Source organism: Mus caroli, unplaced genomic scaffold (genome assembly GCF_978045245.1).
Source record: "Mus caroli unplaced genomic scaffold, Mus_caroli_1 scaffold_10, whole genome shotgun sequence".
Classification (NCBI taxonomy): domain Eukaryota; kingdom Metazoa; phylum Chordata; class Mammalia; order Rodentia; family Muridae; genus Mus; species Mus caroli.
Window position 1 is genome coordinate 43,004,735 of NW_028227265.1, and position 144,179 is coordinate 43,148,913.

Genomic DNA, 144,179 nt, shown 5'->3' on the forward strand with positions numbered 1-144,179 from the left:
CTTCCATGTCACTCACACACACATGCCAGCATTAACTTACATCAACACTAGGGAAGCATAGTCAGAATCCAGGCTTAGGTTGGAAAGTGAAGTTTTAGCTATGGTTGTTTACGAGATGAGTTAGTGAGCTCTGTGCCTTGGATCCTGAATTTCTCCATGTCCTCAAGCTAGGTAGGAGAGAGGTGGCATAGATTAGAGTGGCCAGTCAAGGGTCAGTGTCCACTGAGTCCCACGGGAGGGCTGTCAGCAGAGCACTGTGGGGCACTCAGGGTAGCCTCCCCTTAGGCTTACTCATTAACCTCTAGTTTGTGGCCTTTCCTCTATTTGGCTTCTGCTTGGCATGGAGAAATTATTGGGGTGTGCCAAAGCAGTGTCCTTGTTCCCCAGGAGCCCCCTGCAGTAAACTATGTCTGCACAGGTTACACCTTGGAACACATGCCTCCTGCACATGCAGAATTCAGCTACACAGATACCCATTCTGTGCTAACACTCAGATCCAACTGTGGCAACACCTCGGTTTACCAGAAGCACTTAACTCAGTGTCTGCTTAGCCTGGGACGTGGTGAGACACTGCTCAGGGGGGCAAAGCTCAGGGGCTGGACAAGTGAGGTGGAGTCCTTTGTATACTTGAAATCACTCCTCCACTGTGGGGACAGATAAAGCTTATGGAGGCACGTGATCTCAAGCTAGCTAGATCAAAGGCCACAGATCCACAGAAGGACGGTTTATAAGTCCCCCTGAAGGTTCCCAGGAACTGCCCAGCCAGGGTTTAGCTTGGCACAGTTCATGTTTACCATTCTGCACGAGATTCAGTAATTCTGTGAGGAATGTATTGTCTGTAATGTACATTGTTGGCAGGTGTGTGACTTGGAACCATTCTGTGGTGGGGATCTCTGCTGAACAAGGATGGTAATTCAAGTTCTGAAATCCAAGACGTGTGAGGGATTCACACAGAAATCAGGGTTAGGACATATAGAACATCCAGAATAGAGGTTCACTGAGACCAAGTGTTCTGTGGATAGCAGCCTGTATCATGCTCTTGTTGTAGGCTGAGAAAGCTTAAGCATCTTGCCCATGTTTTCACTGCTAGGAAGTCAGGTCAGTCCCTGGCCATTTATATTCATCATCTCTATATCTTCCACATATACTGATTCTCACACATTTGTATGCATGAACACACTCATAAACACCACCAGGGTGAAGCTGCCCTGAAGTCTTTTAGGACTCTGTAGAGATGTGTTAGGGTCTGGAAATCTTCTGGGGCTGTGTGAGACATGGGCCCAGAGGGCAGAGATCACAGACAGCTGTACACCATGGGGTGGAGACACAACCCTGTAGAGAGGGACAGAGGTCCAGTTCTCACATTTGTTCAGACTCTTGCTCAGAGATGTTTCTTCCCTGTAGGATGCCTGAGATGGCTTCTATTATGACATGGCATAAACCAAGCTATGCTCTCCCTACTCTCCAGCACTCAGTGGAACATGGAAGTTGCCATTTTGTATCCTGAAGGTGTATGAGGTCTCTCATGTGTTGGTTAGTTTTATATCAACTTGGCACAAGTGAGAGTCATTTGGGAAGAAGGGACTTTAGTTGAGAAAATGCTCCCTCCAGACTGACATGTGAACAAGCCTGTGATGATTGATGTGGGCGGGCCCAGCTCATTGTGGGCGGTGCCATGTAGAGAGCCAAAAGTTCTTGTGCACATAGATAAGCACTGGAGCTATCAGGAAAAGATAAACATGCATCTCTAAAGAAGGAAGATGTTACCTGTTCTTCCAGAATGCTGGGAAAGCATGTGGTTTACAGCCTTTGCTATCTGTAGAGCCAGACTTCATGTATATCTCCCAGAATTTATGTTTTACTTATCTTAGAACCTTTCCGCCTAAATCCCGAGTGTTGCTTCTAGGCCATAAAACCCATTCTTATGAGCGATGTCACTTGTGCTTCACAGCAGTCCAGGTGACTTCCTGACAGCCACAGGCATTATGTTTACCTCACTCTTTCTCCCTAGACCCTAAATCTTGGGCACTATCTCTGAGACGACAGTACCCATCTTTGTGAAAGAAGCCAGACTTACTTTTTGTAAAGAATCACAGTGTATGGGTGGTTTTTTTTTGTTTGTTTTTTTGGTTTTTTTTTTTTGGTGGCTAGCTTCTTGAACTCTTTATTTATTTTCGATATTGGCCCTCTATTAGATGTGGGGTTACTGAAGATTTTTTCCCAAAATTGTAGGTTGCTGATTTGTCTTATCGACTATGTCCTTTGCCTTACAGAAGTTTTCCAGTTACACGAGGTCCCATTTGTCAATTCTTGCTCTTAGAGCATGAGCCATTGGAGTTCTGTTTAGGAAATTTCCCCCTGTGCCAATGAGTTCAAGGCTCTTTTCTACTCTCTCTTCTGTTAGATTCAGTGTATCTGGTTTTATGTTGAGGTCTTTGATCCACTTGGATTTGAGCTTTGTGCAAGGTGACAAATATGGGTCTATTTTCATTTTTCTACATACGGACAGTCAGTTAGACCAGCACCATTTATTGAAGATGCTTTCTTTTTTCCATTGTATATTTTTTGGCATCTTTGTCAAAGATCAAGTGTTGGTAAGACTGTGGTTTTATTTCTGGGTCTTCAATTCTATTCCATTGATCAACATGTCTGTCTCTGTACCAATACCATGCAGTTTTTATTACTATTGCTTTCTAGTGAAGCTTGAGGTCAGGGATGGTGGGGTATAGAACTAAACCAAGAATTCACAACAGAGGAATCTTGCATGGCTGAGAAGCACCTAAAGAAATGTTCAAAGTCCTTAGTGATCAGAGAAATGCAAATCAAAACAACCCTGAGATTCCACTTTATACCAGTCAGAACACCTAAGATCAAATCCTCAAGTGACAACACATGTTGGAGAGGATGTGGAGAAAGAGTAATACTCTTCCATTGCTGGTGGGATTGCAAACTGGTACAACTACTCTGGAAATCAATCAGAAAATTGGAGCTAGATCTACCTGAAGATCTTACTTATCAGCAATACCACTCTTGGGAATATACCCAAAAGATACCCCACCATGCCACAGGAGCACATGTTCCACTATGTTCATAGCAGCCTTATTGTGATAGCCAGAAGCTGGAAACAATCTGGATGTCCCATGACAGAAAAATGGATACAGAAAACGTGGTTCATTTACACAATGGAATACTACTCAGCTATTAAGAATGAGGACATCCTGACTTTTACAGGCAAATGGATGGAACTAGAAAATATCATCCTGAGTGAGGTAACTCAAATCCAAAAGGACATGCATGGTATGTACTCACTGATAAGTGGATATTAGCAAAAAAGAAAAAGAAAAAACCCATACAGAATACATAAGATACAGTCCACAGGACTCAAAAAACTCAACAAGCTGAAGTGCTCAAGTGAGGATGCCTCAGTCCCACTTGGGAAAGAGAAGAAAGAAATCACAGGTGGGGAGGGAGGGAGGGACTTGGGAGGGAAAGTGGACCAGGTGGGGGGAGCAGGGGGGGGCGGGAGAGGAACCTGATCTGATATTGGGTGAGGGAAAAGTACTGAAGCCCTGAGGGCCAGCAGAAATAATGGAAACAGGCAACCTCAGGAAATTGGAGGTTGGGGGGGGACCCCAGAATGCACCAGAGACCTGGGAGGTGAGAGACTCCCAGGACTCATAGGGAGGGACCTTTGATGAAATGCCAGACAGTGGGGAGAGTGAATTTATAGATCCCACCCCCAGCAGGAAGACAGGACATCAAGTAAGGCTGCCATCCCACAGTCACACCTCTGATCCATAAGTGTTTCTGTCTGAAAGAATTTTAGGGACCCAACAAGCAGCTGAAAGATTCAGATGCAGAAATTTGCACCCAACCAATGGACAGAAACTGCTGACCCCTGTGGTTGAATTAGGGAAAGGAAGAAAGAAGCTGAGGAGGAGGGTGAACCTGTAGGAGGACCAGCAGTCTCAATTAACCTGGATCCCTGAGATCTATCAAATACTGGGCCACCAAACAGGTAGCATACACCAGTTGCTATGAGGCCCCCAACACATGTATAGCAGAGGATTGCCGGGTCTGTGTTCAATCAGATCTGATTCACCTGACCCTTATGAGACTGGAGGCCCCAGGGAGTTTAGAGGTCAGGTAGGGTAGGGAATGGGGGATGGGGACATCTTTGTGGAGACAGGGTATGGGGAAGAGGTATGGGATGTGGAACAGTCAGAGGGTGGACTAAAATCTGGAGTGTAAAAAAAAATCACAGTGTAAACATGTCTTGCTCTATGTTATATTAACAGGACTGAGTTAATTGTTATCAGAAAACTTTCTCACCCCCAAATCATGCTGTGCTTAAATATGACAAAAATTATTTATCTTGTGTTAGACTCATTAAGTTTGAACCAGTGACAGCTAACTAAGTCAAGTCAAGCCGAACCAAGTTGTATTCTGACCTATTCGGGACTGTTTTCCTGCCAGCCATAAACCCCACAGGAACCCATATCACTCCTGGGCTGGTGGTCCTGGGTGCTGTAAGAAAAGAGGCTGAGTAAGCCATGGGCAGCAAGCCAGTAGGCAAGTCCCCCATGGCCTGTGCATCAGCTCCTGTCTGTAGCTTCCTGCCCCGAGTTCTTGTCTTGATTTCCTTTGACAATGGACTGTGATGTAGAAGTATAAAGTATAAGCTTTAAGAGTATAAACTCTTTCCTCCCCAAGCTGCCTTTCGTCATGGTATTTTGTCACAGCAATAGAGGCCTAACTAAGATACCTCATCAGGGGCCAGCTGAGCTGCAGACACTCCTGAAGATGTCAGATGGGCCTTCCCTTTCCCAGTTCAGTTCTGAGGTCATCTGCCTGGAGATAGTGGCAGGCCAAACAGGGACCTCAGCCCAGATGCCAATCACACGCATCACCTGTTGCCTGTATTCTGACCAACCTGTTGTAAACCCAGGTTACTTTAAAATTCTCTTTGGGTTTCCCCGATCTTCCCAGGAAACTCAGGGAAATACCTGTATTCCTAATACTTCCTAATGAGCATGCCCAGGCCAAGAGAGTGGGATGCAATGCAGGCTTCCCACATCCTCTCTGAGATGTACCAGTCTCTAAAAGTTGTTCCAGATCTATCTTTCCCTGAGAGCACCAGCCTTTTGGGTTTCTGTAGAAGCTTTATTGTGTAGCATAGTTGATTCTGTTCTTAGCTACTGATGATCAGCTCAGACTCAAGTTCGTCTCCCCTCCCAGGAGGCTGCATGGTGCAGCTGGAAGCCCCAACCCTTGGTTTTTCGGTGAGCGCTCCCATCTCGAAGCCATCATAGACCCTGGCCATGTAAGGGCATTCTTAGCATGCTGAACATTATAAAGGGCTTAGGTTATTTTTTTGTTTTTTGTTTTCTAGAAATGGGTTATAATATATATTTTCATATTTTACAACTTTGATGTAGTTTTAGATTATTCTATTTTTAAAAAATGTTCATTGCCTGTTTATCTCATTTTCCTGTGACACCCTCCAGGCCTTCTCATCCCATAAGTGAGCATCCAGACAACTCTCAGATTGTTGTACAGAGACAAATTAAGGGAGGAAGGATTTGTTTTAGATTGTAGCCTCAGAGGTGTCAGCCCACCACGATGGAGCAGAACATCTCACACAGTAAACACAAAAGGAGAAGGCCAGCACTGTGCTGGCTTCCTCATCGCCCCTTTTATTTTGTCTGGGTGCCCATCTATGGGATGGTGTTACCCACATTTACGTGGGTTCAGTTAACTCCCTCTGAAGAAGAACCCCTCTATTGCACAGCTGTGTTTTGATGTTCTCCTCAATAAATTTAAATCCAGGCAAGTTGACACTGGAGAATAATCATTACACCTGTGAAATGCAGCTAAGAAGGCCTCATGAGGAGAAGGATGAGATAGATAGATAGATAGATAGATAGATAGATAGATAGATAGATAGATAAGAGAGTGAGCGAGCGAGAGAGACAAAGAGACAGAGACAGAGAAAGGGTGCCCTAAGGCTCCACTCTATAAACATGAGGCTCCACTTTTTTTTTTTTTTTTTTGCTATCTACATTATCAGTGTTCTGGATTCTATGTTTATTTTTTTAAAATATTGTTTATATTTATTTAGCTTTATTTTCTGTATGTGAGTGTTTAGCTTGCCAGTATGTCTATGAAGCATGTGTGTGGCTGATGTTCACTAAGTCCAGTTGAATCCCCTGGTACTGGAGTTACAGAGGGTTGTGAGCCACCACGTGGATACTGTGAATTGAACTAAGGTCCTCATTGTGAGCAGCCACTGTACTTAATTGCTAAGTGATCTCTCCAGCCCCAAGCATTCTGGGTCTTTGGAGATCCATAATAGGTTAACAAAGTGTTCTGGTGTCACAGGTTCCCGCAATGTGTATTTTAAGTGAGTATGGGGTAAAAGTATACTCACTGTTCAATGTCCCTCTGACCATACAGTCAGCAGCATGGCCATGTGTCAGTTTGGCTGTGGTTGGTTAAATATCCAGTGGCTGAGAGCCAGCAGGTCCACAGGGCCTGGGAAGAAGTTGATTTTTTTTTTTTTTTTTTAAGAACAAGATGTATCTCTTTGTGGCTCTTTTACACATGGAAGATACAAGCTGTTCATTCAGGTGGTCCCAGCAGGAGGTTGCTGCATTCCAGGAATATCAGCTGACACCCAGAGGTGACACACTTCATCCTCAGTGGCACCATTGATGGTCTACATGTGATTTATTCATCCACTGTTAAGAATGGTGGTGGGCCTTGGTGACTGCTGACCTAGGTTGTAAGAAGGCTGCTTATAGGGCTGGAGCGATGGTTCAGGAGGTTAAGAGCACTGACTGCTCTTCCAGAGGTCCTGAGTTCAATCCCCAGCAGCCACATGGTGGCTCACAACCACCTGTAATGGGATCTGATGCTCTCTTCTGGTGTGTCTGAAGAGAGCAATAGTGTACTCATATAAAATAAACAAACAAACAAACAAACAAACAAACAAATAAAAATAAATAAATGGCTGCTTATAGCGTTGGATACTTCTGGAAGCAGAGACCCAACCCTCTTCTACTCTCTGGATTCAGTGTGATTGACGATGGCCATTGTGTGTGAAAGGTAGGCGGATACGGACTTTCCTGGTGAGGACTCAGAACATGGAGAATCACTGGTTTCTTGCCCAACTTGGGGGTATTAATTGGGACCCCTCTGGCAGTTGGATCCCAGTTAATAAGTGCATGGGATCTGCAGCACAGGCCTGGAGTACCTGCAGGTCACACAGGTTATTCCTTACCACCCAGTCAAGCAAAGTTAGAAAAGAGCCAGATGTGGAGGACGGTAGGCAGTTCTCTTGGATGCTGGGCTACCCAGGCTGATCTGTCCCACCTCACTGAGGTACCCTTGAAGACTGGGCAAGGCCATGTTATACAAGAACACTCTGCAAGCTACAATGTGCCCCCCAACAAAAAAAACAAGGCATAGTTTGGTTAAAACAATGACAACAACAACAGCAGCAACAACAACAACAACAACAAACCCAGTCCATTAAAGTGGTCAGTACTCCAGCAAGCAATGCACTGGGCCGCATATTCTTTTTTTTTTAATTTTTAATATTTTTATTACATATTTTCCTCAATTACATTTCCAATGCTATCCCAAAAGTCCCCCATAGCGCCCCCCACTTCCCTATCCACCCATTCCCATTCTTTTGGCCCTGGCATTCCCCTATATTGGGGCATATAAAGTTTGCAAGTCCAATGGGCCTCTCTTTCCAGTGATGGCCGACTAGGCCATCTTTCGATACATATGCAGCTAGAGACAAGAGCTCCGGGGTACTGGTTAGTACATCATGTTGTTCCAACAATAGGGTTGCAGATCCCTTTAGCTCCTTGGGTACTTTCTCTAGCTTCTCCATTGGGAGCCCTGTGATCCATCCAATAGCTGACTGTGAACATCCACTCCTGTGTTTGCTAGGCCCCGGCATCGTCTCACAAGAGACAGCTATATTTGGGTCCTTTCAGCAAAATCTTGCTAGTGTATGCAATGGTGTCAGCGTTTAGAAGCTGATTATGGGATGGATCCCTGGATACGGCAGTCGCTAAATGGTCCATCCTTTCATCACAGCTCCGAACTTTGTTTCTGTAACTCCTTCCCTGGGTGTTTTGTTCCCAATTCTAAGAAGGGGCACAGTGTCCACACTTTGGTCTTCATTCTTCTTGAGTTTCATGCGTTTAGCAAATTGTATCTTATATCTTGGGTATCCTAAGTTTTGGGCTAATATCCACTTATCAGTGAATACATATTGTGTGAGTTCTTTTGTGATTGTGTTACCTCACTCAAGATGATGCCCTCCAGGTCCATCCATTTGGCTAGGAATTTCATAAATTCATTCTTTTTAATAGCTGAGTAGTACTCCATTGTGTAAATGTACCATAATTTCTGCATCCATTCCTCTGTTGAGGGACATCTGGGTTCTTTCCAGCTTCTGGCTATTATAAATAGGGCTGCTATGAACATAGTGGAGCATGTGTCCTTTTTACCGGTTGGGACATCTTCTGGATATATGCCCAGGAGAGGTATTGCTGGATCCTCCGGTAGTACTATGTCCAATTTTCTGAGGAACCGCCAGACTGATTTCCAGAGTGTTTGTACAAGCTTGCAATCCCACCAACAATGGAGGAGTGTTCCTCTTTCTCCACATCCTCGCCAGCATCTGCTGTCACCTGAATTTTTGATCTTAGCCATTCTGACTGGTGTGAGGTGGAATCTCAGGGTTGTTTTGATTTGCATTTCCCTGATGATTAAGGATGTTGAACATTTTTTCAGGTGCTTCTCTGCCATTCGGTATTCCTCAGGTGAGAATTCTTTGTTCAGTTCTGAGCCCCATTTTTTAATGGGGTTATTTGACTTTCTGGAGTCCACCTTCTTGAGTTCTTTATATATATTGGATATTAGTCCCTTATCTGATTTAGGATAGGTGAAGATCCTTTCCCAATCTGTTGGTGGTTTTTTTGTCTTATTGATGGTGTCTTTTGCCTTGCAGAAGCTTTGCAGTTTCATGAGGTCCGCATATTCTTTAGTGTCTCCATGAGACTCATTCTCTTCTCACTAGTCAGGCACTGGGACATAATTAGGAAGTTCTGCACAGGGATGTGTTTAGAGTAGGAGCAAGCAGGAGGAGTCTAGGCAGGCCAACCAGTGAAGCAGCTGAAGTCCAGCATCTTCACCATAGCATCTGCTTCCTTGGAACTCAATGCAGAGACTGCATTTTTTTCCAGATGGCAGTGGCTGCTGATGCTGCTGCCCTGCTGTTGCTGTTGTTGTTGCTGTTGCTGTTGCTGCTGCTTCTGCTGCTGCTCTTGCTGTAATTGCTGCTGCTGCCCTGCTGTTGTTGTTGTTGTTGCTGTTGCTGCTGCTGCTGCTAGTGCAGTTCACTGTAAAGGAAGCAAAGGTGTGGATATGAGAAGACTGGAACATTAAAACTGGTCTGATTTTGAGTGGTGGCCCAGTTGTTAACAGCACTGGCTGCTTTTTCAGAGAACCCAGGTTTAATTTCCAGCATTCACATGGTGGCTCATGTTACTCCAGTTTTAAGTGATATGATGCCCTCTTCTGGCCTCTGCAGGCACCAGGTATGTATGTGATAAACAGATATACATGCAGGTGAAACATTCATACACCTAAAATAAAAACAAATACATCTGAGAGAGAGAAAGAGAAAGGGAGGGGTGACGTTCTACTCCCCACAGTACAGTGAGAGTAAGGGACATTCCTAGAGACAAAATGTTAATTGACCCCCAACCTTCATCTTTCCTTATTCTTCCTATTTAACTGGACACTGTGATAGCTACTGTCTAAAAAAATGTTCTTTATAAAAGTCTTCCCAGTAGCTATGGCTCATGGAATGTGGGAAGTCCAGGAAAAGTTCTGGGTTGGAGCCAGTACAGAAAGAACATTGATCTTGTAGACACCGTCTTACCTCTGTAGACACCGTCTTACCTCTGGCTTTACTTCTGGCCACCTTCCACTTTCTGGCTGCACCAAATGACCACAAGCTCCAGGATCATGGCCTACCAAGTTCAGAAATTCCCAGTCAAGGTTTTAAGGTAGGGTATTTTCTCATTGGGTTAGCTCAGTCATATGCTCATCTCTGAACCAAGCATGTTAAGCTATTTGAAGTTGGATTTGCCAGGCCCAGTCATTTCTTAACTCCTGTGTGGGAGGACAGGATCAGCTCCAAGTCACATGGACTGAATGGAGGGGTTCCCTTTCTAGAATCCCGAGGCTTTTGCTATGAGCAGGCTATGGATGCCGGCAGGCCCCTCAAGGGTGTTGGCAGATATTGAAATAGAAAAAGAAATGATTTTCAACTTCTAGGCAGAAGATCTCTAGGGGAAAAAATGTGTCAACGCATTTTTATTTGTTTTCAAATTGTGATCACCAAGTTCCTCAAAATTCCACAAGAAAAACTAATCCAGTAAGCTAATAGTCTCGCATAGTTTTTCACAGTAGGATAGAGCTGCTGTTAAATGATACCCTGCCTGGGGGTTTTGATCTCTGGAGACAGGACGTAAGCAGTAAGCAAGTCAGCAGGCAGTTCCAGAGCAGTGCCAGGAGGTGTCGACAAAGAGCTGAGCTGAGCTTCCATAGAGCTCGCTTGCCCAGCGAACTTGCTGCAGAGATTCCCTAGAGCGGCAGCAAACAAACATTTATTTAGATAAGAAGGTTGGGATCGGAAGAACGTTCAGTGCAGAAGGAACAGTTTTGCCCGAGGGCGATGCGATCTCAGAACCGAAGAACACGGTCTACACTGAAGGCGGGGAAATGTTCTCATCTTCTTCCGCCTGGAGGCGTCTCCAGTGACACCTGTTTCTTTTTGTGGGGTATTTTCTGGCTGTGAATCCTCATTCTCTCTCAATAGCTATTTTCCCTGTTACTTTTTTTTTTCCTTCAACCTTTTATCCCCTTTCGTTACTTTCGGAGTCCCAAAGAGCAATCGAAGGGCCCTTCTAGTGCCATCCTATCCGGCTTCTTCCAAGTCCAGAGTTGTTAATAGAAAATATCTGTCCCTCCCAGACCTATTTTGTGGCAATGGCCTTTGTACCAGAACGCCCTCCCCAAACAGCCATCATCCTTCAGGAGGGCCCTCATGTTTTACTCAAGCTGGCCAGCAGATGGCAGGTTCTTCCTAGTAATGCAGGAAGGCTCCGTAGAGACTCAAAATTGCAGTGATCTAAACGGAATCCGCACAGAAAATGCAGATCCCTGAGTCAGAGGATAGGAAAGAGGCTATTGCCACCGATCCACAGGACTCCACCTACCTCCCCAGCCCCGACCTCTTCCAGCAATCTCTATTTCTGGGCTTATTCTCAAAGTCAGCAGCAGCTAAATCACTCAGAGCAAATTTATTGAAGCCACTCTGCAGTGGCTGGTTTCAAACTCACTTTGTGGTCCAAGCTGGCCTTGAACTTGTAGCTCCAGTTCTAACCTTTCATGTGGCTGGGTATAGGTATGGGCCACTATGTCTAACAGATAGTTCTCAGAACAAAAGCAGTTTCCATTTATGTGATTCTCTGGTGCCAACTCTTCAGACTGTCAAATTCTTACATAGGGCTGGTGGCAAGAGCCTTTACTCACAGACAGCACTTGGGAGGCAAAGGCAGGCAGATCTCTTTGAGTTTGAGGCTAGCCTGGTTTACGGAGTGAGTTCTAGGTCAGCGGGGGGCTTGTCAGAAACAAAACAAAACAAAACTGACATCCTAACACATTTTATACACATCCCCTTGTCTCATCTACATAATTTGTGTTAGAAGCAACCTTACAGATTACCAGTCTGAGAGCTGACCTGTTGTCCATGTGCCTGTGGGCTAGAAGAGAAAAAAAATGTCGTTATTTTTACTAATGGAAATTTAGCATTTTCCCTTTATCATAATGGAGGTGATCAAATACACCATATTCACGACCCTCACGAGGATGGCGACATCAATGGGCGTTCTCAAACCTCATTTGGTTGTCCCAGTTTTCACAAACCTCACGTGTATTGATGCTTTGGACTCTTGGTGGTCATTAGATCTCCTTCTAGGTTATGTTACTTAGAGCGTCAACACAGTAGATTATGTTTCATAATATCTAGCCTTGATTTTAACATAGCACTCTTTTAGTTTAATTGGTTATCTGTAATTCTACGTATCGTGTCTTGGACATTAAAAAAACGATTTGAAAATACACTGGAGAATCAAAGAAGCTCACGGCATGGGAACAGATTAATAATAACATTTATCTAATTCTGATAGAGGGATCCTCACTCTGGCAGAAGGGGTGTCTGGCTCAGAACCCCGTCACTGGCTTTGAACAGACTTGTCTGCACTTTGATCTAAGACAGAAGAAGAAAGGACCAGAGGGACAGGCAAACATCCAATATGGTGGATGTAACTCTAAGGACCCATGTCCTGCTCCAAGCTTCTCATTCTGTGTCAGCCACCCCTTCTGTCTGTAGCTGGGGGTTGGGCTGGGTGAGGTGAGGTGAGTGTCAGTCAGGGTTCCCTTCTCTAAGGCAAAATAAATAAATAAAGCCAGCCCCCAACTCTGCTCTATGGAGTACATTTTCCAGAGGGCTGCTTAACTCGCTTCTGGGAATTTGCAGATGCTGGTCCAGGACCTGGTCCTTTTATGGATATTGTATCTAGCAGTTGACAAATCTTTTATTTCAGTCATCTTTGGGTTTAGTATCTTTAGATTAGCAGTATACAGTTAGATTTTTAAAAAAAAAATGCTGTGTGTTTTGCACATGGTTCCTTATTTATTTATTTATTTATTAGATTTATTTATTACTATACATAAGTACACTGTAGCTGTCTTCAGACACACCAGAAGAGGGCATCAGATCTCATTACAGGTGGTTGTGAGCCACCATGTGGTTGCTGGGATTTGAACTCAGGACCTCTGGAAGAGCAGTCAGTGCTCTTACCCGCTGAGCCATCTCACCAGCCCCTACATTTAGAATTTTTAAAAGAATGAGAAAATATAGCAAAGTTTCTTTTTCTTTCTTTCTTTCTTTCTTTCTTTCTTTCTTTCTTTCTTTCTTTCTTTCTTTCTTTCTTTCTTTCTTTCTTTCCTTCCTTCCTTCCTTCCTTCCTTCCTTCCTCCCTCCCTCCCTCCCTCCCTCCCTCCCTCCCTCCCTCCCTCCCTTCCTTCCTTCCTTCCTTCCTTCCTTCCTTCCTTCCTTCCTTCCTTCCTTCCTTCCTTCCTTCCTTCTACTCTTGCTTTCTTCTTTTTTCCCTGCCTCCCTGCCTCCCTTTCTCCCTCCTTCCCTCCTTCCCTCCCTCCCTTCCTCCCTCCCTGCTTTCCTCCCTCCCTGTCTCCATGTCTTCCTGCCTCTCTGCCTCCCTCCCTCCCTCCCTCCCTCCCTCCCTCCCTCCCTCCCTCCCTCCCTCCCTCTCCCTCCCTCCCTCCCTTCCTCCCTGCCTCCCTCCCTCCCTGCCTCCCTCCCTCCCTCTCCTTCTTTCTACTTTCATCTTGCTTTGTATCCCAGGTTGGCCTCAAACTAATAATCTTCCTGCCTGGTTCAGTCCTTCTTGCTGATATAGGAGTGCACCACTATGCCAGGCTATAGCAAGGATGCCTGACAGTTCTTCTCATTCTGCAGTGCATTCTCATCTCTCTCACTCTCCCAGGCATGCTCATTTATCTGAGCCTCTGCTCCCTGATCTTGGATGCGCTCAGATACTGAGTGAGGTGGGAGCTCATCTCTTCTGCTCCTTTATTCAGAGATTCACGCCCCCTCTGTACCATTCTGCTCCAGAATCTGACCTCAAGATGCAATTGATGTAGCACCAAAATACCGTCTTAGTAGAAATCCATCTGTGCTTGGCCTCGAATGAAGATGGAGGCAAATTGGGCATCCTCCTTTGGTAAGCTTGCCATATCTGGGTCTGTTTGGAAGACTTTGAAAAGGAGTCTGGCTGGGCTTAGGAGGCATCCTGAGGCTGTTGTGAAGATCAAGCAAAGGGTTTTATAAATGTCAAGCGATATTATTAGCAGCGATTTGCATTCATAGAGAAGGGAGGGAGGCACAAGAAGTGAGGTACTCCCAGCACCTGTAAAGAGAACCCGCCCACATCCAGCATGATCCTCTTGAACTATCCATTTTACTGCCCAGTTGTCCAGTGGCGACATTTCTGGGTCCCTTCAGGGCATGGAGGGAAACATCAGGTTTACTGCTGGCAGAGAGATGCAACCAAATTTCTGCAGGAAATGTAGAAGCTGGAAACAGCCAGCAGAGGGAGGAATTGTCAGGGATAAGCAAAGCAGAGACCTGACAGGTCTTAAGTAGAGTGGGCCTCTGTGGTCTCTGGGAAATATGTTCCAAGATGCCCCAGTGGAAGCCCAAGGCAGCACCGGACGCAGAGCCCTCTATTATTTGATGCTTCTACCTTCACATGAAAAAAAATTAGATGCAGGAGTTAGGAACAGTAAATAATAATAAGATGGAACAATTCATACATCGTAATAAAATTGCCAGCATCACAGCTCTTGCACTTTGGGTCATGATTAAGCAAAATAAGGATCCCTTGAGCATAAGCACAGTGACTGTTGACAATTGATCTGACGACTGAACCAGTTACTAAGTGGCTGACAGCAGTGATGTCTACAGTCAGGGGGGTCCGAGCTTTCTCACACTCTTCAGAATGGGCACCAATAAAACACAATGTGAAACATTTGCTTCTAGAGTCTTCCACCTAATATTTTCTGTTGACTGCAGGTAACTGAAATGCCGGAAAGCTAATCCACAGCAGGGCCACAGCAAGAGGTATCCCTACAGGCCACGGGTGCTTGGCAGAGGTCTTATGAGATGTCCAACAGTGCTTGAAGGTAGCTAAGGTAGCTAAGGGGAGCTGTTTCTAGGATGGTGGCTCTGGTCATTCTGAACCCATTTAAGACCACACTGCATCCATCCACAACGTTGTGGTTGGTTGCCTGCTCTGAACAAAGATACAAAAGCCATCAAAGGATCAGCCACACTCTTTGCCTCTAGGTATGTAGTGCTCGCTGTAGAGTCCTATGAACAAGAGTGAGCTGCTGATTATAGTCTCTGGCTGAGCATTTGCTTAGTGTGGGGGTGGGGGTGGGGGTGGGGTGCAGCTAACTCAATCTGTCCTTGATTTCTGTTAATGAATGAACAAGTGAACAAATGAGATTTTCTGCTTTGTAGGTTAGTTTCTTACTTCCTCTCAGCCTCTACAGTTGTCTTTTTATCAGGAACATGGGGCCAGAAATGTACAGGGCCTAGAGTGACAGTCAGGAGATGTAAACATTGACCTCAGATGGGCTGACCTTGTACTAGAGCCACTGTGGGAGACCTCTGCCCTGTGGTTTCACTACACAACATGATCAGGGTTGGAGGAAGACCCATGGCCTCCTGGGCAGCGGTATGCTGTGACAGGCTGTAGGCAAGGCTAGGCCAGTATACCTTGTGAGCTCTAATGCTCACTGCAGGAGCCTGGTGTCCTACAGATCAGTCCTGGGATGGGGCAGTGCCCTTTAATGTGGGCCTGAGGGAATGTTGGCTCCCTCAAAGTTCCCTCCTTAGGTGTGGTGGGAGTGGCAGTTGAATGGGGCAGTTGGAGAGGAGGGCTCCCAGCAGGTGGGACAAGGGAAAAGAAACCTGAGGTCCCTAGAGGAGGAAGCTAGGTAAGAAGGGCCAAGGGCCAAGGCTTCTGGTCACTCTTCCTCTCTATTTCATCCTAGGAACTTGTTCTTTCCCTGCACCGGTAAAGCTCATCTCTGTTGCAATTAGTGGCCCCTGTTTAGTCATGAGGGGCCTTTGTCACCCATCAGGCTGTGCTGCACGTGTGTTACCTTGTCTGCCCCTTGTAAGAAGAAGCCCTGGCTTGGGGTTTCCAGAGATAAAAGAGGCCTGGGACAATTCTAGTTTTGGAGCCTTGTGAAATGTAAAAGAAAAAAATAGAAACAAGACAGGATTTGAACATCTGTGATGTACAGAAGCCTACACTGAATAAGTTAGATCTTTCTGTCGTGCATGCACAGTATCTTAGTTGGGGTTTCATTGCTGTGAAGAGACACCATGTCCACAGCAACTTTTCTAAAGGGAAACACTTAATTGGGGGCTGGCTTACTGTTTCAGAGGTTCAGTTCATTATTGTTATGGCAGGGAGCATGGCAGCTTGCAGGCAGACGTGGTGCTGGAGAAGGAGTTCAGAGTTCTACATCTTGATCTGTAGGCAGCAGAAGGAGACTGTGTGCCAACTGGGCATAGCCTGAGCATAGGAGACCTCAAAGCCCGCCTCCACATTGACATTTCCTCCAACAAGGTCACACCCACTCCTTATGGGTCAAGCATTCAAACACATGAGTCTATGGGAGCCAAACCTATTCATACCACAACACACAGGCACACATGCATGCTCACAGAGCACTGTTCACAATTTAACCAAAAGATTAATTTTTTTGAAGGAAGATCTTGAATTCACATGGCATTACTATGTGGTTCTCATAGGCATAAAATGGGAGCTCTTTTCTTTGTTCAGTCATGATAGACCATCTCTATGTTAGTGGGGACCTTCTTTGGAGATTCCACCATGAGCTACCATTTTTGGCCCTTTAGAGATAAGAAGACTGGAACAGACCCCCTTCGGTCTCTGTGCTGCTTATCTGTGGCCCTGCCTTTTCTTGGTTCTCCTCCCATCAGCCCCCAACTCTCATGCCAGTTTTTTGTCACTCAAGATTAACGGTGTGGGCTAGCTAACCATAGGGTGCTTGAGACAGCCAATATGGCTGAGCAGTAGAAGTGAGGGGCCAGACCTGAGGAAAGCCACCTAAAGGGTCTCCTCTGAACTATATGTAGTTAGCGCAGGTCTTTAAGGAAGTTGGGAAGGGGTATATGAGGCATCAGATACTTTACATTAATAATGGATTTATTGGTCTGGGGTGTAGTTCAGTAGCATGCACAAAACCTTGGATTCAATACCTAGCACCAGAAAATGAGATGGGAGAGAGAGACATGGAGGAAGAGAGGGAGAAAGAGAGGGGGAGGGAGAGGAAGAGGGAAGGAAGGGAGGGAGGACAAGGGGTGATGAGAGAATTTATGGGGAGAGATGAGGGCTGTAGCCTTTTATCTGGGAGGGTTTTCAGGTGAAATCTGCCCCTGCAAAGGATTGAGGTAGTACGGAGGAAGGGTGGCCATTGCAGACAGTAAGCCACACCAGAATTCTAATCTGAAATGTGCCCTTGTAAAAGGCCTGAGTTAGAGAGGCAGGGTGGCGTGTGAGAGAGCACAGGAGTAGGCGGAGATGCTATTTCCCATAAAGCTGCCCTCTAGACACCTTCTCTCCTCCCACTTTGAACAGAGTCAAGGACAGAGACAAACAAATCCAGTATGAGGAAAGCAACAGTGCTCATGTGACGATAAAGGTTAAGCAACCCAGAGCCTGGGGCCGGCAGCGGAGCTGCAAGCTATGGCTCAGCAGAGCATGGGTGCCTGCCTGCTTCTTGCAGTGTCTGATTATACCCATGAAAGCTGTTGAGATTTTTGGCGAAGCAAAAAGTCTTTTTTTTTTTTTTTAAAGTGCTACTCTTAATACATGTTTTTTACAAACTGAAAAAAAATTCACAATGCAGACCACATAAAATGGACTGCTAAAATGTATATGCTGTGTTCCTCACTCTAAGTAAGCACTCTCTGCTTCTGCCTGCCCGGCATATTGAAGTTAGGTTAGGAACCCCCACCTGAATGCAGCAAGGCCCCCCCCCCCCGGAGATTGTTTCATAATCTCTTGCCAATCAGGTATTCCATCACTGAATGACAGCTACAGGGTCCCTGACCTAGCGAGCTGCCTATCCTCCAGTTCTATCAGCTGCCCCTGCTTCTCTGTGACTGCTGGCAAGCAGATTCCTCACTCCAGGCAGCTCCTTGCTCCTGGCAAAGGATGACACGGCAGACGGGAGAGAGACGTTAGCCAAACCACACTTCCTGATCTGAAGACTCTCACTCCCCCCACCCTGGGCTGCCAATTTTAGTAAAATACCATTCCAGCTGCAGAGCTTCCAGGCTGTCTCAGGAAATCGTAACTTGGCAGTCCCTGTGGGGTGTTCAAGGAAACAACCTCACAGCACCAATTTCCTATGCGTGGCCTTCTGTGTCGGACATCAGGGAGGCTGGCCTTCTGTGCTGGGTCTCGTGGGATGTTTGACCTCTTAGACTAGCTGTTGACAGGAGCCTTCCCTAGTATAAAGGTGAACAAGAAGCCAGAAGTCCTATGTAAGGCAGGATGGCTCTGGTCAAAATGGAAGAGGTAGAAGAGCCTGGACAAGAGAGGAATAGAGGTTGGGAGTAAGCCCCAAACTAAGGAAAACAAAACAAAACACAACACAATGTTTGCCTTCAAACAGCAGAGACATGCACGGGGTCTGCCTGATCCCTACCTAAGACCCAGCTGGGGTTCACAGGGAAATGGCAATTGGTTTCACAGAAGGAAAACAACACGTTCCCTCTAGGATAACTTCTTAAAGTGTTTAACTCCTCATTTTAAAATGGTTTCAAATTCACAGAAAGATGACAAGAATAATGATAAGAAATTTCAGCTGTACTCAGACAAAACAACAAGCCGCCAGAATGACTTTAATATTCTCCGCATGCATTATTTATTAGCGCTGTCTGTGACCTCTGGACCCCGGGCCTGTGCTCGGTACCAAAACTGCAGGTGTGTGTCCCCATGCTTGGCTTTTGCTATCCTTATTGACACGTTTGAAAGTCTCACATCATTTGCTGCATTCCCTCTGAATGCTAATTTTTCGAGAGGATGGATTCTTATGTAACCAGAATCATCAACACAATAAGCAGCTCCAATCATTCGGCAATCAAAATGGAGGCATCTGACTTTAACCTCATGTTGCCACACCGTCTACAGCCCAGTCTTCTGCTGGCCCACTCACCTTCTTTAATCTTTTCCTCTTTGTCCTGCATGCCACACAGGACGGTGCTGTTTCCAGGGCCCTGTCTTTGCTTTCCTCTAAGCAGGAGCATTTCCTTACTTCCTTTGTCTTCCATGATGTCGAGGTTCTCAAGAGCTCTGGCTAATTCTGCAGAGAGCTCCTGTGGGTGTGCCTGGGCTTCCTTCCATCAGGTTATGCATTTCCTACATAAACACAATGTGAGAGCTGTCTTGAGTGGAGGCTGAAGCCTGTCTCCTAGGCCAGGAGGGCATTCTCGTGTAATTGGCTCTTAGCTGTGTGCCTGTCTCTTCTGGGTTCTCTCAGTTCCTACATTCTGTAGTTCTCTAACTTGAAATGACTGGTGATTGCTTTTGGAACTCTTGAAGTTTTTTTTTTTTTTTCATCTTATTTACCTGATAAGCTCTCCTCCCTCTAACCAGGAAATCTCGAGCAGGGAGAGGACTAGGGAAAGGCCCAGAAGCCAGAGAAAGGATGTGGGGGTGACTGGTCGGGGAACCCGATACCACTATCCCTCTTGCTGTGGCAGTAACAAGGGCATGCTGGAGAAGCAAGATGGAGAACAGGGAATGCCAGGCCCTGGGCTCTTCTTCACTCTGTGGACTGCATTTGGTTGAGGAGACCAGAGTTTGAGGGTGGATTGAACGCAGATAATTTAGAAGAGGGCTACAGAGATGGAGCGGGCTTCAGGTAGAGAAGGCTGTGAGGGATTTTTGATAAGCACAAGGGAAACCTGGTGAGAAATTTCCTGTGGCCCTTTGCTCAAGGGCCCTTGAGACTTTCAGCTGTCTCTCTACATATTCAGAAGGAAGCCTGAAGCCTTTAGCATTGGTCAGCTTGCTAACTTGTTTGCTCAGATTGCCTCATATTCTCTCTCTCTCTCTCTCTCACCTCTCATTTTTATCATGTATGCTAGTCTACTTCATTTGTCTTTAGTTTTAAGAGTTAATACAGTGTGTTCACTGTATACAATTTGTCAAGCTATTTTCTTATCTTCGCATGTTCAAAATGGCAAGCAGCTGCTACAAACATTCTTGGAGAGGCCATCCAAATTGTTGTTGTTTTTCCATGAGATTTCGCCTCTGCGGGTTGTTTGCTTGTGCGTGTTTTGCATTGCATTTTCAGGACTGACACCAAGAAGCATGAGAGAAGAAAGGCTAACAGAGTCCAGAGAGAGTTAGAGGCGATGGTGAAGCAGACTGTAAAACTTAGGCTACTCTGGGTACAACTGCATAAGCAGGGAGATGACGTCATCGGCCATATGGATGCCCGGTTACTGGCTATGTTGACAAAATAATGTTGAACTTGACCAGATAATGCCAAATTGATTTATAAACTATTGGCACAATTTACATTCTAACCAGCAGGGCTTAGGAGTGGCTGTGTGCCTTACCTATGCCGAGACCCACATAGGCATTATGATAAGGTACTCGGAAAAACCACAAATAGCTATTATTATAGTTTTAAACCTTTCTGCAACTTAGGGGCCAGGCATGTTTTCCTGTGTGTCTTAGAAAGAATTTGTTGTTGTTGCTTTGAGACAGGCTCTTACTATGTAGCACAGACTGACCTCCAACTCAATCCTGACTTGCCCTGTCAGCGTGGGGAATGTGACACCCGGCTCCTGTGGTCATTGAACCCCTCTGTCAATTGCCTGGCTACATCCTCTGTTTACCTCCCTAAGCCAGTACTGATCCATCATTGTCCTTTGGGATCTTTGATTAAACGGCACATACTAATGCTTTATAGTTAAAGGGTTGCATTTACATCGCTTCTCTTTTTCAAACTTTTAACAAATGATGCCTCGTGACCGTCAAGTTTGTGATTTCAGTGCAGTGGCCGCAGGCAAGGCTTTGCTGTCTTACATTTGCTTTAAGAAACACTTGCCTTTCTGAAAGTCACTTCGGTATATTTATATCTTATTGGGGTTTTTCTTTTCCGGCTGCCTTGCTTAGGTGTTTATTTATTCAGAGGCACTTTGGGTTGACTCTAGGGCATGCTAGGCAGGGGCTCCAACACTGAGCTGTGTCTCCTAGGCTGCTGGTGGTGTTATTTTTACTTTGAGACAGGGCTGTGCTAAGTTAGGGAGGACTTGAGTCTATGCTCCTTCTACCCCAGCCTTGTAAATAGCCTCGATTATCAGCACTCACCACCAGGACCGGCTATCCCTTCACATTTAAAGCACATCTCTTGTTTCCTGTCTGACAATCTCTATTTTTTAAAATTGAAATGCTTAGTTCATATAATTTGTGATATGTTTGATTAAAATCTAGTGCCTTGCTTTTTATCTTCTATTTTTCTCTTACATTTTGTTTGTTTGTTTTGTTTTTGATTTCTCCATTCCTCATTGTCTGCTTTTTAGGTATTTGTGTGATAGTCTATTTATTTAATGTTTAGTGTCTCCTTCCCTCCCTCCATTTCCCCTCCCTCCATTTTAAATTTCTCAGATACTTGTCACTATCAGTCCCAACCAACACACATGTACCAAATAGGTAATACGTATAGGGAGGGGCTGGGTGTTAAAGCATGGCAGCATTCATGCTGGAGACAGACATGAAGCCCACACAGTCTGTTTAGCTAAAAAAGGAGAAGTCCTCAGCAAAGGAGAGTTATGATTTGAACCTGAGTCTGAGCAGGAATTGGTCAAGGGAAGGAGGCATCAGCTTGCTTCAGGTGTGTGTACAAAGGCCCGGCAGCTGTAAGGAGGGGTTGACACCTTGCTCAGGACGTTAAATACATTTAGCCTGGTTGGAGTGTGAGACTGTGCATGTAGAGTGGGTAGGGCCCACATTAGCAAAAGGTTTAGCAATTCTGGAAATTTCTGTCTCCTGATTGAATTAGGATTCCGGAGCTGTGTCTGTGGTATTCCGGTCATTAATATTCATTAACTGAGTGAAGAGATTTTGAGCAGATCTACTGCACACAAAGCACCGGCCTCTCCCATCTGACTCCATAAACTCCATGTTTCAGTTTCTACTTGCAAAGACTTCTCCTGCTTCAATAGAGGAGGACTTTTTGTTTTCAGAATTTTTTCTTTTTTTTTTTTTTTTTGAGAGAGAGAGAGAGAGAGAGAGAGAGAGAGAGAACGCATATTGTTCCTGTTCCAGAGGCATGCCTTTTGTAATATAGGACAAATAAGAAATTTTTCCAAGGTTACTGAAGGCTTGGAAAAGCCAGCTTCACTTGCTCCAAGTCTGGCTGGCCACAGATGGGACTGCACAGCCCACTCAGAGGAAGGAGGTTGTTTGATCGTTTCCTGGGCTTAGCTTTCTCTTCATGACAATGTGAAGGATTTGTGAAAGAGCTCATCAGAGGGACATTTCCTGCTTGGGAGATTGGGCTATCCTATGGTTTATCAGTCACTAACACCTTTGATGAGAATTGCTTTTTAACTATGAGAACTTCCAGAGAGAAATCACAGAAATTTGAGCCCCGTGTTTAAGAAACAATACGGGTACAGCCTTTGTTTAAGATGGACAGAAGCCAGTTCAACATAGCTTAGCAGTAAAGGGGCGTGTATTTCTTGTATCTGGGGAGAGGAATGTTGTGGGAACTCAGAGTTAGTACAGAGTTAGGTCTCAGAAAAGGACTGGCCTGCTGCAGGAGTCTCCACAAATGGGGCAGCTGATCTGCAGGCCAGGCAGGCACAGACTATGTTCTCTCCATCTGAGTTATGGGTTTTTACCAGGGCACTGGCCACGGAATCAATGGGGACATGAACGTGTCCCCCAATGTGGCTGGTCCTGTGGGGTGTCCTTGTGGAAGTTCTTTGTGCACCCCTGGTTATCCAGGTAGAAGGGACATGGATGCATAAGCTCTTGGAAGGAGCTAGACAAATAAAGGTATCTGTATAACAGAATTCATCCACACGCAGAAAGTGAACCCATTTTTCTGGAGGCTGTCTTGCTGGGCTAAGAACCAGCCTCTCGAAGAAGTCTCCCAGGAGGATTTATGGCTCCCAGACAACTCTAGATCCGAACAGGAGAGGAATGAGATGTGGTTACTCAACTGGGGTGGGGGTGCCTCAAAATACAGGTTAAGGGGTTTTGGTGGTGTCTGGCCACCGTCCAAGGGCTCAAAGCAAGCAAAGAGGCCCGGTCGAAATAATGGCTTTCGGCTCTACCCACAGTGTCCTCATCACTCAGGGGGCCATCCTTACCTTTTGATTGCAGAGTACAAGTGTCCCGAAGCCAAGAGTCTAGGGCTCCAGAACACCATCAAGATGGTGGGTGAAGGCCCGTACCTTATCTCAGACCTGGATCGCAGAGGCCATCGGAGATCCTTTGCCGAGAGATATGATCCTAGTCTGAAAACCATGATCCCAGTGCGACCCCGTGCAAGGTAAGCCAGGAGGAGAACTGAGGTGTGTGGGGCAGGGCCCTGTGGATGGTCCCCAGCCTCTGATCGCAAGGTACTGCTCTGTATGTCTGTCCTCTTATCCATCTGTCTACTCATTTATGGCTCAGTAACTTCTCACTGCTTCCTGCGGTTGGTGAGATACCAGCTCATGTTATGGGAGCCTTTCTTGTGCTTGGACTGTTCACAGCATTTATAAACTATCTATCTATCTATCTATCTATCTATCTATCTATCTATCTATCTATCTATCTATCTATGAGATGGAAGAGTCTTGCTTTGTAGGCCAGAGTGGCCTGGAATGAAAGATCTTGCTGCCTCAGCCACCCAACTGGTAGGATTACAGGTCTGTGTTATCATGTCCAGCTTCTTTATTCTTCACAACTGCTCTGAAAGTTCTGGTCCCATCTTTAGCTGATAGGGAAGCAACTGGAGAGAGGTTAAGACACTTGCCTGCAGTTCAGCAGCCAGCCTTTATTTTTTTTTAACAAACTACCTCACCATTTATCAGCTAAAAGAAAACAATGACCTTTGTCCCCACCCCCAGCTTACAGTTTCATGGGTAACCAGTAAAATAAAGCAACCCTGGACCAAGATGGTTTGGGTAGCTCATACGGTCTTGACCAGTTTGCTCGGGCATCTGCTGTGCAAGCTGCATGTACTTCTGAGGGTTGGCCAGGACAAGGACAACAACCAGGCCATGTGTTCACTCAGCCCCCACAAGGCTTCCCAGAGAATGGGTGGAGGCCAGCAGGCCACCTTGAGACTCACACTCATGTCAGAACACATTCACTGTATTCTGTTCACCAGAGTGAGCTCCAGGGTGAGGGACACCCTCCTATGGTCTTGACCAGTTTGCTTTGGCATCTGCTATGTAAGACGTATGTGTTTCTGAGGGCTCTGTTACTTCCAAGCACATATGTTAAACAGTTTGGCATATGTATTATTTTATATATCATTAGCCACAACACCAGAACATAGTGCTTTGCTGTGTAAGGGAAAGCCAAGTGGCATCTCTTGGACTTACAGTATGCCTCAAATCTTATTTATTTTCAACAGTTTCTAATACAGTTTCTCAGTCCCTGTTTGTCTGTCCCTGTCTCTTTCTGCCTGGCTCTCTCTCTCTCTCTGTCTCTCTCTTTTTCATGCACATACACTCACACATACACATACTCACACTCTCACAACACATTCACACACACACACGCTCAGACATATACACATGCACACATACACATACTCTTACAACACGCATACACATACTCACACACATTCAAACTCACATACACTCACACACATTCAAACTCACATACACTCAAACACACATATACATCCACACACACAGACTCTCTCTCTCACACACACATACACACACACACACACTCATACATATACACATTGACACATATACATACTCTCACAACACACTCACACACTCACACACAAACACACACACTCAAACTCACACACACACACACACACACACACACTCACACGCTCCAGTCTGACCATATTCACTCCATATATTGTTCAATTTTTATGGTGTAAGTACCATACCCTTCCTATGAACGTGACCACTAAATGTAAAGAAGGGGAGAAGCACAGTAGCTCCCTGCTCCTGAGTATTTCCACCGCAAAGATGGTAAATGAATGTGAGGAACTCTCGAGAAGCCGGGGACAGTAATGTAAGTGCTTATGTCAACAGTGGGTTTGTTAAAAATCGGGGCAGTCAGTGTGGAACCCACATAGGATGACATGCAAATCCATGCAACATTTTGTGGTTTTTGAAATATAGACCAATAAAAATATATTACCAAAAATGGTAAAATAATTAGGAAGTGCTAAGTTTTGGGCATGATTATCTTTGATTTAGGATAATATAGTTAAATGTGTGTGACTCAATTTTGAATATTGGCTGTGTTTAACAGCTGGAGTGCGTATTTCCTGAGCATTCACTGTCTGCTTTCCTGACCTGGGGTAAGCCAGACTAAGAACTACCCAAAGGGTTAATGAATGCAAGCCCCAGGCTCCATGTGTAGCTGTGATTACAAATTAGAGCCAGGGTATGAGGGCCGGGAGCCTGGCTTCCTCCAGGACCCTGAGAGTATAGTTTGCTCTAGGTTGGCACCCAATCCTGTGGATGATGCTGGGCTGCTGTCCTTCGCCACGTTTTCCTGGCTCACACCGGTGATGATTCGAAGTTACAAGCACACGCTGACTGTGGACACCCTGCCCCCACTATCTCCTTATGACTCATCGGACATCAACGCCAAGAGGTACCAGGATCACCAAGGGAGTGGCACTGTGAGCAAGGGGTCCCTTGGGTCCCTTAACCTGCTTCTGCTCCCCCTGTGGAACCCGACACCTACAGGAGCTGCTGACCCTTCTTTCTCAGTGGCTGTTCATTGAGATGTGACTTGGACGGAGGGCATTTCTTGGCCCTGTCCCTGGGGAATGTGCTGACATAGAGGACTATAATGCGAGGCTGGGGTGGGGGTGGGGCTGTAGGAATACCACTGTCTGTATATAGGTAGTGGGGGCTTGCTTTACCCTGTGCTGTTTGGGCCCCACTTGAATCCTGTGTGAAACTTTAGCAATCATTTCTGGTTTTTTTTTTTTTTAAGTATTACCATTGTATGTCCATATTGCAAACTGCCCATATTTACCAATTTTAACTTGTAAAAGTGTTCCATTGCTCCCAACTAATTAATGTAGTTTAGTAATGTTTAAGCAGTAGAACTATGTTTCTGTTCCTCTACCAGAGGCCAACACCATTAACATGTTGGTTACCCTGCCTGATCTTTCCTAATCCCTGCAACCATTGTGTCATTGTGTGCAGAAAGATGCCTCCTTTTCTTTTCTTTCTTCTTTTTTTTCCTTTTTTTTTTTTTTTTTTTCTGTGAGACAGGCTCTTGTTGTGTAGTTCTGGCTGGCCTAGGACTCACTATGTAGACCAGGCTGGTCTAGGAACTCAGAGAGATTAACCTGCCTCTGCCTCCTCAAATTCAGGCTATGCTTTTTTATACTGAAGTTAAAACATAGAACATGGGACTGGAGAGATGGCTCAGTGGTTAAAAGCACTGGCTGTTCTTCCAGAGGTCCAGGGTTCAATTCCCAACACCCATGTGGCAGCTGACAGCTGTCTAGGGCTGTATGAGATCTGAGTCCCTCTTCTGGTGTGTAGCTATACATGCAAACAGAACACCCATATACATCAAACAAACAAACAGATAGAGAAATATCTTTAAAAAATTGAACACACTGTGGGGCTGACACCTTGATCTTTCCAGCTGAAAATATATAGACTTTCTCACATCTGCACAAAGACATCTGTCTCATTCATTCATTGCTTTTAATGTGCATGAGTGATTTGCCTGCATACCTATGAACATCATGCATATGCTTGCCGCTGGAGGAGGTCAGAAGAAGCTGTCAGGTCCCCTGGCAGTGGAGTGAGCTGCCGCATGGTTGCTGAGAACTGCACCCGAGTCCTCTGCCAGAGCAACCCGTGCTTGTACCTGCAAGCATCTCAACAGTCCCAAGCTTGGCTCTTTCTGATAGCTGTGCTGAAATGGCTTCTGAGGACCTCTGATATCTTGACCAAGGGAAGGTCCTCAAAGCTGCCACCTTTCTCTTCCCTGGAGGTTGCCCTAACTTTGAGCACATGGTTCAAAGCATGACACATGTTGGAATATATACTCAAGAGGTTGAGTGCAAGTTGTGGTCTTGCAGTTAACTCTGGGGGGGCAAAATTGACCTACCCCTTATCCCTGCTTGGAAGAAGTCCCAGCTATTTCAAATTGACCTACAGTCTTGAGAGGTTTCCAGGGAGCTTTGCGGGGCAAGATCAGGGTCTGAGGGGTGCTAGATTTTTCTTGTAGCCTTCTGGCTAGAGCTTTTCATTAGGATTTTTAAAAATTTGTCTCCTTCCCACCATCAGTTTGGATTATCTTCTCTCTCATGCTGCCCTTTGTTCCCATCTGATTTCATTCAGGCCAGGAAATTAAGTACCAAATAAATTCTGGCTGTTCAATGGCACACCCAACTCAGCCCCAGGCCTCTTTTCTGGGATTTGAATTCCAAAGGCCCAGCAGCAGCAGCAGCAGCACTTGCATGCCTCACAAGTTTCAATAGCTAGAGTGCAGGGTGTCTCATCTGGGTTTAAATAAATGAAGGATTTTGTTTTTCTTTGCTTGTGTGTTGAATCCGTAGCTACATACAGTAGGAAAGAGCTTACAGTTGCATTCTTGGCCCTCACCTCATAATACATGTTTCCTCTTTCCTAAGTTTCTGTTAACCCCATTCTCACAGTTGCTAAGACTGGGAAACTGGGCTCTAGAGTTGGTCCTCATTCTCCTTCTCTCCCACATCTAATCCAACAAGTCCTATTGTCACCCCCTGGCCACCCATCTTTGAAACTCCTCTTATTAACTTGCCAGCACTCTGCCTCTGGCCTGATGCCCTTCAGGTCCTGTTTGATCCTTTGCTTTTGCCTTGATTATCCACAGCCAATCATGCTAACAGCCACCAAATAGTCTTTCAGATATGCAAATCATGTCATCAGGCTGACCCTAGGATCAGCAGTTGTTTTCCTTGCACTTAGAAGTGCCTTCCCGAGGTCCTTGAGAGTCTGCTCAGCCTTCCCTCCTGGCATCCTTTGCTTCATGTGCCATAGACATGTAATGCTGGACTTTTCAAATCTTTGGAACAGACAGCCTTTTGTTACGGTTTCCTTGAGACTAAGTCTTGCTATCTAGCCTCCTCTGGCTTAAAACTTGAAATCCTCCTGCCTGAGCCTTCAAAGGGCTTAAAATATCATACCTGGGCCATCATCATACCTTGCTAAAAGGACAGGCAGTTTTTTTTCCTCCAAGGAGGACTTTTATCTCGAGTTTGTTCCCAGTCTTCTTATGATTATGGGTATTGTAGCCAGAAACTGAGGAGGCAAGGACTTGGGGGATGCCTAGTGCAGGTATCATCAACAGCTCTGACTGGACATCACCTCCCCCCTCCACTCCCCCCACCCCTGCCATTTACGAGAGCCCCGAGGAAAAAGACAGAGACATGCTGCTTCCCTCAAAGACATCCCTGGTTCTAGGGCTGTGCCATGCACCTTTGCAGGACTTTGCCCACCAAAGCAATTCTATCTGATTGGTGATGTGAACTGTCTGTTCATTCCCCCCTCTCCTTTTCTTTTATTGCAGATTCCAGATCCTTTGGGAAGAAGAAATAGAGAGGGTAGGGCCTGAGAAGGCCTCCCTGGGCCGTGTGGTCTGGAAATTCCAGAGGACCCGAGTTCTGATGGACGTTGTAGCCAACATCCTGTGCATCGTCATGGCAGCCTTGGGGCCGGTGAGCGGGGTTGTCTCTTCCAAATAGTCTCCTAGGTCCCCAGCTGGGCAAACTATGTCATTAGTCACTTTTCTCTCCGAATCAGTGGCTTTAGTTCTTTGTCTGTGTTCTCTGTGTTCCTTGAGGGTGAATTTCCATAAACCCAAATCTTCTCAAGCACACAGACCACCACTGAAATGAATGAGAATGTCTGCCTATAAAGTCAGCTTGCTGTCATGGGGGGGGGGGGTCCTCCGGGGTGGAGCTCCATCCAGCGGCCCTCCCTTCTCTCCACTGCACTGTTTTACAGACAGTTCTCATTCACCAAATCCTCCAGCACATTACCAGCATCTCCTCCGGACACATCGGGATCGGCATCTGCTTGTGTCTGGCCCTCTTTACCACCGAGTTCACCAAAGTCCTCTTTTGGGCTCTTGCCTGGGCCATAAATTACCGCACAGCGATCCGACTGAAGGTGGCCCTCTCCACGCTAATCTTCGAAAACCTGCTGTCCTTTAAGACGTTAACTCACATCTCTGCAGGCGAGGTAAGCAGGGCCGGGAGGAGCTTCCACTTGGAAAGTTGGCCCTGTTTCTGTGAGTGTGTGGGTTGTGCTTCCTGGATGGAGTTCCTGCCTCCTTTTCTCTATTCACATGTGAACAAATCCCCTGTTGAGTGAGGTAATGGAGACTCAAGACAACACAAGAGGAAGTCAGACAGGAGGGCTCCACATCTGAACTGTGGAATTTGAAAAGCTGGCACAGGGCTAGAGGGTGGCATCATTCAACCCCCTTGATTACTGAATGTGAGGGCAATAAAACTGTATAGAGCACACTATAGGTACTGAGCACACTATAGGTATCTGGTAAAACTGATGGGCAAGCTACGCAGCAGCAGCAGCAGTAATAGTAATAGTAGTAGTAGTAGTGTGTGCCTGTAGTCTCGGTACTCAAGGCACAGAGCGAGAAGCAATGGAAAAACTGAGGCTAGCCTAGGCTATGTAGTGAGAACTGAGGCTAGCCTAGGCTATGTAGTGAGAACTGAGGCTAGCCTAGGCTGTGTAGTGAGAACTGAGGCTAGCCTAGGCTGTGTAATGAGAACTTGTCCCCTTCTAGAAAAAATTTCCAGTTGTGTAAGATTCCAATAGAATGCAACCATGAGCATTGTACTTCAGAACTGACATTGTCTTAAGCCTCTAATCTTTAGTAATAAAATCCTTGCCACAAATCAGCTCCCCAACCCGCCCCCACCTCCATGGTATTTAGTGAAAAGACTTGCTTCTCTTTCCCAGTGGCTCCTCCAACTGTGTTCAAATTATCTTATGCCAACTATGAGTAGACCCTGCATGAAAAGAAACAAGATCTGGGGACAGAGCTCAGTTAGCAGAGTGCTCACTTAACGCGTACAGAGTCCGGGGTTTAGTCCCCAGCACCACAGGAACCCGGTGTGATGGTTCCTGCCTACATACTCCAGCATTTAGGTTATAGAGGCAGGAGGATGGGATTCAAGGTCACCCTTGGCTACACTAAGAAATCTGAGGTCAGCCTGGGATACACAAGACTATGTTTTCTTTAAAAAAAAAAAAGCAAAGAAAAAGAATATACCTCACTTTATCTAAAAGGAGCTTGGAAGATGTCAATTCAGGGCTTGGAGAAGGGTGGCTTTGAGAGCCTTCCCTTCCTTCAACATTTCCTCCCTACCACATGTCTCTCCTAATGATTCAGGATTGTAAGAGATCTAACCACCCTAACCCTTTTCAGAAAGTCAGTAGGGGGAAGGAGAAAAAACCAAATAATGTGTCCCCCTAGGGTTGAGCTCCACACTCCTTAAACATTCTCCCCAGATCTCAGTCCATGCTTTGACTTACATGTTACTATCAATCCCAGACCACATGGCCACAGTCTTTGCACAAAGCCCTCTTTCTCTTCCTCCTCCTCCTCCTGCTCCTCCTCTTCCTTCTGCTCCTCCTCCTCCTCTTCCTCCTCCCCCCTCCTCCTTCATCTCTCTCCATTTCCTTCTTTGATGATTTGGAGTCTCACTGTGCAGCCCAAGCTGGCCTGGAACTCAAACTCCTCCTATTGCAACCTCCCAGGTGCTGGGATTACATTGCCTGTATCCCATGCCCATCAGAAGAATAGTCTTTTAGTTGTGTATGTTGCTGCCTTGAGTAAAGCAGACCTGTGCTAATAAAGACACAAACAGCATTTCAGCACACTAAACAAACAAACAAACAAAAAACCCTGTAAGCCTTTGCACCTCTCATCTTTGAGATCTTCAATTCTAAGAAACTAGCCCTCCAAAGTCATGCCAGAGACAACACAACTCATCACATTGATCCCTTGGTATGTCCCTCCTTCTGCTAATCAGGGAGCTTCAAGAAACATTCCAAGCCTGAACCTATGTGCTTTCTTTCTAGGTACTCAATATACTATCAAGTGATAGCTATTCCTTGTTTGAGGCTGCCTTGTTTTGTCCCTTGCCAGCCACCATCCCGATCCTAATGGTCGTTTGTGCAGTGTACGCCTTTTTCATTCTGGGGTCCACAGCTCTTGTCGGGATAAGTGTGTATCTCATATTCATCCCGATCCAGGTAAGTTGGGGATGTGCAACCCAAAACACTTGACATTTGCAACCAGCGTACACACCTGAAGCCCGTACCCCTCTCTACGAACACAGGTGTTCTATCTTCAGTTGGTCCAGTGTCATTCTCTAAGAACTCGAATTTGAGTGCCCTGGGGGAAGAGGGATGCTTATGCAGTCTGCCAAAGTTTCTACTTTTTTACCCTGCATCTTGGTACATCACTAAGTCACCTGACAGATTCCCAGTGGTTTCCTCCAGGCCAAGTTGGGCTGCCATAATGCAGAGGAAGGACTGAGGATCTCAGCCAAGTCCCCTTAGAGCTTTGTTTGGCACTTGTGTTCCGATCCCTGGATTTTTAGGCCAAGTGCAATTCAGCAGTTCTCCCTGAAAGCAGTTGCTTGTACCTCGATTTCAGATGTTTATGGCCAAACTCAACTCAACTTTCCGAAGGTCAGCAATTTCAGTGACAGACAAACGGGTTCAGACAATGAATGAGTTTCTGACCTGCATCAAGCTGATTAAAATGTACGCCTGGGAGGAATCTTTTATAAACACCATTCACGGTAAGATGAGCAGCTGCTTTGCAAAGCATTTACATGGGTGGAGCGTGCTCTTAAGGGGTTCTTCAAGTTCTGCGGGGGCCAGGCATTGCAGCGGGGGCGGGGTGCTGAGGGGGCCTTCTAAGGTGCTCTGTAGGTCAAAGAATTTTTCCAAGGATTGTAGCGACTTTGTAATAAACCCAGGCATCTGTTCTAAGGAACCCAAGGGTGAGTGGCATATGGTTTCGCCTTTTCTGGGGCACAGGGAGCCTGGTCCTGGCTAGTTACCTTTACAAAAATAATCCACAAACATATTGAAGCAGTAAGGGAGCTGTGTCAGGATGTTCCTTGACTTCGAAGATGTTTACAGTAATACACACTCACACACACACACAAACACACACACACACACCACAGTCACATACACATATATACATTTACACACACATACACTCATACACACATTTACATGCATACTCACACATACACAAATATATATACTCACACACACAAATACATATACACATGTACTTATGCACACTTACATATACACATACACTCACACATACTCACATAACGCACTCACATACACACTCACACTCATACATACACACACTCATACACATACATACACACACTCACATACTCACACACAAATACATAAACACATTCACATGTACACACACATACAAACACATGCACACACATATATACACACTCACATACACACACATACATACTCATATACACACATGCTTACGTAGTCACACACTCATATAACATACTCACATAATATACTCACACACTTACACACACACTCACATAATACACTCACACACATACATATTCACACATACTCACATACATACATACACACACTCATATGTACACACTCACATGTACATACTCACATGGATACATATACATGTAAATGCACACACACACACACACACACACACCTACTTTCAAGATCTATCTATCTGCTTGCTTCCAGTGACTTTATAGTACTTATGTGGCCCACAGACACAATGTTTCTTGAGCTGACATGAGGATGCATTTGTAGGTTGTTTTGTTGTTGTTGTTGGTTTTTTTGTTTTTTGTTTTTGAGGTGATATTAAAGGCCTATTTCAATCAATACTAAAATCCTAATTGCAGAGACATTTGTAGAATTGCTGTTGTAGCTTCAGGCGGTCGTCACCCAAGGACCAGAGTCACAGCCTCATACTCAATGCGTCAACACACATTTGGGGTGAAGCTGTGTTTGTGTTTCAGAGACTGGCTCTGGAGAAGCGGCTTCAGACCATGTGCTGCCTGTACTTCCAGCTCTCAGGTTACAAGGCAGGAGGATTTCAAGGTCTGTGGCAGCATGGGCTGTATAGTGAGACACTGGGTCCCTCAACTCCAAAAAACAAACAAACAACAACAACAAAACAAAACACAAAACAAAACCACCCCAAACACAAAAACAAAACAAAGCTAATGCCAAACGACCAAACCTTGCCCCTAAAACATTAGAAAACCTGTGTCCTCTTTCACTCCTAGGTAGGACATCAGCAATTCAGTAGGACTTCTTTAAGAACGTAGAAATATTTCCTTCATACTCTGAACTTAACTCAGTATAACTTAATTTCATTCTATTCTGATTCCACTGGACTTAGTCTCAACTTTGAGTAGTTCAAGTCAGTTCTGGTTTAGTGACTATAGATCACATTCCTACTGTTTGCAGACCAGGGGAGCTACACAGATCACTAGGAAAGGGTTCCACCATAAAGGCTAGGGAGTATGGCAGGACTAGGCTTGGAAATAGCCTTGTGTTTGCTGGCTTTAAACATATCCAGAACCCATCTGCTTCTCTCCATTCCACTGCTACTCTGGTCCAAGCCAGTCTCCTCTCAGAGACTACACAGGAGTAGAAGCAGCCGATGCCTCTCCTTTGTTAGAGATTTATCTTCTCACTTAGACCACTCAAATTTAGGTCTTTCTAGTGAGGGCTACATTCCTTCATTTGGCTCAGTAGCTCTGGCCTCTGATGACTTCGTTTTCCAATAGCCTTTGCTCACTTTACTCCAGTAATGAGAAATTTCATTCATTTCCAGAGCAATAACCCTTGCTCCTTCATGCTTCAGGCCCCTTGTACTGCCTGGCCCTTTGTTAGACATTCCTTTTGACTTGGTGTTGATCTTGGGTCTCCTCCCCATTCCTGACTTCTGGAGGCCACCTGGACCAGTGTTCCAAACCTGGTCACAGCCTACTAGTGTCCCCTTATACCTTAGCTCCTGTTATTTCTTTCTGCTCACCAGACTCAATTTAAAATCATCTTACTCAGTTTTTATTATCACTGTTGCTGTTGTTTTGTTTTGTTTTGTTTTGTTTTGTTTGCAACAGTGTTTTGGGCTAGCTTGGAGCCTGTTGTGAAGCTAGCGCTGGCCTCCAAGTCAAGATTCTGTTGCCTCTACCTCCCAAGCTGGTGGGATTGCAGGCGTTTATTTCTGTTTTTCCTTATTGCCTCTCTTCCTCCCTGGGAGAGGGCTGGGATCCTGCTTGCTGTCACAGCACCTGTCATATAGCAGATACCAAACTAACCTCCCAAATAACTGGACATATGATTGACTGTTCTGTAAAGTAAATTGGGAGAGTACCACAGAGGGCCTGAGGGAAGCTTGGGGTGAGGGCTTAAGGGAAACCCTCTGTGGTAGACAGTAGAGCCCTGGATCCAATACTTAAAAGGAAAACAACGTCCCCTGCTGAGCAGGTCCTGTTCTGTCCAGAGGGCACTGTACTGTCTTCTCCTTGTCACAGTAGTTAGGAGAATGTGGGATCTAGTGAGTTAAGAATGCTGTAGTGACACAGTGCCCGGGTGAAGGTACTTTTGCACAGGAGGCTAGAGCTAGGCTGGCTACTATACGCATCAAGCAGCAGCAGTACCTTGCTGACTTGTGAAGAGGAGGCATGCTTTGGAAGTTTTGTGTCTGTTCCTGGGACACCTGACAGAGGCCATGCTTTGAATGTCTCCAGGCTACCATACATGCCAGTGGCTCCGAGATGCTTACAAACTGTTCTTTTCAACGTGGGAAGCTAGCACATAACCCTTCAATGCCAGAGCCTGGGCAGCTGGAGGTCCAGTCACACAAGGCTCCCTGGGCCCAGATGGGCCTTTTCGTTCTGTTACGCTCCACACTCTTGCTCAGGTCTCACCGTGCTCGTTCCTGTCATGTAGAGTGACTCCTGTAGCATCTGATATATGACAAAATCTATGGAGTATCAGGGCTGGGAGGGACCTTGGAAACCATCAGCTAGGAGCACTGAGATTCTGGTGCTGCTAGGTTCATGTCCTGGGGTTCCAATATGTTTCATTTCAGCTTCATTTGGAGAAGAAACAGGCAGAAGTAATTCATATATTTTCATTCATATTATTAATTATTTTATTGCTATGAACAATCACCACGACCAAGGAAACTCTTAGGAGAAATAACTAATTGGGAACTTGTTTCTTATAGTTTCAAAGGATTTTTCCATGATTGACATGGCAGAGAGTGTGGTGGTGGGCAGGCAGGTATGGTGCTGAAGCAGTAGCTGATGGTTTACATCCTGATCTGTAGGCAGCAGGGAGGGCATGAGCTAGACTGGGCCTGGCATGGGCTTTGGAAACCTCAAAGCCAACTCCCAGTAACACACCTTCTCCAGTAAGGCCACATCCACTCCAACAAGGCCACACCTCCTAATCCTTCTCAAACAGTTCCACTAACTAGGGACAAAGTATTCAAAAACAGGAGCCTATGCGGGCCATTCTCATTCAAGCCAAAACGTTTTTCTTTCTCTTTAAGCAAGTGTGCAAGTGTGGTGTGTAGTATGATTATATGCTTGTATATGTATGGGCGCAGGCATGTGGAGGCCTGAAGGTGACATTTGGTGGCACCTTCATTGATCGCTCTTCACCAAGTCTATCGATGCAGGGTCTTTCCCTGAACTGGGAACTTGATGATTTGGCTAGTCTAACTAACCAGCTAGCCCCAGAAATCTCCTGCTCTGCCTTCTCAGTGCCAAGATTATAGCCAGTGACTGTTCCTGCCCAGCTTTCATATGTGTTCTGGGGGCCCACATTCTGGTCCTCACAATTGTGTGGCAAACATTTTACCTGATGAGCCTTTCCCCCAGCCTGGAAGCATTGCTTGTTTGAAGTTTTTTTTTTTTTTTGGTTTTTCCAGACAGGGTTTCTCTGTATAGCCCTGGCTGTCCTGGAACTCACTTTGTAGACCAGGCTGGCCTCGAACTCAGAAATCCGCCTGCCTCTGCCTCCCAAGTGCTGGGATTAAAGGCGTGTGCCACCACCGCCCGGCTTTTCTGGAAGCATTTCTTTTTTTTAAAATTTTTAATATTTTTTATTACATATTTTCCTCAATTACATTTCCAATGCTATCCCAAAAGTCCCCATTAGCGCCCCCCACTTCCCTACCCACCCATTCCCATTCTTTTGGCCCTGGCATTCCCCTATATAGGGGCATATAAAGTTTGCAAGTCCAATGGGCCTCTCTTTCCAGTGATGGCCGACTAGGCCATCTTTCGATACATATGCAGCTAGAGACAAGAGCTCCGGGGTACTGGTTAGTTCATCATGTTGTTCCAACTATAGGGTTGCAGATCCCTTTAGCTCCTTGGGTACTTTCTCTAGCTTCTCCATTGGGAGCCCTGTGATCCATCCAATAGCTGACTGTGAGCATCCACTCCTGTGTTTGCTAGGCCCCAGCATCGTCTCACAAGAGACAGCTATATTTGTGTTCTTTCAGCAAAATCTTGCTAGTGTATGCAATGGTGTCCGCGTTTAGAAGCTGATTATGGGATGGATCCCTGGATACGGCAGTCTCTAGATGGTCCATCCTTTCATCACAGCTCGAAACTTTGTCTCTGTAACTCCTTCCAATGGGTGTTTTGTTCCCAATCCTAAGAAGGGGCACAGTGTCCACAGTTTGGTCTTCATTCTTCTTGAGTTTCATGCGTTTAGCAAATTGTATCTTATATCTTAGGTATCCTAAGTTTTGGGCTAATATCCACTTATCAGTGAATACATATTGTGTGAGTTCCTTTGTGATTGTGTTACCTCACTCAAGATGATGCCCTCCAGGTCCATCCATTTGGCTAGGAATTTCATAAATTCATTCTTTTTAATAGCCGAGTAGTACTCCATTGTGTAAATGTACCATAATTTCTGTATCCATTCCTCTGTTGAGGGACATCTGGGTTCTTTCCAGCTTCTGGCTATTATAAATAGGGCTGCTATGAACATAGTGGAGCATGTGTCCTTCTTACCGGTTGGGACATCTTCTGGATATATGCCCAGGAGAGGTATTGCTGGATCCTCCGGTAGTACTATGTCCAATTTTCTGAGGAACCGCCAGACTGATTTCCAGAGTGGTTGTACAAGCTTGCACTCCCACCAACAATGGAGGAGTGTTCCTCTTTCTCCACATCCTCGCCAGCATCTGCTGTCACCTGAATTTTTGATCTTAGCCATTCTGACTGGTGTGAGGTGGAATCTCAGGGTTGTTTTGATTTGCATTTCCCTGATGATTAAGGATGTTGAACATTTTTTCAGGTGCTTCTCTGCCATTCGGTATTCCTCAGGTGAGAATTCTTTGTTCAGTTCTGAGCCCCATTTTTAATGGGGTTATTTGACTTTCTGGAGTCCACCTTTTTGAGTTCTTTATATATATTGGATATTAGTCACTTATCTGATTTAGCATAGGTAAAGATCCTTTCCCAATCTGTTGGTGTTTTTTTTGTCTTATTGATGGTGTCTTTTGCCTTGCAGAAGCTTTGCAGTTTCATGAGGTCCCACTTGTCAATTCTCGATCTTACAGCACAAGCCATTGCTGTTCTATTCAAGAATTTTCCCCTGTGCCCATATCTTCAAGGCTTTTCCCCACTTTCTCCTCTATAAGTTTCAGTGTCTCTGGTTTTACGTGAAGATCCTTGATCCACTTAGACTTGACCTTAGTACAAGGAGATAGGAATGGATTGATTCGCATTCTTCTACATGTTAACAACCAGTTGTGCCAGCACCATTTGTTGAAAATGCTGTCTTTCTTCCACTGGATGTTTTTAGCTCCCTTGTCGAAGATCAAGTGACCGTAGGTGTGTGGGTTCATTTCTGGGTCTTCAATTCTATTCCATTGGTCTATTTGTCTGTCACTATACCAGTACCACACAGTTTTTTTTTTATCACAATTGCTCTGTAGTAAAGATTTAGGTCCGGCATGGTGATTCCACCAGAGGTTCTTTTATCCTTGAGAACAGTTTTTGCTATCCTAGGTTTTTTGTTATTCCAGATGAATTTGCAGATTGCACTTTCTAATTCGTTGAAGAATTGAGTTGGAATTTTGATGGGGATTGCATTGAATCTGTAGATTGCTTTTGGCAAGATAGCCATTTTTACAATGTTGATCCTGCCAATCCATGAGCATGAGAGATCTTTCCATCTTCTGAGATCTTCTATAATTTCTTTCTTCAGAGACTTGAAGTTTTTATTATACAGATCTTTCACTTCCTTAGTTAGAGTCACGCCAAGATATTTTATATTATTTGTGACTATTGAGAAGGGTGTTGTTTCCCTAATTTCTTTCTCAGCCTGTTTATTCTTTGTGTAGAGAAAGGCCATTGATTTGTTTGAGTTAATTTTATATCCAGCTACCTCACCGAAGCTGTTTATCAGGTTTAGGAGTTCTCTGGTGGAATTTTTAGGGTCACTTATATATACTATCCTATCATCTGCAAAAAGTGATATTTTGACTTCATCTTTTCCAATTTGTATCCCTTTGATCTCCTTTTGTTGTCAAATTGCTCTGGCTAGGACTTCAAGTACAATGTTGAATAGGTATGGATAAAGTGGACAGCCTTGTCTAGTCCCTGATTTTAGAGGGATTGCTTCAAGCTTCTCACCATTTACTTTGATGTTGGCTACTGGTTTGCTGTAGATTGCTTCTATCATGTTTAGGTATGGGCCTTGAATTCCTGATCTTTCCAAGACTTTTATCATGAATGGGTGTTGGATCATGTCAAATGCTTTTTCTGCATCTAACGAGATGACCATGTGGTTTTTGTCTTTGAGTTTGTTTATATACTGGATTACGTTGATGGATTTCCGTATATTGAACCATCCCTGCATCCCTGGGATGAAACCTACTTGGTCAGGATGGATGATTGTTTTGATGTGTTCTTGGATTCGGTTAGCAAGGACTTTATTGAGGATTTTTGCATCAATATTCATAAGGGATATTGGTCTGAAGTTTTCTATCTTTGTTGGGTCTTTTTGTGGTTTAGGTATCAGAGTAATTGTGGCTTCATAGAATGAGTTGGGTAGAGTACCTTCTGTTTTTATTTTGTGGAATAGTTTGTGAAGAACTGGGATTAGATCTTCTTTGAAGGTCTGATAGAACTCTGCACTAAACCCATCTGTCCTGGGCTTTTTTTGGTTGGGAGACTATTAATGACTGCTTCTATTTCTTTGGGGGATATAGGGCTGTTTAGATCATTAACCTGATCTTGATTCAACTTTGGTACCTGGTATCTGTCTAGGAACTTCTCCATTTCATCCAGGTTCTCCAGTTTTGTTGAGTATAGCCTTTGGTAGAAGGATCTGATGGTGTTTTGGATGTCTTCAGGATCTGTTGTTATATCTCCTTTTTCATTTCTGATTTTGTTAATTAGGATGCTTTCCCTGTGCCCTCTAGTGAGTCTGGCTAAGGGTTTATCTATCTTGTTGATTTTCTCAAAGAACCAGCTCCTTGATTGGTTGATTCTTTGAATAGTTCTTCTTGTTTCCACCTGGTTGATTTCGCCCCTGAGTTTGATTATTTCCTGCCGTCTACTCCTCTTGGGTGAATTTGATTCCTTTTGTTCTAGTGCTTTTAGGTGTGTTGTCAAGCTGCTAATGTGTGCTCTCTCTAGTTTCTTTTTGGAGGCACTCAGAGATATGAGTTTTCCTCTTAGAAATGCTTTCATTACGTCCCATAAGTTTGGGTATGTTGTGGCTTCATTTTCATTGAACTCTAAAAAGTCCTTAATTTCTTTCATTATTCCTTCCTTGACCAAGGTACCATTGAGAAGAGTGTTGTTCAGTTTCCACGTGAAGGTTGGCTTTCTATTATTTATTTTGTTATTGAAGATCAGCCTTAGTCCATGGTGATCTGATAGGATGCATGGGACAATTTCAATATTTTTGTATCTGTTGAGGCCTGTTTTGTGACCAATTATGTGGTCAATTTTGGAGAAGGTACCATGAGGTGCTGAGAAGAAGGTATATCCTTTTGTTTTAGGATAGAATGTTCTGTAGATATCTGCCAGATCCATTTGATTCATAACTTCTGTTAGTTTCACTGTGTCCCTGTTTAGTTTCTGTTTCCATGATCTGTCCATTGGTGAAAGTGGTGTGTTGAAGTCTCCCACTATTATTGTATGAGGTGCAATGTGTGCTTTGAGATTTACTAAAGTTTCTTTAATGAATGTGGCTGCCCTTGTTTTTGGAGCATAGATATTCAGGATTGATAGTTCTTTTTGGAGGATTTTACCTTTGATGAGTATGAAGTGCCCCTCCCTGTCTTTTTTAATGACTTTGGGTTGGAAGTCAATCTTATCAGATATTAGAATGGCTACTCCAGCTTGTTTCTTCATACCATTTGCTTGGAAAATTGTTTTCCAACCTTTCATTCTGAGGTAGTGTCTATCTTTTTCTCTGAGATGAGTTTCCTATAAGCAGCAAAATGTTGGGTCTTGTTTGTGTAGCCAGTTTGTTAGTCTATGTCTTTTTATCAGGGAGTTGAGTCCATTGATATTAAGAGATATTAAGGAAAAGTAATTGTTTCCTGTTATTTTTCTTGTTAAAGTTGGCATTCTGTTCTTGTGGCTGTCTTCTTTTAGGTTTGTTGAGGGATTACCTTCTTGTTGTTTCTAGGGCGTGGTTCATGTCCTTGTATTGGTTTTTTCCTGTTATTATCCTTTGAAGGGCTGGATTCGTGGAGAGATAATGTGTGAATTTGGTTTTGTCGTGGAATACTTTGGTTTCTCCATCTATGTTAATTGAGAGTTTGGCTGGGTATAGTAGTCTGGGCTGGAATTTGTGTTCTTTTAGTGTCTGTATAACATCTGTCCAGGATCTTCTGGCTTTCATAGTCTCTGGTGAAAAATCTGGTGTAATTCTGATAGGCTTGCCTTTATATGTTACTTGGCCTTTTTCTCTTACTGCTTTTAGTATTCTATCTTTATTTAGTGCATTTGTTGTTCTGATTATTATGTGTCGGGAGGTATTTCTTTTCTGGTCCAGTCTATTTGGAGTTCTGTAGGCTTCTTGTATGTTCATGGGCATCTCTTTCTTTAGATTTGGGAAGTTTTCTTCTATAATTTTGTTGAAGATGTTTGCTGGTCCTTTGAGTTGAAAATCTTCATTCTCATCCACTCCTATTATCCGTAGGTTTGGTCTTCTCATTGTGTCCTGTATTTCTTGGATGTTTTGAGTTAGGATCTTTTTGCATTTTACATTTTCCTTGATTGTTGTGCCGATGTTCTCTATGGAATCTTCTGCACCTGAGATTCTCTCTTCCATCTCTTGTATTCTGTTGCTGATGCTGGTATCTATGGTTCCAGATTTCTTTCCTAGGGTTTCTATCTCCAGTGTTGCCTCATTTTGGGTTTTCTTTATTGTGTCTACTTCCCTTTTTAGGTCTAGTATGGTTTTGTTCATTTCCATCATCTGTTTGGATGTGTTTTCCTGTTTTTCTTTAAGGACTTCTACCTGTTTGATTGTGTTATCCTGTTTTTCTTTAAGGACTTCTACCTGTTTGATTGTGTTATCCTGTTTTTCTTTAAGGACTTGTAACTCTTTAGCCATGTTCTCCTGTAATTCTTTAAGTGAGTTATGAAAGTCCTTCTTGATGTCTTATACCATCATCATGAGATATGCTTTTAGATCCATGTCTAGCTTTTCCGGTGTGTTGGGGTGCCCTGGACTGGGCGAAGTTGGAGTGCTGGGTTCTGATGATGGTCTTGGTTTCTGTTAGTAAGATTATTACGTTTACCTTTCGCCATCTGGTAATCTCTGGGGTTAGTTGTTATCGTTGTCACTGTTTAAAGATTGGAGCAGACTCTGTGTTCCACTCACCCGAAGTCTCAAAATCCTGTGGCGCGTGTAGTGGGTAGCTGGCGGGTGTCAGCCGACCCTGCGCTCTAGCTACCCTGGTGCTGGTCAGACCGGATGAGGCTTGTGGCCCTACTCAGGCCGGATTTCTGCCTCCCAAACCAAAGCAGTCTCAGTTCCCGCGTGATTGGACTGGAGCAGAAGCTGTGTTCCACTCACCAGAAGTCTCAAAATCCTGTGGCGGGTGTCGTGGGTAGCTGGCGGGTGTCAGCCGACCCTGGGCTCTAGCTACCCCGGTGCTGGTCAGGCCGGAAGAGGCCTGTGGCCCTACTCAGGCCGGTTTTCTGCTTCCCTAACTAATGCAGTCTCAGGTCCCGCGCGCAATTGGATTGGAGCAGAAGCTGTGTTCCACTCACCAGAAGTCTTAAGATCCTGTGGCGGGTGTTGTGGGTAGTTGGCCCTGGAAGCATTTCTTAAGGCTGGAGTTCGGCCTGCAAAATAAAGTCACTCCCCGATTGCCTTCTCTTTTGCAGACATAAGAAAGAGAGAGAAAAAATTACTGGAAAAGGCTGGCTATGTCCAAAGTGGAAACTCAGCCCTGGCTCCCATTGTGTCCACCATAGCCATTGTGTCTACTTTCACCTGCCACATTTTCTTGAAACGCAAGCTCACTGCCCCTGTGGTAAGAGTTACCTCTAACCAGGCCACGTTTGCACCCTATCCTTGGCAAGCCCCTGGTGAGAAGCCCCTTTCCATCTTTCTTTTGCCTGGCATCAGAACCCCCAGTTGCAATATACCAAATGATGCTAAGGTATTTCATTGGATTAATTAATTAGACTTAAATTTAGTTGTGCAGTGCTAGGGCTTGAGCCCCAGGTCTTGCCCATTCTAGGTAAGTGCTGTACCACTGAGCCATAACCCAGACTCTGATCCAGTTTGCATATGGGCGCTTGGGCTGAGCTCGGGACATTACTCTGTCCCTGCAGGACAGAGGTAGTTGCTAAGAGTGGAACACACTTGGTGAATTGGTGGTGAGAGGGGCCACAGTTTTGGGGGAAGGGTGGGCAGGAGACCTAGAGAACACTTGTGTGCTTGTCTCATGTTTGCATCTCCTACAAACAGGGGGACTCTAGATTGTTCTCTGGTAGGGAGAAATCAAAGGGATCAGGCTGGAGTCAGAGTCAGGGTTCTTCTAGGCTTAAGAGCTGGGCCTACCCTGTCTAATTCTTGACTCTCCTACTCCCTACCTGTGACCTGTCACCAGCCTTTGGCCATTCCTGGCTTTTGCTTTCATTGTCAACAAGAACCTGGTAGTAGTTCCTATCAGTGTAGCTGATAGTGTAGGAAGAGGGGGGTGAGTGAGTAGTTTTGCATAAAGCCTTGGGAATTGTGGGGGTGGGGTGAGAGTGGGCACGGGAAGCCCTCAGTTGCTCTCACCTGCTTTCACCCAGGTCACAGGGGTGTGGGCTGAAGCCTCTGAGGGGACGTGGGATGAATGTAAAGCAGGAGGGCTTTTGACAAGGGAACAGAACATTCAAAGATAAAAGACTATTGAGTTAGAGGGGAAACGGCTCTTGGATTTAATTGAAGAAAAACACAGCTACTGTAGTAAACCAAGTGTCTGCAGGACAAGTAGCTGGAGGAGAGTCAGCAAGAGCAAGCGAGGAGTATGTGTGTGGGGCAAGTGGGGTAGGGGAAGGGATAGCTAACTTTCCGGAGGAAACATAGCACCCCAAGCAAGGATGCCAGGGTCGGGTGGGGCCGTGAGGAGAAGCAGGAGCATCTGCATGGCCATCCTTTGCTAATTCCATCGACACCCACGCTATTTTTTATGTGAGAGGGGTGATGTCATTTCAGGCTCTTAGGGCCCATTTTACTCTCACTGTAAGGCTGTGGACTTGGTCATGAGCCCAAAGCCAGAGAGAGTGGCAATAGTGTCCTGCCTGAGCAGAACACTGCTCAGTTATTGTGACTGCTTTCGATGGTATGTACGTATGCATGCATGCATGCATGCAATATCCTCTACTTCTTTTACATCAAAGAAAGGAAAAACCAAATGAAGCTAATTTTTCTGACATGATAGTTTAGAAGAAAGCAAGAGCCAAAACAAATCTCCTGGTTCAGAATCCTTTTGGTTCCCTTTCTCTACTAGTGTCATGGCATCCTGAGATTGGCTTCCAGGTCTGCCAGGTAGCCTGGATACTGTCTGTCAAGATCTAGTTTCTTAGTTTCTCTCTCTCTCTCTCTCTCTCTCTCTCTCTCTCTCTCTCTCTCTCTTCCTTCCTTCCTTGCTTCCTTCCTTCTTCCCCTCCCTCCCTCCCCTCCCTCTTTCTCTCTCTCTTTTCTTCTTTCTTTCTTTCTTTCTTTCTTTCTTTCTTTCTTTCTTTCTTTCTTTCTTTCTTTCTTCCTCTCTCTCTCTCTCTCTTTCTTTCTTTCTTTCTTTCTTTCTTTCTTTCTTTCTTTCTTTCTTTCTTTCTTTCCTTCTTTCTTTCTTTCTTTCTTTCTTCCTTCCTCTCTCTCTCTTTCTTTCTTTCTTTCTTCCTTCCTCTCTCTCTTTTTCTTTCTTTCTTTCTTTCTTTCTTTCTTTCTTTCTTTCTTTCTTCCTTCCTCTCTCTTTTTCTTTCTTTCTTTCTTTCTTTCTTTCTTTCTTTCTTTCTTTCTTTCTTTCTTTCTTTCTTTCTTTCTTCCTTCCTTCCTTCCTTGCTTCCTCTCTCTCTCTTTCTTCCTTCCTTCCTTCCTTCCCCCCTCCCTCTCTCTCCCTCTCCCCCCCCCTCTTTCTTTCTCTCTGTAGTTGTTTGTGTCAAGGTGGTACTTTTGGATTTAGAGAGTTAGGAGCAGATGTGATGGAGATCGCTGCTATCCTCTTAGCAATGTAGAATTAGCTCAATTCTGGAACATGTCCACAGGGCCTGTTCAGCAGCAGCCAGTGTCACCTGGGAGTTGCTGGAGGAAGCTGTGTTATTAATTTCTTAACTGGGGTAGAAAGAGGCTGCTAGATGAAGTCAGACATGTGAGAAGATGGTGTTTGAGAAGTCAAGTCATGCCCCCCAGGGCACCAGCTGAAAGAAGAAAGTTTGTCTTCACTGAGGATCGCCAAAATCCAGGGATACTGGATAAGGCTCAGTGGGGAAACGCCTTCAGTCAGTGACTTTGGAGCTGTGTGCTCTAGAGAAAGATGCTGTGGCCCCAGAGGGTCAGACGCCTCTGACTGGCCTAGATGAAAGTGAGTCAGGCAAATCCGGACAGGACTTTGAATGAGCAGTCTTGGTTTGAATAAGGACACAGTATGGACGGATATGTATGAAGCTGTTTAGTTGGGAGATAGTCTCAGGTATACGTTTCCCAATTTTTTTTTTTTTTTTTTTTGGTGAAAATTGCCAAAACAAAATAGATTTAAAAGCCACTGCTCCCAGTTTGCGAACCCATGGCTTCTGAGCCATGAAATGAAAATGCGTTCCTCTGTGAATCCCAACCGTGCCACTGTTTCTTATGCTTGTAAGCATACCGTACTACTACTTCCCCCGGACCCCCATGGATAGAGCAGCTTGGAGCTAAAGCAGCTTGCAGTACTAAACCCTCCATCCTCTGTTTCCTCCTTCAGGCATTTAGCGTGATTGCCATGTTTAATGTAATGAAGTTTTCCATTGCAATCTTGCCTTTCTCGGTCAAAGCAGTGGCCGAAGCCAGTGTCTCTCTAAGGAGAATGAAGGTATAAGTAATGCTGGGTGAGTAGGGAAGAGATCTCATTTTTGGGGTGGGCGGGTGATGCTTGGAAGTGGGGGTGGTGCTCAGATCTCCTGGGGGCCGGGTCACGTCTGCGGCTGTGCGGACATGAAGACATTAATGTGCAGAGGAGAGAATGAGCGGTTTTGCAGGAGATGCTCTGGAAGGGAACCATGACAGTCTTTATTGACAGAGGGCATGCTCCTATCCCTCCCCCTCCAACCCCCGACAACCCACCTAAGGTGTGATTCACATTTTCTCCAGTAGTGCAGCTGGCTCTGCACTGACTCAGACCCTGGTGTGTCCTGTGATGAATGTAGGGACATGTGCTGCCTCAGGGTTGTCATTTAGCCACGCTATCCACCAAAGACAATTGGAGGCATGTAAGAAATGAAAGGAGAGGAGAGACGAGGATTCAAGAAATAGTGTCTTTCTCTGAATCCAAAACCCTTGTACTTGTTTTCTAGTACAGGGATACACAGAGTGAGTGAGGGACTGTTGATCCTTGTGTGCCCTAAGAGGCAACAGTGTACCCTCCAGTCCTTCTGGTCCTGGCTTTCAGGAGTGCCTCTCCCTATTGAGAGGACAGTGACTGGAGTCTTCACAGGGCTCTATTCAGAAACAAGGAAACGAGGGCAGGAACCCAGGGTGCTTGAGATGACTCCAGATTTCACAGATAACTGAGCTGCCATTCTGTGGTCAAGAATACCCTTCTCCTTTTCCTGCCTGGACCTCAAACCCAACAAATATGCTTGCAGTTCTCTTATATGTACATAGCTTACCAGGATTCAGAGAAGGATGCCATTTCTTGAATTCCCAACCTCCACACTGCACCATCACCTTCACTGAGGTCTCTATTACGTGTCTTTGGAACTCAGCATGATTTATAGCCCAGTCCTTTTTTCCCCCCAAACTGTCCTCCAGTCATTACTATACTGCACCTGAGCCTGGCCCCTCAGGTTCTCCACCTTTGTTTCCCATCCCATCTCTACCTTGAGCTCTGCGATTCAGCAGTCCCACATGGCTTATTTCATGCCGTGACAAACCACGAGACCTTGTTTTGCCTGCTTCCCGTCAGCCATGTCGTGGTCTCATTTTCTGCACTCTCTTCTTCCTCAGCTCAGGCACCAAACACATAGACTTCAAGGAAGGGGAATCATATGTCCCTTCTCTGGCCACTACAGTGTTGTGTCCTTGCCATATTTCACTGCACTGATCTGTGCCTGTCCCCTTCTCACAGGCAATCTTTTCAAGGTTGGGAACTATGCTTGTTTATGTGTGTAAAGTTCTACAATGGACTCCTGAGGTCTGACATGTACCATTTAGTAACTTGCAAGTGTTTTGTTGAGCTGAGTCAGGTGGAGGATAAAGAGGCTGAACAGATGGACCTCAGTTTCATGTGTATCTGTCACGCGGTGAAGGCCAACCCCCATGGGCAGAGGCTTGCTGTCTTGCAGATGAGGATGAAACGTAGCTGGATCAGCATTCCCCAATGTGGGTGACCCACATAGGCCTCAGGGCTAAAAGACACCCGTCCTGGATAGTTTGAATCCATGGACTATTTCTGCTGCAGCATTCCTGGGGGAATAACTTCTGGTCAGTCCTGATTGTCTTGGGTAGAAATGCCAAGATTCTAATTTGGGGGTCATTAGAAGATATTTTGGGAGGATTCTTGCCAATGGATGACATCTGCCCATTTACTGTTGTTTCTTTAATCTCAGAAAATCCTCATAGCTAAAAGTCCCCCATCCTACATCACTCAACCAGAAGACCCAGATACTATCTTGCTTTTAGCAAATGCCACCTTGACATGGGAACAAGAAATCAACAGGAAAAGTGACCCGCCGAAGGCACAACATCAGAAAAGGCACGTTTTCAAGAAACAGAGGCCAGAGCTATACAGTGAGCAAAGTCGATCAGATCAGGGGGCTGCTAGCCCGGAGTGGCAAACTGGCAGCCCCAAGTCAGTGCTACACAACATCAGCTTTGTGGTGAGAAAGGTGAGTGTATCAGTCAGCTTTGGATGATGATAGTGAAATACCTAAGGCAATTAATCTATGAAGGGCCAAGGTCTGGGAGTCTGGGGAAATGGCTCCTTGATGAAGTGCTTGCCAAGCAAACCCGAGGACATGAGTTTAGAGCCCTAGCACTTACATAAAAAGCCAGGCATAGTTATGAATCCCTGTAATCCCAGCACTGGGCAGGCAGAGACGTGGGGATCCTGGGACTCGCTGGTCAGTATAGCCAGACCAGGTTCAATGTGAGGCTCAATAAAAAAAATGAGGTGAAGAGTGATTGAGGGAAAAACTCTACTCTGGCTTACACAAGGGGGGGGCTGTGTAGAGAAGGGAGGGAGGGAGGGAGGGAGAGAGGGAGGGAGGGAGGGAGGGAGGGAGGGAGGGAGGGAGGGAGGGAGAGGGGCAGGGAGAGAGGGAGAGGGAGAGAAAAGATTATTTTAGGCTGTGGACTTCTAGCAAAGACGGTCCGTCATAGCTTGGGGTAGGTAGTGAACAAATCACTTACATCATGTGCCAGGAAACAGAATAAAAAGATGGAGGTTCCATTGTCCCTTTGAAGGCATGGCTGCAATGACCTAAACACCCCTATAGGGTATTTGCTCCTAAAAGTCAACACTGTGTGGTAACAGTGCTATCCCAGGAACTAACACCCCTTTGAGGGGAATCCTGCACCCAAATAGCAGCAACAGGTGTACGCGTTGAAGGCCTCCACCCTGCCTCCTTGTTCTATGTCGTGTGGCTTTCTCAAGCCCCATAGAATGAGGTTTGAGCTGGAGGTGATGCTGGGATGTCTCCAGTCAGCTCTTCTGTCTTCTCTGTCCAGCTTTCTAATAATGTGCATGAGCATGCCAGCACCCTCCTCAAGCTTAAAGACAATGGTCCCACTGGGGCTGATTCCCACACCTCTGTGACCACTGTAGCTTTGTTTCCTTTCGTTGTTGGGAAGGAGCATTGCCGTGTTACTTAGGCTGGTCTTGAGCTAGTCATCCTCCTGCCTCAGCCTGCCTGTGCTGGATTATAGATGTGGGTCACTACACCTACTGTTCTAGTTAGAATCTTGTTTTCCAAAGACGCTGGAGGTAGAATCCAAAGCCTTTTGTGCATTATGTAAGCCCCTACCCCTGAGCCCTTACCAGCCACAGTTTTAAATGGATGCTCCAATTTGTGGGACTCAAACTGACTAGATTTCATGGTGTTTTGGGGACTTGTTATTAATTTCACATTAGAATGTTAAGAGAGACAATAATTTAACTTTTTTTTGGCTACTCCACCCACTACCCCATTTTATGACTGAGGAAACTGAGGCACAAGGTAGCTAAATAACAAGGGCTAGGCCACATAGCCAGCAAGTGGAGAAAGATTATGGCATTCAACTCTGTCTCACCGCAAAGTCCAGACTGTCCAGCGACTCCCCATCTTCATAAGTCCAGGCCATCCAGGGACTCCCCATGTCTGCCTCAGCCTTTCGTCTATGATCCACTCCCTCTCCTCTCAACCTATTCCCCTACTCACCACGACATATTGCTATTGCACAACACAATGAGATTTCTTAAACCTTTCTTAAAAGAGAGTGAGGGTGTGTGTGTGTGTGTGTGTGTGTGTGTGCTCACAAGCCAGCCAGGTACCATAATTCTTCTTCCCTCAAGAGGGATGGTTGTAGAACCGTTAGATAAAGCTGTGACTTCAGCCCTTGGTCTCTTCTTGCTCCTCCTGTCTACATCCTGTTGCACTGGGAACCTGGTGGGCACGCCTAAGATGCTGTTGCAATTGCTGCAGCAGGCTCAGGGTTAATCTTGTGCCTAGTAATGTAATCTCCCTTCTTGTTGCCCACTTTCCCCCATGCTAACACTGCAGAAGGAGAGGCTCAATAGCCAGAGTGGTCAAAGCTCCATAGACCAAGACTGGACCCCCTTGCAGCTAATGAAACCATCTGCCACAATGGTATATAATGTTTGGTGAGCCGAGTGCTGCTGACCTCAGGTCGCAGTTGTATCCTGCTCAGTCAAATTGCTGCTTTCTTGTTAGTCCTGCCCCCAGCACCCCTGGGCCTGCACCCTAGTTTCTTCAGACAGGCCCAGGGAATCGGTATGCAAGGAAACTACTTTTTAGTCCTCCACTTGCTTTGCTGTATCTTGTCTTCAGTGTGTGGTTAATGCCTGGATTTGTTCCACAAAAGCACAGGCAGCATTTTGTGACATAGTTCCCTCCCAGACCCAAGCCACTCACCAGCTACTTTACTTTGGGCACACTGCCTTAGCTCCTGAAGAGTCTTTCTCTTTGCCTGGTGCACAGGGTTTTGTAATAGCATCCACTTCACAAGGTGGTTGTGAGAACCGCATACAAAACACTTAGCTCACGGTAAGCTTCAACGGCCATTAACAACCATTGTCCTCTTTCCCCCTTAACAATCATGACTGGCTTACGCATCACACTTAAAAGTTCTAAATTCAGGCCAACCAAGTTTCTCCAAATTTAGCTCCACGATTCCATTAGACGCTGTCCTCCAGGATGAGGCAGGGGAAATGTTACTCAGAGTTATGCCCTTAGCCCAGAGCCTATATGCCTGGTGCCAGGTTCTTAATTATGTTTGGTGAATGAGCAAATAGAAAATGAGTTGCCCAGAAGATGAAGGCTTCCTGGGATTTATTCTGAAAAGAATGGGCTTAGGAGGCTCTTGCCTGGCCAGAAGGAATGGCCAGGACTCAAGGGAGGCTTCCAAGGAGCCCCCACGAAGCTGGCCCACACTGAGCATCCATAGCTAGGCTCATTATTGTGAAGTCTTATTGTGATTTAAAGGGTCAGCTCCACATTCTTGCAGCATTGACACTGTGGGTCCCATAGAGCAGTGACTCCATTGGTCCTGATCATGGCTTATTTCCAGTGCCTAGCATGGTGTTTGGCATTCCATAAAGATGAGTCAAAGAAGTTACTGCTGACAGGCAGCAACCCTGGTGCTAGGTATAGTGGGAGGTGATGAACAGATCTAATATAGGTTCGGGTTGGAAAGGAACCATAGTTGACCCCATATTGAATGCATCTTTGTTCTACAGGGTAGCATCAGGGATACTTGCAAATGTTCTAGAATGTTCCATATATAGCCTCTATTCAAACACAGAAGCAGACAAACTATCAGTTACCCCAGAGACCTGTGTGACTTCTGCCTTACCTCTTTCACATATATTTTTTAAAGAATTATTTATTCATTTAATGTATGTAAATATGCATATCAGAAGAGGGCATCCGATCCCATTACAGGTGGTTGAGAGCCACCATGTGGTTGCTGGGAATTGAACTCAGGACCTCTGGAAGAGCAGTCAGTGCTCTTAACCACTGAGCCATCTCTCCAGCCCCTCTTTAAGCTGTTACTCAACGCCACTTGTGACGAGTGCTGCCCGTGGGCCCATGGGCCTGGGACCTTTAGTGTGATCATCCATCTTCCACCGCAGAGCACTAGGACTTTGTCAGTAGCCCGCAGGTAGTAAAGGGACAGTGGGATATTATATGGATCTGAGCTCACTTTTTCAGAAGTTGCTTGAGCTTCCCAGAAGCCTGGAGCTCCATTTGCCTTGTGTGTGGGCTGATTTAACAGCACGTGCTCTGTCTTTATGGTGTCATTCTTTACCTGGCGCATCCTCTTTACTCCCAGTGCTCCCTGCAGATCCCTAACAAGCTGCCTTCCCCTAAATTCCCACTCAGCACACGTTTCTGAGCCAGCGCAAGCAGAAGCACCCACCTTATGAATACATTTCCCGTCCCTCCATTTCTGCCCACTCATTGCCCCTTCCATAATACACATTTGACAAATTGCGTATTTCAGTTGCTCCCCTTCCGTCCATCTCCAGCTAAAACACGAGCTCTTTAGGGGGCCAATTTGGGGTCCACCTGTTGGGTTCATCCTCTGAGTGGCTTGGATTGCATTGGAATCAAATGTGCCTCCTCTGTGACCCTAAGTCAAGGTGAGGTGACTGCCCGTGCTCAGAACAATGCCTGGTGCATCACAAGTGCTCAGTGACAACTTGATGGCTGAGTTGACACAAGTTCAGCTATAAAGTCATCCTGTGGAGATAGTGAAATGACTTGGTGTTCTAAATTGAGTTGTTATGATGAAAGATTTCATAAAAAAATAGACTTCTGAAGTCACCCAGCTCTCTATTTTTGAAGGATGTCCTATGCCCCGACCCCCCTGGGTCATATCCTCCTTTACCTGCCATTAGAGTCACTTGGACTCTGGGCACAGGACTACCCTCATGCCCAGGGTCTTTTTCTCCTAAACGGGCACAAGGCTGTTTTACATCGATTCGTGAGCAGGATTTCCAGGTTTCCAAAAGCCCTCTGGATAGTGTGCTGGCTATAGGAGGGAGGGCGCTTAATTAAGATGCACATCTCCGCATCCTTCCAAGCTGTGCACACTAGGCTTGGGGCCTGAGGCTGCAGCTGCCACCTTGTAGACGTGAAAGTAGTACCCTCTTGTCCTTCCTGGCCTGGTCACCATAGAGCTCAAGCCCCCCCACCCCCACTCCACCACCAAGAATATGGGGGAGTGACTGTCTTGTCTCTACTTCTCTGACAGGGGAAGGTCTTGGGAATATGCGGGAATGTTGGAAGCGGGAAGAGTTCCCTTATTTCAGCTCTCCTAGGACAGGTGAGTGTGTGGCAAGGGCTGGAGAGGCTACCCTGACAGGACTGTGGAAAGGTTTCCTTGCTGTAGACTTTATGGGGGCCGAGGCAGCCAGCCTGTAGAACAGTGGTCAGGTTTTGCTGCACAGGGTTAATGTCAAGATTGCCAATGAGTCCCTTGGGTTGATGCATTCGGCAGCTCCACGCCTGGCTTGACACGGGCCAAGATTTTTCACACATTTTTGGGTTTACCTCCTGAGGACAGGCGTTAAACAGTGATTGCTTCCTTGCCTCTAGCTCTATGTTGGTCTAAGTAAGGGATGGATCATTACATCTGTGGCTTCTCTGATGGCTGTCCTGGTTTTTAAAAATTAAAATCTAGCAAAGCAGCTTGGTGGAGGGTGAAGGAACTGGGGACTCATGGTGCCTTTTTGATGAATTTTTGGTTGTTTGTCTTTAAATCCCCAAATATCTACCAGAGTGCTTTGTGAAAACGGGGGCTGAATGAATGAATGAATGAATGCATGGGGACAGTGTGACCCCAGCTGCTCCAAACACTTTGTAAAGGAAGAGGGAGGTTGCTAAGTCTTGTCCTGTCTCTGCCGCGTCTACCTGTGAGACCCTACCTACGTAGACGGTAAGGCAGTTTGCTATGCTCACAGATTACCTCCATGCTGCCATGTTTTGTAAGATTCACCCTAAGTGAGTAAGGCAGGTTTTGAGGAAGTGGGGAACCATCTCCTCTTTTGGTCTTCCTAAAGGGAAGATTGACTGAGCTGGGGTTGCCTCCCATTGTTGAAAGAATTTGGGCAACCTCTGAAGGAATAGAATGGGGGTGTGAGTCTTGTGAGGGTCAATGGGATCAAATTTTTGTCATCCCTTGGCTCTCTGAAGGGAGGGTGACTACTTCTCTCCTTCCTTGAGGTGAGGAAGGAGAACCTAGGACCTGGGTTGGGTAGGCTCTGGGACCTAAGTATGTGTATTTCGGTGAGCACCCTAGAGTCAATGGCACATCGGAAACCAGTCCCATTCTCCACCCAATCAGCACAGGTCTCTTCAACAAAGAGATGACTCAGTCTATGCTAGCTTCTCCTGTGTCAGACCTCCTAGCATTGGGTAGCTCATTTGTTCTCAGCTAGTTCCTTTTCTCGGTGTATTGACATGTAATGGAAGGAATCTTGCCTCCCTTTAACCTCTACCCTCTGATTTTTTCCTCGGGAGTATCTCAGAGAAGATAGAGCCCATCTTTCATGAGGCAGCGAGGGAATCAGGCACTTTCCCATGACCTGAGGTGTGGCCTGGGGTCTAAGGCAGTGGGTCCTAGATTGGGAGGATTCACCACTTTGTCTCAACCACATGTTCACCATTCTCCCTTGGACAAAGAAACTGAGCCCCCATGGATCTTGCTTTATTCCTCTACAAAATGGCCAAGGAGAGTTAGGAAAAGGGAGCACACCGGCTAGTCAGAGCTGAGTCCTCAGGACCAATCAGTGTCAACTGGCTCAGCACCATCCCTGGAATGCACCTGCGATTCCTAGAACTGCACTTGTTAATGTTATCTCTTGTCCAAGTCTAACTCGAGGCCCCTAAAACCATCCCCATTGTCAAAATAGCATCACATCATGTGGCATGTTGCCTGCTCAGCCACACTGCCACCACCCCATGATCGTCAGAGGGATCCTACAGATGCCCTCTTCTGACAGTGTTAGATCCTGATATCACCGATACTGTTTACCACTGTCTATCAGACGCACACGTTGCTGGGTCCGTTGAAGTACCTGTGGATACTCAGCATCACAAACTGGGCCTGATGTGCTTTCTAAATGGGTTACTAAACACTTAAGTCCCAAAGTTCCACATGGAAGTGGACTTCCCCCTCTGTGAGGGAAAAAAAGGAGCTCTGGCCCCTTAAGGCCTGAATTCTTTCATGGTTACAACTCTGTGACTGTAGGGCATACTGGGGCCTCCATCCTAGGGGGATAGACTGTGCTATGTGCCCAGGAACCTGGCTAAGGAGAGATGATCCCATTGGGCACACCTGGTGGAAGGGGGCCTCTTGTTACTCATCTATTCTTAAGGCATCTTGCTGTAGTTGGCCCAGAGAGGATCTAAGTAGAGCCTGCACCCCCCCCCCCCAGTTGGCAGCAGGACTCATGACGATTTACTCCTTAAATTTCCTGCCTAGACTGTGTAAGTGCCCCACCTAGAGACCCTCAAGAGTACACTTGGACTTATATGGTGTGTACGAGACATATGTCACCCCCTTATATTGTATGACTAATGTTCGTGCAGTAAGGGCATTTGGGAGAGACCCTAGAGTGCGTTTTCTAAGGGTTCTCTGGTTATCATTGCTCTAGATGCAGTTACAGAAAGGGGTTGTGGCTGTCAATGGACCTTTGGCTTACGTTTCCCAGCAAGCATGGATCTTCCATGGAAATGTGAGGGAGAACATACTGTTTGGAGAGAAATACAACCACCAAAGGTATTATTAACCTGGAATGTATCTGGCACTGTGGTAGTTGGTCCACCTGCCTCGGACTCTCACGCCACTAAGGGTGGTTACTAAATAGAAAGGTTTCTTTAATGAGTTTGGATGAAACATCCACGGGGTCTGCCCAGGAATGGGAATTTCTCTTTCTGACCCAGAAGTTCAGGAGAGGCATGTTCTGCAGACCTGTGACCATATGGCCTGGTGAGAAGAGGGAGTGGTTGTCACTTCCTTCCCAGGGCAGAGTACCATATGCTCTGAGGTTCTCTGTAACAGGGCATATGTTGCCTCACTGGTGAAAAATGAACCTTGTGATCTTGATTTAGGCTGAGTAACTAAAACTTTGCTTGAGATCGTGAGCAGAAGGGGTGCAGTTAGTCAGTCCTGGCACGATTAATCCACACGGGCACTATATGAGCATATTGTTGCTAGTGTCCTCAAGTGATCCGATGAGATAAAGTCAAACTTCTGGTTAATAAATCGTTGATAGATGTTGATATATCTTTAAGCTCTGGAAAACAGTGACTTCTTAGGCAGGCTTGTCTGAGGTAAGATCCATTACCTTGTCTTCAGGTAGACCCAGGTGTTCCATCTCATTTCACCGGTGGCTCAGAGTTAACTGCTCATGAGGCTCCAGCATGTTGGCATCAGAAATACCTGACAGCAGGCTCACTCACAAATTTCTCAGACACCATAGGACTGATGTAATGAGTCAGACTTAGGAATCTGGTTGCAGTTTGGACTTCTCTTATTATCTGAGTCCATGGTCTCTGAATCCTATGGGCTGGCAGAGTAGCTTATGGAGCAGAAGAGGCAGATGCCAGGGTTGACATTTGTAATCATGTGACTCTATGCTGCTCTATCACATGCATCCTCTCTTCTACTCCTGGCCTTGATTCAGCCCGGTGTCTCCCCTGGGTGCCATCTTCAACAACTTAAGCCCACATCTTGACTCCCTTCTGACTCAAAGAGCAATGATAACAGTTGGCACCCCCAGGATTTTATAGTCCCTGGTGCCATTTCCTCTGCATGTCATGAATGCTGTAAGGGGAGGGACCAACTCTGAGTCACGGAGACACAGTCTTTGGGACAAGGCAACTTGCCTGGGAGCCCTGAGCTAATGTCAGCAAGATCCCTGCCTTTTGCTGGCAAAATGGCGGTTCCTTCAGGAGTAGCCTAGGCAGCTGTGTTCTGTGATGGTCTTACCATTCTGGCCTCTATGTCTACAGGTACCAACACACAGTTCATGTCTGTGGTCTCCAGAAGGACTTGAACAGCCTCCCTTATGGAGACCTGACTGAGGTAAGCAGAGCTGAACGTCATTTCCCCAGATGACCTGGATCCATTTCCACACATCGCAGAAGCAGGAAACCCTGTGGGAATGCTTCTGGAGTCCAGCTTCTGCCTATCCTGGATTCTTTGGGGGTCCACCAAGTGGAGGTGGACCCAAAACTGCTTGTGCTTGACTCCTCTTGGTCGCTTCTATAGCTTACTTCCAACCCTTTCTCCATCTCAAGAAGAGTTGCTGCATGGCTGCTTTCTAACCCCGAGGCCCAGCTCTGTCCTCACAACAGTGGTCAAGAGCATTTCCCTGTGGTTGGGAGTCTCAGGGCTCCTTCTTGTCCTCTGCCTCTGTGCGGCCCAGGGATGCTGAGTCACCTTCAGACCTTGCTCCTAGGCTGCCTGGTCCTGGGTTGAGCTTGCTGATTCAAGTGACCCAGAGCCACTCTGCCACCCTCCTCTCTGTCCCCAGCATACCATGTCTCTTGGTCAAGCTTTCCCATACTGCCATCTTAGAGAACTAGCTCTTCCAGTCTCTCACTCTGCCTGTCAGGAGTGGCTAGTCTTTTTGAAAGCACATGTGTGTGGCTCTGGATTCCCCTTTCAAGTTTTATCTGCACACCCCTGCCACCCTGCGTGGGTGTCCAGCCACCTCCTAGACTTTCAGAAGCTAATGCAGCTCCCCTGAGAGAGACTTTGGAGGTCTACAGTCAGTAGTGGTTTGACACCAAGTGCTGCAATTAATGCTTCTTGGCTAGCACTTGGTGAATATGTTGAGTGCTGGTGTTGTGTGTCCAGTTCTCGGTGCTAAAATGTGAGCTCCTGGTTCATGTGTCACTTTTCTTGCTCAGCTCCCAGGTCCCAGCTCTCAGCACATGGCACCTAGCCTAGAAGCTGAGCATCTGAGTACAGTGGGATTCACTCTGTACTCAGGAGGATGGGATTCCCAGAAAAACATAACCTAGATTTTCATCTTGCAGGAAATGTTTACTGAGCATCTAATCCATGCCTCAGATCAGGTGCCAAGTCTTAGGGATTGATGGTGTGTTCATGGTACACACATTTGTACACAAAGAAGTGGACATAGGGGTCCCTGATCCATCTCCCAGGCACATTCCTTCCTTTTCACTATTCACTGTATATTCTTCCAAAGTTCCCTGCTTCAAAAACAAACAAAAACCACAAAACCAAAACCAAAGCCAAATCTCGGTGTTAGCAATCAGTAGTGGACTGTACACCGGAAATTGGGAGTCATGTGATAGGCACCCCTTACTCAGAGTCAGAGAGAGCTGTTCCCTGTTGGCACTGTGCTTCCATGAAGTGAGGGGGGTGGTGGTGGAATTCTTCCAGTCAGCATTGTCTAGCGTAAGGCATGGAGGAGCTTATGTGCAGAGAGATAACAAGCTGTGTTGTCTCCCCAAGTCCCAAAGAATTTTAGAATGCTGCTGATATACAAAGACCATGGGGTGGCAGGCAGACTTAATAATGATGGGCAGTGCCATTATCCCTGTCCACAGATTGGAGAGAGGGGTGTCAACCTCTCTGGGGGACAGAGGCAGAGGATCAGCCTGGCCCGTGCTGTGTATGCTAATCGTCAGCTCTACCTGCTGGATGACCCGCTCTCGGCTGTGGATGCCCACGTGGGGAAGCATGTCTTTGAAGAATGCATTAAGAAGACACTCAAAGGGAAGACAGTTGTGCTGGTTACCCACCAGTTGCAGGTGACTGGGATGTACGCGGTCAATGAGGGAGGCCTTGGGATGAATGCAGCACTTGATGGTCAAAGAGACTCCTGTTCTGCCTAAATATGCCATTCCCACCAGAAGGTGGCTTTACCTGAACAGGGGATTGAGAGGGCAGGGATGGTAGGAGACATTGATGAGTCCTGCAGCCATCCCCAGCTTCCTGGTATTGCTACCTGCTCCTTTCTGGGTATGACTTCCTTTGGCTTAGTCTTTGGGATCAGTGGGGAGACGACCTTTCCTCCCCCATTGGGTAGATTGTGTAGGATCATTTGGCTCTGAGATCTGGGCCATTGGTGCCAAGGAAATGGGGAGCCAGGCATGGACAAGTCAGGCTCTACCCATTCTCCAATAGGGACTTGATGGGCCTGAGGTCGGGGGTTCCTTGTCTGGGGGTCATGGAAGCTCTGTTTTCTTTCCTCACTCAGAAAGTCATGGCTCTTGTGATGAGTGGCCCAGACTCCCCAGTCTTCCCTTAGCCCAGGAAAGGCTCCTGAGGCCAGGACCAATGGGCAACACTTCAGGGTTCTTCTGCCTTCTTAGATCCTGTTCCCATGCAAACAGTAGTCTCCCTCTGGCTTAGGAGGGTGAATCTTGCTGGAGAAAGAGACAGGGCGTATGTTAAGTGAACTGGAGGATTTGGCTGCATGGTCACAGACCTTGTTGCATCCATCCCATATACAGGTTCTGAATGCTTGGTGGGAATCTAGGGCCCCTTCTCTACCCAAGATAATCCAAGGTTACCCTCTCATGCTTTCTCTCTCTCTAATCTCCCAAGTCTGGGAGATATGCTGCACGTGAGTATGTGTTTGTGTGTGTGTGCACAAGCATGCATACCTCAAAGTAGAAAACATCCCACAGACATTGGGAGGTAACCCGTTGGGGCACTGGTGCAGAGAGCCCCGTCTTCTTGTTCAGTAGGCCTGATCTGGGGGGGGGGCAGGAAGCAGATCTCATTGCCTTTCAGTGAATCAGAAGTTGGGGTGGTGAAGGTGTGAAGGCTGAAGCAGCAAGTAAGGTTGACATAGCTATAGGACTTTGCAGCCTGTAGGTTGGTACCCTCTGGCTGAGGCCAGGAGGACCACCCTGAAGAGAGAGGGCCTCTCAAAGACCCAGGAAACCCAGCTCCCCACAGCCTCCCCAGAATAAGCTTTAAGCATTCAAATGTTATACATGTGAGTATCTGGTTTCTTTAGCAGGTGAGCCACAGCTCTATAAAAATAATGAGCCAGATTAGTTAGACAAGAAGTCCTAGGTCCTCTGTAGGCCAGGGCTGAGGAAAGGAGAAGGCTGGCTAGATTCAGTCTGGAATCCCATGTTTTGCCTAGAAATGGTTTGTGGCCTAGCTAGATTCCTTAGTGTGGTTACCATAGCCCTGGCCTGTGACTATTCAGTCTGTGGCATCTGCTTGCCCTGGGAGAACTGTCTTCCTGAGGAGTCCTGGGTCCTGGAGGATGCTGCCTTGGTCCTGACAGGTGTGAGACAGCGCTGTCCCTTCATTATCCCCTCTTGGAGGATAAACCATAGCCACATGCCCGGCCCATCTTTGAAACTCACTAGCCCGTGGTGTGATCTTAGGCAAGCTGGTGTTTTCCCAGAATCTCCAGCAGTCACACCTTCCCAAGGTCATTTTAGCTCACTCTTTGCTTGTTGGGAGAGGAAGAAGGCCACCAGGTGGCACCATAATCTTGATACACTCTTTATCCCATTCTTTGTGGGGGAGGGGAGGGCTCAGCCTTAAACTGCAGCCCCGGGGCTTTCCAGAACATTTCCTAGCTGCTCTGACCTCAGATGCTTTGGAGTAGCTGGCCAGGACAGCCACTCATCTGTTTACTTGAGGAAACAAAGCGAGGCCAGCAGTCTGACGAGCTGCTGGAATCTACTAAGGGCACAGCTTCCTAAGTGTTTGCAGAGCACGGCTACACAAAGGGACCTGGTGTCACCAGAGTGAGCCAAGGGCTTGCTGGCCAGAGGGACCTTTTCTGGGCCCTCCCAAGTCTGGGTGGTGGTCCCACACACAGGCAGAAAAGCCTGTAGATGGTAGTGGGCCCTGTGTGCTTCCTCTCCCCGTGTGCAAAGAATCAATGGCTTAACCGAGCTTACAGCTTTCTTGAGCTGAGAGCTGCCAGAGGTTGGGAGATAAGATGTGAGATCAGGCTGTGGAACACCAGAGGACGATGCCTGAGGTCCAAGTCTGTCTTTGAGGGAAAGGTTCTGTCAGCAGCAGAAGGTGTGTCTCCCTCCACTGGGCAGTAGGAGCCAGGTTCCTGCTTGGGCTGCCTGAGGAAGGGCTCCAGTCATGGACAGGGGAGGCAGAGGCTAGAACTATCCACGCTGCTGGAACTGCTCTGGTTGAAGCATTTGGGCACCACCCACCCCATCAAGTGTACAACTATCAGTGGTAGGCCTTTGCTTGCAGGATTCGAATCAAGTTTAGCCAAGTGGGATTTGGCCTTGAGCAGAGGAGAAGTGCAAAGCCGGGGCTCTGGCCCTGCTGTGATGGCTTTCTTCTTTAGATCAAACTGTTCCTACTCTTACAGCATCTTGCCTGCCTTTAGGAGGGGACTATCTGCCCTTTGCTGGGTGGATCAATCGAGGAGTGCCCTTTCTTCTTCCAAAATAAAACGGCGTCCCTCTCAGCAGAATTCTTTAATCCAAGGATTGGTGTGGACGTGAAGGGTCTCGGAATCAGAAAAGCAGAACTGTTTTGGGTAAAACAGGGCCTGTGATATTTATTGTTCACATCGTTATTGTACTGTTAAAGCTGGTGGGGGTGTGGCCTATGACTTGGTTTCTATTCCATGGGCTCAGTGGGGTGGGGCTTCTGACAGGACTGGGATCATGTTTTCTGTCTTTTCCAAACCTTGGCCTCCACAATAGTCAATCAGATTTCTGAGTGGGGTAGCTCATTCACAGAGAAGAAGCGAAGGAAGTTTTGATTGCCTCATTGTTGCAGCCAGAGTCCAGCTTCTGTACTGAAAAGACTGGGGACTAGCTCAGTGGTTCTCAATTGCCCCCTCCCCCCAACCCCGGGGGCATTTGGCAATGCTTGCAGACAATTTTGCTCATCACAACTAGGGAAGACATCCTACTGGTAGGTAGAGATCAGAGAGGCTGTGAAATAGTCTACAATGCACAGGGCAGGCCCCGAAGACAAGGGATTATTTGTCCCCTAATGCTAATAGTGCCAGGATTGAAAACCCCAGTAATTCAGTGCACCTGGGAAAGCAGGCTGGGAGTTTGGCAAATGGAAGTTGGGTGTGAGATCTTTCCTACCGAGGCAGTGCTGTTGTGGATGGATGCACTGTCTCTGCAGTTCCTGGAGTCTTGTGATGAGGTCATTCTGTTAGAAGATGGAGAGATCTGTGAAAAGGGCACCCACAAGGAGTTGATGGAAGAGAGAGGGCACTATGCAAAGCTTATCCACAACCTCCGGGGACTGCAATTCAAGGTAAACTGCACACCTGCCTGGTGCGTGGGATTAAGAGTCCCGCCTCATGGCCTTCTGCCTGGGAGAGGTCTGTTGGCTCACTTTCAGAAGTCATTTCATTTTATCTCCAGGATCCAGAGCACATTTACAATGTAGCCATGGTGGAGACCCTGAAGGAGAGCCCAGCTCAGAGGGATGAAGACGCTGGTACAGTCAGATGACAGTCCCCTCTCTCTCATTGCCCCTGGATCCTGAGTGGACACAGACCTTTCCATTTATTTATTATACAATTTCTCATCCTAGTCTTGGCTTCAGGAGATGAGAAGGACGAAGGAAAAGAACCTGAAACGGAAGAATTTGTGGACACAAACGGTATTTACCATCTTTTCCCTTGGCTGTGTAGCTGGAAGTACGTGCCTAGGCATCCCCCATCTGCATAGAGGAGGAGTGGGAAAACAGTGGTTATCGCTTTGGGAAGCGAGGACGGTGGTGTGTTGTAGAGTGTGCTCACACAGGGTAATGCCAACTGTCAACTTGACCAGGTTGTGAAGATCCTTGAAGATCTAAACCCTCTACTGGGTTCTTTCTGAGCACATTCCCAGATACAGTTGCCAACAAGGAAAACCCACCCTAAATGAGGGCAGCATCCTCTCCTAAGTTGGGACCCAGATGAAATAAAAGGGGGAAGAGAACATACCCTTTAGTGCATTCATCCTTTCTTTTTGTTTTGGGGTCACCATGAGCAAGAGATTGTCCCCTCTTTTGATTAATTAATATTATCATACAATCACAGCATTTCCAAATTCTGTTTTCTTCCTCTAAAAACTCCTGTGCACCCCACACTTGTTCTCTTTCATGACCTCTTTTGCTTTACTTGTTGTTGTTATACATATTCTGTGTATGTATTGTTAAATATAAAAATGCAATCTGTTCGATCCATACAGTGTTACTTGAATGCATGTTTTCAGGCTGACCATTTGGTTTTGAATAGCTCATCGGTGTGTTCTTCCCTGGGGAAGATGATTTCTGCTGCTCTCAGCAGTCCTTAGTTGCCTGTGGCTCTTTGTGTAAGGTTGAGGCCTCATGATCTTTCCCTTTCCACAACAGCAGGTCCGTTGGTGTCATCAATGTTCAGGCCATAAAACTGGACACTCTTAACCTCAGTTTCTTAATCTACAAAGGAGGGAAATGATAGAATTAACTTCAGAGAGAGCCCTGCGGAGGTTAAGTGAGAAACTGTCCGTGAGGTTGCCAGCAGAACGCCTGAAAGATAGTGACTTTTGGAAGTCAGGTCTAGATCATTTCCTCGTGCCACTCTGCTCTCCTCCTTCTCAAGAGGTCAAAGCAGCACATGGAAGTGATGCAGAGGCAAGAGAAAGCCCGAGAACCCCTACTCTTCACAGGGAGCATTGAGAAAAGATAAAGCTGCAGAGGGACCGAGGCTGGATCAGGTTATACATCCATTCGACAAATAAGTTGTAGACATTGCATTGAGTGCCATGTCCTGAAACAGGCTGGGAGGGAAGAGATGCTCTGTTCCCAGGTTTTAATGTATAGGCTGGCAGAGGTCACTGACAAATGAGTAGCGGTGGCAAACTGGGATAAAGGTACGGGGCGTTGACGTAGGAGTAACAGATAGGCTGTGGGAGGCTCCACAGAAGGGGCAATCTTTGCACTGCTCATTCAGGGATGCGTAGGTGTTTCCTAGAGATAACGTGATGAGAAGATGTGAGAGAGTGGAGGGCTTAAAGGTGAGGTTATGAGAACATTTTGGGGGCAAGGAGGGAGAAATGAGAGTGAGATTGACCAGGGCTAGCTGCTGAGGCTACCCTTTTATCCTTAGACGGTTGTTATTCTTCTCTTGTCCTTAGGGCACAAACTCTGGGCCTCAGCCTGTTTAGGGACAGGGATCACAACAGGGTGGCTTCCTGCAAGAGGTCTGACCCTCACTAATATATAGCAAGAAACACACACACACACACACACACACACACACACACACACACACACACACACACTCTTTTGGCTGGGTGTGGTGGCACAGACCTGAAATCCCAGAACAAGGGAGGCAGAGGCAAGAAGATCATGTTTGAGGTTTGCCTGAATGACCACAGCATATACTGTTTCTGAATCAAGGCAAGAAAATTAATAATCAAAGCGAAGTGTACACAGCTGCACACTGAAGTCAATACTCATCTTTAAAGCTCTCTTCATTTTATATATCAAGTGGAAGGCACATCTGGATCTCAGAATATTAAAATATGAAGAAGAAAGTCTTGAGTCACTGGACTCTTATCTGTCACTGCTAATGCTGCTTGTGAGATATGCACATTTGGAAAGACAACCTATTTTTATGGCCTGTAAGTCTCCCTGGGCCAAAGGGGATCACTGAGATACCTCTTGCAGCCTTTGTTGGGGAGAACTCTAGACTGCTCAGCATCTGACATCTTGGCAGAGGCTGGAGGGGGGGTGGGATGGGGAAGGAGACTGCTGTTCCTCATGTTGTTCACCACCCACCCTTCTCTGGACAAGGAAGTAGACTGTGAAACATCACTGGAGACAGCCCCTGTCTCCCAAGGTTGGTCGCTGGACTGAGAAGTGCCTGGCATGGTGCTGAAGGGACAAGGCACATACTGAAGGCTGGGCAGCCCTCCTCAGCACCCTCTGCTGAAGTATTTTCTCAGGCTCAGGAAAAGCCCAAAGGCTTCTAGTCACTGCCCTGGATTGGCTGAAAGGACTGTTACCATTTGTGTCCTGGGTTGCTCACATATACGGCCTTACCTCATTTTGCAGCCTGAGGAGAGAGTGGAACATCCCAAAGACATTTGCAGGCTCCCAGGCACAGCACGATGGGGCTTTGTCCGTCAGGTATCTGTGAGGTAGAAAAGAGACCACGGACAAAGTCCCCCCCCCCCCCCCGCATCCACCTGTCCTGTCACAGCAGCGCACACAGCCCAACTTGAACTCAGGAGCTCTCAAGAGATATAGACACACTGTATTCTCATCTGTGTCTTCTGCTTCACATTCAGTTCTGGGAGCCAGCACAGCCCTGGACTCCCAGGGCTAAGCATTTAGGCTTCAAGTCATACGCCCCTCAGGGCAGTAAGGAGGATCAAATAATATAAAATGAGCAAGGTATATTAGACCATTGAAAGTGTGTGGAAAATAGGCCAAGGACCTTAGCAGTGGAGGCGGGGCGTGTGAAGGGGACATGCTGGCCTCGCTGTGTGTCCCCAGCTGGCCTCGAGGCTCATGGCCTTCCCTCTGTTTGTCTCTGCAGCTCCCGTTCACCAGCTCATCCAGACTGAATCCCCCCAAGAAGGGATCGTGACCTGGAAAACATATCACACGTATATTAAGGCTTCTGGAGGTTTAGTATAAAACATCAGGCTTCTTGATTTAATTTGCATTTTAAAAATCTGTTTTTAAACTGTTGGGTTCGTGTTTTTATGATTCCGTCACCCAATTATTCTTTTTATGCGTATGCTAGGGCTGCTTATCAGTGCTTTCATTTCCCCCTAAAACCTAAAGTCTGATAATACAGCCCTTTAAATGGAGTCATTTTTTATCTCCATTAAAGCTGCCACGTTCTGTTTTATTGGAGCTGAGTGGGCAGTAGTCAGAAGCTATTGGTGGTTTTCACACACACACACACACGCACACACACACACACACACACACTCACATACACTCACATGCATGCACACTCACTTACATGAATGCACATACACACATACACACAAATGCATGCACTCACACACATGCATACACTCACACACATGCACACACACTTACACACATGCATGCACACATATACACACATAAAAATGTGCACACACTCCCATGCAGGCACACATTCACACACACACTTACATGCATGCACACACACACACACACACACACACACACACACACTCACACACAAATGCACATGGTCTGATTGCTGAGCATAGCAGCAGTCAGCTCATTACACAAGAGACTATCTGCATGTACAAGTCTCTTCCACCAAGACTAAGGATTTGGTATTTATTTAGAGATGGAATCAAATGTGTAGCCCAGGCTGGCCTCAAACTTGTGATCTACCTAACCAACATTCCCAGATGTGGAACAACAGACTTGTCCCACCACACTGGACTCTTGACTTGCTTTTAGCAAATACCGAATTGCTTTTGACGGGCATGGTAACACATACCTGTGTCCTTACTAGCACGTGAACATGACCTTTTCTCTGCAGCCTTTGACTATCCTGGATCCCAAGGATGGGGCTCAGGGTAGGAGAATCAGCCACTGGCTCTCACATCTGCAACCCCGTTTCTCCGGCAGGGTACCTGGTCTCCTTCCTGGTTTTGTGTCTCTTCTTCCTGATGATGGGCAGCTCTGCTTTCAGCACCTGGTGGCTGGGGATCTGGTTAGACAGGGGCTCCCAGGTGAGTTTCCCTTGACAGCACTGAGTCTATGTCTTGGAACAAAACTCAACAGAGGTTTTGAAATAGAGAGTGACACCCAGTGTCACCTTTGTCCCCTTGACCTCTTTGGAGACACTGAGGCTAGTTTCTGGGTCATATAATTCAAATTCTTGAGATCCTTTCTTGTGAGTGTGGGTTTTTTGTTGTTGTTTTAAATAAGCAAGGCACCTGAAAGTTTACACATACATCTTCAGATTAAAAAGGGGGTTCTGAAAAATGATGGTTCCAATGTGTGTGTGTGTGTTCACACGAATCCCTGGTAGGGTAGTATCAGTTTGAATTTTCCTCTGAGGAAGGACAGGGCCACTCTCCCAACTTGCCTTAGTGAGGAGACCTGAAATAGATGCAGCCTTTGGAAGTGTTTCTATGCTGGCAGGGGGTCTACCATTTCTCCCAGGGTTTTAGTCTTGGCCAGGACCCTTCTGGGCAGGACCACTCACTCCTCTCCCTCCAGCTTGCTGGGATCTTCCCCAGTAGTTGGCCATTGGTTTCAAAGCTTGTCCTGGAGCTCCAGGGAATGCTGAGTGTGGGGGTTGGGGTGCTTGCTCATCATCCAAGATTACACTGTGATACCACCTTGTTGCTATGACATCAAAGTAAGGATGCATGGGTGTGGGGGAGGGGAGAGGTTGTTGGTTACAGCTTCTGGAAGCTGTTCCCACATCATAGACCAGTGAGATGCCTGCTCTGTGTAAACAAACCAAGATCTGTTTTTCAAATATGTGTATTCTTCCAAGTCTCCGCTTATGGAGATTTTGTCCATTCCTCAGAGGACCTCAGATGTAGGGTCAAGTGGAGCCATCCCTTGGTCTCTGAGCTTCCTCAACAGGCCACTGAACATGCAGTGACAGTGCGGTGCCCCTGTGATTATTCCTGACCCAGGGATGCTGTGGGTACCACCACCAGCACTGCAAAGCCTGCTCTGCAAGCTGAGCCTTTCATCAGCTAAGCTCCCCTAGGGATGCTGTTGCCTCTGCAGGCGCTCATCCATCAGCAACCTCTGGTTTACATTTCCCCCATTACTGTAATCAGCAGAATGGCATTTAGAAGAAACATGTTTGTTTGCTCCCCAAAGGCATCCTTGACTTTTTAGCACACAGCCCAGAGAAAAAATGAAACTGTCAATTTCTCGACAACAGGGGGAAGATGGCCTCTCTCTAGAAATGCTGGTGATGTTGTGTCCCTTCACAGGGAGGGATGAAGCCATATCATCGTTTGTCGAATCCTCTGAGAGCCCCTTGGGTTTGCTAGTCTCCCTCTTTCTTGCCAGAGACTCCAGAACAGGGCAGCAACATCCCCACGGTTGGCCTTTGGAGACAGGCTGGGGGAGAGGATTGAGGAACTGGACCACCCTACATAGAGACCCCTGAATCCCACTAGATAGGGGCTGCTGCTGGGTAGCTTCGCAGGTGGGAGGATGGTCCTTGATTCTCTGCCTTGTCTGGGTTTGCCTAAGGAGGAGCCAGGCCAGCTTCTTAGAGTCCAGAGGTCCCATTTGCTTCGGGGTCTTCTTGGCCTAACAGCACTGGGTCTCCTAAGGCACAGGTAGCTTCTGGGGTAGCTGCCCCACCCCTGCATTTTCTTCACCATCTGGTGCTCCTTTGTGGAAGAGGCACTCAAAGCTCAGGCAGCCTGTTCCAATATATGTGAGGGACCTGATTTGATTTTACCTACATGACTCATTGTTGATGTGAATTTAAATTTTATTCTTTTAAAATATGTTTGTTTCTATGCATGTATGTAGGCACTTGTTCATGTGTGAGTGTGTGAAGGACGAAGGTTGACTTTGAGTATCTTCCCTTACTCCTCTCTACCTTAATTTTTGAGGTAGGGTTTCTAGAGCTCATTGTTTTGTCGAGGGTGGCTAGCTACCCATCTTCTCCCAAGTCTTCATACTGGGGTTACAGGCCTGTGCCACCATGCCTTGCTTTTAGATGCCAGTTAGGGATCTGAACTCAGGTCCTCATGCACGTGTGACAAATACTTAACCCACTGCATCATCTTTCCAGTCCTACCTGACTCATTTTTAGCAGCCATGTGCCCTTTTTAATGTCTTCTCTTCAGAAAGATGATCTGAAATAGCCCCCACTTCTCCCAATAGCATTCTGTTCTTGATACTTCTTTTGTTGTTGTGTTGCAGGTCATCTGTGCACCCCAGAACAATAAGACAGCCTGCAATGTCGACCAGACCCTGCAAGACACCAAATACCACATGTACCAGTTGGTTTACATAGCAAGCATGGTGTCTGTGTTGATGTTTGGCATCATCAAAGGCTTTACCTTCACCAACACTACACTGATGGCATCTTCCTCTCTCCACAACAGAGTATTTAACAAGGTAGAAGCACAGAGGGCTGCAGGCCCCCTCCCCCCCCCCAGGACTGCTCAGTGCACAGGGCTAAGCAGGCCCTTATACTGTGTCAAACATTGTGTTGGACTCTGGGGATGGGACAGCTCTCCTGGAGTCTGCCATCTAGTTTTCAAGTCTGCCACTTGTTTGAGTATTATACAGGAAGGCCAACTTCAGAAAGCAATAGGGAGGATACATGGTGGACTCTTAGGCCAGAAGGATGGTAGAGAAGATGTACATCTTGCTTCTAAGAGCCCCAACTAGTGACAGCCTGGAAATGGGCTGTTGCTTTCTGTTGCTGCGGCAGGCAGCAGCAGTTGGTTGCCAGGGCTCTTATCAGAGTACACAAGTATGCTCCAGGCTTTGTGGAGTAGACAGACGTGTAGACTTGGCATTTTGTTTGCCTGAGGCTCAAAAATCCCTCCCTCTTCTGAGATTTTGTTTGCCTGGGGCTCAAAATCCCTCCCTCTTCTGAGATTTTGTTTGCCTGGGGCTCAAAATCCTTCCCTCCTCTCAGAGTACCAGGCTCCCCTATCCCAGAAGGCACCTGAGATTTGGAGAGGAAGCCCTATACATAGGAAGGGCATCTCTGGAATTCACTCGTGGTGTCACCGAGCTCATTTTCCAAAGATCACCCGATCTCCTGGCCTTGTGCTTTGGAGAAATAGATCTGGCCCTACCTCCTCTCACCTCCTGCCCTGCCAGAAGTTCTCGGAACCCTCACTGACTCGGTTCACTCTGCTTCCACCCTCAGATCGTCAGGAGCCCAATGAGCTTCTTCGACACAACTCCCACAGGCCGGCTAATGAACCGCTTCTCTAAAGACATGGACGAGCTGGACGTGAGGCTGCCGTTTCACGCTGAGAACTTTCTGCAGCAGTTTTTTATGGTTGTGTTTATTCTGGTGATTATGGCTGCCGTGTTTCCCGTTGTCCTTGTGGTGCTGGCTGGCCTGGCTGTAATCTTCCTCATTCTTTTACGGTAGGACTATAGACAACTTGAAAATGGGAAATAGCCAACCACCAACACCCCCCCCCCCCACAACACACACACATCCCATAACATAAACACACTAAGTTGGGGTAGGGAGAGAATATGAATGAATGTATGCATCATTTGGGCGGCAGGTGATGGTGAATGCCTGCCTTCTTCCCTGATGGGAGAATCCCAGATTCTTGGCGCTTGTTACACACCAGGTGCTATGGCAAGTACCTGGCATCCGTCGGCTTTTGGCCCCAGGGCAATGCTGGGAGGTGGGTAAGTTATTAGGAGGTTCAGGAAACTAGTAAGCAGGCTAACCATCTGTCTGTTGATTCAACCTAACCACTGGGCTCCCAGGATGCCCATCTCCAGCCACTTTGAATTTCGAAAAACAGCTCTCGCTGCAGCTAAAGGCCATGGTGAGAAGAGGAAAGGGTGTACATGTACAGAGATGTGTGGAAGGGAATGGGGACAGTTCCTGAATGTGTACACGCTCATCAGGAGGGACACTGGAAGTGCAAGTGGGGGTGAGGGGCAGCGGGATTTCTCATCAGGCATTATGGGGAGTACCAAAGGGAACAAAGGGCTGTAAGTCTGAAAGGTTTGTGCCAGAATTCCAGCTTTGCCAGGAAGCCAGGTGGAGAACCCTGATATGCTGCAAATCTGTACCTTCTCCCCCAAAGTTCTTAGTCATTAAAAATGTGTGCCTTGCCTATGTCGGAGGAGCAGGTGAGAGGAGGGATTTGGTCCTCCCCAGTTAAAGATGCAGTGGAATGATAAGCAAACTGTAGAGATGTGCAGTTTGGGAAAGGGCTGATGAGGGACAGGAATGAGTGGCCATGGTGAGGACAGGAAAGGAGGTTTGGGGGGCATTTACAATGCAGTGTCATCAGGGTTTCACAAAGGGGGGGCTTTTGGGTGTCAGGGAGATTGGTACAACCAAGGGCAATCCAAGATGGCAGACCATTGTGCTGAGGATGGTGGTCTAAGAGGAGAAGCTGTGGAGTAGTCACAGCTCAGACTCATGCACCAAGTCTGAGGCAGTGATAATGACAAATATGTGAGGGGTGGGTGTCCTGTGGCTGGAGACTGACACGGGCACCCGACAGGAGCAGGTGTGATCAGGGGAACTAAGATGAGTGTCCTGGGATTCAGCAGAGTCGGCTCTCACTGCAGTACCCTTGGTATCGCCAAGGAAAGCACACATTTCCAAACTCAAGGGTTTATTGCAATAGCCAGTCAAAACTGTTTTCTGAGAGTCTATCACAAACAGAAAGCACGCCATGAGTGTCAGAGCTGCTAGTGAATCCCTCGTGCCTCTAGCCATTTGACCACTTTGGTTGCTGCCTCCTCCATTGGTACTGACTGACTTAGTATAGGCTTAATCCTTTGCTATAAAAACAGGAGAGACCAAAAAAGAAGGGACCCTAGCCTAATTATCCATGTTTACAATGAATTCTCTGAGCTCTGAGCTACTGAGCTTTCCCCATTCTGTGGGTTAATTTTAGTTGGGAATCTGAAAGCTATCTGGAGGATAGCCAGCAAATGTGCGTGTTTGAGGGCATAGGTCTCCTATCATCAGGGCTCTCGGGGCTTCCATGTAAGTCGCAAGACAGCAAGGTGCAAGAGAGTTCAGTTTTGAACACAGTTCCTGAGGTTATCATGATGTTTGTACAAAATTACCTTTGGAGTGCTGCGAACTAGCAGCTGGGTCAGATTTCTCTTTCTCTTTCTCTCATTGGTTACTGTCTTAGTTAGGGTTTTACTGCTGTGAATGAACACCATGACCAAGGCGACTCTGATAAGGACAACTTTTAACTGGGGTTGGCTTACAGGTTCAGTCCATTATTATAAAGACGGGAGCATGGCAACATCCAGGCAGTCATGGTATAGGGGGAGCTGAGAGGTCTATATATTGTTCCAAAGTTAAACAGAAGACTGACTTCCAGGCAGCTAGGACGAGGGTATTAAAACCCACACCCACAGTGACACACCTACTCCAACAAGGCTATACTTCCTAACAGAGCCACTCCCTGGGCCAAGCATATACAAACCATCACAGTTACCAAAAACTGGTTGACTTGTGTTCAGGGGCTCCACTGTGCAAAATGTTTGGGTCTTTAAAAGTCTAGAACCGTCTAGTGTGATGCATGTCATTCTTGCTATGGGAAGCACTCAGGTCAGAAGCCAAATGAAGTAATGATGTGCTCAAACCTCTCAGCTACCCCACCCCTCGAACACCATACAGGACATCCTGGAGAGGAATGCCGGGTCCTCCCTTCCAGTTATCACACTAACTTTGACGTAACTGCCACGTGGAAGGTGTGGCTGGCCTGCCTGTGCTGAGGGAGAGCTCTCTGAGCCTTTACTTGATGACTCTCTCGGATCCTCTCATCCCCCTCCCCCACAGCATCTTTCATCGAGGAGTCCAGGAGCTCAAGCAGGTGGAGAACATCAGCCGGTCACCTTGGTTCTCTCACATCACCTCCTCCATACAGGGTCTGGGCGTCATCCACGCCTATGATAAAAAGGACGACTGCATCAGCAAGTGAGTGGATGGATCTCTGCTACCCGGTCACGGCCCAGCCCTGACGGGAGGTCCCGGGCCACTTTGGAATTGAGACGGGGTGGGGGTGATGGTAAAGGGCTGGCAGGATCAGGGTTTTTATTTCTAGTATTTGGGGCCCCGACAGATATATTAGTGTGTGTGTGTGTGAGAGAGAGAGAGAGAGAGACAGAGAGAGAGAGACAGAGAGAGAGAGAGAGACAGAGAGAGAGAGAGAGAGACAGAGAGAGAGAGAGAGAGAGAGAGAGAGAGAGAGAGAGAGAGAGAAGGAGGGAGGGAGGGAGGGAGGGACAGGGAACAGAGAGGGAGAGGGGAGGAGAGGAGAGGGAAGACACACATTCATCATACTGGGGATGAGCCCAGGGCCTTGTGCAAGATAAGCACATCACCACTGTGCGACCCCTCCAGCTCTGTATGGCTTTATTTCTTGCTAAATGGGTTCAATTTAGGAAAAATATAAAAAACCAGAACATATACAAAAGTCACTTGGAGGCCTCAAATCCCAATCTTGCTCATACTTTCATGTACACTCTATATGCCTAATCATAAGTTGAAAAATCTCAAATCTGAAAAGTTCCCAAATCCCAAATCTTTCAATACTGGTTGCCCTACTGCAAAGGGAAAAAAATCTCACACTTGATCTCATGTGCCAAATCTTACTTGACCTCATGTGACAGATCGTAGCCAAGACACAGGTACAGTAAAAATATGCATGAAAATGATCTGCAGACGCCTGTGCATGGGTGGCACGAGCCTATGGCCCCAGCTGCTAAGGAGGCTGAGGCAGGAGGGTGTAACCTTGGCTACAGAGTGAGCTCAAAGCCAGTCTCTACATCATGGTGAGACCTCAGTGAGACTTAGAGTCTCAGAGAGTTAAGAAAAAGAAAAAGATCTAGGGGCGCAGCTCATCATTTGAGTATTGCTTAGCCTGTGCAAGGCCCTGGTTTGTATCCCCAGCACTGCGAGGTCTAACAAAGCACGTGACTAACCTCAAGGCTTCCCCGTGAGAGGCACAGAAGAGGCAGGATCCAGTTCTGGGCACAGAGCTGTTCTTCATTTCCAAGCTATCTCATTCTCCATACACAAACATTCCAGATTTAAAAAGAATCCAATGAGGGCTAGAGTGATGGCTTAGGAACCGTGGCTGCTCTGGTTTTGATTCGGGTTCCAGCACATGGTAACTCAAGACCATCTGCAGTTCCAGAGAAGCTGATGCCCTCCCCTGGCCTCCACAGACCCTATGCACGCATGTGTCGGCAGGCTTAAAATCGGGCAAAACATCCACATATATAAAAGAACTAAGTTAATTAGTTAATTAAATTTAAAGACTCCCTAGTTAGAAACACGTCTGGCCCTAAGCACTTCAGACAGGATACTTACATTCCTTCCCATTCTTTTATTTTTCAACCCACAAGGTTTTCTTTTCAAAGGTTATTTTGAATATGACTTTCATAGCACTGAATAGTCTTTTACAATAAACACATTTTAAAATCTTTTATTAATTCTTCGAATCCCATACAATATATTTTTATTCAATCCCCATCCCCCACTCCTCCCAAAGCCCTCCCACATATGAAGCTTTGAGTTTTCTCCCCCCCATTCCCCCTTAAAATCCCATCAGGTTCAGCTCATATTGTTCAACAAGTCTTGGGAGTAGAGCCTGGCTCTGACTGTCGTTGCTCCACCAGAGGTCACCTCACTTGTTAAAACCCTTTCTCTCCCAGTAGCCACCAAATGCTAATGTCTTCTCAGCTAGCAGTGGGGTTTTGTCCCACCTTCCCTCTTCTCCATGCTAGGATTCTGTCTGGCTTGGGCTTAGGCAGGTCCTGTGCACGCAGCCACAATCGCCATGAGTTCATATGTGCAACTGCCCTGTTGTGTCCGGAAAACACTTTCTTTGATGCTATCCACCATTTCTGGCCTTAAAAATCTTTCTACACTCTCTTCCATGAAGATCCTCAAGTTCTGTGTGGAAGGCTGTAATAAGTATGTCCCACGTGGGGCTGAGCACCCCACAGGCCGTCATTTGCCGTACATTGGCCAGCTGAGGGTCTCTGTGTTAATTGCCATCTATGGCAACGAGAAGCTTCCCTAATGAGAGTTGAGAGGCTCACGGATCTATGGGTACAGGAAATTATTCCTCTACATATATCTGACTGTTGAGATAGAGTCTTGTTTTGCAAGCCTTGGCCCGCACGTGATTTGCAGGCACACATACCCACCTCCCCAAGCACATAAAAACTAACTTTTGAAGCCTACATTTATGTATTGATTTTTACGTGTGGGTAGGCCAGCTTCAGAAGACTAGGTTTGTGAAGACTGGAATAGTGGAGTCATGTAGCTTCAGACTTCTAACATACCATAGAAATCGTGTAAGTTGCAACTTCCGAGCGAGGTAGTGGACTGGAAGCTGCCGCTGCTGAGCGACCCCGTGGAAAAGAAGGGTCAGAACAAGAACAAGTGTTCTCTATTACAGCAGGAAACGGAGAGAGGAACGCCAGACACCCACGATGTCGTGACAGGATCTCTGGAAAGTGCAAAGAGAAGGCTGGGGACCCATGAAATGCAAACTACTACCACACAGCTCTGGCCACAGGGCTTCCTAGTGGTGGCAGGGGAAAAGAAAATTGTCATTGGGTTGCAGCCCTCAATGGTGGGCAGCTGAATTAGGGGGATGGGCACAGGGGAGCCAATGAGGGAGGGAGATAAATGGTAAGGGCATGCATTGTCTTCACAGATGCCACGGTGAAATGTACTACATGTTTGCTAACCTAAAAAGAAATTAAAAAAAAAAAAGCTGTTCCATAAAAAGGTGCACAGATACAATCAGAAGAGATCTGCAAACCAACAGGTGTGCAGATGTCACCACAGACACAAAGAGATAAGATGATAATGCCTGACACTGTGTCACCACAGGTCGGAATTCTTCCACTGGCGACTCTGGAGATAGGAAAACAGGTAAAAGGTCAGTGGGGAAACTTTCAAAAGTTTCCTAGTAAAAATAATGAACTTTCCGATGGAGGACACAAATAAGCTGATGAAGTCAAGCTGGGAAAAAGAGAGAAAGAGAAATTGCCTGAGAAAATCAGCAGAATGGGTGAAAAGGTTACTAATAAGGAAGAGAAATTCATCAAGAAAACAAAATTAGAAACCAAAGATGGGGAGATTCTGTACTTAAGATCAACAAGAAAAGAAATAGCGACTGAGCATGACCAGAACAACCAAGAACTCTGGGATCCTATCAAAAGATCAAACTAAAAGACCTCCTGATATAGAAAGAAAAAAAAAACATCTGGATAGTCAAACCCCAAAATGATATAATCACAGAAGGATTTCAGTGTGACTCAAGATAGAGTCAAATCCCCAAATAATATAACCACAGAAAGACTTCAGTGTGACATTGTAGGTCATCAACGTACAAAGCAAAGGGATAGCAGCACTACAACTCATGAGAGGACAATGCCAGCTCACTGACAAAGGCCTAAACTTCAGAAAAACACGAGATTTCTTGTCAGCAGCCCATGCTGGGAAAACATGGGATGATGAATTTCCAGCCTCCACAGCAAACGACCTCCGAAACAACACTGCTATGTCCGGGAAAGCTATCTTTTAAAATTGATCTGTCGGGACAAGCAGAAACCAAGGTATGTCGTGACAGAAGCCAACACTACAGAAGATGCTTAAGAGAACGGTATGCGCAAAGGCAGAGGAAAGCCAGTCTTAGACACAAGAAAAGTAATCAGCTGGGCATTTGTGGCTCAGACCTTAAAGAGGCAGAGGCAGATCTCTGAGCCTGAGGCCAGCCTGGTCTACAGAGTGAGTTAGGGCTACACAAAGAAACCCCACTCACCTTCCCTGCCCCTGCCCCAAAAGGATCCTGAAAACATAGACGAACAAATCCCAGTGCTAGTTAGTAGAGGAGAGGAAATATAACAATCAAAAGTCACAGCAACTGGTAACACCTCCTAATAATATAATCTTCAATGTAAATGGATTCAACTCATCTATTAAAATAGACTGATTAACTGAATTTTAAAATATTAGGATCAAATGGGCGCAGAGGTACATGTGCTATCCTAGTATTTCCTTCCTTCCTTCCTTCCTTCCTTCCTTCCTTCCTTCCTTCCTTCCTTCCTTCCTTCCTTCCTTCCTTCCTTTTTTAAAAAAATAGACACAGGGTTTCTGTGTGTCCTGGAGCTCACTCTTGAAGACCAAACTGGCCTTAAACTCAGAGATCTGTCTGCCACTGCCTCCTGAGTGCTGGGATTAAAGATATCTCTCATAGATCTCCTAAAACTTCAGTCTCTGATATTTTCTGCCTGGAGGCTCAGCATGGCAAGCAGGCTGTGCTGTGTGTGTGTGTGTGTGTGTGTGTGTGTGTGTGTGTGTGTGTGTGTGTGAGCGCATGTGTAACTAGTGAGTGCTGGGAGTAAACTTGTCTGTAGTTGGGAGGCACCTATCACACCCCAGCCATTCTCCCCTTCCTGCTGCTCTTCCCTGCTGACCCATCTCCCTACACAGATGCAGCGTGTCACTCAGGGTGAAGGCCTGCCCCAGCACAGCCCAGTCCCAGCTCTGCCTGGCACTGCTGTTCCGCAGTGGATTTTCTGAACTTCCTGGAGCACTCTGCCGGGCAGCACCCCACTGCATTCCACAGCTGTGGCAGCCTCTTTGCGCCCTGTCACAGAGGCAGCTTGAATGCCACGTTCACTCTGAATGTTCAGTTAAATGGAAGGGACTCTCAGCATGCACCCTGCTTATGTCTGGGGAGTGAGTGGGAATGGCGTCTGCCTCCCGGTTGGGTATATTGTCTTGGATCCACTGGCTATGCCATTTTTCTGTCATTCTGCCCCATGCAAAGCCCTGGGATCCAGTGAAAAAGTAACAAGGACACATGATTCAGTTTTCTGTCTTTGAAAAGATCCCTCCCCCAGCCCCACAGCTTTCTAAGCAGTGACTGGTTGGTTGGTTTTGAAATGGGATTTTGCCATGCAGTTAGGCTAGCCTTGGGCTTCTGGTCCTTCTGCCTTTCTCTCCCAAGTGCTGGGATCACAGGTGCGTTCCCCTCTGCCAGGCTCAAATGATGATTTTGATCTTGGTGAGGAGAAATGGGGGGGGGGGCGGTGAAAGCCTTCCCTTGCTAATGTACCACCATCACCTATCTCTTTACGATCAGAGGAGCCATTTATATGTTACCCCAAGGCCTGTGAAGCTATAACGTGAGGTTTTCTGCACTTTTGTTCTTAGCTGTGGGCTCTGGGAGAGATAGAAGGCCCACTTAGCACCCTTGTCAACTGACACATGAGATTTCTCTGAATGTGTGAAAATCAAAGACGCCTGTGGCAGCAGCGGGAGCATGGGCATACATGCTCATTTTTGTAGCAATTGCCTTGTGGGAAGGTGCTCTGTTAGGAGCTCGAATCTCCCGTCAACGGTCCCAGGAAGCTCTTGTTTCCTCTGATTTTTTGACTTTAGGTTTAAGACACTCAACGACGAAAACTCCAGCCACCTCCTGTACTTCAACTGCGCGCTCAGGTGGTTTGCCCTCCGAATGGACATTCTCATGAACATTGTCACCTTTGTTGTGGCCTTGCTGGTGACCCTGAGTTTTTCTTCAATCAGCGCCTCATCCAAAGGCTTGTCATTGTCTTACATCATCCAGGTAAATGGCTGGTGCATGGCTGAGCTTGGCCTATGCCGTGTTAGAAGGGATATAACAGGAAACTCACAAAGGGGTTAATCAAGACAGAACTTTGACCATACACATCGTTGACATTTGGGGCAGCTGGGTGGCCCCCAGAATCCTGGCTCTTGGTTTTGCCTCCTTCTGGGATGCCTTCTGCATCATTGTGCAGTGGGTGCCAAACAGTCTCTGAGATCCATAGGGAGAGGAAAGAAGTGATGGGTTACGTTTCTTCCTTTCACTGCCCAAGAGAAGCTCATTCTTACTGGATTGACTTGGGCATCCAAGAACCAGTTACTGGTTTGGTGGGAGTAGAATGATTGATCTGGGCCAAGGTGTGGAGCCCCAGTCCACCTCACCCTCAAATCACACAGCTGGTTCACAGAGGGACCACGAGAGGCAAGTACAGCTCTAACCAGCTCTTGGCTGCTTGGGTTTTAGCAACAATGTGAGAGGGGAGGACACAGCATTCCCCTGTCCTTCAGGCACAATAAATGACTCCCTTCTCTGCGCTCAACGACACCGTGATGTTTCTGCAAGTCTCACTTTGCAGATGAGAAAAACGAGAGCCTTGATTTAGGCTAAGGTTGGTTCCTGAATCTTGTCTCTGGGAATGTGGTGCTTCCCAGCGTCCCGACCGGGAACTTTCTCCGTTGAGCCCCTTCTCTCTGTGATCTGGAATTTCAGGATACTGTTTTTTTTGAATGTGGGTCTTTTTTTTTTTTTTTTTTTGGTATTTCGAGACAGGGTTTCTCTGTATAGCCCCGCTGTCCTGGAACTCACTTTGTAGACCAGGCTGGCCTCGAACTCAGAAATCCGCCTGCCTCTGCCTCCCGAGTGCTGGGATTAAAGGCGTGCGCCACCACGCCCGGCTGAATGTGGGTCTTTTAAAACATACTCTACTTAATATCGTAGAGTATATAAGTAGCATATAAATAAACAATTTATTTATATATTTATATTTTTAAAAAGATTTATTTATTATGTATACAATGTTCTGCCTGCATTCATGCCCGCACACGAGAGGCGGGCACCATATCTCATTATAGACGATTATGAGTCACCATGTGGTTGCTGGGAACTGAACTCAGGCCCTCTGGAAGAGTAGCCAGTGCTCTTAACCTCTGAGCCATCTCTCCAACTCAGGTTTATTTATTTGTTTACTTTATTTTTGAGGCAAGGTCTTGATATTCAGTTGCTTGAGTGCTTCCTGCCTCAGTTTCCATGCTGGGATCACAGGCATGCTCCACTGTGCTCCTCCATGTCAAATCTTTTCTCAATTCAGGAAATGCTCCCCCTCTTTATTTGTGTTTATGTCACATGTTTGCTTGCATGTATGTTTGTGGACCTCATGAAGTGCAGTACCTGAAAAGGCCAGAAGAGGGCATTGGAGCTCCAGAATTAGAGTTAACAGGTGGTTGTGAGCCAAAGTGGGTGCTGGGAACCAAACCCAGGTCCTCTGCAAAAGCAGCCAGAGCTATAAAGTGCTGAGCCATCTCCTGGGCCCCATCTCCTCCTTTTGTTTCCTCGTTTGGAGTTTCCTTCTGCTTTGTATTCTGGGAATTTCCCTCAGCTTTGTGATTCAGCCATTCTTTTGAATGTTCAGTGTGAATCAAGTTTTCACACACTCTTGTTCTTTTAGTCTTTAAAGACTCATTTTTAAATGACTGAAATACGTTCTTATTTTCTAAGAATATTAATATTAATTATCAGCCCTCCTCCCTCACAAAACAAAACAAACACACACACAAAAGAAAAAAACCAAAACCCCTTTTCTCTCTTCTTTGTTTTGTATCTATTTTCTCCAGGATCAGTTTTTCCTCTTGTTTATCCAGTTTCTTGCTCTTTCCTCCTCTTGGTTGGTTTATCTATATCCCTCGGCTCATTTGTATTTAAAGATAGGAGAATGGTTTGGCTTTTCATGGTGTGTTTTTGTGGCTCCTCTCCTGGAATATTCTCTAACTCTGCAAGTACTAAGGCTGAGATTTTACACACACACACACACACACACACACACACACACACACACACACACACACTTGCTTCCCTTTCCCAAAGCAGGAATGGGGCTATAGGCACTAAACACTAGAACTGAAGTGTTTGGTTTTGTTTGTCTTCCCCTAGAGTTGTATTCTTAGGACCCCATGTATATTTCTCAGGTTGTTGGCTCCATTTCTTTACAGAAGGATGCATGTGTGCTGGCTTTTATCTAATCATCAGAAATCCTCCTGTAATCCAGGTTGAGCTCATTTCTGCATATTTGGACTGCCTTGTAGGGTTTGGGGAACTGGAGCTTACTTTGGACCTAACAGAGACATCCTCGGTGCTCTGAAGAGGGGAAACAAATGTTCCTTGGGTAACCAGTTTCCCTCCTTGGTAGTGGATGTCTGCATTGTTGCCTCTTAAATATCAAGCAGATGAAAGGGTTGCTTAATTGGTCTAAAACCAGCTTGCCCCAACTGAGGACACATTCTTGGGCCATGCTATGAGCTTTTCAGGAGAAGGTTGCCAAACACCCCTGTAGAGCCAGAGAGGAATTTGCATGCTCTGTGGTGTATTAACACTCGCTCTCCAGCTGGCTGTGAGCCCTTTTGACATCAGTCCTGTCTGGAGAACACAGAATCCAAGCGGCAAAGCTTCACTTGAGAATAGAGGAGCCCCTCCTAAAGGGATGAGAAATTGGTGTGCAGCACCAGAGGGGAAGAGAAAGAGTGCTAAGCGATATCACAGGTGCAGTGCTGAACCCGAGCTTACTTGGGTCTGCATTTGAGCCAAGGTGGGGAGTTCTAGACCTAGGTGGACTGCTAGGCGCTTGGGCATGGATTCTCTCATCTTTAGCAGAATGTATCTGTGCCCTTCTTTTTTTTTTTTTTTTGTGGTTTTTCGAGACAGGGTTTCTCTGTGTAGCCCTGGCTGTCCTGGCACTCACTTTTTAGACCAGGCTGGCCTCGAACTCAGAAATCCGCCTGCCTCTGCCTCCCGAGTGCTGGGATTAAAGGCGTGCGCCACCACGCCCGGCTATCTGTGCCCTTCTTGATAGCACTGTGTATTCTCAATCTGACCAGCTGTCATGAGGCAGGGGGCTGTGCTTTTTTTGCCATCGTATTGCAGTCAACCATTTGGGTTCATTCTACCTACCAGGCCTTAGGTTCTAGCACACAGTTCAAAGAAGATCTTGCCCCAAGGGAGGGGGATGGGGGCAAAATCACCCAAGTTGAGGCCCATTGCTCCAAAAGAAATGGGAAGGTCTGGGCCTGTGCTCACTAAGCGGGGAAGGTGGCAAGGGGCCCCTAAGAGCTCTCCGAGGTCCTGGAGGGGCCCTGCCCCCGCCTTATTTCTCCCACTCCTGTCTGGCTGCACTGCCCTCAGTCGTTTGCCAAAACTTTCTTAGGTTCGGCGTAATCATGATGCCATTTCACACTCAAGTCTCAACTATCTGTAGTCTTGGCTATCAGAAGGATGATGGTGGTGGTGCCAGGTGTCACGGACCCCATTCCCCATACCAAGGGACAACTGTGAGGATCCTAGTCTCTTTGCCCTGGCATGGGTAGTCTGAATAGTCTATCAGAATAGTCTACTCTGAATAGTCTCGCAGAAGTCCCCACCTAGACTGACCTCAGGGGTTTACAGTGCTAAGCTCTCATGAGCACGCCTCAGTAGACTTCTTGTCCCTCCTTTCTCCTACCTGGTTCTGTGCTCTGAGGGCTCACAGTCTGTACCCATCTGCTCAGCTACTGCAGCAAACCCCACGAGCTTGTTGGGTTACAAGAGGTGCCGATTCTCTCAGTGTCTGAGGTCGAGAGCCTACACAGTGTTTGTCGTTAAGGCCACTTTTCTCCTTGGGGCTCCAGGGAATGATCACATTTTGATCAGCTTTCAGAGGTTGAGGGCATTCCCAGAGGTTGGAATGGTGCTGGTCTAACTTCTGCTTCTGTCTCCTTTCCCTCTTATCTTACGGATCTATCCTTTGTCTTTTATTAGGGCACTGGTAGGAACCCACCAGGTACACAGGGTGCTTAACCATGGATGCCAGGGAGCTCTCCAAGGTCCTGGAGCGGTCCCCTCAACCCATCCAAATGGGTTAACTAACATTCTTGGGTTCGAGAGATTTTGGGTACAGAAATATCCTTTGCAGTGGGGGAGAAGGCATCCTACCACCTGCCCCAGTTATGACTTGCACTCTGATATTGGAGTTAGATACTGGAGGATCGTGGCTTAATGAGGGTTCCCTTGGCAAACCTTTTCTCACAGTCTGTACCCTGACTTTTTTACATCCAGAGCAGGTGTGTGCAGTGATCTTCTGGCTTCTGCTAGAGGTTTTCAGTTGCCTTTATGTCCCAGACGTGGTGGGTTAAGGTGCGGGAGCAGGGTGCAGGGCCCCGCCGGGCGCCAGGCGGCACCAAGGAGCCAAGCCCTCGCAATTGAGCTCTCAGCCGGAATCTCTTGTCTGTGGCAGTTGGGACTGGCTCACTGGAGTGATCAAGGTGGTGGGATGATTCTCACCATCTGGAGTGAGAGAGGAAATGTAAATACCATTTGTTTTTAAATACAAAGGAAGTGTTTAAACGTGAAACTTCCCAACAGGAAATGTGGCCTTCTGTGTTCCTGGCTGGGACTGCCAGCCTCTTTTGCGTGTTGTCTGAGCCCAGTAGTAATTTGAAGTGGAATGCTCCCTAGAAAGGTGCAACAGTAGGGCCCATACTGAGGGAGGAAAAGGGACCCCCCCCCCAGTAACTAACTACTTGTTTCTTCCCAACAGCTCAGTGGATTGCTTCAAGTGTGTGTGCGAACAGGAACAGAGACCCAAGCCAAGTTCACCTCTGCAGAGCTACTGAGGGAGTACATTTTGGTAAGGAATGAGGGAACAGCGGGAACTTGGCATGTCTTGATGTTTCTCTAAGGATTTATCTAAATTCTGTGTGAGTGTGAGTATGCGTGTGTGTGTATGTGTGTGTGTACATACATGCCTGTGGAGGACAGAGATGTTGAGAGCTGGGGTTATAGGAGGCTGTGGGCTGCCCAGTGTGGGTGCTGGGAATCAAACTCTGGTGCGCTAACCACTGAGCTCTCTCTTTCCAGCCACCCCCTCCCCCAGTTTGCTCTTTCTCTCTCTCTTTTTTCCAGTTTGTGAACGGGATCCTTTTAGTAACTGGACTCTGATCTGTCACCCACCTACTTAAAATACGTATCCACAATCCAAGCCCAAATTCCGTGGCTTGCTTTGGTTTCTGAAAATTAATATATGAATAAAGTTAAAAGTCACAAAAGAAGGTCACTTCACCTCTTCTTATGAGTGCTTTTCGGTGCAGTGTAGGAAAGCAACTGTTTTGAGAAAAGAAGTCTTCCTAAGCCTAGCAGGCGCCTCTGCAGGCCGGCCTTCGGACAGTGTGTGTTCAATCCGGCCTTCAGACAGTGTGTGTTCACACTTGCAAGCTTAATGCAACACCCTACAATATTAAGAGTGGAACAATCCTGTTTCCCTTTTATTTTTTTAAATTATTTTTGAAAGATATATTTATTTGATGTATATGAGTATACTGACGCTGTCTTTCAACACGTCAGAAGAGGGCATTGGGTTCCCTTACAGATAGATGGCTGTGGTTGCAAGGGATTTGACCTCAGGACCTCTGGAAGAGCAGTCAGTGGGCCATCTCTCCACTTCAGCCAGTTTCCCTTTTAAAATGCCCCCATGATCTCCTTCACACACAGACCTTCCTGGTGTGAATCAGTCTCACTGTGAATGTGGAGGGGCTTGAAATCCCCACGACTGTTTCCTATACGAGCAGAAAGTGTTTGAATTAAAATCACATTTAAACGAATTATTCAAGTATACATTTTAAATTAGAATCTCAAGCCCAAATTCGTAAATACTACAAACATGTAGGGTATAAAATAAGCAGATCCCATAAGCTAAAGACATGGCTAGTGCAGAATTGGTTTCTTTTAAAAATATGTTTATTTTTAATTCTAAATCCTCTAGGGGTTAAAATGCCCCCTTAGAAGGCAAATCTTTTCTCAGATAATTGAGGTTACTTATTGACTAGAGACTTGGGCTGGCCAGGTGCCCCGATGGAGCATCCAGGGACTCCTTGTTGTTCGGAGAGCCATTATAATGTAAGACAGAGCTGGTATCCTAACAGAACTCTCTTTGTATTCATTAGATTGTGAGGTTTTAGGGATACTTATGAAGAGAAAGAAATACAATGTTTTGTTTTTTATTTCTTTCTGCTGATATCTAAAGATTTGAACTTGGCGCTCTACATTCTTGGTCACCTTCCTGTTCTTAGCACCATGATGACTTTTGTAGACACTGAAATTAGACTGAATTCTGCACATCTCAAGGTTCACCCTGGGTTTGTCCTACAGCGTCACGGTCCTTGTGCTGGTAACTAGCCCAGGCCCGTAAGGCCCAGTGGGAGCCGTCTGTTGCTTACCCCCTACATTATCCATCCTTCCCATGAGCTACATCCTCGTCCTGTATCCTGTAGGCTCCAGGTCTACATGACTTTTCTTTTTATTCCTGGAGTTATTCAAGGTTGTTGTGGCCACCAGACCTTAGTAATTTCCCGCTTCCCCTGTCTAGAAGGTTCTGGACAGAAATTCTCATAGCTGTCATCCTTTCTGTATTCCAGACCTCAGTTCTGGTATCGTACCCTCAGAGATGTCTTCGTCAACCCTTAACTAATTTTATTTTGCCTGCTGCCACCTGCCATATATGTCACTTTTTGTGTTTTATTACAATATTCCTCTTGTTGTTGTTTTTGTTTTTGAGACAGGGTTTCTCTGTGTAGCCCTTGCTGTCCTAGAACTCACTTTGTAGACCTGGCTGACCTGAGCCTCACAGAGACCCAATTACCTCTGCCTGGAATTAAAGGTGTGCACCACCATGCCCAGCCCACAATACTCTCTTGTATTACCTAATATACCCACATTGAAATGTGACCTGCTTTTTTTTTTTTTTGGTGAGGAGTAGCTCACGTACCACATGCTGTCCTGTACCTCCCAATTCTCCTGCCTCAGCTACCTGAATGTTATAACTATGGGTGTTCAGCAGCACGCTGAGCAGAAGTTATGCTTCTTGAGTATAGGGTTATGGGTCTCATTTACCACCGTAGGCACTGGCACTGACAGCCGTGGAATTAGTGAGTTAAGAAAGTGGAAACCAGTGGCTATCAAGTTGGTCAATGGCTCTAATTCTGCTTTTCAGACCTGTGTTCCTGAACACACTCACCCCTTCAAAGTGGGGACCTGTCCCAAAGACTGGCCGAGCCGAGGGGAGATAACGTTCAAGGACTATCGGATGAGATACAGAGACAACACCCCTCTCGTTCTTGATGGGCTGAACCTGAACATCCAAAGCGGGCAGACAGTTGGGATTGTGGGAAGGACGGGCTCCGGTGAGGACAGACTCTGCAGTTGTTTCTTTGGGGTTGTTTACTTGAACTTGCTCTCCATGTGCCAGCTAAGCCACATCAGAGCGACGTGCATGAGTGCTGGGTTGTTATTTTCCCCCTAAATCTCGTTACTGTAAATTAGGGTTTCAGGCGGAACGGGTGTGGAGAGTTGGAAGCAAATCCACAGTAGTTTTCGGATTAATTAAATGAGAATAATTCTGGAGAGATGAGACCCAGAAGATGTGTTCTGTGCTAAAGGCCTCTGCTGGGACAGGCAGGTTAATGGTGTTAGGGCAGCCTGGCCCCCAGCATGAGCGATGTCTGCCTTGCAGAGTCATCCACATGGAGCCAGTTTCCAGATTGCATTAAAAATCCCCTTAATTAAACGCTTGGACATGACGGAGGCAAAAGCTGATGAGGGAGTCACTGTTCCTGCTCTTATTGTCCCCAGGAAAATCATCCCTGGGCATGGCCCTGTTTCGTCTGGTGGAACCAGCCTCTGGTACCATCATCATTGACGAGGTGGATATCTGCACTGTGGGTCTGGAAGACCTCCGAACCAAGCTGACCATGATCCCCCAGGATCCTGTCCTGTTTGTAGGTACAGTAAGGTAGCTGTTTTCAATCATCGTGCATTCCTGTTTGGAGACGGTGACACTGAGCCAACCAGTAGTTGAAAAATTGCTGGGCCATGGCTGTTCTTGGCAGTCTTAGCTCAGGGAACGGGGCTGCTGGTGTCTGGTGTTTAGTAAAGCTTTGGAAGTAGCTGGGGAACAGTGTCCTGAGCCTTGCTGGTATTTCAGAAGCTATATTATTAAAACATTTCATCATTATTAATATAATATCATCATTGTATCATTACATTATTAGCACCAATGTATAATTAGCAGTGATATTAATCGTTTTAATAATGTTAGTAATACTATCATTTGTGATTTTATTGTACATAGAGTGAGCAGATAGCACAGTTGGCCCACACAGCAGTATTTTATGCCTCTGTTCCAGCATTACACCAGGCTTAGCAATGATCACACTGAAAAGTCCTTCACAGTGCACAGTGGACTAGGCAGTTCCCTGGCCTGTGTGTGCAGCAGGCTTTTAGCAAGTGCATCAATTCATCCCCACTACAGAACAGAAGCCGATCAAGTATAAGAAGATGAAGGTTGCGACTTACACAGGCTTGAGATCTGGTGTCTAAGCACAGGGGGGATCTGAGTGTCTGAGCTGGTACAGGGAAATGGAAAAGTCCTCTCGTTGGGCACTGGATGAAGTAGGGAGACTGTCCCTACTCAAAGCTGGTCACATGAGTAATACATCTCAGAGCACTGAATTCACATTCCTCAGTGCGGCCGACCTGGAGTCTGGAGGCGTGCTTCCTGATGCTGAGGCTGAAAGGGATGCTGGGCCAAGTGGACTATGGTGTGGCTGTGGCTGCTCTGCCTCCTGGTGGGGTTTCTCACTCCTGCCAGTCTCCAAGGTCTCCACTCCACCATAGAGTTGTAGGTCCTTGGTCTCGGGGCCTGGCCTGAACAGACTGTTCCCATTCCACCTCTTCTTGTCTCTCAACAGGCTACAGGGAAGGTCCTTACCTTCTACAGCATCTGGGAGCCACTGTGGGCTTCAAGATATCACGTCTCCTTCCAGTCCTCTCCTCTTCTTGCCCTCCATTGTATCATCCTTGAGGATCCAGCTTGCTTTCCTTTGATTCGTTGCAGGTACAACTTGGACCCCTTGGGGAGTCACACCGACGAGATGCTCTGGCATGTTTTGGAAAGAACTTTCATGAGAGACACAGTATGTCTTTGGGGCTGTCCAGAATGAGTCCATTCCCAACACCACTGCCCCAGACGCCTGTTTATGGGGCCAGCAGCTGCCTAGGTTTATCTGCAGGAGTGACATACATTAGCAAAGTTCAAGCCTTCCTTGTTCCCGATTATTCAAACCTGCCACAGTACTGTGTGTTAGCTCTGTGGCTGCTCCTGTCCACAGCGCTACATGTGGCATCTCCCTAGGCACTCTGCATAGCCCTTGGAGGCTGGTGCTTTTATCCTTCATTTTTTGAGATGACAAGTTTAAAGCTCAAAGAAGTAATGTATTCATGCCTGTGAGTAGCAGGATGGAGACTTGAACCCATGGTTCAAGGCAAACATCTCCCAGAGCCACTTTGGTCTGTTGTTATGGATAGATAAGACTTTGTCTCAGCCTTCTGGAAAACTCTGCCAGCCCCTCTGTGCTTCATTCATGAAAAGTTGCAACCCTGCAGGCCATTTCCATTTGCTTAAATGTTCCCTAGAAGTGTATGGGTGATTTGTCCTTTATGATGAGTCACCATGGCTTTACATTATTAATGTCTCCTTCACCCTGCCCCCCCCCCCTGCTGCATGTTTGCAGTATAGAAATGACTGCTATTTTGTATTTTCTTTCTCATTGTAAAATAAAACAAGCTGATGAATGCAGGGGTGGGGGGGAGGGGCAATCAATGAAACGATGCAGGATGGTTTTATAGATCACCAGGATAAATGTGTCATTTTCTGTGTTTTATAGATAATGAAACTCCCAGAGAAATTACAGGCAGAAGTCACAGAAAATGGGGAAAACTTCTCAGTAGGAGAACGCCAGCTGCTTTGTATGGCCCGGGCACTTCTCCGTAATTCAAAAGTAAGGAAACAGCTTGGAAAATGGATTGGTCAAATCTTGGATATTCCCTGCAGTGCCGCTCAATCTCGGAGGCAAAGACACAAGTTTGTCTTTCAGCAAAGACAGAGCACTGCAGTAATTTAAAAGCTGATCGCTTTCCCTTAAGACAACGTTGTGAGGGGTAAAAATTGAGAAATAACAGCCATTTTCTAGAGCAGCGCCTTCCTTTTCCGGGCTTCGCCTTGGGTGGTCTCGATTACGCATTCTCTTCACTCCTAGGAGGCTTGAGTTTGAAAAATATGCTCTCAAGTTTTTCCCTTTGTCCCTGAATAATTCTGAATCCTCAGGCATAGGACCCAGGACACCCAAGAAAGTCACCAGACTGCAAGCATATAAGATGTGAAATTTTTGTATATACTTTCCCGAGTGACTTAACCAGCCTTACTTACTGATTCTGAGAAAGAAAATGCCATCTCTCTCTCTCTCTGTCTCTCTGTCTCTGTCTCTGTCTCTGTCTCTGTCTCTCTCTCTCTCTGTCTCTCTGTCTCTGTCTCTCTGTCTCTCTGTCTCTGTCTCTCTCTCTGTCTCTCTCTCTCTCACACACACACAAATCCCATTTTCTGGGTGCTGGAGAGAGGGCCAGGTGACTAAGAATGTTTGCTGCCCTTCCAGAGGACCTGGGTTCGATTCCCAGTATTCACATCATGTGACTTACAACAGCCTATAACTCCAGCTCCAGGGTATCTGATACCCTCTTCTGGATTCTGTCTGCACTAGTATGTATGTGTGAATGTAGACACATGCACACATAACAGTTGAGAAAAAGAAAGAAATCCTATTAGTCAGGCATTCATAATGGTGAATTCACTCACTGTGAAGTAGCTCTGTGGCTTTGTGTAAGACTTGGACCCTTCACATGTGAGGAAATTAGGTAAGTTGGTGAGGTTAAACCTTCAAACTGTAAAATCCAAATAGTACTTTGGCAATCAGGATGATGACCCCTCCACTCCTTGTCATGTATCCCAAACTTGTATGAGGACATTGAAGACCTTGAAATAGGAGAATTGTCTTGAATCTGGTGGGTCTAGTGTCTAGCATATTCCTACGTGTCTTTATAAGAAGCAAGCAGTAGAGTCAAAGAGCAGCAGATGTGATGGCAGGAAAGGTCTTGGGCTGAGGAATGCAGGCAGCCTGCAGACACTGGAAAATGCAGAATGGGGGCTTCCTCAGTCTCTATTGCAGGATCCCCGAGCTCTTAGACCCAAGGCTATGCATTTTCCTCTTTGCACAGCTTTGGCTTTTACAGTGTTTCTTCCTTAACAGATCATTCTCCTTGATGAAGCTACTGCCTCCATGGATTCCAAGACAGACACCCTTGTTCAGAGCACCATAAAGGAGGCCTTCAAAAGCTGCACAGTGTTGACCATCGCTCATCGCCTGAACACGGTTCTCAACTGTGACCTTGTCCTGGTGATGGAAAATGGGAAGGTGCAGGAAGTTCTGGTTGGCGTCCCCTCTTCAAAGGCATCCCCTATTAGGGCTGTGTGCTGTGTACAGTTTCTTTCCCTGAAAACTTGAGCTCTTCTCTGATTTTCAGGTGATTGAGTTTGACAAGCCCGAAGTCCTCGCTGAGAAGCCCGACTCTGCATTTGCGATGTTACTAGCTGCAGAGGTTGGACTGTAAAGGTCCTGTGGGTGATTTGAGAGGAGGCGATGGACATGTGAGAACAGAAGCCCGACCGCAGAGCCAAGCAGCCCTGGCCACAGCCCCTCCCAACCATGGAGCACATGGTGAGCTGGGGCTGAAATGTGTCCCTTGCTCTTCTGGCTATCTCTCTTGGCAGACTCAGGGTTGGTTCTGGATGGTGAAGAGTGCAGACAAAGCTGGTAGGTTGGAAGCTGCCTCTCACTTCTGAAAACCCCAAGGGTCCCTCACGTGTCCTCACCAATACTACATAATGTCCGAGAATGGGAACATTCTAACTTTCTGTCCAAAAGCAGTAAAAGCAAATGAGATGGGAAAATGCCCAAGGCTGGAGATGACAGCGTTCCTGGATTTTGTTACCAGACAAGAGAGAAGGGTTTTCTTTCTGTTTAATTTCATTCCACTCTTAGCTAACTATGTGGCAAGCAGTAACCGCATAGATCTATAGCATGGGAGACTGATGATAGTGTTTGGCATGAGATTTTTTTTCCAAAGAAATCATATTGTATGTTGCAGTTGATCTGTTAAAATAACCAGAAAGCAAAACACTGGGGTTTCTGAATAAATTACATTTTTATATCTTCTTTATCAGTCATTAAAATGCAATAAGAAACCAAATGACCCTGAAATGTTGCCTTGCAATTATTCCACTGACGTTGTCTCTCTTTGAACGATGCCTTCTAACAGACCTCCCACAGCCATCTCCCTTGGCTCAGTAATGAATCTATACAGTTGTTCACCAGCCTCAAGGTCTTCTATGAGGATCAGAGGAAAGACCTACCCAGTAGCCCCAGTGTGAGTACTGATAACTCAGAGTGATGTTTGCCACTCCTTGGATTGAAGGCCCTCTTTGTATTTCTGGTGAGGACAACGGGTTCTTATAATATTTGCATGAGGTTCCCTGCACTTTTTTCCAACCCCAGACCACACCTCAAGCACAGCATGCAGCAGTGTGGTCAATAAGGCTCCTTCCCAGCCTTGGCCACACACTGTCCTGTATCTAGAAACACTGCAGGCCTGCTATGTCCACCTTCCAAGTACACCAGCACAGTAGAAGATGACTCTAGAAATTTCCATCAGACAGCCTGTGATGGTGCTTAATGGTTGTCAACTTGACAGGGCCTAGACTTTATCTAGGAGCTAAACCTTGGTGGTGCCTTTGAGGGAGACTTTACATTAGGTAGGTATGAGGTAGGAAGACCCAACTCTAAGTGTGGACAGCAACATTTCATGGGCCTTGGCAGGGAGGAGTCTGGACTGAATGAAAAGGAGAGAGATAGTTGAGCACCAGCCTTCATCTGTGTCTACTTCCTGACTGAAGACACACTGTCACTGGTTGCCTTAGGCTCTTGCTCCTGTGCTTTCCCCACTACGATGAATGGCATCCCCTTAAACTATAAGCCAAAAGCAAATTCTTGACTCTTTAAGTTGCTTTGTCAAGTATTGTATTCACAGCCACGTGAAAAAGAACTAATACAGAGAATTAGAACCTAGAAGTGGTACTGCTGCAGAGATAGGCCTGACCATGTCATTTGTGGGTTTTGGGAACTGGTTTGTGGGAGGGATGTGGAAGAGTTTGGAATCTGGGGCTAGAGAGACCGTGGAATGCAGTAAGCAGAGTTTGATGGGACATCCCAGTGGGAATATGGAAGAAAAGACTGCCAACAGAAAGACGTACAGTAGAGGCCCAGCATATGGAAGTTCAAAGGAGACCTGGGCTAGAGGCAGACTATCATGTCGCTGCAGTCCGTGTGTTCCATGAGAACTCAGGTGACGCCAGATCAGGAAGCAATGGACTAATTTGTTTAATGGGAGAGAGTTTAAGAAAGGGTGGCATTCAGGCTGTGGCATGTTTATTATTCAAAGCTCTCATCCACTTCTACAGTGAGGAAGAGCAACAAAAATGGAGCCAACAGACATGAAAAATGTACTGGTTACCGGCGGGAAAGGAGTGACCTCAAATGGAGACAAGGCAACTGAGAGCAGCTGTAATTATTAAGGAAATTGCACTAGTAAAGAGAAATATGTGCCCTGCATGGAGACACTATAAAAAGAAAAGAAAAGATGACAGACAGACAGAAGGCTGACAGACAGATGTGAAAACCAAATTCATTTGAAAGGAGAACACATGAATTGAAAATGATGTTGAAGGGGTTTCCTGCTCAAAAACAACTGTCTAGGGAAGTGTTTCTCTAGGATCAGCACCCAGAGGCCACTTCAGCTGTGTCTCAATGGGGCTAGGCTGCATCTTGAGCTGTCAGCAGAACTTGGCAATGTTGTTCACCTGATATGAGTTTTCCATCATAGCTAGAAGTTAGGGAGGAAATGCAAGGGGGAACACTGCTCATTAACTTGTTCTCTGTCTTCCTTTCTGTAGCATTCTCCTAGAGCCAGGCCATCTGCTTAGGGAAGGTGCTGTTCATAGTGGGTTGGAGCATCCCACATCAATCATCAATCAATATAAGTCCTAACAGACAATGCATCTAGCCAGTCTGACTAAGGCAATTCCCTAAAGGAGGCGAAGGTGTCCCTAAGTATGTTGACTTGACAATAAAGACTACTCAGTACAACCATTATATGGTTCAGAGTTAAGAGCTATGTTTAGAATAAAGAGATTGCCTTGAATCTCCGAAGAGTTGGACTTTGAACTTTTAAGCAGTGTTGTAATTGTAAAAAGTTATGGGGACGTTTGAAGTTGAAATGCATGCATTCTGCATAACGAAATGATGGTGAGCCTATTGGGGCTGAGGATCAAAGGAATTTCAGTTGACAGGATAGATTTGTGATGGTTAATATCATCAGCTTGACAGGATCTAGATCATCTAGGAGGCAAACCTCTGGGCGTGACAGTGAGGGAGTTTCTAAATTGAGTTAATTGAGATGGAAAAAAACCTAAATGTAGGGGGAACCAACCCACGGCTTGGGATCCAGAACTGAACACAGAGGACACATGCTGTGAGCTGTAGTTCACAATCTCTCTGCTTTCTGACTTCTCTAACTCTGTTTTCCACTTCTATGTGTTCCCTACTCTAATGTGTCATATCCTTTCTTCGGTTACTTCCTGTCAAGATATTTCGGTCATAACAATGAGAAGATCGTGTAACACCCAATCCAATAGCTACTGTGGCAGAAAGATGGCTGGTAGGGTTTACCTCCCCCTAGCCATTCTGCATCTGATGTCTGGACAGGTCTCAGGCTAGACTACAGGGAAAGCCACTGCAGTTGGGCTGAGGTGGAGGTCTTAGTCAAGTGTGTTAAAACCCTTGACAGGCATTTCCATAGAATCCTGCCATCAGCAGATGGGGCACCCCCAAAAGGATGTGGCTGAAAAAGACCAGCAAGGTGATCCCTTCCATGCACAGCTTTATGACAACTGTGGCCCCTCTGCGAAGGGACACTCATATCATCAAACTTACAGCCACAGGGCTTTGGACAGGTTGCATTGCTTCTTGATGGATACCCAGTAACTCCTTTGACATGACGGTCTGACTGGGCTATTCCTGGTGGCTGTGTGAACCCATGCCAGTCATAACTGGCACGTCATATGGATGAAGAATGCTTGATTTTCCTCTCCAAGTCAGTCAGATAATGTGCTCATGACTTCAAGGAAGACTTTTTTCAAGGTCCAGGGCAGCAGCTCCCTCAGACCTTGTAAGTGATGACTCATGCCCCGTGGCTCCTGTCTGCCCATGCTCTTCCTGTTGTGCTGGCAGGAGAGACTACTGATATTGATCCTGATGTTTGCTGAGCCTCTGCCGTGTGCCAGACACCATGACAAGCAGTTTTTTTATGAATCATTTCACCTAATCCTTACCTCACCTCTAGAAATGCAAGATGAGGCTTCCTGGGGAGAGAAGTTTAGCTCCAGGCCCACAGGAGGGAGAGGACAGATTGAGCCCTGGCCAATCTGATTCCAGGGGCTTTGCTCCTAAAACCTCTTGCCCATTCTTCTGGCCTGCTCAGAGACAGTGACAATCATTGGGATCACACAGGGTCAAGGAAATGTGGTTGTTGGCATACAGAACATAGAATGGTTTCCATGAAAGCCCTCAACGTTCATCACTTACTCTCATGGAAATGTCACCCAGGGTCAGACTATGCTGACTAGCCCGTGGTCTTCAAAGTAGGTGTGCTTGATTGAATCCATGTCTTTCAGGGATATCTACCTGCCATGGTCTGAAGTTAATGTGCCTTGAAACCTAATCAGAAGTACAATGATATTAAGAGCCTTGGCTTGTAGGGAGATTAGCTTATGAGGGCAGAGACCTCATGTGTGGGATTAGTGTCTGTACAAGAAAGGTTTGACAGAGGTTGACTTACCATTTTAACCATGGTAGACACATGAGTCAACACCCATGATGTAAAAGGCCCCATCTGGTACTACTGCTCCAGAACTATGAGTAATCAATTTCTGCCGTTTATAAATTATCTAGTCTATTATGCTTTGTTATTGCAGCATAAGCAGTACTAGTATTATCTTACCGATGGGGAAACTGAGGAACTGATACAGTCACCAAGATCACCCTACTGTTGGAATTTGAATACCATGCAGGCTGACACTAACACCTGTTTTATTAATTACTTTTCTTATCGATGTTTAAAAATACATGACAGAAATAGCTTAATAGAGGAAAGATTTATTTTAGGTCAAAGTTTCTCATTATGTAGAAGGCACAGTGGAAGATCTTAGTTCACCTCACAGCAGGCCAGGAAGCACAGAGCAAGAGAGCAAAGGAAGTGAATAGCCAGGGATAATATATCCCCAAAGACCAGTCCTAGAGACCTACTTCCTGTGTCTTTGTCCCTGCTTTCTGAGGTCCTAGAACCTTCCAAAAATACTTTCACCATCCGAGAGGAACAAGCGCTCAAACCATGAACCTATGGGAACATTACTTATCCACACTGTGGCATCTGTCCTGTTAAATTCCATTTAATACTGCTGGCAACTTAAGACCTTCAGCTGACAAAAATATAGTACTCAGAGGTGAGAAGCTCACATATTGATCAGACTCGGTTATGCTGCCATAACAAACGACCCCATGTCCTGATGGCTTATTTCTTGTTCATGTGACAATCTACCAAAGGTTAGAGATGTTTGTCCTTTATGTTCTTTACTGTTGACAGTCAGGCTGACGAAGCAGACTCTGCCTGGAATAGCATCAGTTTTGTGGCAGAGGACAGGTAGGTGTGGTAGTCAGGAACAAGATGCATCACTTCGGCCCACATTTCATGGGCAACCCAAGTCAGATAGCTACTCCCGAGCCACTCCAATGCATGGCACATGCTCCATCTGCAGGACCATGGGTCACAGACGCCCAGCTTGTTCCTGCAGGAGGATGGACAACCAGTGCTCTTCTTTGAAGTGGCAGCGAGAGTTCCAAACAGTATCACAACCTACCTCAGCCTACGTTTGAGTCTTGGTTCTGCTATGGTGTGACTATACCTCTGTGCTACCATCCTTTGAGCTGAAAAAAAAAAAAGCGGGTTGGTCAGGGAGTTGTATCTCTTCAGTCTTGACTTTCAACTTAGGAGAAATGAGGACAATTTCTAGAGCACTAACAGAATTTAGACATCCAGAGGGCTCATTGTCCCCTCCCCTCACCACAATCCATGGTTTTCTCAAATGTTTAATGCATAAAGTTGAACAAAGCTGAGCCAAGTTCTTTGCATTCTCTTGGCATCTACTTGGATGCTCATTAAGAAATAAGTTCTATGGAATCTTATTCTTGTTTATCTTGGTGTTTCAGCGTTAGAATGCTGAAACATATAATGCGTCATCTGCCGACTGGATTATGAATTAAAACCTCTAGGATAGCTTCAATGGATGCCAACAGAGAATGGAGGAAGCCACTTACATTGTCATCATAAATTAGTAACAAATGGTTCCTGATGTGGTTTGTAGTCAGTTGTATCCTATGTTTGAGGCTAGTTAGAATACAAAAGGGTTCCAAAGTGGCAGCCACAGGCTAACCACAGCCGGTCACATTTTATAGAAATAAAGATTTATCGGAAAGCATTCAAACTTGTTTTTAGATGCAATCCAACATCCTAATGGCGGAGTATGGTGCCTGTACCAAATGTTGGCGCTCAAAGTCAAAACATTTGCCTCTTCGGCTTTTTCTGAAGCGAGTTCATTGACTTCCAGCTTGAGCATGTGAGAAGAAAACATCAGGTTGTGGGGGAGGAGGGCCATGGAAGGCTAACCCTCCCTCACCCAGTCTACACGGGGTTTCCAAAACTGCTGCATGATCTGAGGTTTCTGAATGTGGAGCAATGGGACAGGCTCTCGTCTATAGCATTGGCATGCTGATCATCAATTGCACGGTCACCCTCCCTCCCTCCAGCCGTGTTATAGAAAGAAACTCAAGCAATCTCAGGTTAGACTTCATGCAGCTCCAAGAATCATAAGCAATGCAGGGGACGCCAGAAGTCCCTCCTTGGACTTTGCTGAGTGTGACCAGAGGAAAAGGGAAGCATAGCCCCTCCTCTGCAGTTACATCTGGCTTCTTCCAACTTAGATGTGGCCCAAAGGGCGCTCATTTTAACATCAGTTCACAGCTCACCCCAAATCTTCGTGCCACCAAATTCCCTGCTCTGCCCTCCCCAATGCCCCCTGGTCAGAAAGACCAAGATCAGATTTTCTCCCGTTCAAGTGAGCACAGTTCTGAAGTTGGCCCAGGATCATCAGTAAAACTGTGAGCTGTTCTTTGCTAGGAGTTGGAATCCCATGGACCAGTATAGCACGATTTAAAATGAATTGAAAAATGCAAGAAGTCAGCTTTGGGTCAGAGGGGTGATCAAAGAAATCACTTTTCTTTTGGCTCTGTGTGGAAGGTCACCTCTGGGTGAAGCTAAATGGAACACTAAGATCTTCAAATAAATGCTGCTCTCCGCAGAGTGGCCCGCATGATGTCACCACGTGCATGCTCACAGCTCCTGATGAAGAGCTCTGGTGGGAACAGCATGAAGGGGCCAAGTCAAACCAGCTTCTGCCATCTTAACACAAGACATGGACAGGTTGGTGGTGACCCTATGCCCCATGGACATCTAGATCTTTCAGCCTCCTTCATCTGGCTAGAAGCATGCCCACAGATTTCTATAAATTGTTCTTATGAAATATGTAGAACTTCAATCATTTTAGGTACTCAGCGCAGCAGCACTAAGTTTATTTTGTTTTGCAGACATGTTCAGAGCCTTTCAATCTTCCCACACTGAAATCCTGACCCCCATTAAATGTCCCCTTTTCAGGCCGTGCTTTGAAGGCTGGTACCCAGCATCATGCTAAAATTTAATCCCACGCTTCCATTTTAAGAGGCAGGTCCTTTAGAGGGGACCAGGCTAGGAAGGCTCTGCTCTTTGATAGATTACCCCAAGGTTTCTATCAACAAGGAAACCTCTAATAGATCTCCCCCTCAATTCTGGCCTTCCTGACTGACTTATGAACGGAATAAACATTTATTCCTTATAAATTGCTCATTTTCTGGCATTTAGTTATAGCTATAGGAAACATAGGTACCGTTACTTGACTTGTGTACTTCTTGTCCCTATGAACGTGAAATCTAGTTGCTCACATAAGCAGAATCATACAATGTTTGTCCTTTTGCACCCGCCTTATTTCAGTTAGCATAGTGTCTTGAAGGTTCACTTAGCTGTGCTTGCATCAGAATTTCCTCTTTCCCAGGCTATCCTGACCAGAGGTCAGTGAAGCCATGGTTTTGACTTGGGTTTCCCTGATGACTAGCAGCAATACACGTTGTCCCCCTCCCAATCCCCCAGGTCTATTATTGACTTTGCATTTCTTTTAAAGTGAAATTGCATGCAGCATTCTTGAACGAACATTCTCATGGTGTCAATTCAAATACAAACTGTAATTATTAGCTGTGGGCAAAGCACCTGGGAGGGCTATGATTAAGTTTTAAAAACAGCTCATGACCACCAGGCATGCTGGTGCAGTCCTGTAATCTCAGCATTCAGGAAGCTGGGACCATGAATTTGGGGCTATCCCAGGATATAGAATGATATACCAGGCCTCACAAAGGAAAAAACAAAAGAGAAAGCCAACAAACCAACAACTAACCAACACAAAACAACAACCGCATGGAGGGATCGATGATGCTTCTTTTCCTTTGAAGAGATAATATGCCAGTCCCATTTTTCTTGGTTGGGAGATGGTTCTCTAACCCGGAAACTGTCCCAAATTCATTCAAAGACTGGCTGGGAGAAGGAGGATCCTAGCTTCCAACTTACTGTTGTTTCCACGCATCTCTGTCTCAGACTGCTCTCTAGAAGGGAGAAACCAAACCAAACCAAACCAAACCAAACCAAAAACCAAAACAAAACAAAACAAAGCAAAACAAAACAATCCTCTCTAGGGAATCTATCATATTAAATAAATGACTTTCAGGTGTCAATGTACACATAGCAAATTGCTAGAGGATGGTTAAAGCTTGATGGTAAATTTATTGATTTACTTATTTCAAGCATTCATTATTCATTCACTCATGTAGTATTGTGCTTGATCATTTGTTTTTCTGATCCTGCCTCTTGTCTTCATTGTTAAAAGGAGGTCCGAGACTAGAGCTGTAGTTTGTTGGGCAGTGGTCATGGGAAATAAGGGGGTGGGAGCAAATCCGCATCCTGCCAGAGTCCCAGTGCTTTGGGTAGGCAGACGTGGGGACTGCCATGAGCTCTCTACGTGGCCTAGGTGGGTGTCTGGCTGTGGGAAGCCACGGAACCCCAGTTGGAGGGAGTAGAGGGACCAGTCTGGGGTCTCTGGGCCTCATGGAGGCCAGAGATGACCACTTCTCTGTCTTAGACATCCCAGACATTACTGGATGTCACAGAAAAGTTGAGAATGAAGTGGGGGCTTTGGGGGGCAGCTTGGTCAGCCCTCGAGGAGAAGAGAGAAGAGGGCAGGGGGAGAGGGGACACGGTCCATGACTAGAGCACAGGAAGGCCTTCCAGCGGGAGGTTAGATACAGCTCTTTAGAGGAAAGACCGCTCTGTTGTCCCAACATGGCGAGTCTTTATGAGCAGAGACAGTCTATGGTTTTAGAGCTTTACTGTAGAAAGGCAGAGAGAAAGAGAGAAGGTAGAAGGAGAGAAGCTGGCCATGGCTACATGGAGAGGGGGGAAAGGGAGGTGGAGAAAGAGAGCTAGAGATGAGAATAAGAGAGGTGAGAGCTTAAGAGAAAGAGGAGGTGCCAAGCAGCCCTTTTTATAGTAGGCTGCGCTATCTTGCAGTTGCAAGGTAGCTATGGGAAGGAGCATACCTGGCTATTGTCAGATAACTGTGAGTGTGGAGTCTAGCCAGAATGCCAGGAGCTTGGGAGATTGTCTGTGTGACTTATAGTCACAGGATTATGGAGTTGGGGGCTCTATGGTGTCAGGCATCTATGTCTGTCTGGGAGCATGGCTCACTGTTCTGTCCCTTGTAGAGTTTCTTCTGGGTCTCCAGAGTAAGTCTCACTGGACTAGAAAACAGGCTGCCTTTCGAGGTCCCACAGTAGTTCAGCAGCAGAGGGCTTGTCTAGGGTGTACAAGGTCATGCGTTTGATTCCTAGCACTCTAAATAAATAATCAGAGACAACATCGAAGGACAGAAGGCACAGAGGATGCTGGAAAGGAGTAGCATCCTTGTAATGATGAGGGCTGGAAAAACCTGTGCCTGGTTGAGAGACACATTGGAGAAGTCTTGGGAACCTGATAACGGGAGACATCAGAATTGCACTTGCCAGTCTTTAATGGTGTGTGCCACCCCTGTGGAGCAAGACACTCTTGACTTGTTTGTGGTAGAAAGACAGGAGAGTTAATTCCCCTCTGGGGCATGCAGCCATTTAAATGGTTTCCTGCTTTGATTCTGCAATGACTGAGTCAAAGATCATCTGCATAGCAGGATGGTTAGGAAACAACAGGCTGCTCTACACTGAGAGTGCATTTGGCTTGGCAACCAAGCGGATTATTTGAAGTGGTCATAATGGCACTATGATCCTCATTAAACTCCTCAGCTTTCTCTAATGCAGGGATGGTAGAGCCAAGTGTCCTCATCCTGGGCAAAGACAACACAGCTCTGTCTAGACTGGGCAGCAGGGCATGGGATGGAGCAGAAGGCATGGACTTGATGATTGCAGCAAACACTGCAAATGGCCCTCTGTTCCTCTCTTCCACTGTAGTGTGCTTCAGTGCACTCCTGCTCCCTACGGTTGGGAACGTTCAGTTCTTCCTAGGGGCCTGATAGATTGCCCAAAGCCAAGGGGAGGCAGCAAGCCTGAACACTCCTGTTCTGGCAGGACACCTCCAGCAGACTGGTTTGGCTTCTGAGTTTGGGGATAATTCTGAAGTGTGATTTCCACTTTAGACTCCTCTGTGGGTTTTGGCTAATTAGCCCTGGAATACTTCACTGAAACTATTTTCTTTCTAGAATTTTCATCTTCTTTTTCCTTGTCTTTCAGTGCCCTGATCTCTCCAAACCCCACCCCTGATCCAAGAAGACCTTTTTGATAAATTATGAGCATATAAATATCCAATGTATTTCTGGGAACTCTGACCTCTCATGGGGAGAGGACTGTCAAAGAAATCTGAGCTCCAACTCACACCCACCATTTCCAAGTTTCTAGGACCTTGGAGATGATCACTGCCATCCTCAGGCTTGAAGTTGGGTTGCTGGCACTACCAACTTTCTGCAGAGTGGGCCTGAGATCTAAACCAGGCCAATTAGAATGTCATATCTCTGTGGCATCATGGAAAGTTGGGTTGGACATATGACCTAAGCTGAGCTATCTGTCAAAAACAGACCTTAACTGGCACTAAGTAGGGAAAATGTATTATCCCTTTTGGATAGTGGAAAACTTAGACTTTTAGAAGCATTAAGATTCAAGATGCCACTTTTAATGTCACAGGGACACAACCTGTCTAAAGATGAGGCCAACACAGAAGAAAGTGCAGTGGAGAAAGCCAGAATGTGTAACTTGGTACTTTGGGATTCCTGCCTCTCTTGAAAGATAGTACCTTTCTTATTGGCAGTTGTGTTAGCTTTTCATCAATACAACAAAATGCCACAGGCAATCAATTAACAGAGAGAACATGTTTACCTTGGCTTATAACCTTGGAGCTTCCAGTTCATGGCTTTGTTGCTTTGAACTGCTGGCACAGCAATGGCAGGTCTTGGCTGGGAATGGTATGACAGAGTAAAATTGTTTACTTAATGGTTTGGAAGAAACAACAACAAAAAAGGTAGATGGAAAGAAATCACTGACCCACAGGATCCTTCAAGGGCACCTCCTCAATGACCCAAAACCTATATCTGTCCCTACCTTTGAAGGTAGCTCTATTCTCAACGCTGTAACTAATCATTTTATACACCGGCCCCTTGAACATACTCAAGATCCAGCCTGTAGATTTGCTGCTGTTGGTCTGCCCCAGGATGCTAACCTATAGTGACCCCCAGAGCTTGCTGGCCACATCTCCAAATACAAATCCCATTACACTACCAGAGCATGTTATTTTGCACTCAGAATGGGGGAAAAGGCCCCTCACTGCATGTCCAGGCCAGCTCATGGGGCCGGGGTGGGAGCTATGCTCAGTTTCAGGATCAGCCTTCTCCTGATTACCCTAGAGGCATTGCTCAGGTTGTTGACCTGTCCCCAAAGTCTTGCCATCATCAGACACTGTTTTCAGAATGTTATTCAGATTTCCTCATTGGTTCTCAGAGCAGTGCAGCGAGTGTGTGGACTTCGCTGATGGGTGAGGTTGTTGTGCTGCTATCTGAAGTCACGTTCATGATTCCTGTCTTCCCGCACTTATTGCATGACTCCCTGTGCTCTGTGTATAGCATGTATGGGCTCACACAAAGAGCACTTGATTCTCAGTAGGTGGCACTATTTTGGGTGCTCGTAGGAATTTTAGGCAGTAGGGCATAGCTGGGGAAAGGGGTGTGCACTTGAAGATTGTAGCTGTTTCCTGGTCTCATCCTCTCTGCTTCTTGGACACCATGAGGTGACTGACTATGCTCCTCTGTATCCTTCACTCTGTGATGCTTATGTGGTCCAGACACAATAGTTTGCCATGATGGACTGAAACGACTGAAACCACGCCCGGAAATCAATCTGCCCTCATGGTATGTATGTCAGGTGTTTTTATCACTACAACACAAAAGTATCACAACACAAAAGTAACTCACACAATTACCCTTGTATAAAAGTTTATTTGCCCTTTGGCCATGAGATGGCTTGTAGTCAGCACCATATATGAAGAAGAACCTATACCAGACACTAGTCCTGGTTTGTCTTGATCTTAGATGTCCAGCCTTTGGACCCCTGAACAATAAATTTCTATTTTTCATGAATTATTTATTACAGTATGGACAGAGAGACAGGGTGGCACAGATAGACTCAGTAACTCAGCTAAGGAGCTCACATTAAAAAAAAAAAAAACGCTATGGAATCTTTACTTCTCCTCCCATGCCACAACAACTTCTTGAACTGGGATTCTAGTCCTTCACTTGTGTTTAAAAATGTAACTAATAAAAATAAAATAAGTTGCCCTTAGCCAAACTTCTCCAAGCCAGCATTCACTCATGAAGCAATAAAAGCTTGGAAGTGAAAGGAATTTTGAAAGTGTGTAGCTACACACACTCCACCATATCTTTTAACTACATGACAGACAGCATCTAACAGAAGAGAGACATTTGTTTATAAGGAGATTGAGCAGCGTGGGGTCTGGAGTTCTAATCTTCTCATACCTCTTATTCTACATTTCTGGCAGTATTAATCTGAATTCACTCATATTCATTCTCTCTCTCTCTCTCTCTCTCTCTCTCTCTCTCTCTCTCTCTCTCCCTCTTCCCCCTCTCTCCCTCTCTCTCTCCATCTTCCTCTCTCTCCCCTCCATATTTCCACTCATTCCCACCTTCCCACCTAAAAATAACCCTTTCCCTGAATTCATAGTTACTGAGGATCCATGGTAATAGCTACAGTCACCTCTGACAGAGGCCAGCTTGTAATAATTCATTTTTAATTACTAACTTACCTGGCTCCAGAATCACCCAGAAAACTTCTGTGTGTGTCTCCCAGGGCATTTCTAGAGAGGATTAACTTAGGAGGGAAGATCCACTCTGAATATGAGCAGCAGTACCCCATGTCCTGTGGGCTAATATGGAATAAGAGGGAAAAGAGAAAGCTAGTCTAGAACTGGCCCCCTCCTGCCTGCTTGCTGGCCTACCTTGCTTTGAGCTTCTCTGCCCTGCCACTGCCTCCCCACCATGGTGAACTGAATCTTCTGAGACCATGAGCCGAAATAAGACCTTCCCACTCGAGCAATTTTATCATGCATTTTGGTTCTAATGACAGAAAGTAAATAACACACAGCTCACACTGAAATGTCAAAAGGATTTTTAAGATTTCTTGACATTTTAAGGAATAGAAAGCCAAGGAGGGGAGCAAGAGCATGATCCAGTGATCAACATCTCCAGGAACCAAAAAAGGCTCCTACAGAAGAGAGCATAGGACTGCTGTCTTCCTCTGCCCTTTATAGATTGGGAGACTATGAGAGATTTGAGTGATGTATTCCATAAGTCAGACAGACAGGCAGCTGTAGTGTACTACCCCCTATTGTTAGCAAGCAGAATCATAAAGACCATAGCCAAGGCGAACAGGTAAGAAGTTAGAGAGAGAGATACTATATAAGTGAAGCTCAACGCGCTGTAGTTAGTGAGCAGGGAAATCAGCAGAAGTATCGAGAAGTCAAGCACTGCTCTCTCCCTTTCCGAAAAGTGAACTGTGTGGGTGGACAGGCATCTCCTGAGTCAATCTGTAGCACGCATAGAATTAATGAAGGCAATAGCATTGAAATTCATTGCATTCGTAGGTCCAAGCAGAAAGCAAACTAAATTGACTTTCAAAAAGAAAGGAGTCCAGGCTAGGGGCAGAAAGAAGATGCATAGGATAATAGGTGGGTGGGAAGAGGTGTTAGGGAAAGGTGGGAAGACACTGAGAAATGATTACCCAAAGCTCTTCATCTGAAGCCCTTGGTGACAGCAATCTCAGCAATGAGCTAGCTGATTAAATGGAAACACAGAACGTCGCAGTAATTCAAAGAGTTGGCACCAGAGAGAATAAGGCTGGGAACAAAAGAAAATGTAGACAGGAAGTGAATGTGGCACCATGTAATAATGCTTCACGGCTCATCTCTGCAGCAGAGCCCCTAGGATCAGATGCCCTCAGGAGGAAGGCTTGAGGTAGCAAGGACTGCCCAGGCACTTCGGTGACTGTGTTGCTGATGGCAGCAGTACTGTACTAGGGAAAGAAAGCCAGGACCAGTCAGGCTGGCCCTACATTTCCACGGAGAAACGAGTGAATCACACATGCTCCCTATTCTCCAGGCCTCCCAGCTTCTCGTGACTTCACTGAAGTCTGAGCAATGAATTGATCCCAGGCCAGAGCACAGTGGGTTCCTACTCGCCACTGCTTGCAGACCAGAGACAAACTGATATTCCCACCTGTAGACTCCACAGGCCACTCTGGCTACTTCTCCCTCACCACCCCAGCCCCTGGCTGATAGGAGAGGGTTTCTTTTTTTTTTTTTTTTGCAACTTCCTTGCATTTTTTGTAAGGCTCAAGTTAGTGACAGATCAACATGAATGGTCACGTGGAAGAACCATTCTGAACCCTTCTAGATGGCTCTTCCATTCTGGCCACAAATGACATCTTAAATGGCAGAGTCCCAACCTCCAGAGCTTGTGAGTAGGCACACGAAGAATTCTTTCTTCTTATTGCTGACTGACAAGAGAAGTGGATGGGAAACACATTTTTGGACAGGTGAACTCCCAACTCCACAAGAGTTATCTTCCTTGGGTCAAGACTTCGTCTCAGTAGCATAACCTGATAAATTCTAAGTCAAATATATTACCTAGCACGTGCCAGTCACTGCCCAAGCTGACACCAGGAAGCTGTCTCAAGATTTGATTACTTAAATCCAATAGGTACTGGGGAAGCTACTAAGCTCTGGGCATTGTGGTTCACTAGGTCTCTGAGATGATCAACATCCAGAACTTTCCCCATCATCTGGGAGATAGGTTTGTAGAGACAAACTAATATGTGAAAATTTTAATAAGAAGGGGCAGAGAGCTTCATTGGTCGAGAAGACCCCCATAGAGATAGTACCCTTTGAGTTGGCTTTGGGTGCAATTTAAGTAAGCAGGTGTGGGAACATTCAAGACTTTAGGATTGCAGAGGGTCTTCTCTGGGCTTATCTTCCGCACTAAAACCTTCTACAAGCCATTGACAATTACCTTAGCCATCCCCCTCCCTGGAAGCCTTTCCCACCTCTGCTCCCCACCCTATCCACCTTCCCCTCCCTTCATTTCTGTCTCTGGGAGCACTTGAGTGCCTGTCCTAAAAGCATTTTCTCATTTTTCCCTGTCTTCCCTGCTACAGCAGGGTCTTTCTAGAGCAGACATTACCACTGTGTTTCTAGAGCCCAACAGCATCATTTTCCAATAACAGGTACTAAAATATATCTGAAAAGATAGCTCAGAAGGGGAGCAGATAAACTAAAAGCAACTGAAGATTTCATCCCAGATCTAAAGAATTCTGTGTTGTGTGGCTTCAGTCTCTAGAAATAAAGTAAAGGCAAGGAAGGGGGCTACGAGGCAACGCCCACGGATTCAGCCCATTTGAAAGAATTCAACGGAGCCAGGAAGGGACTGACCTTTGAAGTATCAGGGGAACAGCAGTCCTCTGTGGTAAGGTCATGGAGGTCCCACAGGCTTCTGACTGTGTCAAATCACCAGTGTGTTAGCTGATGACCAGGAACCTCTTTCCTGGCATTTCTAATTTATCTAAGTGTCTCGCTGACTTTCTGGAATTTCTGTTAATACATTTCAGCTTCTTGATGGTAAGTTTCAAATATCACAGTTCTTATTTATGCTTCCCCAGCCTGAGACCTAAAACTCATCCTTTGTCTAGGAATCCACAGATAAATGGATGAGCTCTTGCTGCAGAGTGTAGGGGAAGATCCCTGAGAAGTGGGAAGCCAGGAAACAAAGGAGTTTATTTGCCAGTAAGGAGCAAGGAAAGCACAAAGACAATCGGAAGCAGGTTGTTGCTGGAAGTCACCAGCCCATTTGTACTGGTTGTTAGCCACACTGCGTATGGGTGGGTAGGGCTGCTTACAGATAGAATCTGGCTGTACCTCTGTGTATGCAGCCTTTAAAGCTCTCTGATCCTCAGCACCCAGCCCTAAGGTGAGGTGGAGGCAAAGAGAATCCAACCCAGCATCAAAAGTCATTTCAAGGACATCATGCTTGTCTTTGACATATATTTTTCCAAACACAAGGAGCACATAGACCTCAGCCACTCCAGAACATTCTTTTTTCTCTCTCTCTCATTCATTTTTCTCAGTCCTTGAAGCATCTCAAGCTCATTTCCCCAACATTCTAAGTTCTTCCCTCTGACTTCTTCTATTTCCCCTGCCTCCTCTTTTCTCTGGGTTTTGAGTTTAAAGAACTGTCTGCCATGCAACGCCCCCTTGGAGGGGCAGGGGCTGTTCCAGCGTAGATGCTCAGGACTGGGGAGGACACCTGAAAAGGTTAGGAGAGTTTTCCTTAGAAACATCCCATCCCATCTCATATAAAATAATGTGACACAAAGGGAGGCCCAAACATGTAGTGTGCCCAGAAAGGATTCTCTGAACCCGCTATGGACTATCACAGAGGTTTCCTGGGACAACTCCATGCGGCGTTCCAGAAACACTCTCCACGTCCTTCTAGAGGCAAAGACTCCCAGACCATGTTGAAATTCAGAGGGTGCTATATGTTGCTGGTGTCTAGAATCCAAATGTGGGTTCGAGCCAGTGTTCCATGGCTGATTTCTCCCTTCATATCCTCAACCACCTTTATTAATTGCCTGTGATTTGACGGCAGGGCACACTTCAAATTTTCCCACTACAAAAACCATCCTATTTTGAAATATTGCAGGCATTACTACATCACTTGAATACTTCCCAGGCCTGGAATCAGTCTTTCTCTAGCTGACTGGTTGAGGAAATGTCCCCTGCCACCTTCCATTCCTCTCAGATGTTGATTCTCCCAACATAATCACTCAGCTCTAAACCATCTTTCCCTGTCAGTATCGTGGTGTGAGGGGGTTGGTACCACTTCCTCACAGCAGACTCAAAGAAGGAGGGTTAATTCTGTCATAGCAGCTCAAGTTGAATGGAGTGTGAATTCATAAGGCCTTAGTCTAATTTCCACACCACAATTGAAGGAGGAGGACTAGAATTCAAAGAAGAAACCATAACAGCAAATAAACCTGTTAACTGCTCGTCCCATCCCTGTCTCAGCAGGCCAAACCTTTGAGAGGAAAGTCCCAAAGCCAAATACCTTTAGACAGCCCAGTGTTTACCAGCAAATATCTTTCCACCTTCACATCCTGATCCTCTATTCCATTCTTGGCTTCTTCCCTCTCAGGAATTCTATGACGGGCATCAAACCATGCTGCCTGGCTGGCCTTGTGTACAAACCTGTCATGCCAGCTGAGGAGGTTGAAGCAGGAGACCAGGATATATAGTAAGACCTGGTCACAAGAAACAAATGGCCAGAGGTGTATCTCAGTGGTACCTCACTTTCCTAGCATGGTCCTGGGTTCAATTTATAGCCCTGAAAGGCATAATAACAAAAGAATGTTGTTCACAAAGAGCTTTCTCTAGGACCTTGTCCCCTCAAGGTAGACTTTGAGAACAGCCTTCCCCAGTTTAAATGCATTTGGAAAAGGACTCAGACTTCCTTGGAGAGTTTTACAGCATAAACACTGAGTCTGAATAATTTGAGTTGCCCAAGAACATTGACTGAGACAGAAATTTCCATCTTCCAACTGACAGGTAAGAGGATTGTAACAGGAAAGGAAAACAGACAGTCTGGGCTTCTGACAGAGCAGAAACTCAATTCTGCAGAGGAAATATGTGCTCCACTGCCACTGCACCAGAAGCGCAGTTAGAGAAAGCATGGAGTTTCCACATCAGTCACTGTTCACTGTCCTCCTCGTGGGAGCTGCTCCCTGGGAATGATGGCTTCCTGTCTGCCTGGCTTGCTTCTAGTAAGGAAATTTGATGCTGAGAACCACACTAAGCCAGGGTACAGGTGGACACTGACCACAGCCACCAACACTATAAGCCCAGAATTTTCAAAACCCACTTGGCTTCAGGACATTCTTTCTTTTTCCAAAGAACATTAATTCATGCACAGTGTGGTCCTTTGAATAAGAAGGACTCTCATAAGCTCAAATATTTGAGTATCTGGTCCCTAGTCGGTGGGACTGTTTGAGAAGGATTAGGAACTGTGGCCTTGTTGTTGGAGGAGGATTGTCACTGTGAGCAGACTTCAAGGTTTCAAAAGACAGTGACAAATGTTGGATGAATCTGGTTCAGATGAGAACTTAAAGCCGTTGAATATGTTCTAAGAAGTACTGGGGACTTTTAGAAAGGAGAAATTAAAATGAAGCAGGCCCATGAGAGATGGGGTAACATCTGTGAAGTGTTGTCAGGCAGGTGAGTAGCCTGAGCCTTGGACTTCAAAGATAAGGGGTTTATTGGTTGGAAGATCTCTGTAATGGATGAATTGGGGTCAGTGAAGAAGTCTATAATGGCTGGGCTGGGGTCAGTAAAGTGGCATGTAATGGAGGGGCTGACAGCAGTGGAGAGCTCTGTAAGGGTGAGCTGGGGGACACTGGGCTGGAGAGCACTGGAAAGGTATGGAATGGGTGGCTGGGAACAGTGGGGAAATCTGTAATGGGAGGGATGAGGGATACTGGAGAAATACATAATAGGTGGGCTAGGGGGCCTCTCAATATGGTGTACCGGCATACTTGCTGGGTCAGGAATTCACTGAGTGAGCAGGAAGGTGACTCTCATACAGTTAAAAAGTCTTCAGCTTTCTAAATGTAGATGGCAGGAAGTGAGGACAACCATGGCATTTCAGTCTTGCTTTCCTGCTGTTTCCAATGATGACTGCGTCTCTTCTTGTGGATCCCTGATGGAACAGCTACTATGTTTTCATTTATGTTGGAGAGCACAGCTACTAGATTTTGGATAAAAGGCAGAAGACTTATGGAGACTCACAAACTAAATGTCCTCTGTACGCACATTCACAGAACTGAGCTCCCCATGGTGTGTACATGTTTGCTGGATAAAGGAAACCCTGGTCTTTTTCATTGAATGGGCTCGAGAAGATGGGGAGGGGAAGTAGAGGTCAATTAATGAGCTAATTTATGAATATCGAGGTGCATATTTAAAAGAGAGTTTAATACTATATCCTTTTAGTAGAATAATAGCAATAAGTTTACCCCTTGGGATCATGAGCTTCCTAGCTCTGGGTTCTTGGCCATATTTACAGGTATATCATCTTGTGGAGTGGGATTTAAATCCAACTAGAAATATTTGGTTACCCTGTGACATTTACACCAGTAGTGGACTCATGGCAAATCTTGCCAGACTGGCCATTATTGTAGTTCGAAAGTTCAGAATGACTTGTCTCCACCATGAGCCTGTGCAGTACCTTCCTGTGAAAGCCAGACAACAGGAAGGGAGCTTCCTGGTCAGCATCAGTGTGATTTTTGCAGGCTCTGTGACCCAAGTATGTGATGCCCTCAGCAGCGGGGGTCGTCTCATCAAGTCCTTGGCAGAGAACAGGAACCATGGCCGTATCCTGTATCGAATGATGTTCGAGAAGGAACATTTTCTTCCGTGTAGAGCAATTCTAACTAAACTCTTATAAATGTCAACCTACTATTTTGTAAGTCAATTAAAATATAAGTTAAAGATAATAAATTAGAATCAGAAGGTAGAGCTCCTGCTCGGCTGGACAATGTTGTTCCTAGAAGCTACGGGTTATTAAGAAAAACAAATTTGGCGGGAGATTCTTTTATGAGTTGTTGGTCAGAGAGGCCCCAAAGGTCTTCCCAACAATACAGCCTCTTGCCATGCTTCTTGGTGTTCACCAGGTCTAGATGACACCACGGTCCTATTGTTGATGTAGCACACAGTCACCCCCTCACACAAAAAAAAAGAAGTCAAGCTGAAACTGAAAGTTTCTTACAACTTGGCTAGCTTTCATAATGTCACAAGATATATGCAGGCCACTGGGAAAGAAAGGGTATCATTTGTCTTACTCAGCGGTGAACCTTAGTAACCACAATACCCACCTACCAGGCAAGATATGTCCACTTCTTCAACGGCAGCATGACTGGGCTAGGAGTACCAAGCCACTTTCTGATTGGATTTGAGTCCTCTACAGGAAAGAGCTTACCTGGGACTGTAAGCCCAGTCAAAACTTCGTAGCTGGGAAGGTGGTGGCCCTGGAAGGGAACTTCCTACTGTTGTTTAGCTAAACATACATGATGTCAAATTGCCTTCTATACATTTATGTTTTTATCAGTAGTTAAACACTACTTTCACTTTTAATCAGAAAAGCTTCTCTTTATAATGTACAGTGGTAAATTCAGGGACTCTTAGACGCTCAAGGTGCTGAGAACAAGGGATGGACGAATGCTCAGTCCAAAACAGGACGTCTGTACCGGTTCCTCTAAGGCTTAGAGAATATTAAATAGAAAAAAGTAAACGAAAGAATGCAAGAGACAGAAGATAAGGAGAAGGGGGGAAACGGCTGCATTCTGGCCACTGTAACCATGAACTCACAGCCTCTGTGATCAATTGCACTGGCTTGCATAAGACTAGACCTATGAACAGCCAGTCACAGATAAGGGAGGAGATCACCAGGAAGGGCTTATCCCTTCCTGGTGAATGACTGGCCATTGATAGAATTCTGGGAAGGGAGAAGTCTTATCTTCATGTGTATAACTACTGCTGAACTCAACAATCCCCATTTGATAGCTCATGCCCACTACCATTCAGGTAGTCCTGGTTAAACCAAACAAAGCTACATAAATATGGGAAGGGACCCGGAATGGGGAGGAGATTTGAAGGCTGTGGAAGAGAGATAAGGGAGGTATAAATAATCAAAATGCGTTATATACAAGTATAAAATTGCCAACAAATTCAATTAATAAAAACATCTGAATTTTGCCTAGAGGTAACCTGGAAAAGTGGGGAAAAAGTTAGTAAGTGTGAGAAACAAAACAAGCAAACCAGAGGGAATTTCTTCCTCGGCCACCACATGGCAAATCCCAGAAGAAATGGCTTCTCCCTAAGCCCGTTTAAGCTTCCAGAGTGTTCAGGAGGCAACTGCTTGTCAGTATCTTAACTCAGAACATCGGCCTTTCTGGACACAGCTCCTTAGCCTGGCCATGCTGATTTGGGTTTTTCTGATAACAAATTTTTCATTGTCCAGAAAAATCAGAAAAATAAATTAGCCCCCTGGGAATACACAGACTTGGTTTCTTTAATCTTCTAATAATGTTTTAAGAATGTGAAGAAAGCAAAACAAAACACAATCCAGACTCATAGCATAAGGAACTGGGGCACTTGCCAGGAAAATATAACAAAAGCAAATCTGATCCTGCAAAACCAGCAGGGCTTTGCCTACTGCTTCACCTTGAGAGGACGACCACGGGGTTTGGGCTTCAACTCGAGGACCTTGGGCCTCAGTTTATCCTCTGTCTTTGGAAACTATACCCTTCTTCTAAATTCTTTTATTTATTTTTCATAAACAGATTGTCCTTTAATTGGAACAATGAAGGGCATCAGTCTCTGTGGGAATGGAAACTCTGGTCCATACACAGGGTGCTTGGGGTTGTTCAGGGAGAGAGGGACATTTGGGGTGGAAGAGTCCATCGGCAGGTCTGTTCTTCCGAAGCCTCATAGCTATAAATACTGATCAGAGGTTGGTATGTTGATTTTCTTATCTCAAGCTTCCCAATCCTAGTAACCTGAAGAAGCTGTTATCAGAGACTCATTTTCTGTGCAGAGTTTCTCAGCTCACCTGTAGTTTTCAGGTCATTAGCCCTCCATTCGAGACTCTGAGGGCATACATCTTTGTTAGGACTTTATTGCTGTGAAGAGACACCAGGACCATGGCAACACTTACAAAGTAAAACATTTAATTTGGAGCTGGCTTACAGTTTCAGAGGTTTAGTCCATTATCATCGTGGCAGAAAGCATGGCAGCATGCAGGCAGATGTAGTGCTGAAGAGGTAGCTGAGAGTTCTACATCTCTACCCAACAGCGGGAGATTTTGTGCCATACTGGAAGTAGCCTGAGCATAGGGGACCTTAAAGCCTATCCCCACAATGACACACTTCCTCCAACAAGGCCACACCTCCTAATAGTGCCATTCCCTATGGGCCAAGCATTCAAACACACGAGTTTATGAGGGTCGTACCTATTCAAACTACCACAGCATTTTAAAGAAAAAGAGAGGTGGGGGACGATGTATTCCTTTAAAGAGACAATACTAAGGGTGACTCTGGAGGAAATACATGCCCTAGAGAGGGGGAGAAGGGCTAGCTATCAGCTACTTATCTTTTTCTCAGATCCATCCATTGTTCAGCTGTTACCTCTCAATTGATTGAAATGTTCTCTCCTGGAGGAAGGTGGGAGGCTCATAAGACTCAGGAAGTAGAAGAAACAGACAAGGCCCAGGAAATAAAAGAAACTGACAAGATTCAGGAGGGTCCCGAAAGTTACAGTATCCAGAAAGACCTTTTCCAAAGTTCTGTAAGTACTGATACTTGCCATGAAGATATTTTTCAGCTGACTAATTTCCTTGCAGCAGACTCCAAGAACTTCATCTTTTGTGAGTTGTACCCATGCTGGGGTGGTCTTTTTGGTGATACAATAGCCTTTGAGTCATCCACTTCTCTGTGAGTCATTTTTCAGTAATACTCCTATAAGGAATCTCAATAAACTCACTGGTTTCTTATATCAGGCTTGAGTAGAATGTTTCTTTGGTGTGTTGTTGGTGCCCTGTTGTGGTAAACAAATGCTAGCTCACACTTTTCCAGATACACGGGGCACAGCTGCATTGTGTAGCTCACACAGTCTCACAGGGAGCTACACTTCCCTCTCTGTTTTGTTCCTAGGGTGGAATGAGAAGAGGAGAGATGCTGGTGGATTTCTTCCCATTTCTGCTTCTGTGGTGTCTCTAGGAGATGTTTCCTCCATGGCTTCTGCTTCTATTGGAAAGCCCTTCCCTCCGTTGTCCCAGGTCCTTCCTTGTCAGGACTCCTTGCCATGTTTCAGTTCCCATTTGGGACCTGGCTACTTGTGGGTTCTGTAGCATGACCTCCATCTTTCTTCCATCCCTTGGTGACAGTGACTTCCTGATGCTGCTGATTTCAGTCTCTTCACCATCCTCTGCTGGGCTTCTTGGCTCTTGCATTACTTGGGTTATCAGTTCCCCATAATTAAAGTGCTTCAGTTTGAAAGACCTGGAAGAGTTTTTATCTGTTTTGATTATGTCCCATTTAACACAATAATCTGTCCTATAAAATGGGGACAAAAAAACCCTTCCCTTTCTTTCTTAATGGGAAAAAATGATTTCCCAAATTAGTGTCAGTGTTATCGCAAAGAGTCACAGAGGACACTTAGTATCATAAGTCCTACAATTAACCTATGTCTTGATCTAGAAAATTCAAGAATTTTCACTAAAACCAAAGCCCAGAGATGTATCAACAGGCCAATGGTCATATAGGGTTTGAACACGTGCTCTGACTATAACAGTGCTCTGATTTCATGTGCTGTTCTCTTCTTGGTTCTCTAAGTTGACCAGGCCCATCGACTCCCAAGTCTTCTCAGATCTTTTCTGTTTTCTTCTGGCTTTAAGAGAACTTGAGATAGAAAAAAAAAACCCTCAGATTTTGCATTTCAAATCTTTGACTTCTAAGATAAGTCCTAAGTCAGATCTGCTATAAATGGCAGATGTTAGGCTGCAACTATGGGGACACTTCTCTGGATAATGATGTCATCTCCAAACCTCCGACCCTCTTCCTACTGGTATGAGTTTCCTGAGGGCATTTGTCACACAAAATTAAGAGTAGCCCACTCACCAAAGGAGCATGATTCGTTACTCCAAGAAGGGGGGGGGGAAGGCCAGGGTTCATTACTAAATATCTTTAAGCAACTGGTGATGACGGTTAACATTAACTCTCTTTCAAGAACATTTTAGGATACAAACTAAAAATCTATGTCCCTACCCATTCCCTGGAGCCAAACCTCATTAAGAAAAGAACTTAGCTTTGTCTAAAGGTTCTTCAGAATGACAAATTAACTAAGCTTTTTATAAACGGTGGCCTTGGGGATGTTGAGGAACTAGGCTATTCCCTGCGAGTCTGCTCCATTGATGCAGGAATCCTGCTGTCTTGCAAAGAATCCTATATGGAGTGGCTAGAACAGCACAGGTCCCCATTAGGAAAGAAAAGAAAATAATGCAAAGATGGATCTGGAGTTGACCTGATTTCTTACTGGCTAACTCTTACATGGATTTGAGAGAAATAATACAGAAATAGTTTGTTTTAGGTTCTGTGTGCATGTATGTGTTCGTGTGTTCTCATTGTGTGTGTGTGTGTGTGTGTGTATAGACAAGAGGTTGACAGCAGGCATGCTCAATCATTACTTATCTATTTAATTTGGAGACAGCATTGCTCAGGAACTGGAGCTCACGGATTCAGCCAGGCTGGCCAGCCAACTCCTGGGATTCTCCTGTCTTTGCTTTCCCAATGCTGGAGTTACAAGTGTGCACCACTGTGCCCGGATCTCCCATGAGTGCTGTGGATTAAATTCAGGACCTCATGCTAGCACAGCAGTCGCTTCACTGACTCAGCCAGCTCCCACGTCTGCTTCAGGTACCTATCACCATCATCATTGTCACCATCAATGTTGTCATCTGCAGCAACACACAAATATGTGTTCAATCTGCCAGGCTAGGTGTATTGTTAGAATAACTAAGTGGAACAGCTAACTATGAACATTGTATCTGAGTTAAGACCCAAGTCAGGTCAACCAAATATCCACCAACCGTTTGATGACTGTCTATAAGGTGCTAACCCACTAGTTCCCAGCAACACTATACATAGGAAACAATGGGAATATGTGAAATGTTGCAAGTGTCTGAGCCTCATGTCAGATGGGACAGAGTAATAATATACAAGGCATAGAATATGTTTAGTGAGTTGGAAGTTAGGTGTGACTTGTGCCTTAGATATGTTATGCTTACAAGACACCTTGGATGTAGTGTCTAACAGCAAGCCAAGATGATGGCTCACTTACATAATACCCACACTGGACCCAAAGACAGGAGGATTGCGTGAATCTAAAGCTGTCCCCAGTGAGTTCCAGGCTAGCCTGGAGCACAGAGCAACAACGTTTAGAAATAATCAACCAACCAACAAAACAAACAAGCAGGCAGAGCTAGAAAGATGGGTCAGGGGATCAAGGCATTGCCATGCAAGTCTGACTTTATGAGTTCAATTCCTGGATCACATGGTTGAAGAAAATAACTGATTTCTGAAAGCTGTCCTCTGATTTTCGTACTTATGCACTGTAGTGTGTGAACATCGGCACTCGTGTGCACACATCACACATCACATAATACACACATACATCACACATACTCACTAATGAATTAAAAACAAGACCTAGTGTCAGTAGGAAACAGGGCCCGGCACAGTGCTACGGCCCAAAATAATTATGTAAGGATAGGAGAATCACCTGCATGAGGGGTAGCAGAAACTTTGGGAGGTGTATGAGATCGACAGGGTAAAGAGAAAACATGTTCAAGAATGGGTTCACTTTGTTTTGTTTTGGAGGTAGTGTATCAGACAGAACTCTGGTTACAAATGACTGAACCAAGTCAACGGCATTTAGAAAGGCAGAAAGAAGGCTGGGTATGGTGAGGCACAACTTTAGTCTTAGCACTCAGGAAGTAGGGCAGGCAGAACTCTGTGAGTTTGAGGCCAGCCTGCTCTACATATCCAGCTCCTGGTGAGGCAATGCTGGGCAGTAAGACTTTATCTCAAAAAGAAAAAAAGAAAAAGAAAAAAGAAAAAAGAGGGAAAAAAAGAAAAAGAAAAAAAAGGCAGAGGGAAAGGAAAATTTGTGACTAGGGATAACCAGAGACATAAGGTGAGGGTGGGTGGCCTCACGTGTGGTCATACAGCTGAGTCTAGCTGCTTGAAATGTGTTAAGGATGGCAGGAAGCTCCATCCCCCTGTGGCTGCATTCTCAGGCATGCACTGTGGCCGTGGTGGCTTCAAGCTTCATTCTAGTCACTTAGAAGTCACAGCAGAAAAAGTACATATTTTTCCAGGAGGCCAGATCCTTCCCTCCCACACTATACTTCCTATATGTACACACACACACACACACACACACACACACACACACACCATGTCCATTTATTTATGTGCTGCTTTGGGTTTATCTGAATTACAGCCGCCGCAGAGTTATAGTCATAGTGACCATATGGCTTGTACAGACTACAATATTTACTGTCTGGGCCTTTGCAGAGAAAGTCTGCCAATCTCAGAGCCAGGAGTTAAATTCCTAAGAGCAGGGCTCTTCATCTATCAGCTTTGTGCCGTACTCGGGGGCTTAGAGCCCCTAGGGTGGTAGAAGGGGAACAGAGAAACCTCAGTTGGAGGATTTTCTGATGGCTTTATTTCCCCAGCAGTAATTTTTAATTTCTCCTAAATCTAGACCAGCCCCCTTTTCACGGGCTGTGTCTCTTTACCACAACACCACAAAGAACAGAGAGGTTTGGGGTGCCCACTCTTACCCCAGCCAATCAACAATTGCAGAATTAGAGAGCTAAGCCCTTCTACAGAAGGGGTACATAGACACACCTAGACCAACAGAAAAGGGCAGGAAGGGGAAATCACTAGACAGGAGACCCTAAACCCAAATAAAAACCCTAGACACCTTAGAGTTGGTGGTCTCCCCACTCTGGAGCCTCTTCTGTCCTGAGAAGTCTGAAATGCTTGCCGATAAGCCTTGCTTTCACTCTGCTGGTTTCCTGTCTAATTTTTTAACTGATTCACTAAGTAGCCTATATGCTAGCTGAGGCCACGCCCCTACACCTGGGGACAGTAAGCATTCACTGAGTGCTTCTGGAATTAATTAAGGCAGGGGTTGTGGGCACTATAAAGTGCTTAAAGACTAGAGTGAACCATTGACAGAATTATCTCGAAGGACTCATGGAAGAACAGAAGGATTCTAGAAGGACATGTTTCTCAGAAAGGGGCAGCGACAGCCCGAGGCCTGAGAAGAGGGTTTTCGATCTGGATACAAGGCCACATTGCTGAGTTCCCAAAACCCGGGATGTGGTGCGCTGAAAGGCAAGGCGTTAGAAACAGCTGAAGTGTGCTTCACCGTGTGTCTGGGGAGAGGCAAATGTCTTCTGAAGCTCGGGTTGATCCTTTTTTCTTTGTATGAAGCTACAGCTCTATATTTTCAATTGTTAATTCTGTACCAGCACAGAGCTCAGTGCTGGTAGGATTTTGATCTTGTCGTTTCTATGACGTCACCGGATTTTCTATTTCGTAAATATTCATCCTTCCTCACCTGCCTAAAGGCAATCTAGAAATGTGTCAGAGGTTGTCTTGCTGCTGATTGGATGTAATAAAGATCTGACAGCCAATAGCTGTGGCAAGAATTAGGGAGACTTTCTGATGGAGGCACTGTGGCAGGGCCACTGTGAAAGAAGGGAGCCACAGACTGCCAAATAAGGCCAGGGGGCCAAGTTCATTACCCAAACCCTAAATCACAAAATTAGTCTTCGCTTTGTCTTTCTCTTCCCCCCTCTTTGTTAACAGCTCTTTACCTCACCAAGTTGCTTATGGCTGTGATCTTTTATCGCAGCAGTATGGATCTAACCCAGACACTGAGTAAATGCTGTCAGCTGCCTCAGGGCTCTGCAGATTCCTGAGCAACTACAAAGTGCCCCACCTCACACCTCATACCCATGCTCAGGCCTTCAACCTTGAGTTTACAGCTTCAAGAACTGTAGGAAAGAAATGTATTTCCTTTATAAAATTTTCTACTCTCAGGTATTTTCGTTATAACAATGGGTTAGTGAGGGTGTTACCAGAATGGCCTCAGCTCACACAGGTGTCCACAAGTTCATTTCCTGCCCAGCCCTGGGAAGATTGGTACTTCTGACTGCTCCCTAAGTGTCAGAGGAGAGCTAGGGGGTGGGGGTGGGGGAGGGGGCAGAAGGATTTGCCAAAGTGGACTCCGTTCTCATTTGCTCTTTGTTACTGTGATAAAACTCTGGCCAAAATAGCTTGGGAAGGAAAGGGTTTATTTATTTCAACTTGCACTTCATTTTAAAAGTCTATTACTGAGGGAAGTCAGGACATGAGCTCATGGCAGGAGCTTGTAGGCAGTAACTAAGCAGAAAGCATGGAGGGATGCTGCTTAGTGGCTTGTTCCCAGGCTTACTTTCAGCTTTCTTTCATACCTGCCTAGGGATGGTACCACCCATAGTGGGCCCTCCTACATCATCAATCAAGACAGTGTTCCACAGACAAGCCCATAGGCAAGGGTTCAGTTAAGATTCCCTCTCCCATGTGGCTCCAGGTTTGTGTCAAGCTGACAGCTAAAGCTATGATAGGTTCCCTGTGAGATTCAGGCTCAGCATCCATCCAATGCTGGGATGAATATCCTGAAGCTCTGCTAGAATGTTGTTTCCAATGAGCTTCTGTGGTTGTGATTTCTCTGGGAAAAGTTCCTTTAGCTGTCATCCAGTCCATGAGTCTGAGGTTTTTAAGCCATTCCCTGGGAAGAGAAAATTTCTCTGCTTGGTCAAGGATGCTGTCACATTTGTCTTACTTTGGCAGCTGTCAGCTATTTGTGAGGGCATGTGGAAAATCAGAGGCATAAGCCCTTGGTTGAAGCCTGGTGGTCCACCTCCTGTCTTTGACAGCTCATTCTTCTGGATATTACTCTACTCAGGGCCTGGCTGCTGTTTCCTGCATCGGGACCAATGGCTGGGAGGCTAACATTCTCTCTTTTGCTAACCCCTTACTCAACGTCCCCACCACAGGGAATCCTAAGCCTCTCCGTTTTCACAATGTTGGTATGAACATAGCAATAACAGTATGTTTGCTAACCTCAGACCCTGCAAAGTCTTCTTCCTGGGGTCCTTTCCTGTCCTGTGTGCTCCAGCTTGCTGCCACTAGAGGCTGCTGTGGTCAGGGGTATAGAGCCCAAGGCAGAGCTGCTTACAAAGAGAGGAAGAGAGAAAGACAAAGCAAAGATTATTTCATGACTAATTTTGTGATTTAGGACCTGGGTAATGTACTTGGCTCCACACCTCATTTGGCAGACTATGGCTTCCTTCCTCCACAGTGGCCCTGCCACAGAGGCTCCATCAGAATGTCTTCCCAGTCTGACCTATTGGCCTTGTGTTGGTAGGTACAGGCAACTGTGTGTAGCTGATACAAGCTGTTCTCTGTGCTTCATCTCTAAACCACGACTCAGGGAGATTCTTCCTTTGAGGGGACTCAAGGATGCAGATGGGAAACTGATTCTTAGTGATGACTTTTGCGTAACAAGCATGGGAGAGAGCAAAGGAGAGTTGGGGGCTAGGCGTGGTCAGTATGTTTCTGATTCTGTAGTTCTCCATCAGGCTAAGATTAAGATAAAGGACTTGTGTAACCTATCTGAGCATTCATTTAGTACCTATTGTATGCAGGAAGTGTTGTTCCAGTTCAGTAGTACTCTGTAAGCTCTCTTTGGAAAAGCAGGATAGAGATTTGGATGGGGAACTAGGGAATAGTTGAGGGGTTTTGAAAGCATGGTTAAGAATAGCTAGGAAACGCCAAGGCCAAAAAAATGGGAGTGGGTGGGTAGAGAAGTGGGGGGGGAGGGTATGGGGGACTTTTGGGATAGCATTGGAAATATAATGGAGGAAAATACATAATAAAAAATATTAAAAAAAAAGAATAGCTAGGAAAGCAAGAAACCTTGTAAATTGGAGCTATTTAATATATCAGGAAATAGAACCTGGATGGGGCAACAGTGGATTCAACATGCAAGGCTTTCTTTATCCCCTGTGGTTTAAAGACATGGCAGTGGAAAATGGGTCCCTGCTGAAGTCTGATTTCCCCATGTTGCTGAGCGACCACAGTAGTCTTATTGTCATTCACATCTTGGGCAGTATTTACTTAGGATGAGCAATTTATCACGAAGGACATAAACCAGTGCTTATCAAATGAGATCTTTGCATTCTGAAAAGACCTAAAAACAAAACAAAACAAAAAAAACCCAAACCAAACCAAACCAAACCAAACCAAACCAAACCAAACTAAACAAAACCAAACCAAACCAAAATCACTCTTTCTGGTTGAAAATGGACCCCAAAGGAGCAGCATTAATCACAGGGTCCCTGTGCTATAGACTTCAGTATATACTTTGGGCGCACCTACAATTTAGCCTTTTACGGTCCTTCGGTGGGTCTGTAATTTTTGTGAGGCAAAATCCAGGCAGGACTTTTGCCCACACTGTCTTTGGTTCTCCCCTAGGAGCAGAAAACTCTACAGGAGAAGAGAAATAACTTGGAACTATAGTTCCTAGATCCTTGTGCAAACAGAAAGCCTTTGGCATTTGTCTTGTGGTCTCCCTGCCGTGGTGTCTTGTATGTTGTTCCCCATTCCCCATCTCCTATCCCCCATCTTCCCCCCCCCACTCCCCACCCCTGTTTTCAAGACAGAGTGTTGAGGGATGAGCAGTCTAGAAAAGGCTTCCACTAATGCCCAAGCATATGGAAGCCTCTCATGGTCTACCCTCTGAGCATCAGGACCAACATGTAAGGGGCTGGACCTCTATTTGACATTTATGAGATGCTTGGCTAATACAGTAACCCCTCCCTCTGAACCAACAGATATCTTCCCTATCCAGAGCTGTTGACCCAGTGGTCTCTGGGAAGGGGGGGTGCATCCTATTTTGGGGCTGTGGCCCAGAGTAGGAAAGGATAGTGTGGCTAGCTTCTAACAGGCCTGGTAGAAATGAGATATTCTAAAGAGACACTTATGTCTTCAACATGACTGTCTGACTATTGAAACAATGGGCACTTCCCTGAAAATGGGCATTCCCCCAGGAATCTCACACCAGGAGAAGGAAAAGGTGCCAGCTAGAGGGAAGACTCGTGTCCCAGAAAGTGAGTCCACGAAGTTCTAACACCCTGCCAGACCACATCATAAAATGAGACTGAAGCCCAGACAAGGATGGGTCAGTGGTGGGCGGGACCACATCTTGACATAACTGCTTATATGTGCCGATCCTTGGCCCTCTGTTTAAACTTTAACCTCAGCATCCCAGCAGACAGACTGGAGGGGTTTACTGGATCTCTTTGATGAGCAGTCTAGAGAAGGCTTCTGTGCCCAGTGTGTCCACATTGAATAAATCTTTGTCTGCTTTTCATTATTAATTTGGCTTTTTAAATTGGCTTATGGAGGATAAGTGGCCAGACCTGGCTTGGGGCACAATTTGTGATCCTCAAGTTTGATATCTGGCTCTGTTGGGGCCAGAATGCATTTTCTTTGGGCTCTCCAGGAATTCTACCAGGATGAGTGTAGAACTGAAAAACCCAGGAAGCATGCTGAATGGGGGCTGGTGGACAGATGGAAGACTGAATTCCGCTGGGAATGATGGCGGGGGGGGGTTAAGTGTTGTGGATTCTGCATGAGTTATGTATTTTCTGCTTGAAAAGTATCTGACAGGTTTTAAATGCATCAGACTGAGCAACTTTGTCCACACACACACACACACACACACACACACACACACTGAGGGTCTCAGTAGGATTGTAGTCTCCAAGGATGCTTCTTTTCTGGCGTGAAATCAGGCATGCACTTCCTCTTCCTTTGATCACAGCTCCCAGGACAGAAATCTCCGGATTTATGTAAATACAGAGATGAATTTGTATGTCTGAAAAATCACACCCTATAAGAGTTTTTAATTTTGTCTTTTTTTTTTCTGTAGAAGGCTCAGCACTCAGAACCCTCAGATGGAAGTGACAATTGCCCCCAACCTCCTGAGGATGTTCACATAAGACACCCTGCCTGAAAGATACCATGAGATACAAGTGCCACTGCTAGCTCAGGGACAACACAGCTTTTCAGATCTCATGCTATGGCTCGAAAGTCTTGTCCCCAAAGCACAAGTGGGAAACTTAGTCCCCAGTAAAACAGTACTGGAAGACAGGCCCAGTGAGGGGTGTTTAGGTTACAGGGCCTCACCCTTGTGAATGGTTTGATGCTGATCATAAAAGAGCTTGAGGCTGGATTCGACTTTGTATGTTCTCTTGCCCACGTGATGGCTTCTGCCGCTTTACAGAGTAGCTAGAAGGTCCTCAGCAGATATAGCCCCTCTATCTTGGATTTTCTGTTCTCCGGAACTGTAAGAAATATATTCATTTACTTTTATAAATTACCCAGCCTGTGGTATTTTATTATAGCAGAACAAACTGAATTAAAGCCTCAGATGAGTTGACATCTGCCTTTTACTCAGATTTCAATATGATTGCAACTGTCTGGGTGTGATAGCACAGGCCTAAAATTCAATCGCTTAAGAGCCAGAGGCAGGGGGATTGTGGAAGTTCCGGGGCAGGGCAGTCTGAACTATACAGCAAACCCTTGTCTCAATAAAAGAAAATAATTGCAGTGAGGCACTGTCCTGCTTCCTCTAAGGCTAGCCCTAGACTTGCAGAGTCAGAGCCATTGCTCAGCTTTGAAACAGTGTGCCGGGAAGTAAGCCCCTAATCTCTACACACAACAATTAATTCATCAACACAACAGATCTTTATGGTGGGTCCACTCTACGTGTGGGTGAAGATGCAGTTCTGTGTCCCTTTGCCACTTCTCTCCGTGCTGCCATGACTCTCATGACTTTTCATCTTGTCTTCATCCAGTCTTTGGCTAACCTGCATTGTCAGAGGGTTGCTTTGGGTGCTGACTCACACAGACCGCATTTCCTAACTTTTTTTTTTAGCAGGTGCTTAAGTAGGACTATCTCTGTCTAAAGCAATCTCACAAATTACTAGTTTAGGGGAAGTTTACATCTGTGGTTTGAAAGTAATAGTCGAAGAGTCTGTACTGCAAGTTTGACTCTGAACTAGCTAGCTGGTGTCACGGCAGTGGACTAACCAGTTGGTGACATGGCAGTGGACTAACCAGTTGGTGTCATGGCAGTGGACTAACCAGCTGGTGTCATGGCAATGGACTAACTAGCTGGTGTCATGGTAGTGGACTAACTAGCTGGTGTCATGGTAGTGGACTAACTAGCTGGTGTCATGGCAGTGGACTAACTAGCTGGTGTCATGGCAGTGGACTAACTAGCTGGTGTCAGTGAAGAGTTTCTTTCATTTCCCAGAAGTCTTCAGTGTGAGTGGAGGCCATTGGCATACATTAGCAAGAGTCCTTGGGTTCTGAGGTTTATCTGATGTTCTGAAATGAAGGACAGGCACTGCTCCCTCCCTCTGCTGCCCCTCCTCCAGCGTCAGCCATAGCTGTTCATCCCAGCAGCAACCAGAGCTGTCATAGGCTCTGCTTGGCTCCCTTTGTGAGCCTGTCCACTGTGTCTTTCTCAGCTCTGTTTTGCATGGAAATTCTTCTTAAAAGCATAGAATGAATAAAGTAGAATAAACCCTTTGTTTTCTGTCAGATACACTCTTTTAACACCAACTTCCACACCAGGCAACTGCTTTTATTTTTCTCTTATAACAAGTGAGGAAACAGAGAGAAAAAGAAAACCCACAGCCCAGGGAGGTAGCCCTGCTTCATCCCCAGGGTGAGTCAGACTCTCAGCAGAAAGTAAACTGGGAAGCAGTAAGCAGGAGGTGTGATGTAAGAGACTGAGTGCCAGGCCTGCTTCCAGGCAGGAGTGCTCTGCCAGAGAAGGGGTGGTGGCCCAGGGATGGATGCTCTGTGCACACATAGAGGTCAGCTGCGGTCTTGATGCCCAGACAAGCTCTTTAAGCATCACTTTGCTACAAACAGCCAACAGGGTGCCAAACATATGGTTGATAAGTGGTTGTTTGATGGGAAAAGATGGCACCATGGACAAGCTAGAGACGTTGTCTGGAACTTCCTTTGTAGTCTTATGCCCTTTTCCCCGGGCAACCCCAGTTTAATGGTGCCTTGGTATGGGAACCCTTCTGCTTCATCATTACCTCAGCCTTGTCCTATTGCTTTAACAAGACACCACAAACTGGGTAATTTGTAAAGAATGGGACTGTATTTCTTACACTTTTGGCAGTTGGCAAACCCAAGACAATAGCACTAGCAAATTAGGTTCCTTCTGTTTCCAAGATAGTGTGTGTGTGTGTATGTCCTTCTAGGGGGAAAGAAACTTTGTCCCCACATAGCAGAAAGAGTGGAGGTCCATGCATTCATGAGGTTGGGGCCCTCCTATTCTAATTATCACCTAAACGTCTATGTCTTAATATTAATTAGCATCTGGAATTTTAGGGAGACAAGTATGTGAAAGCTGTAGCAGCCACAAATCCACCTGGAGGTCCATGGCTTCTTCTTGTGATTTAGTCATAAATGTTGAGCATCTGGAAATCAGGATTAGCTTACCAGCTGCGTGGTCCCAGGTAAGAGGCGAGTGGCTTTGCGCAGATTGTGTAAACCCTTTCAAGTCTGCGTCAGTTAGGGCCCTCACTGCATGCTCCAGAAATCACCTTTGACCTGTATACAAATGGAGTTGTATGAGCAAGATGGAAGATGGTGGAGCTGTTCTGCCTTTCAAGTGTGCCACTGTCACCTCTGTTACTACCACAATGAATGGCTGCTAACCTTTTTCACCCTTGCCTGAAGTATTTCATCAACATTAAAAATCTAGAACTAAAGTATCCTTTTCTGGGTTACCTGGTCTCTGTAACAAAGGTGAGCGTTTAAAATTATTTTGCATTAAGACTACCACAGTAGAGGAAGCAAGAGGCAACTCCAGGAGACTGGGTTTCAGGAAACTTAAGATGATAGATGCCCACATGACCTCAGTTCTCATTTTATGAAGAATGACCAAGAGAAGAACAGATGTCTAAACTTTCCTGGTTTTTCTGTATTCTTTGTCTTTTGAATATGCCAGAGGCAGCATCTTGTGGAAAATGCCCCACGTGAACACATGCCAGCATCTACCATCTCCAAGCTCACTGTATTTTGTGAAGACTGGTTCTGACAGCCTTGCATGGTGGCTGTGAGGAGTGGATGAGGGATGGTGGGAAGGTTCTTGAAGAGTCACGCACATGCAGCGATTGAGGAAGATTTAGCTGCTCTGAACGAGCCAGCTGTGCCTTGGTAGCTGCTCATCCTTTCTTCCTGGATCACTGCTCCTTTTCATGAACTCCTGTATCTGGTTTGTTTGTTGTTAGTTCTTTTATCTGCTTTGTTCCTGGGAAGGTCTGGCTTCAGGTAGCAGCGTTTCATCCTGAATGTCCTGTCAGGCCAGTGTTTGCTTATGTCTTGGCTCTTATGTCAGCTTGTACTTGATATCCAGAGGACACAGGCTTTGGTGAAATCACTGATCCAAGCCTCTCACTGTCTACACAGTGTCCATTTGTGGATCTCTGTGTTAGTTCTCATCTGCTGCAAGATGAAGCCTCTCTGGTGAGGGTTGAGTGAAGCACTGGTCTGTATACACAGCACTGTGTTGTTAGGAGTCATTTCAGCACTGTGTTCTTTCAGCAGAATAATAGTATCAGGTTTCCCCTAGGTCCATGACCTATCTAGTCTTAGGAACTTTGGCTCATTGGCAATGTCAGGTATGGAGTAGGCCTTAAATCCAAGCAGAAAATGGTTGTATTAATTTATGTTTTGGTCTTCAGTTCAATTCTGTTGACCAGTATGTCTGTTTTTATACCAGTACCATGCTGTTTTTTTTTTTTTTCTGTAGCTCTGTAATACAACTTGAAATTGGGATTGTGATACTGCTTGGATGTTCTTTTAATATTCATTTTTAAAAGATATCCTAGATTCTTTTTTGTGTTTCTATATGAAGTTAGAATTAATTTTCAATTTCTGTAAAGAATTCTGTTGGAATTTGATGGGGGATTGCATTGCATCTGCAGATTGCTTCTGGTAGGATGGCTGTTTTTACAATGTTAATTGTACTGATCCATGAGCATGGGAGATCTTCCAATCTTCTGGAGTCATTTCTTCCCTTTAGGTTTTAATTTTAACTTTCTTTGAAGTTTTATTATACAAGCCTTTTACTTGCTTAGTTAGGGTCACCACAAGATTTTTAAAGATGCTTTTGTGGAAGGCACTGTCTCTCTGGTTCATTTCTCACCCTGTCATTTGTATATATGAGGGCTACTGATTTGCGTTGATTTTGCATTGTCTATTGCTACTTTGCTGAAAGTGTTTATCAGCTGTAGAATTTTCCTGATGGAGTTCTGAATGTCTGTTATGTATAAAATCATGTCATCTTCAAATGAGGACACTTTGATTTCTTCATTTCCTATTTGTATCTTCCTGGTCTCCTTCACTTGTTCTAGCTAAGACTCCAAGTACTATATTGAATAGGTATAGACAGTGGACATCCTTGTTCCTGATTTTAGTAGAAATGCTTTGACATTCTTTCTGTTTAGGTTGATGTTTTCTATGGGCTTCCTATACATTGTCTTTATTATGTTGAAGTATATCCCTTGTATCTCTAGTCTCTTTAGGACTTTTATCATGTAGGTGTATTGGATTTTAAAGGCTTTTTCAGCATCTAATGAGATAATCATGTAGCTTTTGTTTTCTAGTCTGTTTATGTGGTAGATACATTTACTGATTTACATACACTAAATCACTCCTACATCTCTGGTGGGGTGGATCATGGTGGATAATCTTTTTGATATGTTCTTGTAGTCGGTTTGCAAAGTCTTTATTGGGAATTTTTGTATCTATGTTCATAGTGGATAATGGTTTTTAGTTTTCTTTTTTAATTGAGTTTTTCATGGTTTAGGTATCAGAGCATTTGTAGCCTCATGTGAGAGAATTAGGCATCGTTCCTTTACTTCTATTATTCAGAGTAATTTGAGGAGTTTGGTATGAATTTTTCCTTGAAAGTCTGGTAGAGTTCTGCCCTGAGTCCATCTGGCCTTGAACATTTTTTTCTTGAGAGGTTGATTCTATTTTGCTGGGGGTTATTGGTCTGTTTAAATTGCTTGTTTGGTTTTGATTTAACTTTAGTGAGTCATGTATATCAAGAAATTCATCTACTTCATTTTAGGTGATTCCACTTTGGTGTTGATTTTTAAATGTCCTTATAATTCTTTGGATTTCCTTAGTGTCTGTTGTGATGTTCTCTGTTCATCTCTAATTTTATTAATCTGAATCTTCTCTCTTCATCTTTTAGTTAATTCCATAAGAGTTTGTCAATCTAGTTGATTTTCTTACAGAACCACTTCTTAATCTTACTGATTCTTTGCGTTGTACTTGTGTGTATGTGTTTCTATTTCATAAATTTCAGCCCTATGTTTGATTATTTCTTTCCACCTAGCCATTTTTAATGTTATTTCTTGTTTTTGCTTTAAAGATTTCAGGTGTGCTGCTATGTTATTAAGATAAGAGCCCTCCAGTTTTAAGGTAGACATTTAGTGCTATGAACTTGCTTCTTAGAACCACCTTCATTGTGTCCCATAGGTTTGGATATGTTGTTAATGTTTTCATTTTCATTCAGTTCTAATTTTTTAAAAGAATTTCCCTCTTGATCTCCTTATTGACTCCTTTATTTTTTAAGAAAAAAGATTCCTTACCAAATTGTTCAGTTTTCATGAGTTTGCATACTTTCTGTTGTTATTGATATCCAGTTTAATCTATGGTGATCAGATAGGATGCAGGGTGTCATTTCAACTTTCTTCTATCTGTTGAGACTTGCTTTGGATCCAAATACATGGTCAATTTTAGAGAAGGTTCCACAGGCTTCTGAGAAGAAAGTATATTTTTGTGTGTTTTGTTTATAGAACATTTATAGAATGTTCTATAAATGTCTGTCAGGTCCATTTGATTTATGATTTTATTTAGTTCCAGTATTTCTTTGTTTAGCTTTGTCTGGATGACCTGCGTATATATGAGAGCTGGATACTGAAACTACCCACTGTTTTGTTAAAATGAATTATAGTGAGTTCATCTGCCCTGCCATTTATATGTGTGAAAAAGAGAAAGGCTATTTAGAATGATATTCTTCAAGCTTCTAAAATAGTTGTATTATTTTAATGATAAGTTTTGGGGGATTGGGTTTTGGGTAATTTTTTTTACTTTCTTCTTTATAGATTTGGTACCGTTTAAACTATAATAAACTCAGACTCTTAAAAAAATACAATCACAGCCAGGTGTGTTTGCACATACCAGGAGGCTGAGCCAGGAGGACCTTCAGTGCTAGACCAGCCTAGACTATGCTGAGACATTATCTTAAAAATTATGCTGCTCTCTCCTCAAAGGAGTGTAAAAAGTATAATCTTGAGGCATTTAGAAAATCTGCCCTGGGAATGGGTCATTTAACCTGGATTCTTAGGATAACATACTAATCATTTGTGTTTATAGATGGCACAACTATGTCTGTAAGCTCTGCTGATTTAAGGCAGGCACTGTATAAGTTGCTTTCCAATTGTTATGAGTAAACCACCATCACCAAGATAACTTATAAAAGAGTCTGTATCAGCTTGCCATTCAGTGGGGTTGAAGTCCATGCCAGTGGAACAAAGACAGAGGCATGACTACAGAAAGCTAAGGGCTCACATCTTGAACAGTAAGCATCGGGTAAAGATAGTGAACTAGACAGTCTTTACACTTTCAAAGTCTGCCTCTAGTGATGCACTTCCCCCAACAAAGCCACACCTATTAAACCTTCCCAAAGAGTTCTACTCCCAGGGAAGCAGGCATTTAAGTGCCCGAGGCTGTGCAGGACATTCCTCATTCAAACCACTGGAGACACATTTCTTTTTAATGTAAAATCTTCTCATTTGAGAGTTTTCCCACATGTTGTTGGAAGGCCACACCACCACTGAGCTCTGCAGGGGCTTTGTTGATTCAAGCTGTGGTGCAGATCTGCTGATAAGGCTGGGCAGAGGTTGAGGAATGGCCTCTGTGCTACGGGCAAATTCATTTATTATGATCAGCACTTCCAGTGTGAAACAAAGGGAGAATTCCCAGTGAATGAATGATGGGAACGAAGAGCCGAAGGGAAGGGTCTGACTCCTGCTGTAGCATCAGCAAGCTTAACACTGTGACTTAAGACCAAGCTTAATGTCCCCACTGCTGCCAGTTTGGGCTTGATATAGGGACAGCCCTACGCTTTAAGGCGCTCTCTTGTTCACGTTATTTTTCCCTTGGTGGCAATTTTTCTGCTCTAAATTCTGGGACAGTGAACTAAGAGCAAATGCATGTTTGGGAAAGACTAGACTGTAGAAATTCTCATTCCCAACTAAGTAAAAAGCACTGGCAGGATGGGCAATGTGGAACCGCTGCAGAGCAGGCAGTTTAAAATTTAATCGATCTAGCAAATTACTGCTCTCCACATTCATACAGAATTCATGCAAACCCAAGCCCATCCTGACACCAAAGCACTGATGCCAACACAAGGACCAACTTGAAGCCCAAAAGCAAGGAACACGTGGCCTGCCATCTGAAATATTTGAGGATTTTTTTTAAACCATAAAAATCAGGTTATTTGTGCATATGTATGCCCATAAAGAAACACATATTTTTTTAGTTTATTTTAATGTAAATTATACCATGCTGTATATATACATACAAATATATTTAAAATCTCCCTTTGTGACAATGGTGGCTTTGAGGAGAAGGGATGGGGGATCCAAGGTTAGCAATGGAGAACAAATAGACCTTAACAAAGGGGCAGTAATATTACTTCTCCTCCTTTCTTCATTTTGTTCTTAAAGAAATAGAGTCACAATTTACTTTCACAACTAGAAATTACTTCTAAATGTTTGGGAAAAATACTCTCTAGAAAGATCTAGGCCAAGTAATATGCATAACAATTGCTTCTTTGAATGTTTTAAAAACTGAGTTTTCTTTTGCATAGTAAGTCTGTTTGTGATGCAGCTGATTTCATGTGGTCACTGGGATGAATGAAAGTTTCAAATAGAACTCTTTGTTCTTGTCCTGGATGCTTCATCTAACTAAACACTGCTTGCAGCTAGGAAGATGTTCATGAGCAGCTCGCAGCAGTCATTCATCAAAACGTTGAATGAATGCAATGGATGAAGAGAAATAGATGTAAGGACAGATGAATGGATGCCTTACTGGGTGGGTGGGTGGGAAGGATGGTTGCACTCATACACACATAAGTAAGTAAGCGATGAATGGTTGTATAGACGGGTTAAACTAATGTGAAAGATGGTTGTCTGTTACTTTAAATGACTCTGAACAGAGCTTACATAAAACTTGAAAAAAATCAAGGGAAATTCAAATACATTCTTACTTGCTGTCAACTGACTTGGTAAAAATAGCATTTCTTTCCTCAAAAAATAATGAAAATTAGGGCTGGAGAGATAACTCTGTGGTAAAAGGCATTGACTGGCCTCACTATACCACAGAAACATTTGTTCAACTAAGTTCATAGCAGCTTTATTTGTGATAGCCAGAAACAGGAAACAACCTAGATGTCCCTCAAATGAAGAGTGGATAAAGAAAATATAGTATAACTATTCAATGGAATACTATTCATCTGTTAAAAACAAAGGCATCATGAATTTTTCAGGCAAATGGGTAGAACTTGAAAATATCATCCTGAGTAAGGTAAGCAAGAGCCAGAAAGACATACGTTGTGTATTCATTTATTCATGGATATTGTCCATAATGTGCAATCCACAGACCCAAAGAAACTGGGCAATAAGGAGCTTCCTAAGGGAAGATGTGCTAATCTCATTCAGAAGGGGAAGCTACATAGCCATCATGGAAGGTGGGTGGAGAGAGGGAACTGGGTTGAAGGGGTGTGGGGAGGGGAACAGGGATGTCATGTTGATCAGGTGTGAGGAGAGTGGGGGGAGAGAGAGGGCTGGGAGTGAGAATGGAAATTGTGGTGGTGGGGAATCTCTGGTGACTAGCTGGAGACCAGGAATGGGAGATGATTTGGGGAGTCTATGAGGGTGACCTTAGTTTAGATTCCTACCAGAGGGGGATATGGAGACTGAAGTGGTCAGCTTCTGTAGCCAGGCAGGACTTCCAGAGTAGTGAGGGGGACATCAATCCACCCACAAAATCTTCAACCCAAAATTTTTCTTGCCTACAAAATGTAGAGGAATAAAGATGGAACAGAGATCGAGGGAACAGGCAACCAATGACTGTCCCAACTTAAGACCCATCCCATGTGAGAGAGCCAACTGCTGGCACTATTAAAGATACTCTGCTATGCGTGCAGACAGGAGCCTAGCATAACTGTCTCCTGAGAGGCTTCATTCAGCAATGGATGGGGCAGATGCAGAGACCCATAGACAAACATCAGGAGGAGCCAGGGGAGCCCTTTGGAAGGGTGGAGGATAGAGATGAGCAAGTCAGAGGGGTAACGGACACCACAAGAAGATCTACAGAGTCAACTAAGCTGGGCCCATGGGGTCTCACAGAGCTTGGGCCACCAACCAGGGAGCAAGCATGAGCTGGACCTAGACCCTACATGCATGTAGCAAATGTGCAGCTTTGTCTTCATGAGGGTCCCCTAACAAGTGTCTTGGTCTCTGTTACCTGCCACTGGATCCCCTTTCCAGCTACTTGGACTGCCTGGTTGGGGCCTCAGTGGGAGAAGAAGTGCCTAGTCCTGCAGGGACTAGATACCCCAGGGTGGTGTGGTACATAAGGGGCCTCCCATTCTCCAAGAAGAAGGGGAATGGGCAATGGAAGGAGGGATTTGTAAGGGTGGGACTTGGAAGAGAGAATGAAGGGAACTGTGATCAAGATGTAAGGTGAATTAAAAAAAAGCATTGACTGCACTTCCAGAAGATGCAGGTTCAATTCCCAGCACCCACATGGCAGCTTACAACTATCTCTAATGCCAGTTCCAGGGGACCTGACACCTTTTTTGAGCTCTGTGGGCACCAGGCACACACAGAGTACACAGACACGCACATAGACAAAACACATACAATTAAAAAAAAACACAAAATGAGGGTCCTCACAAGACAGTCCTAGTTGTATAACATGTTGAAAGGTGAGATTTGGCAGGAGCTAGCATACAGTAAGAGTTTTCTGTTTTCAAAGAAATGAGGGACAATATACAAGTAAAATGTGAAATCATTTAAAAGTACAATGGAGAAAAGAGTTAGGGGGATCCAGGGAGAATGATGGCACCCAGAGGGCGACAAAGGTGTTGGGAAAACTGACTCTGTTGCATAAATATAAGCTGCCACTTCAACAGGGACAGAAGACATTGCTACTGTCAGCAATGTCTGCTGCCATCCAGAACAGAGCCCCAGAATGACAGTGGAGCCTGTAACTGTGGAGGTAGAAGCGCTCCCAGGCTCAGAGCAGTGGAATAAAAGAAGCCAGAGCGACTCTTCCTGGGTGATGATACTCTCTCAGTCCCCACCCTCAGTCCCCACTCTAGGTCACTGTCCTTTCCTTTCTACACAGCTCTTTGTATTTCTGCATCTTCGGTTGTAAAGGCTGAGTGAGAGGCGTGATGCTTTCACCTGGTCACCACAACAACAGCACACCTTTTGTAGACCCTGACACAGGTGGAAAAAGAACACCAAACCCCCTATTTCTCCTGAATTCTAGGAGGCTTTCAGCAGGCATCTCACTAAAATTACTTCTTGGTTTATGGCACAGAGTGTTTTAGGGCGTCCGCATTGTTCAATGCCCTGGAGTTCCTGGCTTTCCAGTGTTGCCAGGCATTGTTACGTTAGTGAAATGCAAAAACAATGGTTGGAGTACTTCCTACAGCTGTCTGACCAGGTGGAGTGGGGCTCTGGGTGGAAAGAAGGGAGAATGAAGTTGTCCCCCACTTCCTGTTCCCACCCTACACAAAAGCTGCCAGTGATTGACTTTGGAAGTGCCACATACCCATCTCTGCCTAAAACGCATGCTGTCAAACTTGTTTTTCTGTTCCTTGAACAATTCTGTCAAATGTCTTAAGTCATGCTGTCAAGAGAACTCTTTTTAACTGCAGTGCCTGTGGTTCCCAAGACACTAACTGTAGCTCTCGCCAAATGGGATGGAAGGAACCCATGCTCTATCCCCCATCCCATCCTGACTGAGTGAGTGTGGTAGCTGGTGACAAGCTAAAACAGCTCTACTTAAGTGTCCTTAGGGGCCAGGCAGTAACACAAACAGGCAAAGTGGCCAGCGTTTTCTCCCCATACAGAAATCAGGTCCTCAGCTTGGTCCCAGACACATGGATTTGTCTTCTGTCTCTGCAACAGCAAGAAGCCAGCCAGAGGGAATGGAGACAATGGATTAGCAGGGTGCTCCTGTGCTATGGAATGTTCAGTTAGTGCTAAGAACAGGTTCCTCCCAGGGATATCAAAGAAACTTCTTTATATCTAGCTATTTGAGGGGAAGCCTCTTTTAACTTCAGAAGCCCTACCAGGCATTTAGACTGGGACTTCTATTCACATGACCGACCATTTGCTAAATGTAGCATCTGGAGGATATCTACAAACCTTTGCCTCAGTTTCTTCATCTATACAATGGGAACAGAAACAGCATCTCACTAATAGGGAGAGTGCTACGCTTAAGAGACTCGATATAAATGAAGTACATAGAACCTGTGTGCTGTCTGAGTGAACAGAAAGCAGAGGTAATGGTTATAAAATGATTACACTTCAGAGAGAGAGGGAGGGGGAGAGAGAATCCACTGTGACCAAAAAGCTCTCCCCCCTCCAAGACACTGACATCTAACGGGCTTTTCCTTTTCTATCTCTATCTCTATCTCTCCTTGCAAAGAATGTTAACTGTAAGAAAGGTATTTCTTCTTTTCTTCCCCAGAGAGAGAAACGAACTTTTATGCAATCACATTCACGTTCCATCAAGAATTTAGAAGACAAGCTAGGCAAGAATTCTAGAGCAAGGTGGAATTCATTAATATTCCGCGAGAGACGGAAAGTTGACGAGATAGTAGAGTCATTATAAGACATTTAAACACCCACCACAGAGAGAAACCCCTAATGGGTGAGTGTAGGTATAATTTAATGCTTGCATTTATGAGAAAGGCCAGGAAATGACAGGTCTGTAATTTTGACTTCATGAAGGGGAGGTAATGGAAGTGCTGTGCAGGCTCCCAGCAGCGGGGTGCTGTGAAGGTTATTATTTAATTAGGGGCTGTAAGCACAGATTCAAATGAGAGAAGAACTCGCATTTTGCAAGCAGGAGTTCATTGTCATCCCAAAGAAATGAAGAGGCAGCAGACAGTGACTGGCCAACTGCTCCCCTGGGTCTTACCTGAAACCCATCTTAGAAACCTGAGCCCAAAGAACCTCATGCTGCCTCCACCTTTGTCAGTGAGGACTCCTGGCCTCAGCCTCAACAGAAGAGGATCGGTGAGCTCTTTAGCAATGGGAAGACAGAAGAAAAGCTGGCTAGTTTCAGTGATTGAACTGGGAGAGGAAAAGATTAAATGAACGCCAAAGGGGTTGAGTAGGACAAGAGAGCCAGAACTTAGTGACAAGCCAGTTAGAAAGCTTTGTAGCCAGGGCCCAGCATTTCCCATCACATCCACGAGGGGATGCGATAACACCCAGGAGATGAAGCCAGAGGTGGGAGTGATGTAGCCAATGAGGGCTAGCTTCACAGTGGTTTTGTACATTCCCACAGCCCCTCGGCCACTGAAAGATCACTGTGAGTTACGTTGATGTTGACAGACTTGGAAGGTTTCAGCACTAAATTTCCTTAAAGAGAAATGAGGAGCTGGTGAGGTGGCTCAGTGGATAAAGGTAATTGCTACCAAACCTACACACACACACACACAGACATATATATATATATATATATATATATATATATATATATATATATATATATATATATATATAAATAATATGTAAGATAAATAATAAAGAAGAATGGAGGAATGGGTGATGCTTGATGCTTGAGGAACTGTCTTCTTTCCTGTGATGGGAAAGGTAGCTGAGTTTATGGTTGTGCCTGACATTAGCATTTTCCCAAAAATGGACCCAGAAAACAAGCCAGAGCCTGACTTGGAGAGCCCATGAACTATGTATTTATGGGTTAGCATATGGGACTCAGCAACTTGGCTGAAAACTCTGAGGCCTCATGAAGAAAAGCACAGCTACATTTTCCCCGAGGATGCCAATCGCCATGCATAGGCAACTCATGTCTGGGTGCCCTTGCAGGTCAGAGGTGTCTGCTGGTCTGGAGGTCATGACCCCAGGAGACGCCCAGTGAGGAAGAACAGAATTATTTGGTCAGGATGACATGGATTCCTGTTTTGGCTACATCTCTAAGTCTGGTGACCTTGGAAACCGTGCTTCCTCCCTACACTAGTCTGCTGCACACCTACAAGAGAGGCAGGGTTATAAATTGTAGTGTGAGTCACATGGAAGTGTGCTTCAGGGAAGGCAAGTTTAATCATGAATACGCTGTGCGCACAGAAGTGGATGCTCACAGTCAGCTATTGGATGGATCACAGGGCCCCCAATGGAGGAGCTAGAGAAAGTACCCAAGGAGCTAAAGGGAACTGCAACCCTATAGGTGGAACAACAATATGAACTAACCAGTACCCCAGAGCTCTTGACTCTAGCTGCATATGTATCAAAAGATGGCCTAGTCGGCCATCACTGGAAAGAGAGGTCCATTGGACTTGCAAACTATATATGCCCCAGTACAGGGGAACGCCAGGGCCAAAAAGTGGGAGTGGGTGGGTAGGGGAGTGGGGGGGGGAGTGTATTGGGGACTTTCTGGATAGCATTGGAAATGTAAATGAGGAAAATACCTAATTAAAAAAAATAATTCTAAAAAAAAGAATGCTGAGCACTGAGACCAGGCCTCGGGTCACGGGAGGCCAGGGAGCTCCAGGGCAGGGGAAGCATGCGAGGAACCCTAGAAAGCAATGTGACTAAGAAGCTATGCAAATGGGGAGCAGAGTCAGCTCCGAGGGGATGTGGGTTCTAAGCAGGCCCCATCTGGAGCCTGCTCTCTGAAGGGAAGTTTGCAATTTGTTTCTGAAGCTGCACCAGATTCACTCCAACTACAGCACCCTGCAGAGAGCAATTTTCTCTCAGGAACCACCTTGGGGTCCGCAGTATGGAGAACTACAGAGTCCCCATTCAATTTCCAAGTTTGTTTCCAGACTTCTCTCTGGCACCGTCTGAACATTCTTTCTGGACTATTCCTGAACCTTCTTCCACCGTCTGTCCCTTTTGGAAAGTCCTCTGGCTCGCTGCTGCTACTGTGGAAGTGATGAGATATCTTTATTAATCAAGACCCAGGGTATCATTTCTGATTCATAACTACTGCATCCAACCAGCCCTGCAGGCTTGAGACAATGTTAGAGACTGGTGGTTGAGGAGGTAGACACAGTCAGCTCCAAGACACGAAAACTGTGAAGTCAAAATAGTATTTGTTTTTCAAAGTTGTTGGGTTAGTTATTTTTGCATGACTGTGGCAAAATTCTGGGTAGAAAACACGTGGGTTGTGGGGCATATCTTAGCTCACGGTTTCACAGCATTCCATCCATCAGTGCTTGACTTCATGTATTTGGGTAACACATTGAGAAGGCTAGGCTGATTCCATGACAGACTTCAAATTGGCAGTTAAGGAGACTAGGCTTAAGAACAGGCCCAGTCCAGGCAAGTCAATTACTAATAGAAAAAGCCCTCAGGCTCCAGCCTTTACACCCTGGTCATGGTTCTGGAATGCCTAGAGATAGAGCAAGGTAAAGCTCTATCCTGGAATTCCAATGTGCTTTAAGTCAGGCCTGTAAGCTCACTTGGTTCCTTCTATCTATCTATCTATCTATCTATCTATCTATCTATCTATCTGTCTGTCTGTCTGTCTGTCTGTCTGTCTGTCTATCTTGGTAATGGGAGACTCCAGCATGCTGGACTTCTGCAGAATGAAACACTCTTTGTGTTTACGTACTGTTCAGGGTGTCATTCTTTGGTGAATCATGAACCTTTACAACATTACGGTGGCATGGTGATGGTAAGAAATACCCCAGCGACTCACTTCCTCCAACTAGGCCCCACTTCTACTTTTCAACACCTCCAAATAATGCCAGCATGCCGTAAAACCATCAAGGTGTAAGACTGATGAGCCTTAGCCACAGGGGATCCTCCGAGTGAACCACACAGAGCAGGGGGTTGATGCAGAAGCAAGAGGAGTTTATTGTTCCAGGGTACTGGGGTAGTCTTGCACCCAAAGGAGAGGCAGCGACCCCAGGTGGCATTCCGAGAGTTCTTATACAAGGGGCAGAATAGAGCTGCGGCAACTAGGCACAATATAATTGGCGGAGCAGTGAGCCCTTTAAACTGATTGGTCTTTAGGGAATAGGTAGTCCGGGCCCTGTGTTTTTTCTGAGGAATGTGATCAGCCTCTCCCTTCTGGTCTGCGTGTTACACCGACCTATTCCTTCTGGGAGAGGAGGTGTCTTCATGATCTGGGGCCCGGTGGAATTTTCCAATAGTCTTTAGTTAGCTGACCTCTTCAAAGGGTCGAACCATTTCTGATGCCAGAGTCTTGGGATTTAACTGTTTGTGAAATACCCTCCCAGACACCCCAGAAGTGTGCCCTGTTACTTCCTAGGATTTTTCAACCCAACCAAGTTAGCAGAATTAACCTTTGCTGTCATAAAAAAAATTGACAGACATATTTATTACTTATCATGGAAACTAGATGCATCCCCATGTGATTACTCTGTCTAGGAGGGGCTCTTTGGAAGAAGGTGGAGAGTGTGGTGGGGGAAGATGGAAATGCCTAGGTTCAGCACAGCATGCAAACTGCTCCTCCTGCAGCTGCAGCACAGGCTCCTAGCTTGGAGCCCTCCTGGTTTATCTCTTCTGCACATGCCTAGTCCTCCTTCCTCCCAACCCCCAACTGTCTTGAGAAGTAAAGATCTGACACATATCTGCTGAATACATAAATAATTGCAAGTTTCAGAACTTGTTGTCCTTGAGATTCATTGTCATAAACAGACCTTGATTTGTGTAAAGGGGAACTCCAGCCTTTTACTAATGGCCCGATTTTCTTTCGATCAGCAGCAGAGGGAATAAGGAGCTCGGTATAATTGGATCATTTTACTGAAAATAATCAGAGCAGCAGCAAATTATGTCTGTGTGATGGATCTTCAGCATTACCAAGTTTTCTGGTCAAATTTGTAGGCAAATTATTGTCTTAATTCCAAAATGATGTATCCAAAGATTTTTTTAATGTGTCAGATGCAATGGAAATTTGTAACGAAATACAAACAGAAAACAAGATGAATGTGTAGTATCTAGTGCTTCCATTTAAAAAAAAACCAAATAAAATTAGTCTTCACTCATGACTTGGAAAAAGTATATTCTTTATGAAGAAAAAAAGTCCAGTTGCAAGGGATGCTACAGAAGGCCCGAAACTGTTGAGGAGAAATTTGAAAGCCACCATTGCAAAAGCTGACATTTCAAGTTTGCATCTGAGAGCCAAACTACAAAGGTCATGTCTGAGACACATGCTCGAAAACATGCTTTCCCTCAGCCTCAGGTGTGAGACATAAAGTGATATTTTCAGTGGAATTACTAGTCGATGTCAACACGAGCCCCTCAGCTGTCAATCAGACTGAAAGCAATTGGCGGGGCAGAGGCTGTCTCTCCCTCTCTGGGTCTATCTTCACTTCTGGCCACAGGGTCCCATGCTTAACTGGCATCTAAATGTGTGAATATTCTGCACATAAATGTGCTTGTTTGTGCTTAGATGCATGCAACCCATTCACATTAAATTCAAGACCAGACTGGAGCACACGCGGTATTGCCTTCTAATGAGAACAACATACCTGAGAGATTTCAGAGCTTGAGGGGAGGGGCTCTAACAAAACCCCAGGACCCTGATGATCTGCTGGCTCAGCCAAGCAGGAGGGTGTTGCTCGCTATGATCTTACAGGAAGCCCCAATGGAGGCCCCTGGTCATTCACATCTATGTAAATGAGCACACGTCTGGGACATTTTGTAATGAGTCCTACAGTCATTACAGCTTCAAACAGGCAAAAAAGTGGACATTTAATGTGTGAATGAACAAGGGGCTTGGAGATTCACAGTATCTCTGCTGTCACACCTTACAGGGAAAAGGGAAATGTTGTCCTTGTAGACTATGAAGGGTACTCTTAATTGGCATCTTGATTGGACCAAGGAACACTGGGGCATTAGTAAAGCAGACCTCTGGGTGTCTCTTCGATACCATTTCCAGAGGTGGTCATGAGTGCTCTGCCTCATCAATGGGTTAATTCCTTGATGGATCCATCAGTTGGCATGGTGAAAAGGAGGTAGTGGGGCTCTGTTGGGGGAAGCTGGCCACCGGGGGGCATGTCACTGTGGTTTATATCTTGCCCCACCCATGCCTGTACCCCTGAAATTCTGCCTTCTAGACACAGTGATGTGGACCTCACTGTCTACCATGATGCCATGGCATTCCTGCCATGATGGAGTGACACCTCTGTAACCGTGAGCCCAAATCTTTTCCCCTTTAACCTGTCTGCTCCAGGTATTTTGTCACAATAGTAGAAAGCAACAAATACAGTCACACAGAAGGTCAGTGACAGGCCAGCCAGGCAGTGGGTGTGGATTCCAGGACTCCTGTCTCAGTGTTTCCTGTGCCTCTGCCCCTTCCTGCTCCCCCTCCTCTTCCTTCTGCTCTCCTTCTCTACAATCTCATCCTCCCTCCATCCACCAGGGTCCTAATGTCCTCCGGTCCTAGTGCACATTGTTCTCATCAGTAGGGAGCCTCCATCACTTGTTCTATAGTCTGGTCATTTGCATTTCCTTCCTGACTCCCACAATAGGCAGCACCAAGTTCCTCTCACAACGCCAGTTGGGTGTTAGCCTCCTGGGTCAGAAGACACCCTTTGGTGCTCCTGTCGTCCACACTCTCGGTCCAAGGGCTCTTTGTCCCTTATCTCCCGAAAGCCCTGATTCTTGCTGGGAGGAAAGTGAAGAGTTAGGACAATATTCACAGGTTCCCTTCTCAACAGTTCCTTTGTTTGCAAGAATTTGTTGACCACCTACTGTGTGCCAGCTCATACCAGAAAGAGAAATTCTAGAAAAAGTTTGTCTACAGAAAGGCAGATAGGGAAGATTATGAGGAGGGGCACATGCGTATTTGAGAGTTTGAGAAGCAAAACACGGAGACTTTAATTTTAGTACCCTTTATTTATTTAATTGAATGCATTCAAAATATTGTTATTCCAGAAAACAGTCAAGTTTGTTACTTTTTTAAATATATTTTTTATTACATATTTTCCTCAATTACATTTCCAGTGCTATCCCAAAAGTCCCCCAAACCCTCCCCCCCCACTTCCCTACCCACCCATTCCCATTTTTTTGGCCCTGGTGTTCCCCTGTATTGGGGCATATAAAGTTTGCAAGTCCAATGGGCCTCTCTTTCCAGTGATGGCCGACTAGGCCATCTTTTGATACATATGCAGCTAGAGTCAAGAGCTCCGGGGTACTGGTTAGTTCATCATGTTGTTCCACCTATAGGGTTGCAGATCCCTTTAGCTCCTTGGGTACTTTCTCTAGCTCCTCCATTGGGGGCCCTGTGATCCATCCAATAGCTGACTGTGAGCATCCACTTCTTTTTTTAAAAGAATAATTCTTTAAAGTCAGATGTGTCATTTCTATCCAAAGTATATCCATTCAGTTTGGCCACACTTCAGGTGCTTAGCCAGTGGTCCAGAAGGGCTACTACACTGGACAGTACAAGTGCTGAGATTATTGGCATATGCCTGGGAGGAGGAGGAGGAGGAGGAAAAGAAGGAGGAGGAGGGGTGGGAGGGGGGAAGGGAGTAAGGAGAGGAATAGGAGGACATAAAGGTCAGGCCTGCTAGAGGCTGCTCAGGGTGGTGCTAGGAGAGGTTGGGTGACTGGGTGTCAGGGCCAGGGGTGTGTAGAGATGGCAGGAACTCAAGCAGAAGACACATTCCCTCTGGGGTTAGCTTGGCTGGGATGATGGGAACTAGGGGCAGAGACATGGCAGAAGAAGGCATGGGGCAGCACAGTTTCCCCAGCCGCAAACAATCTGAAAGGAGAAAACCACGTGGTTTCCAGGAGACCAACACATAGTTTGGCCTCTGAATACTAACTTAGTCTTCATTGATTCGCAATATTTATTGAACACCTACTATGTGTTGGAGACTATTAATGATTTAGGGTTAATAAGTGGATTCGTGTCCCTTCATCATGGAATCTACAGTGTACTTTGGAAGGGAGGCAATGATAAACAAATATATATGAATACGACTGTTTCAGAGACTGGTAAAGGTGCAGGGGAGGGAGGAGGGGGGTGAGTAAGCACCAGAAGACTGGGGGCACAGTTAGGCTGTATGGTGATCTAGGCACTTCCATTTGCCCCTCCATCCATGTCTCTCTTTTTCCTGCAGCTGAAGGTATTGGTCGATGCTGGTTTTGTAGTTTTGATCATCATACTGCAGTTGTGTAGGGTGTTAGCCAGGGGAGACTGGATGAGTGATATGGAGACTCAGATGTCCCAAATTACTATCTAGTCAGAAGAAGAATAACTAATTACGTTGGTGCATACCTTTAATCACACCCCTTGGGAGACGGAAATCTGATCATTGTGAATTTGAGGCCAGTCTGGGCTACATAACGGGTCCTGCTTAAAAAGGAGGAAGAAAAAGACAGGGAAAGAGGAGGAGGTTAAAAACTGCACAACTCATGATGAAAATACCTGCAACATCTGAGAATCTGCATTTCACCACACTAATGACTGGGTCACTTAACAGCATTGGTCACACACAACAGGGTGTACTCTATAAAGCTCAGCCTTCACAGACAGGCTGCCCTTGCTAAGGTTACCAAGCCAAGTATCCTCTGCTTTCCTGACACAGTGTGCAACACAGAGACAGGGGCTGGACGTACCTGGGCATGCCGCCCATTGTCTCGACCCCCACGAAGTCACAGCAGCTCAGTTTTGAGCTGTCTGGCCTCTGTGGTTCCACTGGCCCGGAGAAAGAAGGGAATGTTGGATGACTAATCCCCCTTGGGTCTGAGATTCTTCCCTCCAAGTGCAGATCTGCTGCAGATTTGTGTGACTCCAAACCACTGGGGCCACATAGAAAGAGCCAGAGAGCATCTGCATTTCTTGCACTGGCGGGAAGCAGGAATAACCCCTGTGAGGATAACACAGAAGTCCGACTGTGTCCTCATGCATTAACTTGTGACATCCTGCCCATGGCTATCATCATCATCATCATCATCCCCATTTTATATGATAAACTAAAGCACAGAGAGATGAAGGGTGTTGCCCAGGTTCCATCACTCCCAAGAAATGCAGCTTGTAAGTCAGTCCTTGACCACTGTTCTATTGCTATTTCTGAAAATGGAAGCATTTCCTCCCTCCACGGGATGGAGGCAGAGAAGATGCAGGAAGCTAGGGACACTTACAAGGCTCAGGAAATTACAAGATTCACAAGGACCCTTCCCAATGTGACAGGGAGAGACAGTACAGATGTTTCTCTATCTTGTATTTTTGCTGAGGCCATTTTAGATTTCACTAGAATTTAATTCTCCTTGATGGAGAATCTTGTGGGAAATTAGCCTACTCCATTCTAGGACTCTGAGGTCAAGACCCCCAGCTAACTTATCTTAGTTTCTGTTAAACTGAATGCCTGTGCAAACCTTGCCCTCCAACTGCCAGTCAAGATACTAGGATGTGGATTTTGCCTTTCAAAGTCCCTTGATCTAAACCCTTGGCCCTATGCTTGGGTCTTGAACACTTGAACGTAGCCTCACGTGGTTGGAATAAAGACTTGCAACTGGCTGTAAACTTTGCTGAGTGGTCATCTCTAGGGGGTTCCCAGTAACACCAAGGTTGTGATTAGGTCTCCAAAACAAGGCACCCCAAATGGCAGGGAGAACAGAATTGGGGCCGGCTGCCAGCACACTGTGCAGGGTGCTTTAAGAATGCAGCTTTTCACTTATTTTGGGGGTAAGCTTTTCAGACGTGTAGATTCTTTAAATCACCTGAGCCCCTGTGGATAACCCCTTACCTCATGGGCTTACCAGGCTAGAATTAGACAAAGTGGTTTCTTTACTCCATGTTGGCGTACTTTCTATGGGTAATAGATATTTATTCATTCATGTCTCCCCACTCCAAAAAAAAAAAAAAAACCCTTGTTTTCAGCCATACAACTAACATGACATGCAAGTGACACAGGCTGCCCAGTGCCTGGAAAGAGTAGGGACAGGAGACAGAACAAGATGACCATGTTTTGAGGGGTGTCCCTTTTAGCTCTGGAAGCTAGGGTCCTATCCCAGAGTAAATCAGACATATCAACTGGTTTTTGTTTCATTTGTTTCATTGAACCCAGACTCAGAGAGGCATATTTAAAACAACTTCACTCAGAGAAAGTCACACTTAAAGAACTCAACAAAACAAAAACAAAAATAAAAACAAAAACAAAAACCCCCAAACCCTCAGCTGCTTCTCCTAGCAGCTTGGGAGACCATCCGTCTGCCGAATGGATTCCCTCCCACCTCCTGTCCTCTCCTCCCAACCTTACTCTTTATGGGTGGTTCGTGCCCAAGCACACACGCAGGGCATTTATTTTGTTTTCTCTGTTCCTTGTACAGAAATTACAAAGTGATAAATTTTCACTCTAGAAATAATTAAACTAGCATAGAAATCTATGTTGGAGGAGGTGAACGTCTCCCTTGCCCGCACCTTTGCTGTCCTTTGCTTTCTGTTACGATAAACTCTAGGACCAAAAAAAAAACAAAAAACCAAAAAACGTTTGGGGAAGAAAAGCATTTAGCTTACCCCTCTTACGCCAAATGTAGGCTGCATGAGAACAAAGACGTCTTGCAGACTCTCATATTCCCAGGACGGGGGTCGGCCTGCTGTATTTATTGAGTGCCAACTGAATGGCTGGGTGGATTTGCTATTCAAAACTTTACAAATTGTGGACATTACTCCACACTGGACATACAGACCCACTTCATGCCATAATCTAGACTCAACATGAGTGTCTCCACATTAAGAGGTCTAGGGGTCTTGCCTTACCTCACCGTGACATTTCTGGGTACGTATGCAATACACTTGGTTCATGTTCTCGCCTCTGCTCTTCTGCAACCCCCTCCCCACTTCTCCGTATCTTTCCACATCCCAGGAGGTCCCCTTTACTTTCATGTCCTTTAAATCTGGCTCCACATAGGAGAGAACACATATGAGACTTACTTCTATGGTCTAACTCACATTACTTAATATGATCTTGAGTTCCACTCTCATAAAAACACATGGCAAGTGGGAGCACTCCACCTCAGCACTGGGAGCACTCCACCTCAGCACTGGGAGGCAGGGGGGTCTTAGCTCTCTGACCAGCTAGCCCTGCCTGGTTGCTGAGTCTTCAGTTCCAGTGAGAGACACTGTTGCAAAAAAACCAAGGCAGATGGCTTCTGAGGAGCAACATAAAAGGCTGGCCTCCACATGCCTGGGCACAAACTCTATGTGCATCTTCAAGCACCCTCACACGCACATGCACACACATGTGTGGATGCAAGGAATTACAGTATTTGGGTCTGTAATAGTTTTCTTTATCAGCTTGATGGACTTGAAAAACGTGATTGCTTAGTGAGGCAAGGTGAGGCAGGTTTGTCAGGAGAGTTCCAGAGAAGACTTGACCTAAGTATAGGCAGGAGTCCTATGGGCTGCGGGCCAGACAGCCAGTGTGTTATGGCCAGTTGCCTCACACCCCCTCAGCCTCAGTCTCAGGCTGCAACTTCCACCAGGTCTCCCTGCCATGATAGTATGCTCTTACGTTGTGAGCCAAGATAAATTTTTCTTCCCTTAAGTCGCTTCTTGTTAGGCATTTTAATCAGGTCCAACAAACAGAAGCATAACCAGTGCAGGTCTTCTCAGCTTAGGACTTGTGACAGTGACAACATTGCCTAAGGTAAGAAACCACCGTTTGTTTAAAAGAGGCTCACTTTTCTAAGGGCTGTCTCTCGATTCAGATAGTCAGTTTACTTAATTATCCTGATCAGAGGATCACCACAAAACAACAAAGCACCTCATCTCCCCGCCCCCCCTGCCCCCCCCACTACTGTCCCTTTGGGGAACACCTGACTCCTGTCTTCAAGAGAACTAGCAGAGTCAATGCAGGGA

At 45.7% G+C, this 144,179-nt stretch overlaps 1 protein-coding gene and 1 long non-coding RNA gene across 5 annotated transcripts; one reads left to right on the forward strand and one right to left on the reverse strand.

The window, feature by feature from the left end:
- Positions 1-13,791: 13,791 nt before the first annotated feature.
- Positions 13,792-18,279, reverse strand: LOC147002366 (uncharacterized). The gene is made up of 3 exons (XR_015048621.1): positions 18,033-18,279; positions 16,125-16,223; positions 13,792-13,973 (listed from the first exon to the last, which is right to left on the reverse strand). It is a non-coding gene; the product is annotated as an uncharacterized LOC147002366 (long non-coding RNA).
- Positions 15,614-89,546, forward strand: Abcc12 (ATP binding cassette subfamily C member 12). Of its 4 annotated transcripts, none has more exons than XM_021170537.2 (30): positions 15,614-15,678; positions 23,130-23,298; positions 25,434-25,589; positions 28,518-28,665; positions 28,955-29,191; positions 31,061-31,234; positions 31,641-31,788; positions 42,421-42,569; positions 45,489-45,596; positions 47,332-47,610; positions 52,199-52,270; positions 54,603-54,727; positions 55,963-56,035; positions 57,532-57,735; positions 61,073-61,207; positions 61,318-61,393; positions 61,490-61,558; positions 64,467-64,556; positions 65,510-65,613; positions 67,793-67,990; positions 68,757-68,983; positions 71,394-71,531; positions 77,025-77,211; positions 81,992-82,081; positions 84,440-84,629; positions 85,078-85,237; positions 86,342-86,420; positions 87,171-87,284; positions 88,587-88,751; positions 88,861-89,546. In XM_021170537.2, exons 2-30 carry the CDS (start codon positions 23,180-23,182, stop codon positions 88,945-88,947), a joined length of 4,101 nt encoding a protein of 1,366 aa, XP_021026196.1. In that variant the 5' UTR covers positions 15,614-15,678; positions 23,130-23,179; the 3' UTR covers positions 88,948-89,546. The 4 variants fall into 4 exon arrangements, 3 of the variants coding, with proteins under 3 accessions (XP_021026196.1, XP_085699858.1, XP_085699857.1); XM_085843731.1 differs by lacking the exon at positions 15,614-15,678 and adding an exon at positions 22,574-22,799; XR_002378562.2 differs by lacking the exon at positions 88,861-89,546 and having other exon boundaries at positions 85,078-85,227; positions 88,587-88,598.
- The last annotated feature ends 54,633 nt before the right edge of the window (positions 89,547-144,179 follow it).

Excerpts from the sequence above, each read along its gene's own strand:
- Abcc12 (XM_021170537.2), top strand. The coding sequence starts at position 23,180 with ATGGTGGGTGAAGGCCCGTACCTTATCTCAGACCTGGATCGCAGAGGC. Across the intron at positions 56,036-57,531 it reads CTTATGGAGACCTGACTGAG|ATTGGAGAGAGGGGTGTCAA; the intron begins GTAAGCAGAGCT and ends CCCTGTCCACAG. Across the intron at positions 82,082-84,439 it reads TACTGAGGGAGTACATTTTG|ACCTGTGTTCCTGAACACAC; the intron begins GTAAGGAATGAG and ends TCTGCTTTTCAG.